This window comes from Schistocerca cancellata, chromosome 1, assembly GCF_023864275.1.
Source record: "Schistocerca cancellata isolate TAMUIC-IGC-003103 chromosome 1, iqSchCanc2.1, whole genome shotgun sequence".
Taxonomy (NCBI): domain Eukaryota; kingdom Metazoa; phylum Arthropoda; class Insecta; order Orthoptera; family Acrididae; genus Schistocerca; species Schistocerca cancellata.
In genome coordinates, this window is record NC_064626.1 from 739,727,314 (window position 1) to 739,871,492 (window position 144,179).

A 144,179-nucleotide genomic window follows, 5' to 3' on the forward strand; every position below is an offset into this window, starting at 1 on the left:
AGGCTTGAATTACAATGATCATATTGGCTACAGCAGTAAAATCATAAATAGATGACACTCTTTGCAGAAAGAGAGAGAGAGAGAGAGAGAGGAAGAAGTGATTATATGAGAGCAAACATTTACATGGCAAGGAGTCTTAAGATAACATGTTGCATATATTAGCTGCCTAAAGGTTGGGGTAATACACTGGTTAATGTTATAAAATATGCAGATAGATATACATTTGTGCCAGTAGTTGATGTACCTACAGTTTTAAGCTGACAAGGGGTACAAGCTGTTGGTGTGATGAATTATCTGTGAATGAGGTCAATCTCTTGTACTCTTGGCGGCTGTCAAAGAGTACAAGAGATTGACCTCATTCACGGATAATTTATGTACCACCTGAAGTACACACACATATATTCGACACCTCAAAACAAACACCCCCAAATGGTTTAAACGATTATTCTGTAATAATGTTGTTACGATCTATATTCTTTGCACTTTGCAATTATGTCTTCTCTTCTGCACCCAGCTGATTCCAGACGCCATATTTGTTTACAAATGTGGCAGTATACATGTGAAGTGTTACGACAGAAAAAGGAACCTATCACCACTGGAGGTAATCTAGTTTACTTATTAAAGTTTACCATTAGATATCAGTTTATTTTTTGTCAAAAGTTATCTAAAACCATATTCTGAAATAGTGTCTTGTTTCCCCACTAGGCAGTGCCACAAGTTCCACCAAAATCGTAACACAACATACACACATATGTAATACTAACTAATGTAAATCCACCCAATGATGGAGGTTTAAACCTTCGAAACGCGTCGTGGAAAAAATAAAATAAAACGGTGACTGGTAACAGTAAACTTGTTGTTTCATTTAATGTCAGTAACAGTCACGGTAAAGCCTAACCTAAAAATGTTTGCATTTAAAGTTAATCTGCCCAGTCAGGCAATCAAGGCTATTTTCGAGTACAAGAACAGGTCGCAATGACGACACAACACATACACTTCAATAGGAATTGTCTCAAGAATAACGTCATCTCAAATTATGTCAAGATTGACATCAAAACAAACACAACAACTGCGAAGAAAACACTGGAGATCGCACGAAAACTCTGGGTGAAAAATGAACTGAAAGAACTTTATATTAAGAAACAAAAGTTCAACATACAGCTTTATAATGCAGAATTACAATTGGGAAAGTTGCTTCATAGATTAGAGTATGATTCCATAAACAAAAAAAGTCAAAGAGTACACCGAGTTCACCATACAGAAAACGAAAGCTACACAGAAGAAAAAACTGGCCAATCTTATAAAGCAACAATTACCTCCCAAACCGAACCAAAACAGCCAAAAGAAGCACACATTCTACACACCTTTCCTCAACAACACGAACCTAATATTCACTGCAGAAGAAGAGGCACTACTCTGCAAAGGCTTAAAACACAATGTTCAAACTCCGCTGGACCAAAGAACCAAGAGAAGCTCATCGCTTGTGTCACACAGATCTCGACCATCGCCTTTAAGAAGCAAACCAACAGAATATCAGCGTGCCACAAAATTAACGAAATCATTGAAAAGGAAATTGCAAAACCGTTACCAGCATACAAGAAAAGAGAAGAAGCCCTTACATGTACCATTAAGTCTAAATTAAACATGAATAATGCAATAATTGTGAAAGCTGACAAGGGCAACACAACTGTTGTAATGGACAGAACAACATACATAGAAAAAACTTTAGACTTCTTCCAAACCAGCAACATAACTGAAATACATAAAGATCCAACAGCCAGAATACAAAAGGAGATTAAACACATTTCAAACAACATTAACTTTCTACTCACCATCCAAGAAGCAAGAAACATTGTAACAATGAGCCCACAAGCACCTTGCCTTAGGTCACAACCTAAGATACACAAAAATGGGACCCCCATCAGGCCCATAGTGAACTGTAGGAACAGCCCAACATTCAAGCTCAATAAAATACTCTTCAGAATTCTCAAACAAGCATACATATTCAATAATGAGAGAACACTTAAAAACACAACAGAATTCACACAATATGTCAAAAACATTCAAGTACCTGATGGAGCCACACTTGCCTCATTCGACATACAAAACCTTTATTCATCTGTGCCAATAGATCCCACACTACAAATAATCAATGCCAACCTACATAAACACAAAAAAATCCCTTCAACTCACATTAAAGAACTAATGGACCTGCTTGAATTCACACTTTCACACAACTATTTTAAATTTAACAATAAAATCTACAAACAAACAGATGGTCTGGCAATGGGCTCAAATCTTTCCGGATTGTTAGCAGAAATATTTATAAGTAACCTAGAAGACAAAATCTTGAATTCCAATCACGACCTCCTCAAAAATATCATCTACTACTACAGATATGTAGATGATATCATAATTTTAATCAAAGGCACTAAAGACGACATCAGTGAGTTGAATCAGTTTTTCAACAACTCCCAACAATCCACAACTCCTCTTGCCACCCCGCAGCACACAAAATGGCAGCATACCGGTACATGATTAATAGAGCTATCCAACTACCACTTTCAGAAGATAAATGTGATAAAGAAATTGAAATAATAAAACAAACAGCTATTGAAAATGGCTATAACAGCTCCATAATAGACACTCTAAAACACTCAATAATGGCAAAGCAATCACTACACAAAAAACAAAAAGAAAATAACATCTTCCATACAATCCCCTTTCTGAGTAACATTTCATACCAGATTGCCAATGTCTTCAAACGGAAAGGCATAAGCATATCCTTTACAGCAGACAACAAGATTGGACAGAAGTTACCCCACAACATCGGCACACGAGACCCACTCCATCACACAGGTGTGTACAAAATTGAATGTCTGGACTGTGACTGCTTCTACATTGGCCAGACAGGCAGATCATTTGAGATTAGGTTCAAGGAACACATGGCAGCACTAAAAATCAAAAAATACCACACATCAGCAATAGCTACCCACCTACATGAAACAAAACACCACGTTAAAAACACAAGTATTAGCATCCTACACATCCAACCAAAAGGCAGAAAACTAGACATCCTTGAAACACTCCAAATATACAAACACCAAATGAAACAACCAGAATCCATCTTAAATGACAAAAATGACAATATTTACAATAGTATCATCTCTGTTTTCAGCAACTGCCTACACACTTAAAAATACACACACACACACACACACACACACATACACACACACACACACACACACACACACACACACACACACATGTGCACACATGCTAATATTTACCATGAATATTGACAGCCGCCAAGAGTACAAGAGATTGACCTCATTCACAGATAATTCATCACACCAACAGCTTGTACCCCTTGTCAGCTTAAAACTGTAGGTACATCAACTACTGGCACAAATGTATATCTATCTGCATATTTTATAACATTAACCAGTGTATTACCCCAACCTTTAGGCAGCTAATATATGCAACATGTTATCTTAAGACTCCTTGCCATGTAAATGTTTGCTCTCATATAATCACTTCTTCCTCTCTCTCTCTCTCTCTCTCTTTCTGCAAAGAGTGTCATCTATTTATGATTTTACTGCTGTAGCCAATATGATCATTGTAATTCAAGCCTGTAACATTTCACCTAATTGTTATTAGCAAGTATGAAGTTTAAGTCATTTTAACATTTCACCTGATTGCATAAACGAGTACGAATGTTTAGCTGTTTTAACCTTACAAAATTGGATTTATATACCACCTGAAGTACACACACATATATTTGACACCTCAAAACAAACACCCCCAAATGGTTTAAACGATTATTCTGTAATAATGTTGTTACGATCTATATTCTTTGCACTTTGCGATTATGTTTTCTCTTCTGCATCCAGCTGTTTCCAGACGCCATATTTGTTTACAAATGTGGCAGTATACATGTGAAGTGTTACGACAGAAAAACGAACCCGTGACCACTGGAGGTAATCTAGTTTACTTATTAAAGTTTAGATATCAGTTTATTTTTTTGTCAAAAGTTATCCAAAACCATATTCTGAAATAGTGTCTTGTTTCCCCACTAGGCAGTGCCACAAGTTCCTCCAAAATCGTAACACAACATACACACATATGTAATACTAACTAATGTAAATCCACCCGATGATGGAGGTTTAAATCTTCGAAACGCGTCGTGGAAAAAATAAAATAAAATGGTGACTGGTAACAGGAAACTTGTTGTTTCATTTCATGTCAGTAACAGTCACGGTAAAGCCTAACCTAAAAATGTTTGCATTTAAAAATCTCATGTACTTGTGTCAACGATTGCAACTTCCAGTTTATTTAAAAACAAAGAAATCTAATATAGTTGTTGTTTATAACTAAGTCCTGTAAAACATTGTCTATCTATACCAATGATTGGAATTTTCATTTAAAAACTCGAAAATTGCGGTACATTTCAACCATAAAAGTTTTCATTTTTAAAAAAACTCAATTTTTACAGCATAAATAAAAACACAACAAAAAGTGAACCAAAGCTGAGCTATTTCAAAACTTAGGAAACTGCTGTAAAGAAATTAATGTATTGAGTTATATAGATTTAGAAAATTATTGTAAATTAAATGGTCATTCAAATGTAACTAGACAAGATCTTTTGGAATTTACTTATTATTTTAATATGAAAGAGATGAAGAAGAGATAACTAAGACATAAAAATAAAAAAGAACATCCATCAATTTGTAAAACATAAGATTTAATGAATAATTTCAAATATTATGATGAGAAATTAATCAATTCGTTATCCTGGTGGCAGTATTAAAAATAATGATAAGGAGGAGAATAAAAAATATTTGTAAGAACTTTGTCAAACCTGTAAAACGAGAAAATTAAAAATAGCTCTAAATTTAATAACGAAAAATTAATCCATCTTACTTTTTAAAATTATTCTAAACTTAATAAGCAAAAAGTAATAGATCTCATCAGTAGATATGAGGGTAATATTAATAATATCTATAATATTAAATATTTTCAAAAGCTTCTAGTAGATAAAGAACTTAGATAAAAAATTTTGAAAAATTTACCAGGCTACAATTTTCTAGATGAAGACGATTCTTTTTATATCAGCTAAAGGAATCAATGGAAAACTTCTGCTTTTAAATCGAGAATAACAACTTATGAAATTATTAATAACAATAACATTATTTAACTACAAGAATTTTTTGATCAAATGGAAGAAGAAGTAATAACTCGGTTTAAGAATATTTTAATACAAAGAAGAGTGTTCAACTCTAACATGAAATTTGATTGCAATTTTAAAAGATAAGACAAAATACAATAATTTAATTTTAAAACAAGTAATCAACTTTTATGAAGAACAAACAATGTAGAAGCTTATTACCAAACATCACCACATAAACTATTAAGTGAAATAGAAAGAAAATAATCTGATTAATCTTCAGTTCAAACAAACAGTTTATAATTAAGAGTTAATAGACACATTCCTATTTCTGGTTCTTCTTACAATTATTTACCAAGAAAATTAAACACAAAAAGCTGTAATTAATGTGAAACACAGATCAAAAATATTTTCTCTATTCAATAAACCAACTTCATACCCAGCAAATGATCATGTAGAAAGCATTAGTTATTATAAAAATATTGGATTAGCATTATATGAAATTTTTGAAGTAAGTAAACTAATCTACCTGTTCAGTTAACAGATATTCCTAAATTTGATGAAATCAAATACTTCAATTTATGTTAATTCTTATATGTAAAAAATTTTCCTCTTTACCACACAGAAAATAAACGAGAAAAACATGTTCATCTTCTTTTAATTCGAGAAGAAAAACTTCTCATTATAAATAGATAAAAAGTCTGTCTAGATTAATTAGTTCACAAACAACTAAAAATAGATATTAAATTTATTCTTATGATAGATGTTTGGGTTATCTTTATTCTCTAGAAAAATTAGACAATTATGAAAACGATTGTAAAGAACATAAGGAAGTACAAGTACATATGCCTAGAACAGACGAAAAAATTATACTTGAAAATTATAATAAATGAGCACCTATTGTAATTTATGCAGATTTCGAATGTCTTTTAAAAGATGTTGACAGTTGTGATGTGGAAAATTGTGGAAAAATACATAAAATACCTGATCAATGTAGTTATATTTTAGAAGTCAGTTTAGAATTCACAAATACACATGGATCGGCATCAGAAGGACGTAATAAATTACTAACATCATTACATAAAAAAGAAAAATATGTTTTCCACTACAGAAATATTTAACAATGTTTAAATCCTGGTTTAAAATAAACTAAAATTCATAGAACCTTATTATTTGAACAATTAGATTGGTTGAAAAATGCATTGGTTTTTATAAAGAAATAACAAATAATCCAGCAAACGAAAAATAAAGAGATTCCTGTAAGTTAATAAACCTTTTCAGTGTTTGGAAAAAAGACAGAAAATATTAGAAATGGACCAAATATTAAAATTATTACAGAACCAGAAAAATATATGAAATATGTTTAAAATTTTTCAGAAACTCGAGCAGGAGTTCATACAAAAAAGTTTAAACTATTGATTTAAGATTCTTTTATTTGTGATATAAGGACTGAACATTTTTTTAAAGACATGCAATCGATGATAAACGAGATGACACAAGTGATCCTTCAAAAGATAATATTTATGATATAGCACAAGTAAAAACCAATGTAGTAGGAAAAATGAAAGATGAATGTAATTGAAAAATAATGGAAGACTTCTGTTGGTTAAAATCAAAAATGTATGCCTGTTAAGTAAGAGATAAAAAAGTGAAATATCTAAAATGTTAGAAATCTGTTGTTAAATTGAAATTACATTTGGTGATTATAAAAAATGTTTAGAAGGAAAAATAACAACACAGAAAAATTAATGAATTTAATCACTTAAACATGAATTATATGCAGTTGAATATAATGAAACTGTTTTAAGGACTGATAATGATAAATGTATTATATTGCAAGGTATAATTAACACATTGCTATATTGTCATTGTAAATTAAACCCAAATGAAATGATAGTTTATATCAATGATTTCTTATGTGAATTATACAGTTCCATAGAAGAATAATTAAAAACATATAATAAAATACAAAATTCATCAGTTTTTCATTAATTTTTATGTTTATATTTTACAAAACAATTTCCCACATAAACATTTAACATGTTGATAATACCTTTATTCATGTTTTTGATAATCGTAACATTTTCTCTTTTTTTGATTGCTTATAGTACCGGCTGTGAATAATTTAGAAGAATTTTTAATTTCAATTTTTAGAGTTTACACATGTAAATGTTTTTTAATCCAGTTATTATTAAGTGCATTTGTATGTTCATATTTATTTTCCCTATTTCTTTTGATTCTTCTCTATCCACTCAATGTGACCCTTATTTGAAGGAATATCAGTTATTAATAAGTGCATTTACATGTTCATATTTAGTTTCCCTATATCCTTTTTGATTCTTTTTTGTTGTTTCCACAATGGATGAATCATTTTAATTTCGCTTTCCATTTATAAAGAAAATAATGAGAAATAACGAACTTGTATATAACAATAAAAAAGTGTTAAAGGTAACTGGTGACAATAGTAATCAATGGTTTATTGCCAAAGATGTTGCTGAAATTTTAGAAACCTGGACACAAAGCAAGCTATTAGGAAAAATATTGACAATGATCATTTATGATACTAGATTATGTTAAAGGTGTCTTAGAGAAGCCCTTAAAGAGAAATGAGTAATTAACAAAATTTATTAACGAATTTGTAATATATTAAAAAAACGAAAAAGAACAAGGAATACAGTTTAAAAATGGGTTACTCATCATGTTTCACTTAAAGAAGAAATACAGAGAATAAGTGAAACATCTCTATGAAGGCAAATAAATAATTTAAATAATCTAAAAAAATTAAGAGTAATTAAATCTGATGAAATATATGATAGAACTATAGTTATGAGTGACATAAATTAAAAATAGTTAAATAACAAATGTTAATTCTGAACAACTGACAAAAATAAAAGACAATCTTTTTTATTCATATCTTATTAGGTTATAATTACAACATTATTAGAACACTATTTAGAAATAATAAAAAAAATAAATGTTATTACAAACAGACATACAAATTGGGAATAACTATCAAGAATTAGTTATATACTGTATGCAGTAAATTTATATCTATAAATGAAAGAAACCTTTGAATTATTTCTTGCCAATATTATTTCAATGCTTTGTACAATTATTCAAGAGAACAATTATATGATAATATAACTTATCTAACAAACGTTTCTTAGAATGCAAAACTAAATTCTGATGTATTTTTTTATAATTAAATTTTAAATAACATTGATGACCATCTTTATATCTACCTTATAAACAAAATTCATAAAAACCAGTTGATTCCATGACTTAAAATTTAAGATTTTCAAATAATTCCGCCAAAAAGTAATTTTCGTTAACATTTACTTTATATCAAAGTGTACTCTACCTTCTTTAATAAAACAATAAGCATAATGTATATTATATTAAATACCAAACATGCTAAAATTTTCAAGAACTACTCCTTTATATAAGAAATGTTTTATTAACGTTTTAAAAAATTACATTAATTTTATGTACCCAACTATTGTATGAATTATCAAAACTTAACCATTTAACATATGCTTTATTACTTTTCTTATTTGAATCTTTTACAATAAGATAAACATCTGGAAACGTTCAGTAGTTCTTGTTCATAAAAAATTTCTTTTATATCTTAACTATTTGAATATTTCAATTTAGATATGGTTGGTTTTCAATGAATAACATTTTCAGTTTTAAAAATGTCTGTTTACCATTTCCTGTGTATCCTTTTTTGAAAATTTCTTTTCATATAATCAATAATTTTATGTTTTACATATGTGTTACATAAATAGTTTTCAATAAAAAATTTCATTTTCTCTTTATACATCATTTAATTTCATTTTTATTTTTGGATGTTTAGGTTGTTATATTAATGACCAATCTTTTAATCCAAATCATCCTATTTATAAATTTTCACCACATTTTTGCTTTAAAGTTTTATTAAATTTTTCAACAATAGATCCTTTTAATTCACTAAAAGTTGAATAATGATTAAAAAACTATTTGTTAATTCTTTGAAATTATTAATTACAAAATTCTTTACCATGACCTGTTTGTAAATAGTTTGGTTTTCTCAATTATATTCAACCTGTTTTATCTTTCAGTAGAATATCCCCAGGATACTTTTGTAACACATCAATAACATTTAATGAATATTTACACCCTATTTACATTTTTGAAATTCCTTTCCGTTTTCAAGAATCTATTTTGACTAAATCAGCTTGCCTTGCATTATCTACTCCAAAAGAAATTATCTTCCCACTTTTAAAATTTTTCTCACTTGTTTACATATCTAATTATTAATTTATTCACAAGTGGGTAATCCATTACCTACGATTTTATGAATTGAAAAAGTTACCTCAATTCTCTGTTTTCCATTTTTAGCTGTTACCCTATGAGGATTATGCATTTCAGGTAACTTTTTACACTTCAAACAGTAGATATGTTTATAATTCTCCATTTATATACAATAAAAAATAATTTATTTATTTCAGCAAATATAATTAACTTTGCATCAAATGGAACAGTCTTAAAGAGAATCTTTCAAACATACTGTCAGAAAATTTGGTTTGTGGACTATATTTATTGATTGGAGACAATCCGTTATTTAGTAAAGATTGTCACAGATTGAAATAATTAATTTTTAAATCATTCTTAATTGTTAATTTTTAACAAAAACAAAAATTTTTTCAAGAATACCATCAAATTCATTGAAATTCTATAATTTTTGTTCGCCTCCCATTACTAAAGTAAATTCACTTGTTAGTTTATCACATACTGTATCTTTAAGATTACTAAAATATAGAGTTAAATCTCTTTTTGAGAAATAATCTAAAAACGATTTTCCTATTCCCTCTTTTATAAAGTAATTAGATGAGTTTCATTGAGTTCATTAAAATCCATTTTACCGACATAATTATTCTACTGCATTTCTATATTCAGGTTTTGTAACATACCAGTATCCTTTTTCTAAGTATTGTTTAGTAACTGCATCATAACCATTTGCTGCATATCTACTATTCATCAAACTTTAAAATTAATATATGCTTTAGCAGCTATAAAAATGTTATGTAATTCTTTATGAATTGTTTAATTATATTTATTTTCAATTAAAACTTTTGTTTACTTTCGATATTATAGTACAAATCAATTTTAATAAATAATCAACATTTTGGGATATTTCCTCCAAGTGAATCACTGCCAAATTTCTTTTGTTCTTATAATAACAAATCCAATCAGTACCAACATGATAAGGTGTATCTATATTTATTTGTCCAAATTCTAAATTTTTTTGGTTTACCAGGTAATTCATCAATCATATAAATGTCATGAAAATATTTAATATGTAATTGTTTCACTATTGCTTCTATGTCAAAATCAGATAGAGGATTTTTAAATGTTTTAAGACTTCTTTAATTTTTTTTCAAAACTTTTTCCTTTATTTTCGATTGGTAGATTATGTCTTTCTTGTTCTTGTAATTCAATATAAGCTTTATCCTTTTTTATAACTGCATCTGCTGTCACTGCAGATCCATCACTGAGTGAACCAATAGTTGCTAGATATGGTAATGCAGCTGATAATAATGGTAAAGGTCCACCTTCGTGTTTTCTTTCATTTTTGTTCTTTAAGTACTCAGTAATTTTTTCACAACAGGAATAGCAAAAGTAATAAGCTAATTACTGTCAGTTTTTTATCTGGCTTCTTTTTGTGCTTTGGTTAAAAATATATGAAATCTATTTAATTGTTAATTATTTAATTTACCTTTAACTGGTTCAGGTTTTATTTCACCATTTGTAAGTTAAGTGTAATGAATACTAAACGCATTCATTTATTAGATTAAAAATGAATAAAGATTTTTTTATAAATTCCATTCATTATCATCAACATTTAATCCAAAACTTAACTTTCTTTTTTCATACACTATTGCTCTAACTGCAGTTGCAACTAATTTTTCACCAATTGAAGCATCTGAAGCATACATTCTTTCATTTGCAGCTAATCGAATTCTATTAGCAGTTTCATGTTCTTTTTTCCATTTCGTTATTATCTCTATAAAAAGTAACATGTTTTTTACATGCTTGAGTTAGTGATTTTATTCCTTTATCTCCATATGCTATTCTTTCATTTATTTTAGTCCCAGTGCTACACCAATTATAACCAAGTAAATACACTTCAAAAAGGTAAATTATTAATAGCATTATTAACTGAGCTTTTTGATATCCACTTCCCCAAAATGAAAGTGGTAAATTACTCAAATTTATAATAAAATATGGATTTCCTTTGGATTGTTAATTATAAAATCATTAAATTTATTAGAAAACATTTTTGTTATTCTGACTTTTCCTTCATAATAATTTGATTTCCAGCTAATTCTTCACCAAGGATAGCTGTTAATCTATCAATTAATTGATGAACATCATTCATCAAAATGTTTGACTGATTTTACTGAACTTTTTTTTACTGAACCTAATGAACTTTTTCAAATGAATCATTAAGATTTGTTTCTGAAGCCTAGGAATATATTCTTAACAATTTTTTATCGATTTATTATATTCATTTCCTTTACCTGATTTTATTTTATATGAATTATAATCAGAGTATACAGCATTTGAGATGAATAAAATTCTAGCATAATTTTATAAATAAAGAGAGCCAAATTCGTTACCTAAATCATCTATAGTAATTTGTTGTTTAGTTAAAAAATTCATAAATCAATCTGTAGATTCATATTCTTTATTACCAACATTTTACTGGTTAGTTACAAATATATTTGAGTTGAACAACTGGTATTAATCCAAAAACCTTATATTCACTATTAATAACATACTGTGACATCCTTCCACACATATTTATTTTCTTACCATTTGATGATTCTTCTTCATTTCTTACTTTCTTTCTTTTTCATAATTGTCTAACAAATTATTTAGTTCTGATTCACTTAACATCTAATCTCTTTTATCGCTATCTTATTGCTTAATTGTTAGAATATTAAATTCTCCTAAATAATTTTGGTTATAAGGAACCATTTACTTTTCAACTCCTCTATTTTCTTCAATCTTTCAAAACATTGTCATCTAAACATTTGCTTCCTTGTTTAACTGAACAATTGCTTCAATAATTGATTGATCTTCTGCTTTAAATTTTTCATACTCTGTTCTGGGTTGTCTTTCCATTTTTTAAACTCTTGTTTTATCATTTCTTTTATCTTTCTATTTCATTTAGCCTTTTAACAACTTTTAGGCCATATTTGGAAAACATTTTTATTTTATTTTCGACTTTTACGGTCATTGTATATGTTTATCACTTTATATTTTAAATTTATGTTCAACATTTCTATGTGTAACATTTATGTTTAAAAATTCTTAATCCATTTGCTGTATTTAGCCTGATTAGTTTTTCATGTCATATCAGTTGTAATAGGACCAAATTCATCTTTATTCCATTTATTTCTGATTTCTTTAAGATCCTTAAATTTTAAATCACCACCAACAAATTCATGATAAATATGATTTAAATTTGGTTCATCTTGTCTGAAGATATTTAAAAATTTAGATTATCTCTAACTAAATGTTTTGGTATTTTTGAATGAGTTTGAGGTAAATAAGAATAATCTTTTCCTTTATGTATACCACTAGTAAAATATTCTCTACTTATATCTTGACTCTCAAGAATGAAATCATCAAAAACTACAGCTGAATTATTGTCACATTAATGTAATAGAATAATTTCATCATTATTTTCAACAAATGTAGTAATTTTTTCATTAATTGGATCTTCAATTTTTCTATGTCGTTTTATAAATTCTTAGTTTGGTTGTTCTAAACTTTTAGAATAAATGTAAAAATGATTGTTTTCAATTGAACCATCCTGTAGCTAGAATATAATTATCAGTCAATAATGTTGTTTTCCCATACCCACTTGGTCCTATTACTGAACATCGAATAGAACTTGGTAAAAGTTTACCATATTTATTTTCTTATTTTTTTAGCTGTTCTTGTTTTTGGTTACCAATCTGTCCTTTATATAATAATTTATATTAATATAAATCATTAGATTATTTCAGTTCATCTACTCTTAAAGAAAGATAAACTGTTCCAATGAAAGAAACCAAAATGTGTTTCACTAGTTGTTATTCAACTTTTTAACTACAAATACTAGACAGAAATAATACATTATATACATATGAAGAAACAATAGATATTTCTGTCAGTCAAGATAATTTGAAAAATTTAGAAAAGGTTATTCGATGGAACAAAACCTTAATTTATGAACCAAATTGTATAAGTATTCAAATTTTGATACTATTCAAAATTTAATAATTACGGTCACTGATGAAAATGATAATTTGAGTGACTTCAGTGGTGCTTGTGTAAAAGTAATTTTAAAAATCATTTAATAATTTTTTCTTAATAAATCATGCACAAAATTGAGATTTATCAGTTTTACTCATTTCCTGTTAAAGATAAAACAAAAATAATTTCAATCTTCCTTAAAAATAAACAGAAATTAACATTAATTATGGCAGTGGATGGATTGATCTTAATTGTGCAAAACTTTATATGATGTCTGATGTTATTCACATGTATGGAACCAATTTTTCAGCACATGAAGGTAGATCGACTATTAAACTAATTGGAAATTATGTTTTAAAATTGTTTGACATTACCATAATTAAAGAGGAAGCTCTTTTATCTAGAATGGAACATCCATTTCTTTCTTCATCAAATCTTATTCCATTAACTTCATCTCTATCAAATTAATTAACTATAGAAGGACATATTCTTAACAATAATAAAATCAAAAACAAACAAAATAAACAACTTTATGCATTAGAATTATTTGGTAGATTTTTAAGGATTTTAAAGAAATAATTTGAAAAGGAGATTTAACAGTAATTTTCTCTTAGAGTTCAAGAAAAGATCAAGAACATTCTATCTTCGATAAACTACTGAAAATGATAATAGTACACTTTCAAAAGAACATAGAATTGTTGTAAAAGTATGGATTTTCAAATTCCTGTCATTAAATATGAAGCAAAATATTCACTTGAACTAGAACAAAAAAGTCTAAAAAATCCGACAATTCCAATTTCTTTCTTGAACTACAAATAACTGAATTTGCTATATTAAATGGAAAAAGAGGTTTTGAACTAGATATTATTCATGGTTTAATTCTATTGGATTTGATATGTCTTATGTTATTTCCATTGTTTTCCAAAGTAATCGAAAAAATGAGTTAAATGATTCGTCTTTATTTGATCATATTAAATTACAAAACATCTGTGTAAAAACAGAAGAAATTAAGTTTTTCCTCAAGAATTATGGAATCTTGATCCCCCAATCACTTTTTAAAAGCTAACAATACTTTTAGAGATTTTAAAAGAATAACACAATTACATAACAATGTAAGTATAAATCCATTAACTTTTATTCAGATTATCTTGTCTTTGTAATAAATATGAGAATGAATGTTTTGACTACTCAAAAAAACAACTATGAAATTATGTGCATTTTTTAAAGAAAATATACCATATGATACAGTTTCATATACAACTATGTGTGGAAAAGACACTTTAATTTATGATTCAGAGCATAGAGTTTTAACTGAAAATTTTTAATTATTAAAAGAATAAAAAATTTAAAAAGTTATAAAAGTGTTATTTTCATTCTTACATTTTCTGTTGAAACATTTTCAAATAGATAGAGAAGATAAAAACTGAAAAAAATCTACTTTCAAAAATTTAAATATTTTACAAACATTTTAATGTTTTTAATTTCTAACTTTTAAAATTTTCCATTACAAAACATTTGAAAGTATAAATTTTTTATATAAATAAAATCAAAACAAAGGAACATGAATGACTTCATTAAAAACCTAATAAGTGAACTTAATAGTTATAGTTATAGTATTCACTATCAGAATTGAAAAATAATAGTTCTTACAATGGTTCAAAAGCTGCAATTTCAATAACTAAATAAGGGTAAAAAGTTTTTATTTACTTTTAGATGATAAACATAAAATTACACTTCCAGATCATGATACTAAAATCTTTTCAGAAGATGATAAATTAGAGAAAATTGTTGGATTAAATTTTACTTATTGAGGTAAAAAGGAAATAAAGATCGTTTGGTTCATGTTATTAAATATGTTTGGATTTTAGAATCTTTGTATTTTTAATACTACATTTTAATTGAATCAAATTACTTCTTTAATTAAATGAAAATTGGTTCACAGATACAGAGAAATTTTTAAATGAGGCAAATGAAAACCAAAAAACTTGGGTTCATATACAGGGATTTTCAAAAAATGTTCTCTTTGGTCCTGGCTCTGCATATAACAACTACTGCCGTCCTCCCTCCTCATTATTCGCAAGATGAGGCCCCGTGCTTCGAACCTGTAATTATTCTTTTTTTTACCAACTCGGCATTTAACTCGAGACTTGGCTTTCTGCTTTCCTTCCTCACGACGTTGAGTCTCAGCGGAAGACGCCGTGCGGCTGCCGTTAGAACGCCAGTACGCTCGTGTGGCCGAGTACAGAAATGTTAATTGGCACGCAGTGTGTTGGAATGGTTTGTACGCGTAATGGCCAGTGCCAGCTAAAGAACACAGCTTCGGTCTAGTCGAGTGTCACTCAGTTGCACGTCATGTGGCATGGGCGTGCACAGGCATTGGTAACCCGTGCGGAGTGAAGAGCACCTGCAGTAGGTGCCAGGCTGCGACACACAGGAGCCGCGGAAGCCAGCGCCTCGGGCACGTGGCAGCCGGCACGTGGAGCGCGCATAAAGCCGCTGCTGCCGAGTCGTAAAGCCCGTCACGCCGGGCTGGCGCAACGCTGCCGGTGCTGCCCGTGTGCGCTCTTCGCTCCTCCGGGAACTCCCGTATATCTTTCAGCGTATTACCTACCCGACAGTTCCGCCTCTGTGCTGCGAGGCAGCTCCTCACACTGCCACAAAACTAGTAACACGTGCATACCATTACATAATCGGCCTGTGTGACATTCGCGAATCTTTCCTTCTACGTCTGTATTAAGACATATACTTCGCAAGCCACTGTGAAGTTCTTTGTCGTATTTCATTCGCGTGTTGGTCCAGGGGAGAATAGCAGTCTCATATCTCTACATACGCCCTAATCTCTCTTATCGTATTCTCGTCACTTCTATGCAAGGTAATGGCAGCAGAACAGTCGCACAGTCTTCGACAAATATGGTTTCTCTAGACCTGCTCAACAGGCTTTAGCGAGAATTATGTCCCGTTACTTCCTAAGTTGAACATTTAAGTTCCTCGAGCATCACTTACATTATGGCCTGTACTGGCCTGTTACGACGCCAGCATCGTGTCTCTCAGTTTGTTCGATACCTGTCTATTACGTCGCTGTGATTTTTACTTGATGTCCAGTTTTATAAATGCATACCGATTAGGTTCCTTTCAGATTACGCTGATACAATAGCTCCCTACTTAGCAATCATATACAACCACTCGCTCACCGATAGATCTGTACCTACATATTGGAAAATAGTGCAGGTCGCACCAGTGTTTAAGAAGGGTAGTAGGAGTAATACATCGAACTACAGACCTATATCATTGACGTCGGTTTGCAGTAGGGTTTTGGAGCATATACTGTATTCAAACATCATGAATCACCTGGAAGGGAACGATCTATTGATACGTAATCAGCATGGCTTCAGAAAACATCGTTCTTGCGCAACGCAGCTAGCTCTTTATTCGCACGAAGTAATGGCCGCTACCGACAGGGGATCTCAAGCTGATTCCGTATTTCTGGATTTCCGGAAAGCTTTTGACACCGTTCCTCACAAGCGACTTCTAATCAAGCTGCGGGCCTATGGGGTATCGTCTCAGTTGTGCGACTGGATTCGTGATTTCCTGTCAGGAACGTCGCAGTTCGTAGTAATAGACGGCAAATCATCGAGTAAAACTGAAGTGATATCAGGTGTTCCCTAGGGAAGCGTCCTGGGACCTCTCCTGTTCCTGATCTATATAAATGACCTGGGTGACAATCTGAGCAGTTCTCTTAGGTTGTTCGCAGATTATGCTGTAATTTACCGCCTAGTAAAGTCATCCGAAGACCAGTATCAGTTGCATAGCGATTTAGAAAAGATTGCTGTATGGTGTGGCAGGTGGCAGTTGACGCTAAATAACGAAAAGTGTGAGGTGATCCACGTGAGTTCCAAAAGAAATCCGTTGGAATTCGATTACTTACAATTCTCAAGGCTGTCTATTCAACTAAGTACCTGGGTGTAAAAATTACGAACAACTTCAGTTGGAAAGACCACATAGATAACATTGTGGGGAAGGCGAGCCAAAGGTTGCGTTTCATTGGCAGGACACTTAGAAGATGCAACAAGTCCACTAAAGAGACAGCTTACACCACACTCGTTCGTCCTCTGTTAGAATATTGCTGCGCGGTGTGGGATCCTTACCAGGTGGGATTGACGGAGGACATCGAAAGGGTGCAAAAAAGGGCAGCTTGTTTTGTATTATCACGTAATATGGGAGAGAGTGTGGCAGATATGATACGCGAGTTGGGATGGAACTCATTAAAGCAAAGACGTTTTCCGTCGCGGCGAGGTCTATTTACGAAATTTCAGTCCCCAACTTTCTCTCCCGAATGCGAAAATATTTTGTTGAGCCCAACCTACACAGGTAGGAACAACCATCAAAATTAAATAAGAGAAATCAGAGCTCGAACAAGAAGGTTTAGGTGTTCGTTTTTCCCGCGCGCTGTTCGGGTGTGGAATGGTAGAGAGATAGTATGATTGTGGTTCGATGAACCCTCTGCCAAGCACTTAAATGTGAATTGCAGAGTAATTATGTAGATGTAGATGTAGATGCATTATAGATTTCACACTCTACTGCTGTTTCTACAGGGTGTCTCAAACCTTTTGAGTCAAACTGAGACATGTGACAGTGGGTCCACATCCGAACCAAGGTCGGAAATGCTTATTTATTGTGTTATGGGCTTAGGTAGCGTACACCGTATGACAATAGGACATCGTTTGCTGCCTCTCTCCATTTGACTGGTCGACGTTAATTGGTGTTCTGCCACAGTTCTCGGAGACTGTACCCGTTGTCGTCTGCGAAAGGATGTGGTTTCAACACGACGGTGCACCAACCCACCTCGATTATGTTAATGTTCCCCAGTACCTGAACAACACGTACCCGCATCGTTGGATTGTAAGGGGTGGAGGGTTCCTGTCCTATGGCCAACGTGATCGCCGCATCTCACAGCTCTGGACTTTTTCCTCTGGGGTTACGTCAAGACATAGGTGAATGAATCCCCTGTAGAAACGGATGAAGACTTTTTTGTTAGGATCCAAGCTGCCTGTCCCCTGGTACAAAAGACGCAATGGGTCTTTGGGAGAGTGCGGCAGAACTACATGCGCCGTTGCCGTGCATGCACTGAAACCGGCTGTCGTCACTTTGAACAATAACTATGACCTACGTTGTTGTTATGCGATGTACGCTGTGTATGTCTGTAACACAATAAAAATGCATTTCCGACCATTGGTTCCCTATCTCAGTATAATGCGTTGTATACCCACTATCACCTATTTCAATTTGACGCAAAAGGTTTGAGACACCCTGTACATATACAGGGTGAGTCACCTAACGTTACCGCTGGATATATTTCGTAAACCACATCAAATTCTGACGAACCGATTCCACATACCGAACGTGAGGAGAGGGGCTAGTGTAATTATTTAATACCAACCATACAAAAATGCACGGAAGTATGTTTTTTTAACACAAACCTACGATTTTTAAAATGGAACCACGTTAGTTTTGTTAGCACATCTGAACATATAAACAAATACGTAATCAGTGTCGTATGTTGCATTGTAAAATATTAATTACATCCGGAGATATTGGAACCTAAAGTTGACGCTTGAAACATTGTCCTCACCTCATTGCAGGGGCCCAAACAGCTGCAACATACATCGCGTTTCCACCGAATGATCTGCCAACGTTGCTCGAAAATGTCCCACTGGAAACGCGTCGACGTATGTGGTATCAGCATGAAGATGCACCTGCACATTCCGCAATTAACACTAGGATGACCCTTGACAGGATGTTCGACGGGCGTTTCATAGGACGTAGAGGACGCATAAATTGGCCAGCCCGTTCTCCTGATCTTACACCTCCGCACTTCTTTCTGTGGGTTACGTTAAAGGAGAATGTGTACCGTGATGTGCCTACAACCCCGGAGGATATGAAACAACGTATTGTGGCAGCCAGCGGCGACATTACACCTGATGTACTGCGGCGTGTACGACACTCATTACGCCAGAGATTGCAATTGTGTGCAGCAAATGATGGCCACCACATTGAACAACTATTGGCCTGACATGTCGGGACACACTCTATTCCACTCCGTAATTGAAAACGGAAACCACGTGTGTACGTGTACCTCACCCCTCATGGTAATGTACATGTGCGTCAGTGAAAAAGACCAATAAAAAGGTGTTAGCATGTGGACGTTATATGCTATTCCAGTCTCTTCTGTACGTAAGGTCCATCACCGTTCCCTTTGGATCCCTACGTAATTCGCTGCTCTCCGATACACACGATCGAACAGCGGAGGAGTGGTACTCAAGCGTCAACCATAGGTTACAATATCTCCGGATGTAATTAACATTTTACAATGCAACAAACGGCACTGATTACGTATTTGTTTATATTTTCAGATGTGCTAACAAAACTAACGGGGTTCCATTTAAAAAAACGTAGGTTTGTGTTAAAAAACATACTTCCGTGCATTTTTTTATGGTTTGTAGTAACCAGTTACACTAGCCCCTCTCCTCACGTTCGGTCTGTGGAATCGAATCATCAGTATTTGATGTGGTTTACGAAATATATCCAGTGGTAATGTTAGGTGACTCACCCTGTATACTCCACAAGCCACACAACGTTTCTCTCCCTCGTGATGACTGGGTGTTGTGTGATGTCCTTAGGTTAGTTAGGTTTAAATAGTTCTAAGTTCTAGGGGACAGATGTCCATATATGTTAAGTCCCATAGTGCTCAGAGCCATTTTTGAACCACACAACGGAGGATACTTCTGGTACTGACGTCAGATCCCCCTTCCCTGTTCCATTCACTAATGGTGCATGCAACAAATAACTGTCTGTAGTCATCGGAATTAGCTCTAATTTCACGAAATTTCTCGTTGTAGTCATTTCTGGAGACGTTTGTGGCAGAAAGTAACAAGTTGTCGACTCTTCCCGGATCATACTCTCTCGGAATTTCAATAGCTAACCTCTCTGTGATATATAACGCCTCTCTTGCAGCATCTGCCACCAGAGTTTGCACCGAGTAAACCACTCCGCGACGAAACGCGCCGCTCGTCGCAGAATCTTGTCTCTATCTCTCTCCCACCAGTCCTACCTAGTTGGGTCCTAGATTGATGAGCAATACTCAAGAAACGGTCGAACAAGTGTTTTGTAAGCCACATCTTCCGTGAAGAATACATTTCCTTAATATTCTTCCTGTGAATACGTCTGGCATCTGCTGTTCTTACTATTTGTGTTACGTAAGGTGGCACCGGATGGTTACTCCCGGGATATTTTAAGGTAATTACTGTTTACAGCAATTCGTTACCTAAGGTATAATTATAGAACGGTGAATTTCTTTTGCTATATATGCTTGGTCAACTGACAGTCCCTGTACGATTCATCCATCAATCCTCCACCAGTCTTCGTGCCGCTCCTGACATTGCTGTCTTATTATAGAAAACCGAGTCATTTGCTAACAGCCCCATGGAGCTTCCGATGTTATTCACAAACTCTTTTATGTACAGAGAGAACCATAATTTCACCGACAAACTTATGTCGTTGTATGGACCACAAGAAGAAAGAAATGACGGCTACACATGCGGTCTGAAGTGCACACCATAAGAGCTGCAAACAGTTGTTCTCTTCGCTCCTGTGGAACTTCTACTGAACAAGTTCTCATATCTCTTAAGATATTCATTTTAGAGACCATATCTGTGGACTTTTTTCTTGGTTTAGTCCATATTATTACCTCCCAATATTTTTAAAGAGCTTGCAGTAGAAGAGATGCCACTGACGGAAAAAAATCGCAACACCAAAACATCGTTGACGTAGAGTAAGCAAATTTCAGGAATACATTTGTCTAGGTAATATATTTAAGTGATTGATAATGCAAGATAACAGATTAATGTAAGCGCTAAATAAACGACCTTAAAGATGAAAAACTGGTGCATTAATAGCCGGTGTAACCGTCAAAACGGTCACTGCAAGCATTCAAATGTGCATACATTGAGTTGTACAGGTGCTGGACGTCAGTTTGTGGGATGGACTCCAGTGCCTGTTGCACTTGGTCGGTCAATATAGGAACGGTTAATGCTGTTTGTGGATGACGCTGGAGTTGTCGTCTCATCGTGTCCCGTATGTGCTCGACTGGAGACAGATCTGGTGATCGAATAGACCAAGGCAACATGCTGACAATGTGTAGAGCTTGTTGGGCGAGCGTTATTCTGTTGAAAAACAACCCCTCTAGTGATGTTCATGAATGGCAGCACTACAGGTCGGATCACCAGACTGACGTACAGTTTTGCAGTCAGGGTGTGTGGGATAACCACGAGAGTGCTCTTGCTGTCGCACAACATAGCACCCCAGACCGTAACTCCAAGTGCAGGTCCAGCGAGTCTGGATTGCAGACAGGTTGGCTGCAGGTCCTCAACTGGCCTCCTTCTAATGAACACACGGCCATCATTGGCACTGAGACAGAACCAGCTTCCATCAGAAAACGCAACATGCCACCACCCTGCCTTCCAATAAGCTCTCACTTGAAAGCACTGAACTCACAAATGATGGTTATGTGGCGTCAGTGGAATGCATGCTACAAGGCGCCTGTCTCGGAACTGTCATTGAAGTAACCGATCTGTGTCACTGAGGAACCAACTATTACTCAAATTGCTGCTGCAGATGCAGTACGGAGCCTTACGCCCAACACGATGGTTTTTCCTCCCGGCAGTGCCACTTGTATGTCAGGATGCCGATTTCTTGCAACTGTACATTCTCCTGACCACCGCTGCCAGCAATCATGTACCGTTGACTGGCTACACTCAAACCAAGCCTTTCTGCAATATCGCGGAAGGAAGATCCAGTTTCTCTTAGCCGTATTACACAATATCGTTCAAAGTCAAAGGCATTCTTGACTAACATCAGCTCGCCAAGTCCTATTTCAAATGCAACTAACGCTCACGACCGTTACAACGTGTATTTAAAGCAAACCCGATTTACATCCTCAAAGTGGCGCTACTAGCGATTGGATGGAAATTTGGATAGACATCATATTTCAGATGTAGAAACACGCCTACCAACCTCCTAGTGAACGAGAGAACGAAGACAAACCTTTAAATGTGGATAGTAACATGTTTCAAAGGTAGTTCAAATATCTTGGGGCAGTACTCAGTGAAAGGAATGAGATGGGCGACGAAATAATTTCAAGAATTTAAGCTGGAAACAGGCAAAGGTTTGCACTCGGAAAGCTTATAGTTCGAGGTCCATAAAGACTACGATGTACAGGACAGTAACAGAAGATTCGTGTTTGTATATTCATCTTCTATGGGAAACTGCAAGACGGCTGTTCAGTATGAGAGGTTTCATGGTACCGTACTCAGCTGTATGTTTTTAATTTCTTTGTTTAGTGCAACCAGTTTCGGTCCAGCGATCTTTGGACCAGTGAGGAACAGAAAAGACTGGAGAAAAAGGAAAAACCTCGAACTAAAGGTGTTGTAAAAATCGCTGGACATTGTGACGGTGATTGAAGAGAGGAGACTGAAGTGGTGTAGGCACATAATGACTCAAAGACTGGTCACCAAGCATGGAGAAAGACATCAGAGGTAACAGATCAACGCGAAGAGCACGTCTGAGATGGACTGACGGCATCAGAGAAGATCTGGATCGAAAAAGATGGAGGAGGGCGAAGACTGAGTGTGGTTTGTGTGGCCAGCCTAGTAAGTAAGTCTGTATTCCGTACTGTCGAAACATATATCCGTTAGAAAATATTCGTTACTCGTTACTTTCATTACAGGCATTAAACATAAATAGTTTTTTGCTAACCTATCAAAGTTGTGGACAACGCCGTACTAGTGAATGCACCATTTGTGTGGATTCTCTTTCCTGAACAGATTTCTCGCCCCTGCTTGCTGATGAACAGTCATCATAGCCTTACTGGAATTAATGGTAAAAGCAGAAGTTACAAGATTTAAGCTCATCAAATGGTTCAAATGGCTCTGAGCACTATGGGACTTAACGTCTATGGTCATCAGTCCCCTAGAACTTAGAACTACTTAAACCTAACTAACCTAAGGACATCACACAACACCCAGTCATCACGAGGCAGAGAAAATCCCTGACACCGCCGGGAATCGAACCCGGGAACCCGGGCGTGGAAAGCGAGAACGCTACTGCACGACCACGAGCTGCGGACTTTTAAGCTCATCAAAATAATTCCAAGTTAAATCGCCAAGTTACTGCAACACGTAATCCACTACTGCAAACACGGCAATTCTATCGTAATGGCGTGTGTCCACTAGCAAGTAAACTTCCGCAAGTCGGTTGTAGAAATTACTTCTGCACGTTCTTTGACGTGACAACACTCTCAGCAAGTCGACTTCAGCAAGTTTCGTCAACTTGCAGAAGTAACTTCCGCAAGTCAGTGGAAGCAATTTCTTGCATCTTGCTGTAAGTACTTACCGAAATTGACAGTTCCTGCAAGTTTTTCTCAAACTTGCAGAAGTTTGTGTGTTCGATGTCGGTACGACAACATCAGAATCAAAAGGAGAATAGCACAAAGACAGATGGACAGAAGCAAATGTACCATTGGAACCCCTAAGCGTAAATAATTGGCCACCGTCAGCCAAGAAAGTGCGAAATGAATTGCTGATTAATTTCATCCACCAGAAGTGGAAGCAGAATGACAGTAGACATATCTTAAAATTTTTGAGTAAACATAAACGTCTTATGAAAAGTACTATTTGCAAAAATCGAATAGTAATTAAAAGGCGATCTCTTGGTGATAAAGCTCGTAGCTTTTTTCTGTTCTGTTTTCGAATGCGTTACATTTGTGATAAATGTAATAAATAGTGTTTCCAAAATTAAGCATTAATGAAAAGGCCATCCCGTGGTAATATGCGCAGCTTGCAATATTTTTGTGTCTTGTTTTTGAATGCGTTAGGCTGAGCGGTTCTAGGCGCTTCAGTCCGGAACTGCGCTGCTGCTACAGTTGCAGGTTCAAATCCTGCCTCCGGCATGGATGTGTGTGATGTCCTTAGGTTCGTTAGGTATAAGTAGTTCGAAGTCTAGGGGACTGATGACCTCAGATGTTAAGTCCCATAGTGATTAGAGCCATTTGAATGAGTTAATTTGTAACAAAAGTAATAAAAAGTAATAAAATCGAAGAGTAATTAAAAGGTGATAACTCGGTTACACAGCTTGCAGCATTAGTGTGTCCTATTTTCGAATATTTTATTGTACGACAGACATGAAATTTTCGAAACTTGCATACGAAATTCTCAGTTAGTTTTTAATCTGATTGAAGTTCTCTTATTTTGGTATATTCAGTAGTGTTTCTTCACAACTTAAATATGTACCCTTCTGTATCCATTTTCTCAGATATACTTTTTTCTTTTCTTAGTTTTTGTTTTAATGGAGATTCTACTTCGGTAATAATAATGCAACAACACTGGCGGCTGCTCTGGTTTTTAGCCATTACAGTGTAAACTTCCACTTGCTTATCTAACGACGAAACTCTAGCGGAAAAACACTTCTGCAAGTGAAACTTCCTGGCAGATTAAAACTGCGTGCACGGACCGAGACTCGAACTCGGGACCTTTGCCTTTCGCGGGCAAGTGCTCTACCATCTGAGCAACCCAAGTACGACTAACAACCTCCTCTTCTACTTTCCAAACTTCAGAGAAGCTCTTCCGCGAACCTTGGTGAACTATCACTCCTGGAAGAAAGGATATTGCGGAGACATGGCTTAGCCACAGCCTGGGGGATGTTTCCAGAATGAGATTTTCACTCTGCAGCGGGGTGTGCGCTGATATTAAACTTCCTAGCAGATTAAAAGTGTGTACCAGGAAGTTTAATATCAGCGCACACTCCGCTGCAGAGTGAAAATCTCATTCTGGAAACATCCCCCAGGCTGTGGCTAAGCCATGTCTCCGCAATATCCTTTCTTCCAGGAGTGCTAGTTCAGCAAGGTTCGCAGAAGAGCTTCTGTGAAGTTTGAAAAGTTGGAGACGAGATACTGGCATTATTGAAGCTGTGAGGAGGGATCGTGAGTTGTGCCTGGGTTGCTGAGATGGTAGAGCACTTGCCCGAGAATGACAAGGTCCCGAGTTCGAGTCTCGGTCCGCTACACAGTTTTAATCTGCCCAGAAGTTCAGTATCAATGCAGACTCCGCTGCAGTACTTGCTGCGAGATCTTCAAATTGACTTGCAGAAGCAAACCTACGCACGTTTTTGTTGTAATGTAAACATCTCAGCAAGTGCTTGCAGAAGTTACTTACGCAAGTTATTTGTTAGTGGCCACGTGCCTTAAGGCACCGACTTCTGCACTTGCCGTGAACTGTACGGTCGCGGGACGGCAGTATCCGCGATCCTAGCACTAGCCGTAACCTTGTTTAAACCCCGTTTAACGCTGTAGGCTATCCGAAGCTCCGGTAAGATTGCGTTCGGCGGAAAATGTAGCATATGAAACGAACTGGGTGTCGGGCACGAATTGCATGAGGGAAACAACACATGCCGAGTGACAAACTGTAATCAGTACTCCGTGTCACTAATGACTTGCCACGTTGCGAATAAGAAACTGGAAAAATATGAAAACCACCGAGTCGACACGAACGTTTCCTTTACTCAGAGTACGATGACGGTGACGAATTTGCGCAGCACGAAAACTATCGATTCGGGCCGAGGTGGGTACGAATTACGTGCTCAGAAGAAATCATGCGAGTGCCCAAACGTTGCAAGCAGTAACGATATTGCAGTTTCGTGAAATATTCGTCACTCAGTAATGCATACATGGAAGTGACGAAAGTCATGGGACAGTGACATGCACGTGTATATATTGCGATAGTATCGCGTACAAAAGGAGTAAAAGTGTAGTGCATTGGCGGAGCTCTCATTTGGACTCAGGTGATTCATGTTAAAGGGTTTCTGACGTGATTTTGGCCGCACGACAGGAATTAACAGACCTTGAAGCCGAATGGTACTTGGAGCTAGACGCAGGGGACATTCCATTTCGGAAATCGCTAGGGAAGTCAATATCCCGAGATCCACAGTGTCAAGAGTGTGCCGAGAACACTGAAAGAAAGGATACTGCGGAGACATGGCTCAGCCACAACCTGGGGGATGTTTCCAGAATGAGAGTTTCACTCTGCAGCGTGCGCTGAGGAGTGCTTGTTTTGCAAGGTTCGCAGGAGAGTTTCTGTAAAGTTTGGAAGGTAGGAGACGAGGTACTGGCAGAAGTAAAGCTGTGAGGACGGGGCGTGAGTCGTGCTTGGGTAGCTCCGATGGTAGAGCACTAGCCCGCGAAAGGCAAAGGTCCCGAGTTAGAGTCTCGGTCAGGCACACAGTTTTAATCGGCCAGGAAGTTTCATATCAGCGCACACTCCGCTGCATAGTGAAAATCTCATTATGGTTCGCGGTTGGTTTGAAAAAGATTCTGGACAATTCGAGAGAATGATTTGACCACCCAGATCGCCCGACATGAATCCCATCGAACACGTTTGGGACATACTCGAGAAGTCAGTTCCTACATAAAATCCTGCATCTCCAGCCCTTTAGCAGCTATTGCCCATAGAGGCAGCATGGTTCAGTATTTTTGCAGGGGTCTTCCAACGACTTGTTGAGCCTATGCCACGTCGAGTTGCTGCACTACGCTGGGCAAAAGGAGATCCTATGGTTTTTGTCACCTCAGAGTAGGGGTACATGAGAGAAGCCTCCACGAAGGGTGTGTCCAGACAACTAAGCCTTACACATCCGGGCGTCCCCTGGGCGTCTAGGTATACCTAGACGGCTGATTCTCTCACACCAGAAGCAAACAAACATGAAAGTAAATAAACGGTCCTTATCAGAGCCAACTTTAACTATCATATCTATAAATATTGAAGGCATATCATCAGCCAAAGAACATCTGTTATCCAACCTATGCCGTTACAAAAAATGCGACGTCCTATGTATACAAGAGACGCATAGAGATGAGCGACAGAGACGACCAAAAATACCGGGCATGAAACTAGCTGCAGAAACACCGCACTCTCAGTGTGGAAGTGCTATATTTGTAAGACCAGGGCTTCAGATAATCAGTGCTCACTGCACCGTAGAAAATAACATCGAAGTCATCTCAGTGGAGCTGAGTAACTGCGTGGTTACCTCTGTGTATAAGCCCCCTTCGGCTGCTTTTTCCTTCACACCACCCAGGAACTTCCATAACAGCAAGACGTCTGTAGTAATCGGTGACTTTAACAGCCATAGTCATTTGTGGGGATACTCTGAAGATGACGAAAATGGGGAGGCAGTCCTCTCCTGGGCTGAATCCCGCCAGTTGTCTCTTACACATGACAGCAAGCTACCCCCTTCCTTCAACAGTGGCAGGTGGCAACGTGGATTTAACCCTGACCTCCTCTTTGTGAGTGAAGACATCACACAGCTTTGCTCCAAATCAGTGTGCTCGCTCATACCAAAGACGCAACACAGGCCACTACTGTGTCAAGTTCTTCCAGCAATAAGGCCACAGGAGGGTAATTTCAAACGGAGATACAATTTCAATTAAGCTGATTGGAAAAAATTTGCTAAGATGCTGGACAAGGAGATTAAGTCTGTGCGACCTATTCCTGAAGAGTATGATAGCTTTGTTTAAACTGTCAAACATTGCTCCCGGGCATCAATTCCAAGAGGGTGTAGGACAATGTATCTGCAGGGTGTGACACCTGAAACAGCTGCTCTGCTGGACGGATACTATCGACTATATGAAGAAAACCCTTATAGCGAGGAAACTTATCTGGCTGCGCAAAATACTCTCTCTTCAATCTCTGAGGCGAAGAGAGAACAGTGGATTAAACTGATGCAGAACGTAGGATGAGTAGAAGTAGTCAAAAGGCCTGGAGATTGTTACGACACCTTAACAATGATCCCTCCCAACCCAATACGCATACAAATGTGAAGGCAGACCAGATCGCACACCAGCTTTTGAAAAGTGGTAAACCTGACCATACCAGTAAAATCGGGAGACGAACCCTGGAAAGGGAGCCCGAACAAGAGGGAAACATTCTGTCTCGACCATTCAGTTTGAATGAGCTCGACTCAGCTCTAACTAAGTGCAAAGTCGGAAAAGCAGCAGGGGTAGATGACATAAGAAGTGAACAGATCAAGAACTTTGGTCCAGGCGCAAAGTGCTGGCTACTCGAGCTAATGAATAATTGTGTCAAGAGCGGCAAGATACCAAAATGTTGGCGGAAAGCAAAAACTATAGCTATACATAAACCAGGGAAAGACCGGGATGACCCCAAAAGCTATAGGCCAATCTCCCTCCTATGCCACCTGTATAAGGTATTGGAAAGGTTGAACCTCCAAAGAATTACAGATATGATAGAACCATTACTGATCCCTCAACAGGCAGGATTCAGACAAGGGAAGAGCTGCACAGCATAGGTGTTGAATTTGACACAGCATATAGAGGACGGCTTCCAAAGGCGGCAGATAACAGGAGCGGTGTTTATAGATCTTTCAGCCGCCTACGACACTGTCAACCACAGACTCTTGTTGCTGAAGCTATACAACCTCACCAAGGACTACAAACATGTAAGTAGGCTGTTTAGGTTTTTATATTGGTAACGCCTCGTAGCGCTCTGTATGAAAATCACTGGCTGTGCTGTGTGCAGTCTGTGGTTGGTTTGCATTGTTGACTGCCGTTGTAGTGTTGGGCAGCTTGATGTGAGTAGCGCATAGTGTTGCGCAGTTGGAGGTGAGCTGCCAGCAGTGGTGGATGTGGGGAGAGAAACGGCGGAGTTTTGAAATTTGTAAGACTGGATGTCATGAACTGCTATATATATTATGACTTTTGATGACAATTAAGGTAAATGCATTGTTTGTTCTCTATTAAAATCTTACATTTGCTAGCTGGCCGCGGAGGTCTAGTGGTTCTAGGCGCGCAGTCCGGAACCGCGGGACTGCTACGGTCGCAGGTTCGAATCCTGCCTCGGGCATGGATGTGTGTGATGTCTTTAGGTTAGTTAGGTTTAAGTAGTTCTAAGTTCTAGGGGACTGATGACCACAGAAGTTAAGTCCCATAGTGCTCCGAGCCATTTGAACCATTTTTACATTTGCTAACTATGCCTATCAGTAGTTAGTGCCTTCCCTAGTTTGAATCTTTTATTTAGCTGGCAGTAGTGGTGCTCGCTGTATTGCAGTAGCTTGAGTAACGAAGATTTTTGTGAGGTAAGTGATTTGTGAAAGGTATAGGTTAATGTTAGTCAGGGCCATTCTTTTGTAGGGATTTTTGAAAGTCAGATTGCGTTGCGCTTAAAATATTGTGTGTCAGTTTAAGCACAGCCATGTACAATTTTTCTAAGGGGACGTTTCATATGGCGACCCTGCCAGGATACCTCACTGGAATCTTCTGGTTTTGTTCTTGTAGTTTGTGTACTTAGTGTAGCTATTGTTTATTGCTAGCACGTAATCATAGAGAGAACTACCTTTGTAGTTGTAGTTTTCATTCTTGTACAGTAAAACAGTTGTGGCATGCATGTAGATTTGCACCAAGTATTTAGCAGCTGCGCTTGCAATTAACGAGATATTATTTTCAATGCTATGTTAATGTGTTTTCTTATTTTGCTCTTCAAATTGTGCTTTTCTGTGTTGTCGTGCGAAATATTGTGACAATAATGGCGTGTGAAAAACGTAATACTAGGCTCCAAAGTAAACTGAGAAATGACAGTGAAGACGAAAGCAGTGTGTTAGCGCCACCGTGTAATGAATTAACTAATGTTCAAAGTAGTAATTTGGTAATTGTACATAGGGAAATGGAGCGGGCTGCAAATAATGGTGTAGGCAGTGAAGCAATTAGTGAACAGGGAAGCATTATCGATCAATCGGTTGGAAACAGCTTGCCTCAGGAATCCGAAATGACAGGACACAATCTTGCAAATACTGTACATTCAGGTTTTGCGTCCTCGCCATTTTCTCAACTAAGTCAAGACACATTTTCTGCTTTTCAAAATGCGAATATTGGAGGTTCAAATGCATTGCCGAATAGCACTGAGGAACATGTTTCAGACACCAGTGCATTGTTATTACAATTAACGCAACAAATGGGACAAAAGCTTCAAAAGTTAGACACAATGGAACAAAATCTTCAAAAGTTAGACACAATGGAACAAAATCTTCAAAAGTTAGACACAATGGAACAACACCAGAGACAAACACAGCAACAGTTAGACACAATGAAACAAAATCTTCGGAAGTTAGACACCATGCTTGAACAAACACGTGGAGATTTAACTACTGAGATACATAACATTGAATCGAAATGTCAAAAAGTCTATAATGACGTAAAAACACAAATTTGTGAGCATTTTCAACCTATTTTTTCGCGGCATGAAAATGCATTACAGAATCACGAAGCAGCCATAAAAGAACTGCAAACCATTGTTCATGAAAATCATGAGACCTTATGGGCTAAAATTGATTCAGTTGCATCTACCGATTCGGTTATGCTACTTGCAAAAACTCAGGAAAACTTAAAGAACACAGTAGATACGATTTCAGCACAAATGGACACTCTGAAACTGGGTTCAGAAAAACACACAGAGGAAATAAGTACACTATCGGAGAAAGTAGCCGAACTTTCGGATCAGTTCACTAACTTATCTGCAAAGGTAGATGATGATCTGAATGACACAAGACCTGTAGCCATCACTGACACAGAAGAGTATGAGCAAATTAAGAAATTCAAACAAAATCAGAATCAAATTAATACGCAAAACAAAAGAGAAATCCGGGAAGTACAAGACCAGTTGGCACAAGTAATACAAGAATTACATATTTCAGAGGACACTCGCGCTCCAGCACGGGAAGAGGGACATAGAAATACGGAACAACCACAAAATAATGACACAGGACACTTCGGAAATTATGAAAGAAATTGGCAAGGTGCACCGAATTTTGAGATGGAACCGCCGAAACGACGTAACAATGACCAATATGCGACTCACCGACATGATGATTTTGACAATAAGCTGTTCATTACTACACGTAAATTTAAAACATTTAAGAATTCTGGCAACGACATTCATCCACAAGCGTGGCTCCATCAATTCTCTCATTGTTTTCCTCCCAACTGGTCATTAGAGCGCAGATTAGAATTTATGTGTGGCTATTTAGAGAATGAACCAGCTGTAAGAATGCGATCGGTCATTCACGATTGTCACAGTGAAGGAGAATTTTACCATGCCTTTCTCTCAGCATATTGGTCTCAAGCTACACAAGACCGAGTAAAACATAGCATCATAATAATGAAACATTTCGAACAATCTGAATTTTCCAGTCTTGTGAAATATTTTGAAGACATGTTGCACAAGAATCAGTACCTGTCAAACCCATACAGCCCCTCAGAACTCACCCGCATTTGCTTAATCAAACTACCTGAACATTTACGACATATTATTTTGGCAGGACGTTGCAAAGACGACATTGAAGCTTTTCAGGGACTGTTACAAGATTTGGAAATTGACACTGACAATCGCGGAATGCGGAAACAGGAACACAACAATTACAGGTCACATCCGTCACAATTCCACGTTGAAAGAAATAATAACTGGACACGACAAGGCTATTCTCACAACACAAATCGTGACCAAAACAGACACCACCCGTATGACAACCGTTGGCACAGTAGTAAGAGTTACAGAGGAAAATCGCATTTTCGTAGTAAGGAATATAACAGAGACAAACATAGAAACAGACAATATGGCAACCAGAACTATTATTCTCACGGGAGACAGAATAACTTCAGACGCAACGGTCCACCGTGCAGTGATAATCCAGGGAGAAATTCTCCACCACTTAATCGACAAGAAAGAAACTACAGGAACTACCGACATGACGACAGACGATATAATCGTAACGACAGACTTGAATTGCATCAGAACTGATGAGATTCAAACAGAGCAGGGCACTCTCGACAAGGCGAATTTGTAGAAGTTAGGTCTCCTAATCTCAATAACGATGCGCGCCAACAAAGAGACAGACAATAACTCGCACCGCAAGCAGCCACGTGCGCCGGCTGGCTCAGAGAAAAATAACATAGACGCTAACCTTGAGAAAAATTTCAGCATTCCTCACCAACGTATACCATGTGATAATTGCGTTGAAGTTGAAACTCTGCATACTAGGAAGAGTAAAGGTTTACACCACATTTCACATGTAAAACCGTTTATTGAAAGATAATCTGCTTTTTAACTTTGTCTTTGCCATAAAACTTTTCACTTCTCATTTCTAGTATGCATTGTCAGACTTAGAAACTGTTACCAGGCAACAATGTTTGAAGTTAAATATCCAATCAAGAACCAAGAGAACTTATTTAAACAGAAATTACGAATGCATTGTTATAGTGAACAGATGTCACAGTGTTACTGTGTGTGTACATTCTTGCTTGTTAGTTGCACGATTACATAACGACTATAAGGCTTACATACTTAGAACATATACTGGTACTGCTAATGAGATTTTAATGCAACATTTTGGTTTACTTGAAAATACATTCTGGATTTAAAGTACTTTTTGTGAGATACCAGATGACACAGTGGTTAGTCTATGTGACAGCTACACGATTTTATCATGACGCTACTAATGAGTGACAATTTACAATGTTGCTTTTGCAGTGTTTCTGTTTTATATCTGCACAGTTTTTCTGAATTATTCTGGAAAGTAAAACATGTTTTAGTAGTAACTTTTGTGGTATAGCTACAATGAGACAGCCTTTTCCGTAGCACAACAATACGTTACAGCACAGTACTTTCTTCATCACAGCAATAAGCGTAACTAAGATATCAATACGCAAAGCATTTCACTTTTGTTTATCATGAGGTAAGTACATTGGCTTCTGCAGAACTTAGCTTTCAGAGGACGATAACTACGACACTTCCACAGAGATTATCTTACAACAAGACGCACAGTTTAGCGCTACAGTACACGTATTTGAGTGATTAATTTTGTACTTAAAACATTTATTTTTAAAGATTTTTGAATTACAATGATACAAAGGTTTTCCCTGATACATTTCATTCCATTGCTGTAATCTGTAACACCTGAGGGTATAAGTACATTAATCCTCAGGGGGGTACACACCTACTTTGTGTGCCATGTGTCTGGCAAGCACAAGGAGCCCTAGCTAATATGGTATTTGCTTATACAACTTTACACATCGGTACCATATTCCTCTGACACAGAATTACACAGCTATCTGATTATTTAACAGAGAAACAAACATTTTTTTTACTATGTCAGTGACAGATGTTTACGCAATTACACAGTTGGATAACTTCACATTTATGAAATTGTATTTCATCTGTACTTTGTGAACTGTTCATATTTTTCGGAACCATTGTGATACTATGAGAGCTCTGAATGATGTATTTGGTATGGGATCATGATTTTAAAGTACGTTTGAGGTAGATGACTTTATTGAAATGAGCAGAGAATTTTTTTTAGGTTTTGAAATTATTGGAGGAAGCTACGAAGATTTTGAGAATTGACTGAGATGTTATCATATTATTATGACGATGATATGTATTATGCTGTTGAGGTATGCTTATGATCAATAAGCTGATGTTATAAGAGGAATTTGATTATGCTACATATTTATTATGATGAAATATTGAAGAAGTGTCGACGAATACGTACATGAATAATGAGTAGTGGTTAGGGACTCTGATTTTTGGAAAACGATGTTGGAAACCAAGAATCGTACTTTAAGAGTTATGAAATGTGTGTAAATGCGCGAATGTATCACAATGCCGATGAAAACTTTTCGAACACTGTTATATTCACAAGATTTTGTTTCTACACATTTGCAATGCAAATTCTCGACCTGTGAAATTTTTTATATGAGACTGTCAGTGTAATGCAAACTGGTGTCTAAATATTTCAGTAAGAAAGTATAGTCACCACCTTCACATAATGCGTCGTGGGCACCCAGCTGCGCGACAGTCGTCTGGAAAAAAGTCATTAGTGTGTGCCTTTCACAGGCACAGGTGGAGTAAAAAAAAAAAGGAGGCCATTATCCTCGCTATCGACATTCCTTTGTAGAAAGCATCGCAAATACGACACGCTCAAACTTGAAAACATATGATAACACTGTGAAGCTCTTAATTTATATTTACTGAAATGCCTAACGAAATGACGAGAAATATTTTTATGTCTATACACCTGATTATGACTACTGTCTTTCTAGTTGAGAGATTTTTTTTACTACCTTATGAAATGCCATATGGCTAATGAATGATGTTTCATGCCTTCCTTTGTACATATTTGCTCATTTTCTTTAATATCTAGTTTCTAGCTGCACTGCAGCATTGGTTATTATAAAATTTAATAGATGTACTAATATCACTATTTTCTGTCTACAGACCCAGTAAAGAATACGTTTATGATATACTTTCTTAGAAAAGAGAGCAGAAATAGACATTTCCCTTCACAGGAATTGCATAAATAATTTTTTTAATGACTTGGTAACTTTCTTACAGAGTAAGTTTTTGTGATGCATCACTCTAGTGTTAAGATGTGATATAGGTATTAAAAATGGCCATTTTTACTGTAATATTCTTTCTGCTTGAGCTTTGTCATGTTTAGATATAAGTTATTTCATTTGCTGCTGCCGTTTGCCAGGCATAGTGCTACTAAATGTCACTTTGTGTTACTCTGTTAAGCCAGTTTTACTACTGATTTATTTTTCTTGTTGCTGCACATTGGCTCATATTAGTTGTAATGTTGCATTTGCTTGGTAATTTAGATTTACTGTAGCTTGTTTTGACAATTTCCATTTTTTTTCATTGCTGTTTGTGTTAATTGTTTTGTGCTGCTGCATTGCCTCGTCCCTTAGTTTAGCATCTGAGCTCAGTAGATTTAAGTTAGCTTAAGATGGGATAGGCTATGTAAGAGAACGAGTTGTGATGAATTGGAAGAAATGCATTGAGAAGCTATAATAAAATGGTTTGGCCAAAAAAGTATTTTGAAAGAGGATATGAACAAAAAAGTAGGGTTTAGTGACAACAGGTTTAGGTAGGATTTTCTTGGAAATAAATAATGAGGTAAGATAATGGAAAATAAATAATGAGGTAAGAAATATGTGAACATATAAATACAGAAAGCATGCTTGGATAGCATTTTTTTTGTTGGAAACAAATGTTGAAATAAGACGAAAGATCTATGGAAAGTTTTGGGTTGGACTGCAGTATGAAATTTTACACTGAAAACAAACCCTGTCCTTTCCTCCTGTGTTATTCTGCTATGTGTTTGTGTACTCTTGTGTATTTGTGTTTTTCTTGTCTTTATGTGTTTAGCTAATATGATTTATGTTGTAGAATTTTTCTGGTACTAAGCTACATTCACTATGACGAGGAATACTGTTATCCTCAAATATAATTTGCATTTATAATATGTCATTTTCTTTGTAAAGATGTTTACACATTATTAATTCTGTTCTGTTTCAATTCTCATGTGTGAAATTAATGTTTCGACAACTATTCTCATTATTTTATTTATTTACTTATGTCATAATTCTTCTAACACTGATGTATATGTTAATTTCTATTCTTTTGTAAAGTCTGTGTTACTACAAATGTTATCTGTACTGTTATGTTTTTAATGATGTATTTTGTACCATTATTATTGTATTCTTATGTTATAAAATTGTAATTGACACCAGTTCATCAAATTAAGTAACTTGTAAGTTACATTTCACTGCACATGTTTCTGTTGGTCATAGTATATGGACAATATGTGAGAACTAAGGACTGATAGTGTTTGCACGTGTGTTAATAATTCAGCAAGGGACTGGTTAACAGCATTGCTGGTTCTAAGGACAATTACAAAAAAAAAACTTTGTGAGTGCACACGTGGTGGTTCATGGACTTGCTATATTGTCCGCAAGACTCTTCGATGGTGATTGTGCACCTGCACAGTCGCAACAGATGGCTGCTGGCCGTCTCTACAAGGACTACAGTGGGTCTACACCTTTGATGACTCACCAATACCATTATTTCTACAAGGACTGCAGTGGGTCTGCATCTCTGGTGGCCCACCAATACCGTAATCTCTACCAGGACTACAGTGGGTCTACTCTGTGATGACCTACCTACCAATATTCTTCAAAACTTCGAATGACTCTGCTGTGGGTTTGCTCTGTTGTGGCCCATTACCTGTCTGCAAGTCGAGAGTCAGCACTGTCTTTCCGTTGGAAGGACAACACTACTTCTTCAAGACTGCATGGAAATCCACTACTTCCATGTGCATTTTCTTTTACTGCTCAGACTTTGAAAAAAACACTGCAATTTTACTGTGATGAATGATCAGGACTGTCTTTATGGACTCATTCATTATTGGCCACTGCCCAAAAAATTTGTAAATTTTTTTGTGGGAAGCATAGGGGCTATGTAAGTAGGCTGTTTAGGTTTTTTATATTGGTAACGCCTCGTAGCGCTCTGTATGAAAATCACTGGCTGTGCTGTGTGCAGTCTGTGGTTGGTTTGCATTGTTGTCTGCCGTTGTAGTGTTGGGCAGCTTGATGTTAACAGCGCGTAGCGTTGCGCAGTTGGAGGTGAGCTGCCAGCAGTAGTGGATGTGGGAGGAGAAATGGCGGAGTTTTGAAATTTGTAAGACTGGATGTCATGAACTGCTATATATATTATGAATTTTGATGACTATTAAGGTAAATACATTGTTTGTTCTCTATTAAAATCTTTCATTTGCTAACTATGCCTATCAGTAGTTAGTGCCTTCCGTAGTTTGAATCTTTTATTCAGCTGGCAGTAGTGGTGCTCGCTGTATTGCAGTAGCTTGAGTAACGAAGATTTTTGTAAGTGATTTGTGAAACGTATAGGTTAATGTTAGTCAGAGCCATTCTTTTGTAGGGATTTTTGAAAGTCAGATTGCGTCACGCTAAAAATATTGTGTGTCAGTTTAAGCACAATTTTTCCAAGGGGACGTTTCATAAACTAACCTGTCTAATTAGAAATCTTCTGCAGAACCAAAGATATTTTGTGGAATATCAAGGACAAAGAAGCAGATGGAGGCAGCAGAAAAATGGATTGCCACAGGGCAGTGTACTGGCACCCACCCTCTTCAATATATACACTAACGACCAGCCGTTACCAGAAGGAACACAAAGCTTCATATATGCAGATGACCAAGCAATCACAGCACAAGATCACAGCTTTGAGAGGGTGGAGCGGAAGCTAACTGATGCTCTGAAAGAATTAACTGCGTATTACAGGGACAATCAATTGAAACTAAATCCTTCTAAGACCCAGACCTGTGCTTCCCACCTCCGAAACAGACAGGCTAGTAGAACCTTGCAGATAGATTGGGAAGGAACCTCTTTAGAACAATGCAAGACTCCAAAATACCTCGGAGTCACTCTGGACCGTGCTCTTACGTATAAGGAACACTGGTTAAAAACAAAGCAAAAAGTGGCTGCCAGGAACAATGGGGTTAAGAAGCTGACTGGAACAACATGGGGAGCACAGCCAGACACAGTGCGCACATCCGCATTAGCCCTCTGCTACTCTGCAGCTGAGTACGCTTGCCCAGTATGGTGCAGATCTACACAAACAAAGAAAGTTGATGTTGCTCTGAATGAGACATGTCGTATCACTACGGGTTGTCTAAGAGCCACACCTGTGGAAAAACTGTACTGCTTATCCAGCATAGCCCCCCCGGACATCCGAAAAGATACAGCAGCACAGAGTGAAATGAAGAAGGCATTAACGTCGGAAGCCCACCCACTACATGGCCACCAACCGGCACAGCAAAGACTTGTGTCTAGAAAGAGCTTCCTTCACAGTACAGAACCACTCGCTGACACTCCACATCAACACCGGGAGAAGAGATGGCAGATCAGATGCCAGCATCTGGAGGAGTGGCTGATCCCGCAAGAAGTTCTTCAGTTCTTCCCCCAGGCCACACAGAGAAATGGTCCACATGGAAATCACTCAAACGCCTGCGTTCTTCTGTCACAAGACCCAAGAGTAATCTGGAGAGGTGGGGCTTCCAGGTGGACTTTCTCCAATGTGACTGCGGAGCTGCCGTGCAGACATCATCACATCTACTACAATGCACATTACCTCCAACTGTGTGCACCATGGAGGACCTCGTAAACGCTTCACAAAGTGCACTGGACTTTGCAAACTTTTGGGCATCCACTGTATAGATTAAAATCACCTTAGGTTTGACAACACAATCTGTGTCTAATTATTTATTTCATTCTTGACTAGTTTAATTTATAAACCATAATGTATGTAGTTATGTATCTAATATTGTTTTTTTTAGTTTGCTTCTGACACGATAAATAAATAACCTCAGAGTACATAGCAGAGCTGTAGATACCAGCTATTTTATTGTGGCCTTCTACAGTGACTACAGACAACTGGATTTTATCCGATATACTTTGTCTAGGGGCCTGATGATGATTTAAAGTAATATCGAAACCGGTAGCTTAATAATGAGTTCAAAATTTTCTCCATGAAGGTGTGCTTCAAATTGACCAGTCGATGCCCTGACAATCATGTTCTGCAAAGCGGACATAGAAAGATTATTCCGCAAAAATTCGTTCGTATTTATAGGAGAAAACAAAAAAAATACGATGATAGGCAATTGATAAGGAACAGTCTTATATGCTACTGGCCATTACAACCGTCCTCTCGGGCGTCAGTCGCGTGGGACCGTGAATATCCTGCGTGGCGATGAGTATAGCCCTCCTGAACCCATCGATTCTACATTCACGTGACAGTCGTGAGTTCCCGACCAATATGAGCAGTAGGAAGACACCTGTAGCCTCACTAAGATCATGACCCTGCCTCTGTTGATTCCGATATTTTCTGGTAGTCATTTATCCTTATCGGAGGCGTAACACGATCTCACAGACAAACTCATTCAAATGTCACTCTTTGAATGGGAAATCTACTGCGTAATTTATCCTTGTGTACAAACTATAGACGGCGTCACTCCTATCTAGGCCAAAGGCCTTGCAGCAGAGCTAACGCCGCTTCCCCTAGATTACCGAAGTTAGAGCTTTCGGGCTTGGTTAGCATCTGGGTGGGTGACCATTCTCGTCTGCCGAGCGCTGTTTGGAAGCAGGGTGTACTCGTCCCTTGTGAGGCTAAATACGAGGCAATTGGATCGAAATGTAGCGGCTTCGGTCACGAAAGCTGGCAAGAACCGGGAGAACCGTGTGCTGACCACATGTCCCTCTGTATCCGAATCCAGTGACGTCTATGAACTGATGATGACACGGCGGTCGGTTGGTACCATTGGGCCTTACGATGCTTATTCGGACAGAGTTTGCTCCTGTCTGCTTCGTGCAGCTGCATTGAAATGCTTATCATTCCCATATCCAAGCACGTAGCGCAGTTCATTCCAGTTTGACATTTTTTGCATTCCACCTTCATGGTGTTGCAATTTTAATAGGCAGCAGTGTATTACGGATTATACTGGGATGACAGAAAATAGCAATGACCATGGAAGAACTTACTTTCTTTAAAATATGATCGTTTTCAAGTACGGTTTTCATTCAGTATGGTTGCACCCAGCGACTGCTGCTTACTTTAGTTCAGTATGCTTCGGAGTAATCTAATACTATGAAAGGTTAAGGAGTTACATCGTAACATAAATGAGTTTGGCCATATTATGAACATATATAAAGAACTAAATTAGAACTTACCACGTAAAGTACGATTTCTGGGAGGCGGCTTCAACTGTCGATAAGAATGACACTACCCCCTATGCATTCTCCAGTGATGTAGAGTTTCGCAGTGGCGCTTGTTACACATCTGAATACATTACATCTCATTCCATAGCTTGGTTCTCTCTCTTTTCATATTTGTTTCATTTGTTTATTATCAAATTCAAAATTATATAGTTACAAATAGTTGCTTACTTATTGGAAGTGCGTTCAAAAGAAGGTTCAAAATGGTTCAATTGGCTCTGAGCACTATGGGACTTAACTGCTGCGGTCATCAGTCCCCTAGAACTTAGAACTACTTAAACCTAACTAACCTAAGGACATCACACACATCCATGCCCGAGGCAGGATTCGAACCTGCGACCGTAGCGGTCGCGCGATTCCAGACTGAAGCGCCTAGAACCGCTCGGCCACAGCTGTTTCAGCAGCTGTCAACCCCATTCTACACAGTTTTTGCAACTACCTGGTACAAGAACAAATACAAAAAAGAAATGTTGTTTCAGTTGTTCTGACCTTCTGCAACGGAAACATGTAGATGTGGTGGCAAAGCCAGAAGTGCTCTGATATACAAATGATTCTATAATGATGGTCCAAAGTATCATCACCAGTGCCCACAGTGAGAATGAATGCCACCTGGTGGCGTCAGAGGCACAACACACAGTAAGCAAAGACTGGATTTAAATACGCCAGGGATTTCAGAAGACGACAGCGCGAAAACTGCAAGACTTGTAGAAAACTGACACATATCAACAGAGAGAGAGGTGCTCTAAGTTTTTAACTCACATTACAGGTGCTCAATATGGACACAGTTGGTGACGCGGCGAAGATCAGTACGTGTGTGATACGTATGGGCGTGTGGAACGTCAGCAGCGCGCCTTGGAAATCTGTTGATTGGGTTGTCTATCTACAGGCGGCAATACAGAGCGGCTGATTTGTCTGTATATTCTGACACGTCTGTCGCCAATGTGATGCGCTCTGCAACTACGTCACAGTCAGTATATCGAATCGAAACTTGGAAACATATTTCACCTATTGATATGTGTCATTGTCCTGTATATTTTATAGTTTTCAAGCAGTCGCATTCTGAAACTCCAGAGGTACTGCGAATAGCTGTGTACATAATCGGAACAGAGAGGAATAGGGAATCATTCCAGTGACGATACAGGTCCCAAATGGGGAAATCTACTGACATAAGCCATTTTGGAAAAGGGCAGAGTATTATGGCTTGACTCAACATCATTGCCAATTCAGACTGCAGCAGGCGTCATCGCGGCGTATTGCGGATCAGTGGAGACGTGTCGCCCATCGGATGAATCACGTTTTTTGTTATTTTACAAATCTGAAGTCGTGTCTGGGTACACCGTCATCCAAACAAACGACTCCTCGAAACATGCAAAACGCCATGGACGTAGGCTCGTGTAGGCAGTATTTTGTTATGGGATACATTCACCTGGCCGTCTATGGGACTTAAGTTAGTAACCGAAGCAGTGAGCTACTGTGAACATTATTCTGGGCCATCTGCATCCTTTGATGCGTCTTTCTGGACAGCAATATCATCTTTCAAAAGCATATTTGTCTGTGTCACAAGTCCAGATACAGATGTTTGAGGAGCAAGAAAATAAATCCACATTGATGTTTTGGCCACCAAATTCGTCTGATCTGAACCAGGTGGAACACATCTGCGACGCAATCGGACTCCAGCTCCGCAGCCACGCCCCACCGGTCAGTAATTTACGGAACTGCGTAAGCTATGCGCAGATTTCTAGTGGAACATCCCTCTGGAAACCTGTCAACGACTTTTCCAATCCAGATCCGATTGAATAACTAACGAAAAGGTAACGTTCTACGAGACGAGTCGTGGAATGTCAGAACATGATAGGGAAGGTAGAAAATCTGCAAATGGAAATGCAAAATCTCACTAGAGACAGTGGGGGTCAGTGAAGTGAAACGGAAAGAAGATAAGGATTTCTGGCTAGATGAGTATAGAGTAATATCAACAACACTAGAAAATTATGTAACGGGAATAGGATTCTTGTGAATTGGAAGGCACGGCAGAGAGTGTATTAGTGTAAACAGTTCAGTGACAGGGTTGTTCTTGTCAGAATCGACAGCAAACCAAAACCGACAACGATAGTTCGAGTATACATACCAAGTCGCAAGCTCAAGAGATAAGGAATGAGTAATTCAGTACGTAAAGAAAGATGAAAATCTAATACTCATGGCGGACTTGAATGCGGTTGCAGGGGAAGGAGTAGAAGAAAAGGTTACGGGAGAGTGCGAGTTTGGTATTAAGAATAAGAGAAGAAAACGACTAATTGAGTACCGCAGTAAATTTTAGCTAGTAATAGCGTATACTCTGTTCAATAATCTCAAGATATCGACGCATACTTGGAAAAGGCCGGGAGATAATGCAAGAGTTCAGTTAGATGACATCATAGTCAGGTAGAGACTCTGAAGCCATATACAGGATAGTAAGGCGTGCCCAGGAGCAGATATAGATTCAGATCACAATGTAGTAGTGATGAAGAGTAGGATGAAGTTTAAGAGACTAGTCATAAAGAAGTGGGATACGGAAGTACTAAAGAATGAAGAGATACGCTTGCAGTGCTCTACTGCTATACAAACTATGATAAGGAATATCTCAGTAGGCCGTTCAATTGAAGAGGAATAGACATCTCAAAAATGGGCAATCGCAAAATTTGTCAAGAGAAACAAAGGTACAAATAAGGTGACTGCGAAGAAACCATGGGTAACAGAAGAAATACTTCAGTTGATTGGTGAAAGAAGAAAGTACAAAAATGTTTAAGGGAATGAAATTTTCATTCTACAGCGGAGTATGCGCTGAAATGAAACTTCCTGACAGATTAAAACTGTGTGCCGGACCGAGACTCGAACTCGGGACCTTTGCCTTTCTCGGGCAAGTGCTCTACTAACTGAGCTACCCAAGCACGACTCACGCACCGTCCTCACAGCTTTAATTCCGCCAGTACCTCGTCTCCTACCTTTCAAACTTCACAGAAGCTATACTTTCTTTCAGGAGTACCACTTCTGCAAGGTTCGCAGGAGAGCTTCTGTGAAGTTTGGAAGGTAGGAGACGAGGTACTGGCGGAATTAAAGCTGTAAGGACGGGGCGTGAGTCGTGCTTGGGTAGCTCAGTTGGTAGAGCACTTGCCCGCGAAAGGAAAGGTCCCGAGTTCGAGTCTCGGTCCGGCACACAGTTTTAATCTGCCAGGAAGTTTCATGTTTAAGGGAGTTCAGGAATACAGAAATACAAATTAATTAGGAATAAAATAAAGAGGAAGTGCGGGGAAGCTAATGCCAAATGGCTGCATGAAAAATGTGAAGAAATCGAAAGAGAAAAAACTGTGGAAGGATTGACACAGTTTATAGAAAACTAAAAACAATGTTCGATGAAATTAAAAGCAATGGTGGTAACATTAAGAGTTCAGTGGGAATTCCACTGTTACATGCAGAGGAGAGAGCAGATACTTGGAAAGAGTACATGGAGGTCTCTATGTGGGGGAGGCTTGTCTGATGTGATAGAAGCAGAAATAGGAGTCGATGTAGAAGAGACAGGGAATCCAGTATTAGAATCAGAATTTAAAAGACCTTTGAAAGACTTATGATCAAATAAGGCAGAAGGGAAAGATAACATTCCATCAGAATTTCTACAATCATCGGAGGAAGTGGCAACAAAACGACTGTTCAAGTAGGTGTCTAGAATGTGTGAGTCTGACGATAAATCATCTGGCTTTCGGAAGAATATCACACACAGTTCCGAAGACTTCACGAGCTGACAGGTGCGAGAATTATCGCACAATCAGCTTAATAGCTCGCCAACCAAGTAGATGACAAGAATAATATAAAGAAGAATGTAAAAGAAAATTGAGGATGTGTTAGATGACGATCAGGCACCAGTGAGGCAGTTGTGACATTGCGGTTAATAATGGAAAGAAAAGAAAAATCAAGACACGTTCATAGTGATTGCCGACTTGAAGAAAGCGTTCAAAAATGGAAAGTGGAGCAAAATGTTCGAAATTCCGATTAAAATAGGCATAGACCATAGGGAAAGACGGGTAATATACAGCATGTACAAGGACCAAGAGGGAACAATAAAAGTGGAAGACCAAGAACGAACTGCACAGATTATAACGGGTGTAAGAGAGGAATGTTGTCTTTCGCCCGTGGTGTTCAGTCTACACATCAAATCAGCAATGACGAAAAAAAAGAATCGTTCAAGAGTGGAATTAAATTTCAAGATGAAAGGATATCAGTGCTAAGATTCGTTGATGACATTGCTATCTTCAGTGAAGGTGAAGAAGAATTACAGGATGTGTTGAATGGAATGAACAGTTTGACGTGTATAGAATATGGACTGAGCGTAAATCGAATAAAGAAGAAAGTAATGAGAAGCAGAAAAAACATTAGGACCGATGGTCACGAAGTGAATGATCTAAAGGAATTAGACTACCTAGGAATCAAAATAGCCCTAGACGGGCGGGGCAACAAGGACATAAAAAACAAACTAGCACTGAAAAAAGGGACATTACTGATCAAGAGTAGTCTACAAGTATCAAACATAGACCTTAATTTAGGGAATAAATTTCTGAGAATGTACATTTGGAACACAGCAGTCCTCTGTTACCTAAAGTTTAGTCCAGCTTGAAGTATCAGATGGGTCCCTAGTTGCCCAGGCAAAGTACTACGGATACTCTTGATCTTTGAGCGTCAAATCACTATTTATTTTTCTTCGTCAATCATTCCAATGTACAGGTTTTGTCACAGTATTTATGCTTATGTGCAATTTTTCGTTGCATATACACTATCTGATCAGAAGTATCCGGACACTCATATGTAATGCAGAATCGACCGCTAGAGGTCACGAGAGGCGGACCCGACTTTATAAAAGGAAATGAGGGAGTGTTGTGTTGTCAGTACAGGAACAGTACCAACAGACTGGGTCTGTCAGCAGAGTTCAATAACTTCGGTCATGTACTGGTCATTGGATGTCACCTGAATAACAGATCCACCAGGAACATTTCAACCCTTCTAAAGCTGCCCAGATAGGCTGTTGGTGATAAGACTGAAGCGGAAACGCGAATGAACAACCACAGCCAGACCAAGAGCAGATAGACGTCATGTACTGACGGACAAGTTCTGTCCATCATTGACGAGGGTTGTTGTAAAACGTCGCTTGACACAAGTGGAACGAATTACTCGTGAATTCCGAAGCTCAATATGCCAGCTGGTACAATAACTTGGGTATGGGGCTAAAAAGATGGGCTACAATGGTGGAACAGCTCCTCGTAATGCACACAGTTCTGTAATCAGTGCTAAGTGACCCTTCAGGTGGTGTAAAGAGTGACGCCAGTGGACAGTGGATGACTGGAAACGAGTGGCTTGAAGTCATGAATCACGCTGTACCCTGTGGCAGTCCGACGGAATGGTTTGGATTTACCGAATGCCTGGAGAAGTTACCTGCCATTATGTGTAGTGCCAACAGTGAAGTACAAACAAGGTGACGGTATGGTATGGGGTAATTTTTTGTTGTTAGGTTGTGGCCTCCTTATTGCAGTTACGAAAATGCTAAGTGCAAACTAAACACAGAAGGATATGAACACATCATATGCTGTATAGGAACAATTCGGAGACGATTATTGTATAAGCAGTAATGGACAGGCCTGCCCAGAGTCCCAACCTGAACCTAATGCAACATCTTTGTGATGAATTAGAATGTCAAATTCGCTTCAGACCCCAGCGTCCAGCTCTACTACCACCTCTAATTTCGGCTCTTGTGGAAGAATGGGCGTTCAGCGTGCATTTAGCATTTTCGTTGTAAGATGGCAAGAACTATGCCCCTTACATGAAGTCATTAAAGATCACCTAACTCACGTTGATCGAACAGTAGGGCTGAATAAAAATGACTGACAAGCACAATGCTTCTTGTAGAGGGTATAGTATGGACGTATTGGAATAATTAATGTCGGGTGGTGGTTTTAAAGTAATTCACACGACATGAAAACTTTGTGGAAACGCTAGTTTATCCCAGGGGAGTGTTCAAGAGTTGACCGAGGCCAGGGGAGCGGCGAAGCGAAGCGACAATAGGCAGCTTAGGGCGGCTCAAACTCTTGAGAGCCGGCCGCGATGGTCTAGCGGTTCTGGCGCTGCAGTCCAGAACCGCGAGACTGCTACGGTCGCAGGTTCGAATCCTGCCTCGGGCATGGGTGTGTGTGATGTCCTTAGGTTAGTTAGGTTTAAGTAGTTCTAAGTTCTAGGGGACTTATGACCTAAGATGTTGAGCCCATAGTGCTCAGAGCCATTTGAACCATTTTTGAAACTCTTGAGAAAGCGGTAACGGGGCGCGGCCTCCAGCTGCCTTAAGATGAGTGACAGTGAGGGGGGTGGTTGACCCCCATGCTGGTGTACCGGGAAGCAGACGGAGAACTTGTACGCCTGTTGATAAATGTCCGTTGTCCCGTTTTCAGTGAAACATGCGAGAAAACCGCACAAAGCTACGGTGGAGCAGTCAACAGACACCAAAATATGCGTGTTCGTGACTATAGCAGCTTCACGCTGAATTCACGGTCAGCAGAGTCTGAAGTAAATCAGGTGAAGAGCGACAGAATGAAATGCGCCGGCGTCCCATGAGAACATAAGACCAAGGAATCTGCTCTCCTGGGAGTCAGAATTTCCGAAAAATTGGTGTTTTGTGCAGACGCTAACCTTGATCGATGGCCTGGGAGGAGCTAATTAACTCAAGTTGAGAGGAAGGGAAATTTTTTGGGAATTTGTTCACTTCCCAGAGCAGGCATTGGTCGGCGCTGGGAAGCGACGCATAATTAACATGACGTGCGCTGCAATTGGCGTAAGTGATTTTGCTGGAGGGGAAACCGAGGCGAAGAGCGGACTGTGAGAAGTCTCCGTAGTGGTCTTCCGTTCCCAGCTTGCCTAGAGTGCGGACGTGGCGTTCTTTACTCAGCTTGCCAGAGAGAGAGTGAGCATCTCTGCAGTTTAGGACTTAGCAAATGGAACGATTGAGCTTGGAGATAGAAAGTTTTGGTTCAGCTATGTACTGAACACGATAGCTAGGAGTGAATAGACGAGCGCAGCCTTGCAGCACCATGAGGTCGGCCGACGTCCTCACAATGAAGACGCCCCGCCACGCTGAATTCGGTGATATTGCACCCACTCCGGCTTGAATTAGGCCACATTAATTTGTTGGATCACGTCGGCAAAGTTTCCACGAGGATTTCATGGGCCGTGTATTGTGGAATTCTTCTCGCACTTCGCATTACGCCTGGGTCAGTCGATAGGAATTAATTTTGATTTATCGCGCTTTAATCCACGTAAACGGAATTTATTACCACTGCCTGATAAGAGAGTCTTGTAATGTGATGATTGAAGGTCGGGAGTTAAAATAAATTTGTGCTAATCGACTGCATCTGTTTTCAATCAAGTAGTTGAAATCCCAAGTCATTTTCTGAATTAATTTTATGTTCAGCATTTGCATCTGGTGTTCAATAGCTGAATATAACATCAATGTGCACCCCTTTTTAATTAAAAGTTATCAATTCTAAATCAATTAATGTCAACACCGCCACCGCAGTTCAATCAGGAGTCACAGGCCATATTACTTTCTTTGCGTTATCCGATATTGCGGCAGTTTTGCACTCTCTGTTGATCTGTTAGTCAATTAGCTAGGGTGAACACACGCCAAAACCAGATAAGTGACGAGTGGGGTGCTACATCGTAACTGCAATAAGGAGGGCACACTCTAATCACAAAAAATTACCCCACACCATGCCGTCACCTTGTTCGTACTTCACTGTTGGCACTACCATAATGGCAGGTAACTTCTCCAGGCATTCGGTAAATCCAAACCACTCCGTCGGACTGCCACAGGGTACAGCGTGATTCATGACTCCAAGCCACTCGTTTCCAGTCATCCACTGTCCAGTGACGTCGCTGAAGGGTAGCTTAGCATTGGTCTCTGAACTGTGTGCATTACCCTCAGAGATACAGACACCGCATTGAAAATGCACTAGCGGATATGTGCAGGTACGTTTTATCATATAGCGTACTTATCGACGTTGACGCAAATGTTCTGTACCACATTCCTATCATATCTCTTTCAGTATGTGGCATGTTTTAATACAGGATTGTTGTGAGACCGTCTACCTCAACGAATCAACTGAACTTTTTAATCACAAACTAACCACATAGAAATTAATTATTCTAAAAATCAAAAGTCTTATTGCGCATCTTACTACATCAGAATTGCAGATATTTCATGTTGGCGGCCAAAGTGCCGAGACATTACGATGTGCATGATAAAATTATTAATACACTGCATTCTAGAGACACGGTTCTGGGATCTAATCTCGCAGCAGCGCACAATCGTAGCTCGTCATACATGTCCACTGCGGTATGTACCATTATAAGTAGTTTTAATTTCTTCAAAATTCTATGAAGGTAAACAAATTTTCGTGAAACCTATAACCAAACATTAGGCCTAAACATCACGTTCCAGAGAATCTATTCCTTGCTTCTAATTTCCTGTACGCTCCTCTCTTTCCTCTGCTACCATAACACTTCTAACTGTTAAGTCACAATAATTCTCTTTGTTTTCGATAGGTCATCGAGTCGTCCAATCGGTGAGACAGTCTTGTTCTGAGGCTTATTTGACATACCTTTCTCCCAGTGCTGCCTCTGTGGTGCACGAGCCGGCCGCTGTGGCCGAGCGGTTCTAGGCTCTTCAGTCCGTAACCGCGTGGCTGCTACTGTCGCAGGTTCCAATCCTGCCTCGGGCATGGATGTGTGTGATGTCCTTAGGTCGGTTAGGTTTAAATAGTTCTAAGTTCTAGGGGACTGATGACCTCAGATGTTAAGTCCCATAGTGCTCAGAGCCATTTGTGGTGCTCGTCACCGCAAGAACCCGCACATAAACTGGCAGGTGCGAGTGCTGTGGTCTCCTCACGCTCCGAACGATTGGGTACCCGTTCAATAGAAGAGATAAAGCGGAAATCCTGCCAAACTGCCCAGATAACGGCTGGACGCCGCCATAAACGTGCACACATGTTGGCGGCAGCACGCAGCAGATATACTCTGCAACGCAATGACAAGAGCACACGAGCTGTCTGCCAGACAACGGGTGGAACTCTTGTTATCAACCACATGGAAAGTTTCTGCCATAGAAATATTGCTCAAAGTAATTCTATGTTTCTTATATGACTAGATCAAGACACACTGAAATCAAGCTTTATTGTTACTTATATTCCGTTTGTAGGCAGGATATCGTACATATACGGGCTTCATAGGATGCTATAATCTCCACATTGCACGGCAGTCGAAAAGACCTACATAAATGAAAATTACAGAATGAATGTTTCAATAAAACTGCTTGAACTATTGCTTGAAAATAAGAAAGAGCCTACTCCAGTTGCGTTTTTGTGCAAAGCAAGAAATTTTTGACAAATTTATTTCTGTCCTCAAGTATTCTGTGACCACCAGAAAAATGCTCCTACCGAAGCACAAAAAATGCGAATATGCTCTGTTTAAAAGCCTCTGATTTAAAAGTGGGATACCAGTTGCCTCATTCCAGCTTCCTCAAGACCTTTATAATTTTTCTCAAAAATTTTGGCATACGAATATATTCGCGCTATTTTTAACATGCAGCTCACCTCTAACTCCCACAACTTCCTGTAACTGCAACATGTTCAGACCCATTGGTCCATCACCGTTATGTCACTCATACCCATCCAGTTCCACTTGCCCATTCTCACTCACACATTCAGCCCAACTCATTGTCATTATCACTGTGTGTCTAACTGTCACTATCTCCTGTCTCACAGACATAGCTTCCTTCGTCCAGTCCTACTACTGCTGTCTCTTCTTGATTCCTTCCCACTGCTGCTGTCTGTTCTCACTATCACTATCTCTCTCTTCCTCGTTGTCATTGTCATAGACTCTGTCTCTCATTATCACTGGCTCTCACCCACTATCACTTTCGCATTCTCTTTGTTCCTCTCCCACTGACACTGTCTCCTTCACTCTTTTCCTTGCACTGTCTTGTCACTGTTTACTATGTTCTACTGCCTATCTTTCTCTCATACTGCCATTGTGTCCTTCGCTCTTTCTACACCCCAATCACCGTCTACTATCTTCCCATTTATTACTTTTCCGTCTCTTTCACACTCCACTATCTCACTCTCTCTCAGCATAAAAAAGAGCGAATATGTTGCAATGCCAAAATTATTGTGAAATTTTTTTATAGGTGCTTTGGAAGGTAGAATGTGGCAGTGGGTACCCAGTTTTCAGTCAGAGTCTTTTAATGTGCTCCAATAGAAGCTTTTTTAAAATGTTTATTCGACAGTACAATAGTGAAGCAATAGTCACAGTACATGACTATATACAGGGTGTTACAAAAAGGTACGGCCAAACTTTCAGAAAACATTCCTCACACACAAAGAAAAAAAATATGTTATGTGGACATGTGTCCGGAAACGCTTACTTTCCATGTTAGAGCCCATTTTATTACTTCTCTTCAAATCACATTAATCATGGAATGGAAACACACAGCAACAGAACGTACCAGCGTGACTTCAAACACTTTGTTACAGGAAATGTTCAAAATGTCCTCCGTTAGTGAGGATACATGCATCCACCCTCCGTCGCGTGGAATCCTTGATGCGCTGATGCAGCCCTGGAGAAAGGCGTATTGTATCACAGCCGTCCACAATACGAGCACGAAGAGTCTCTACATTTGGTACCGGGGTTGCGTAGACAAGAGCTTTCAAATGCCCCCATAAATGAAAGTCAAGAGGGTTGAGGTCAGGAGAGCGTGGAGGCCATGGAATTGGTCCGCCTCTACCAATCCATCGGTCACCGAATTTGTTGTTGAGAAGCGTACGAACACTTCGACTGAAATGTGCTGGAGCTCCATCGTACATGAACCACATGTTGTGTCGTACTTGTAAAGGCACATGTGCTAGCAGCACAGGTAGAGTATCCCGTATGAAATCATGATAACGTGCTCCATTGAGCGTAGGTGGAAGAACATGGGGCCCAATCAAGACATCACCAACAATGCCTGCCCGAACGTTCACAGAACATGTCAACACAAGCACCGAAGTCAACATTACCTTCCATCAATTGGGCCAACTGGCGGTGAATCGAGGAAGTACAGTACATACTGACGAAACTAAAATGAGCTCTAACATGGAAATTAAGCGCTTCCGGACACATGTTCACATAACATCTTTTCTTTATTTGTGTGTGAGGAATGTGTCCTGAAATTTTAGCCGTACCTTTTTGTAACACCTTGTATATTATTATTATATTATAGTCACACTCCTAGGTGACAACTGACCCACCAGGTTAGCCAAGAGTGTTAATGGGCTGCTTCCTGGACTGGGGTAGGCGCGCCGACCCCTTGATCGAATCCGCCCGGTGTGCTGGTCAGCCTGGATGTGGTTTTTAGGTGGTTTTCCACATCCCACTAGGTGAATACCGGGCTGGTCCCCACGCCCCGCCTTAGTTTCGTGCCTCGCAGACAGTTGAAACACGTTCGCACTATTCCATGGTTTACAATAGACGCAGATAGTTGGGGTACACTGATTCCGTCCTGGGGGGTATTGTATGTCGGCAGGAAGGACACCCGGCCACCCCTTAACATTAACCATGCCAAATCCCATTTAAATGTGCCCACCCTTCGCAAAGATGTGTGACAAAGGCGCTAGTGAAAGAAAGAACGACTCCTATACGACAATTATATCAGAGTATAAAAGCTTTTTTGCGCTGGTTCCCTCCTCTTTCAGGGCGAATCACTTGCATCAAAAGAACTTTGTAGGCCTGTAAAATTTTGATAGTTTACTTATGAGAAATTGAAATAGTGCAACTAATTTTACACAGGCTGGATTTTACACGGGCAAACATTTTGCATGTGCTTAATTTCTAGAACACGACGTTCCAAGAACGCTTCTGTTGATAATGGAGCCTCTGTACAGCATATTTCTCAGTGCCTCCTCACTTTCTAAATTATCTTTTCCATCACACCAGATTTTAGGTGCATGTTTTAAGTATACAAGTAGGGTAACTTTAAACCTCTGTATCTCGTAAACGGATAAAAATGTCTAGAAAATTTTCAGTTTTGTTCGAGATCGAGATCACAGGAATAAATCGTAAAAATTACACCCATCTTCTGTGCATAGCAATCTTACAAAATGTGTTTTGGTTTTTGTACTAAAGAACCATGTTTTTGGGGTGTTTCTCAATAAGAGATAAAGATTTTTGAAAATGGGAAGATGGCACTTCTAGAGAATATAACCTTAAAATCTGAGCAGTTTGCTTCTTTATTTGTTAGTTAAATTTCGCCTCGCATCGTATTTGACGTACGTACTGGATGTGTACATGCAAGGTAAATTGAACTTCTGTACTTCGGAAACGGATACAGATATCAAGAAAAATTTTGAGGTTGTTCGAGATTTGGATCTTAGAAATATATCGTAAAAAATTTAGCTATTTGTGCCTAGCAGCATTGGAATCCACGGCTCGATTTTCGTGCGAAAAATAGTAAATAGGAAACCCACTTTTAGGAATTTTCGAAGAAAACTCCCATGAAGTAATGGTGCCTCCAGAAGCCCCCTAGGGCTCACCGTAGATAGCATCAAACGTAAAAAGAGTCAAACGATTTGCTCCATTTACTTAAGCAGGAGGAAGTTATAATATTCATACTTTGACACTGTACTGTAGGACAGTGACGCTGCGCTGATACTTCTGTTCAGTACAAAGATGGCCCCTAACCCAAGGCCTATCGAAAACACTTGACCCCACCTTTATATCGCCAGTAGAACTCGAGGTATGAACCTAGGAAGAATCCCATTTTTATGCGCACAGGTTTGGAACATATTACGTAGCGCATGCTGTCACATGCGTATCGGTTTGCAGTTGTAGGAATATGATGTCTGTGCGGGCATTTCTACATCTACATCTGCATCCATACTCCGCAAGCCACCTGACGGTGTGTGGCGGAGGTTACCTTGAGTACCTCTATCGGTTCTCCTTTCTACTCCAGTCTCGTATTGTTCGTGCCTCTGTGTGGGCTCTAATATCTCTGATTTTATCCTCATGGTCTCTTCGCGAGATATACGTAGGAGGGAGCAATATACTACTTGACTCCTCGGTGAAGGTATGCTATGGAAACTTCAACAAAAGCCCGTACCGAGCTACTGAGCGTCTCTCCTGCAGAGTCTTCCACTGGAGTTTATCTATCATCTCCGTAACGCTTTCGCCATTACTAGATGATCCTGTAACGAAGCGCGCTGCTCTCCGTTGGATCTTCTCTATCTCTTCTATCAACCCTATCTGGTACGGATCCCACACTGCTGAGCAGTATTCAAGCAGTGGGCGAACAAGCATACTATAACCTACTTCCTTTGTTTTCGGATTGGATTTCCTTAGGATTCTTCCAATGAATCTCAGTCTGGTATTTGCTTTACCGACGATCAACTTTATATGATCATTCCATTTTAAATCACTCCTAATGCGTACTCCCAGATAATTTATGGAATTAACTGCTTCTAGTTGCTGACCTGCTATATTGTAGCTAAATGATAAGGGGTCTTTCTTTCTATGTATTCGCAGAACATTACACTTGTCTACATTGAGATTCAATTGCCATTACCTGCACTATGCGTCAATTCGCTGCAGATCCTCCTGCATTTCAGTATAATTTTCCATTGTTACAACCTCTCGATATACCACAGCATCATCCGCAAAAAGCCTCAGTGAACTTCCGATGTCATCCACAAGGTCATTTATGTATATTGTGAACTACGACACTCCCCTGCGGCACACCTGAAATCACTCTTACTTCGGAAGACTTCTCTTCATTGAGAGTGGCATGCTGCGTTCTGTTATCTAGGAACTCTTCAATCCAACCACACAACTGGTCTGATAGTCCGCATACTCTTACTTTGTTCATTAAACGACTGTAGGGAACTGTATCGAACGCCTTGCGGAAGTCAAGAAACACGGCATCTACCTGGGAACCCGTGTCTATGGCCCTCTGAGTCTCGTGGACGAATAGCGCGTGCTGGGTTTCACACGATCGTCTTTTTCGAAACCCATGCTGATTCCTTCAGAGTAGATTTCTGCTTCCCAGAAAAGTCATTATACTCGAACATAATACGCGTTCCAAAATTCTACAACTGATCGACGTTAGAGATGTAGGTCTATAGTTCTGCACATCTGTTCGACGTCCTTTCTTGAAAACGGGGATGACCTGAGTCCTTTTCCAATCTTTTGGAACGCTACGCTCTTCTAGAGACCTACGGTACACCGCTGCAAGAAGGGGGGCAAGTTCCTTCGCGTACTCTGTGTAAAATCGAACTGGTAACCCATCAGGTCCAGCGGCCTTTCCTCTTTTGAGCGATTTTAATTGTTTCTCTATCCCTCTGTCGTCTATTTCGATATCTACCATTTTTTCATCTGTGCGACAACCTAGAGAAGGAACTACAGTGCAGTCTTCCTCTGTGAAACAGCTTTGGAAAAAGACATTTGGTATTTCGGCCTTTAGTTTTTCATCCTCTGTTTCAGTACCATTTTGGTCACAGAGTGTCTGGACATTTTGTTTTGATCCACCTACCGCTTTGACATAAGACCAAAATTTCTTAGGATTTTCTGCCAAGTCAGTACATAGAACTTTACTTTCGAATTCATTGAACGCCTCTCGCATAGCCCTCCTCACACTACGTTTCGCTTCGCGTAATTCTTGTCTGCAAGGCTTTGGCTATGTTTATGTTTGCTGTGAAGTTTCCTTTGCTTCCGCAGCAGTTTTCTAACTCGGTTGTTGTACCATGGTGGCTCTTTTCATTTCACGCATTTTCGTTCGCTGTCTCTTCTTATCTACAGTTTATATTCCAAAAGGTGTCACACTCAAGGCTTTTCATTTCTGAATGAAAATGTAAAAATAAACAGTTTTTGATGCAAGACTGTCTGATTACGTATGATATATGATTCTGCGCAACAATTACATGTATTTATCTACTTTACAGTACCCACGCAAAGCATTGCAGAAAACGAAAACAACATCGCAGCCAGTCTTTTCATGAAAGATTTTATCTCCTCACTTTCTGTTGGGGCCATACATATTCAGGCGTTCAGTACTACCTAAATTCTTCTCTATGTTGATCAGTGGATTTTGACTTCTCATCCGATTCCCTCAGAGCAGTTGGTGCAAAGTAAGAAGCTCTTTATTGCCTGCTTAATTGCAGACCACAAGGTCCCGGCAGATTCTATTTCGGGGATTGTAGAAGCCAAAAAAGACGTATCATCCTCGTGCCCAGTGAACCGGCCGCGCGGGGTAGCCGCGCGGTCTCGGGCGTCTTGCACGGTTCGTGCGGCTGCTCCCGTCGGAGGTTCGAGTCCTCCCTCGGGCATGGGTACGTGTGTTGTCCTTAGTGTAAGTTAGTTTAAGTTAGATTAAGTAGTGTGTAAGCTTAAGGACCGATGACCCCTGCAGTTTGGTCCCATCAGATCTTACCACAAATTTCCAAATTTTTTCCATAGTGAACCGATGTCTGAGTGCAGGCGTTATCATGTTGAGCGACACAGTCATCTGCAGAGTATAATCCGCGTGCTATTAAATAGCTATCTGAAACGGTTTAATACATCTTACAACAGTGCATAGGACTCATGAAAAAACTGCAGAGGGAAGCCCTAAGTACGGTATTACAAGAACACCAAGTTTCTTGGTTGCAAGAACACATGCTGGATTTAAGCTTCTTCTCGTGTTACTAGCTGCCACGTTGTTTTGATTAAATGTGCCTTGAGAGGGGAACGTAAATGCACGATCGACTTCATCTGAATTGATTTTGGTCCATCAATTGTAATCTAGAGACCGATCGAGCACCGCTGCAAGAAGTTCCACTTTAAACAAAAATTGCAACATAATGAGTCTTTTTGGAGACATGTTAACTCCATTGTAACTAAAGAAATGTAGCTGGATTTGATTACTTCATATGAGCTAAACGACGCAAGGAATATCTTTGAAATTCAATATTTTTTTCACTAAAATATGAAGCCTGTGGACAAAAATATTAAAACACCACGTACAAAACACGTTATCATGCCTAATACGGTCTAAGAGAACTGTTGGGGTTCAAAACAGCTTCCAGTTGTGTCAGAATGGATAAATACAGGTCCAGTATGATTTTCAAGGGAATCTCTTACCGTTCTTCTTGCAAAATGGCGGCAAGTTCAGGTGACAGTGATCAAGGCGGACTTCTTTGCAAAGTAGACCACAAAGGCTCGATAAATCTGAGATATGATGACTGTGGCGGCTAGGACAGATGCGACAATTCATCCTCGTGCTCACAAAACCAGTCCTGGACAATTCGACCTGTGTGGACAGGGAGACTGTCATCTTGGAACACAGCATCACCATTGGACAATAAACATTGTACAACGGAATGGACCTGATCAGCCGAACTGGTCGCGGAATCCTTGGCAGTAATGCGGCCTTGCAAAGTAACCATGGGCCCATGGAATACCACGATATGGCTGGCCAAGTCATCACCGAATTCTCGCCATGTTTCACATTTGGGAAGTAAACTAAACCTGACGTTGGAAAAAGTATAAAACAAGACTCATACGACGGAATCACTTTCTTCCATTGCTCCACAGTCCAGGATTTATGACTTCGGCATCACATTTTCCTGTTAGGGGTACTTGTGTCACTGGTGTGTGGTATTGTATTTTCAGCTCGCCCTACAGTTCCCACGTTATGAAGCTCCCTTCTTGTTGTTTTGGTGCTGACGGGTTTCGCTAGTGAGTCATTCATTTCTGCAGTGATTTTCGCAGATGTTGTCCTCTTACGTTTCGTCACAATCCTCTTCAATGGCCGTCTGTCACGATCACTCAACACATGTTTTCGTTACCGTTGTGACTAAGCGGACAATTTCTTTTTTTTCGTCTTCAATGTATGTGGTCTAAATCTTAGATATGGTGCCTCTTGAAACACCAAACACTTCGGCTACCTCGGTTGAGAAAGTACCCGCCGTACTAACTCCAAAATTTTGCCCACGCTGAAATTCACTTGTTTCCGACACAATGCGCTCGAAGTACATAGAACACTGTGCTGACCACGACTGATACTTGCCACTCGTTGAGGACATTCGACGTGTGCCATTTGTCGCCAAATACAACAGCGCAACCTGCAGTTCCGGCTAGCATTTGCACTTATGTCCAAGCATGCATTTCTCACCGTTTTTCCATGTTTTTGTCCAACCCCTATAGCTCTGTTGCAGGGGAACTAGTCATCTCAACAAATCTAGCAGGCAGCCAGATTCAGAAAAATTAGACTCAAAAGTGTCCCTCGAATTTTATGAATAATTGCCGCGCGGTGTGGCTGCGCGGTTTGAGGCGTCATGTCACAGGTTGCGCGGCCCCTCCCGCCGGAGTCCTCCCTCGGGCATCGAGGTGTGTGTCGTCCTTAGCGTATGTCAGTTTAATTTAGATTAAGTAGTGTGTAAGTCTAGGGACCAATGGCCTCAGCAGTTTGGTCCCTTAGGAATTTACACACATTTGAGCATTATGAATAATTGATCAAACTGTTAATCCTACACTATGCATCAATATAGTTACCTATAGAAACGTTAAAGTTCCTTTACGGTCACACTCGCGGAAAAATACTCTCACGATGTGAATGGACTTGCGAAATAATCTTGATGTCCAGAAACCAAATCTCACAAACTTGCATCCTGGAGAGAGACCTCGTCAGCCTTTCGAGTCTGAAAATAAAACACGCTATCTTCCAGTCTCGACACCACAGACCTGCTTAGCGCCAACTATGCCTTGCACCGACTACTTCTTGTAGCTTGTTTGCTATTGGCTGCCGTTGTCGTCTCTTCCTACCATGCCACCCCGTTTCTACACTCAAACATTGTCTCAAAATATGGTAGAAAATCCAAACAGATTCTGGTCGTATGTAAAGTACATCAGTGGCAAAAAAACAGTCAATACCGTCACTGCGCGATAGCGATGGAAATGTTACCGATGATGATAGCACAGAAGATGAGTTACTAAATACAATTTTCTGTAAATCCTTCACGAAAGGAGACGAAGTATATATTCCAGCATTCGAAACCAGAACAGCTGTTAGTATGAGTGAGATAAAAGTAGATATCTTAGATGTTGCGAAACAACTCAAAACACTTAAGAAAGGCAAGTCTTCCGCTCCAGATGGTATACCAATAAGGTTCCTTTCAGTGTATGCATACACAATAGCGCCTTCTTAGCAATCATATTCAACCACTCACTTGACGAAAGGTCTGTTCCTAAGGACTGGAAAGTAGCACAGGTGACTCTAATATTCAAGAATGGAAATATGAGTAACCCACTGAATTGTAGACCCATATCACTGACCTTAATTTGCAGTAGGATTTTGTAGCATATACTGTTCTCGAACATTATGAATCACCTTGAAGAAAATGGCTTATTGATGCATAACCAACATGGATTCAGAAAATATCGTTCTTGTGCAACGCAGCTAGCTCTTTATTTCCATGAAGTAATGAGTGCTGTCGACAAGGGATCTCAGATCGATTCCATATTCCTAGTTTTCCAGAAGGCTTTTGATACCGTTCCTCATAAACGACTACTAAGCAAATTGCGTGATTATGGGGTATCGTCTGAATTGTCTGACTGAATTCGTGATTTCCTCTCAGAGAGGTCACAGTTCGTAGTGATAGACGATAAATCATCGAGTAGAACAGAAGCGATATCTGGCGTTCCGCAAGGTAGTCATAGGCCCTCTGCTGTTCCTGATTTGCGTAAATGATCTAGGTGATAACCTGAGCACGCCTCTTAGATTGTTTGCAGATGACGCTGTAATTTACCATCTAGTAAACTCATCAGACGATCAATTCCAATTACAAAATGATCTAGAGAGAATTTCTGTATGGTGCTAAAAGTGGCAACTGGCACTAAACAAAGAAAAGTGCGAGGTCATGCACATGAGTACTAAAAGAAATCCGATACATTTTGGGTATACGAAAAATCGCACAAATCTACGGGCTGTCAATTCGACTAAATACCTAGGAATTACAACTACGAGCATCTTAAATTGGGAAGACCATATAGATAATACTGTGGGGAAGGCGAAACAAAGACTGCACTTTGTAGGCAGAACGCTTAGAAGATGCGACAAACCCACTAAAGAGACGGCCTACATTACACTTGTCCGTCCTCTGCTGGAATATTGCTGCGCGATGTGGGATCCTTACCAGGTAGGATTGACGGAGGACATCGAAAAAGTGCAAAGAAGGGCAGCTCGTTACGTGTTATCGCGCAATAGGGGTGAGAATGTCACTGATATGATACGCGAGTTGGGGTGGCAGTCACTGAAACAAAGGCGACTTTCTTTGCGGCGAGATCTATTTACGAAATTTCAATCACCAACTTTCTCTTCCGAATGCGAAAATATTTTGTTTACACCCACCTACGTAGGGAGAAATGATCATCATAATAAAATAAGAGAAATCAGAGCTCGAACGGAAAGATTTAGGTGTTCCTTTTTCCCACGCGCAATTCTAGAGTGGAGTGGCTGAGAAGTAGTATGAAAATGGTTCGACGAACACTCTGCCAGGTGTGAATTGCAGAGTAACCATGTAGATGTAGATGTAGATGTCATAATTACCTGTATTACATTAAAATTTACATTGTGGTTAAAAAAAGGTCATTGTATAGCGATATGCACATATACAGATGGCGGTAGTATCGTTACACAAGGTATGAAAGGGCAGTGCATTGGAGGAGCTGTCGTTTGTATTCAGCTGATTCATGTGAAAAGGTTTACGATGTGATTATGGCCGCACAACGGGAATTAACAGACTCTGTTCGCTAAATGGTAGTTGGAGCTAGACGTGTTGGACAATCCATTTCAGAAATCATTAGGGAGTTCAGTATTCCGAGATCCACAGTGTGCCGAGAAGACTACATTTCAGGCATTTACTCTCACCACGGACAACGCAGTAGCCGTTTGCATTCACTTAACGACCTAGAGCAGCGGCGTTCTCTTAGAGGTGTCAGTGATGACAGACAAGCAACAACGCGTGAAATATCCGTAGAAATCAATGTGCGACGTATGACGAACGTATCCATCAGGACACTGCGGCGAAATTTGACGTTTATGGGCTATGGCAGCAGACGACCGACGCGAGTGCCTTTGATAACAGCATGACATCGCCTGCAGCGCGTCTTCTGGGCTGGTGACCATATAGGGCGGACTCCAGACGATTGGAAAACCGTGGGCTGGTCAAATGAGTCCCGATTTCAGTTGCTATGATTGGTGGGACGGTTCGGATGTGGCGCATACTCCACGAAGCCATAGAGCTATGTTGTCAACAAGACACTGTGCAATCTGGTGGTGACTCGATAATGCTGTGGACTTGTTTGTATGGAATGGACTGAGCCAAGTGAATCAAGCAAAGCGTTTATGTTCGGCTATTTAGTCGCAAACAACGATGTAATTTTTGTGGATGACAATACGCCATGTGGGTCACAACTGTTCACGAATGGTTTGAAGAACGTTCTGGACACTTCGAGCAAATGATTTGGCCACTCCGATCTCCCGACATGAATCCCATCCAGCATTTATGGGACATATTCGAAGATCAGTTCGTGCACAACATCCGGCACTGGGAATGCCTTCGCAGTTATGGACGGCTACAGAGGCAGCGTGGCTGAATATTTCTGCAGGGGACTTCCAACGACTTGCTGAGTCCACGCCAAGTCGAGTTGGTGAACTACGCCGGGAAAAAGGAGATGCGACACGATATTAGGATGTATCCCATGCCTTTTGTCACGTCAGTGTAGTACAATTTTTGGGCGAATCAGTCAACATTAACAGAAAGAGTTTTATATTCAATCGCGCTCAAATGGGCCTTCAAATAATATCAGTCACTCTATTTTTAAAATTAATAGTTTATCATGAAATATTACGTGAATATTCTGCTGCTATCTTAAGACATAAACTGTACATCTTTAACACTGAGTAAGGATGTGGAAGTTCACAAATAAAGTGATGTAGTTTTGTATTAAATGTACGTATAACGTGGTAGATTTTCCGCCCCAGTCGCTCGTGGCAAGAGTCCCCTCTGTACATCAGGAAGATTGGTGCCTGCGGGTTTAAGCGCCATGGGGCAGACCAGTTTAGCTGCTTGTGTAGCTGTTTCAGCTGTTAAGCATCTTGGTCACTCTAAACAGTATACCGGAGCTCGTTCGGCACTATAGCACCCCTTTCACCTTTCTGAACTGGAAATACCTTGGTGCCATGAACACGCGGCAATACTTCTGTTTGTCGATGCTGTCTATGACTGACTGCGAGCTCATGGCTTAACATTCGTTCTAAATACTTTATATTTGACTGTCCTCGCCGGAATTCTCTAACACAGTGAAATGCACTTTAAGGAGTTCCCTGACGACAGTTTGCGTGGCCGGCCGGTGTGGCCCAGAGGTTCTAGGCGCTTCAGCCTGGAACCGCGAGGCCGCTACGGTCGCAGGTTCGAAACCTGCCTCTGGCATGGATGTGTGTGATGTCCTTAGGTTAGTTAGGTTTAAGTAGTTCTAAGTTCTAGGGGACTGATGACCACAGATGTTAAGTCCCATAGTGCTCAGAGCCATTTGGACCATTTGAACTATTTTGTAGTGTTTTAATTTGTCGGCTATACCTACAAACAAGAGCTAGCAAACGAGTCCATTGTGTCAACCCAGATACGTCACAAGGAGGAACTACAGGCTGTTTCACAATGTTTTACCGGCTCTTCTGCAGCGCATTCTAAACCAGTGCCGAAGCAGTGCTCGGACACTTATTTTTGACTAAACGCATTAATACACTACGCAGTACTGAAAATAGTAACTAATTACCACACATGCGCACGCGAACACAATATGAGTAAACCACCACACGCTGCAACAACCCTACTGGTCAGAAAATTGGTTCTGGGTCGCCCTGTATAGGCCGTATAGGCCACATTCCCACTCCGAGTACTGCTCGCTCGTCAGTTTACAGACTACACAGAGATATCTTTTTTGTTTGTTTTTGGTGATACATTTTGCTTTTATCATTTTGTTTATTCTGTTAATCTACCAGGGTTTTTCGTTGAAATTTCTCCGACTTATTGATATTTTTCTACGATTTTGAAATGTTGTTCTCCTATTGCCTTTTTGTTTCTGAGTGGTGCTACAGTTAAATAATAATTTCTGCATAGTTAAATTTAAAAAAAATCTTACGGTAAAATCTTCTACAACACTTAGAGTCCACTCGAAGCGGCTCATTCTCATTTATTATGGTTCAACCGGTTTCGCGATAATGAATCACATCTTCAGTTTAATGTACAACAATATAAATCCGAATTAGGCCATTAAGTTCAAAAATTGATAATGCCTACTATGGAGCAGATAGAAGAGTCTTCACTTAGATGGATTACATTAGGCCATTAAACCAAAACCATCTCCCAACATTCTAAAAGGCAAATATTCCGGCATCATCAAATGTAATGGAAAATGAAAGACCCCTCAGTAATATGAGATAATCACAGATTACCGTTGAGGGATTCACTAGTTTGGACCTGAAAAGTTGGGCAGATAAGCAGAAGTACACGAAACTGTGATATCACGTAGCTTTACTATACATTGTTGTGCAGCGTGATTCTCTTGTAAATTTTAGCTATTTTCCTCATTAACCGTGCAATCGTTAGCCTTAACCTAATTTAAATTAGCTGTTCCTGATACCGAAAAGTAAATTTTAATTAATCGTATTTAAATCACCTTTAACTTGTAATTACTGACATTCGTACAAAAGCTAAAAAACTAAGCACACTACCCAGACTTTTCCTGTGTGCTAAGCGTATTAGTAATGTTCCCAACGACAAGCAACACCCTTTGTTGCTGTATAATTTATCATCATTTGTCAAATTCACTTGTAAACCTTTGCAAAATAAGGTATCACGGTCTTATACAATTCTTATGCCCTCTACCGGCGCCTTCTAGCACTCGCGCGGCAGGTACGATCCATGGTCCACGTCACTTTCCGCTGTGAGTTACCAGCGGTTGCATCTATGCACGATGTCATCATTTCCTCGTCGCTGCTGTTTTTCTAAGTATTATCAGAAAGCCAGCCCTGGTAAATTGCTACCGTATCATATTTACCGATTCTGGTACCAAAGTTTCGTGTTCTTCCCCTTACCCGCTCCATTTTTCAGGTCCAAGTTAGTGATAACTCTTAATTATCTAAATTATTGATGGATCTTTCTGCAACGATTGCATTTGACAATGACAGGATATGTGCCTTATAGAACGTTGGGAGATCGTATTGGTTTAATGCCTTATGTAATCCAGCCAAGTGAGTACTGTTCTATCTCGTTCATAGTAGGCACTATTAATTTTTGAACTTATCGGCTTAAATAGGGTGTATATTGTTATCCATTAACCTGAATATGTGATGCGGTTGCTCACACAGAAAACTCATAGACTGACGGAAAAAATGCAACACCAATAAGGAACTGTGCGACACAGAGGAATGTTGGTAGGTGTGTTTCCGCAGCTGAAAGATGTCTATTCAAATTTCGTGCCAGTCGGATAAAAGTGGCCCAAGTAGCGCCACTATGAGGACGCAAATCAGGTTTGCTTCAAATACACGCTGTAACGGTGGTGAGCATTCGTTACCTCTGAGATTGGACTTGGTGAGATGATGTTAGTCCAGAATGCGACTAACAAAGGCGTCAAAGATACCATCATCAGCATCTGATGTAAAAGGGCTGCGAGAAGTTGGATGTTCCTTCTGTGATATTACAGGGAGACTTGGCAGGAATATAGCCACTGTACGTGACTTCAGCAGTGGTCACTAGAATGTACGGTTGCAAGAAGACCGGGCTCCGGACGGCCACGTGGCACTGCAGAGAGAGAAGATCATCGTGATCGGGGTATAGCACTGGCACATCGTACTGCATCTGCACCAGCGATGTCAACAGCAGTTGGCACCATAGTGGCACAACGTCCTTTAAAAATCGGTTACTTCAAGGACAGCTCCGAGGCAGACGATCTGTAGAGTGCAGCCGGTCGCGGTGGTCTAGCGGTTCTAGGCGCTCAGTCCGGAACCGCGCGACTGCTACGGTCGCAGGTTCGAATCCTGCCTCGGGCATGGATGTATGTGATGTCCTTAGGTTAGTTAGGTTTAAGTAGTTCTAAGTTCTAGGGGACTGATGACCACAGATGTTAAGTCCCATAGTGCTCAGAGCCATTTGAATCATTTTATTTTTATTTTTTATTTTTTTTATCTGTAGAGTGCATTCCAGTGACCCCAAACCACCGCCGTATGAGAACATCCAGCGAGAGCTAACTGGAGGGCAGGGTAGAGGACTGTTGTGTTTTCTGATGAAAGCTGGCTCTACCTCGGTGTCGGTGATGGCCGTGTGTTGGTTAAAAAGAGGCCAGTTGCGGGTCTGCAACCAACCTGTATGCGCGCTACGCACACTGAACCTACACACGTAGTTATAGTCCGGGATACGACTTCGTATGACAGCTGGAGCACTCTCGTGGCTATGCCAGGCACCCTGACTTCAAAGTTGTACTCCAAAGCCGCGCGGTTTGCGCGGCTCCTCCCATTGGAGGTTCGAGTCCTCCCTCGGGCATGGGTGTGTGTGTTGTCCTTAGCTTAAGTTAGTTTAAGTAGTGTGTAAGTCTAAGGACCGATGACCTCAGCAGTTTGGTCCAATACAAGCTTACCAAAAATTTACAAAAAAATTTGTACATAGACCTAGTGATTCGACTCTTCTGCTACCATTCATGAACATCAATGCAGGGAGGCTTTCAACAGGATAACGCTCGCCCACATACCGCTGTTGTAGCCCAAAATGCTCTAGAGGGTATCGACATATTGCTTGAACGGGTCGATCACCAGATGTATCTCGAAGCGAGCACATACGGGACATGATCGGACGACAACTCCGGCGTCATCCACAAACAGCATTAATCGTCGCTTTATTGATCGACCAAGTGCAACAGGCAAGGAAATCCATCCTACAGACTGATATCCGGCATCTCTACAACACAATGCATGCACATTTGCATGCTTGCATTCTACATTCAGACGGTTATACATGTTATTAATGTACCAGCATTTCACATTTACAATTCGCTTATCTTGAGGTTACATTAACCTGCGATCTTGTGTCGTTCACCACTTGAATATGTTACCTAGATAAATTTATTCCCTAAATTTCGATACTATGCATTAATTACACTACTGGCATTAAAACAGCTACACCAAGAAGAAACGCAGATGATAAACGGGTATTCATTGGACAAATATATTATACTAGAACTGACATGTGATTATATTTTCACGCAATTTGGGTGCATAGATCCTGAGAAATCAGTATCCAGAACAACCACCTCTGGCCGTAATAACGACCTTGATACGCCTGGGCATTGAGTCAAACAGAGCTTGGATGGCGTGTACAGGTACAGCTGCCCATACAGCTTCAACACGATACCACAGTTCATCAAGGGTAGTGACTGGCGTATTGGACGAGCCAGTTGCTCGGCCACCATTGACCAGACGTTTTCAAATGGTGAGAGATCTGGAGAATGTGCTGGGCAGGGCATCAATCGAACATTTTCTGTATCCAGCAAGGCCCGTACAGGACCTGCAACATGCGGTCGTCCATTATCCTGCTGAAATGTAGGGTTTCGCAGGGACCGAATGGAGGGTAGAGTCACGGGTCGTAACACATCTGAAACGTAACGTCCACTGATCAACGTGCCGTCAATGCGAACAAGTCGTGACCGAGACGTGAAACCAATGGCACCCCATACCATCACGCCGGCTGATACGCTAGTATGGCGATGACGAATACAAGCTTCCAATGTGCGTTCAGCGCGATGTCGCCAAACACGGATGCGACCATCATGACGCTGTAAACAGAACCTGAATTCATTCGAAAAAATGACGTTTTGCCGTTCGTGCAGCCAGGTTCGTCGTTGAGTACACCATCGCAGGCGCTCCTGTCTGTGATGCAGCGTCAAGGGTAACCGCAGCCACGGTCTCCGAGCTGATAGTCCATGCTGCTCCAAACGTCGTCGAACTGTTCGTGCAGATGGTTGTTGTCTTGCAAACGTCCCTATCTGTTGACTCAGGATCGAGACGTGGCTGCACGATCCGTTACAACCATGCGGATAAGATGCCTGTCATCTCGACTGCTAGTGATACGAGGCTGTTGGGATCCAGCACGGCGATCCGTATTACCCTCCTGAACCAACAGATTCCACGTTCTGTTAACAGTCAATGGATCTTGACCAACGCGAGCATCAATGTCACGATACGATAAACCGCAATCGCGATAAGCTACAATCCGACCTTTATAAAAGTCGGAAACGCGATGGTACGCATTTCTCCTCCTTACACGAGGCATCACAACAACGTTTCACCAGGCAACGCCGATCAACTGCTGTTTGTGTATGAGAAATCGGTTGGAAATTTTCCTCATGTCAGGACGTTGTAGGTGTCGCCAGCGGCGCCAAGCTTGTGTGAATGCTCTGAAAAGCTAATCATTTGCATATCACAGCATCTTCTTCCTGTCGGTTAAATTTCGCGTCTGTAGCACGTCATCTTCGTGGTGTAGCAATTTTAATGGCCAGTAGTGTACTTTTTGGCGGTGAAATCTTTTTCCGTCAGTGTACATCCAATAACTTCTGTCTTTATATTTAAGAGCGAAACATTTTAAACAATAGCAGTTTTCGTCAGAGTAATCTTATTGCATTTTAATTTGTTTTATGCTAATTCTGAATACTGGGGCAGAGTGGGTGAACGCCGCGGAGTAACTGAGGAGGAACAAACGTCAAAATGGCAGCCCGCGCCGCCTCGGTATTGCATTCCTGGGGGCGGCTTGGCGCGCACCGGCACGTGGCGGGCAGCGGTGTCCCAGTGACCCGGCGCTATTGACTCAGCAGGGCGGCGGCGGGCCGTGGTGCAGATCCCGCGGCCGCTCACACCACGCACCTGCTGCCGGTGCACGTGGCGGCGGCACGTGGCCCGACCCACTGACCCACATAGCGCGCTAGCACGCTGCTCGCCGCACACACCCCCGGCAATCCCCCGGGCACTGCCGTTTGTCACTAAACGGAGCTCCTCTCGTACCCAGCCACCGTGAGCTATTACGGTCTCCCTGTACCTCTGTCGCTGGATCCCAAAGGACATTCCTAGCCTTGCTGTGCTCGATGAAGTCAGCTATCAGGCTGTGGCCTCCCTCGAACCGGTGACCCCGGTGGAATGAAACGATCCCCACCCGCCTCCGAATATGGCTGTGTCCACTGACCCATGACTTCGTCCTCCGTCGAGAGGACTTCCCCCTCACAACTGTGACGCCAGTGGGGTGCAAGTGATAATACGACACACTTTAGCAGAGTGCACTTTGTTGTGTTGGCAGAAGAGCCAACACCGTGGTACTAGAGGAGACCGAAATGCACGCGTTTTATCTCACGCAGGCTGGCGTGAGGAGGAAAGGGCTATACTGACGTGAGGTCTTGAACATGACAAGGAATTAGAATTCAGAAAGCGGACGTAATTAGTTTGATACTTAACTTTAATACATTAATGATGAACGTCGCTCTTGACGGTACATGATTCACAATCTTATCTGTTCAGAATACATTCCTGAAGTAACTGAATATGGCGCCTTGCTAGGTCGTAGCAAATGACGTAGCTGAAGGCTATGCTGAACTGTCGTCTCGGCAAATGAGAGCTATGTAGACAGTGAACCACCGCTAGCAAAGTCGGCTGTACAACTGGGGCGAGTGCTAGGGAGTCTCTCTAGACTAGACCTGCCGTGTGGCGGCGCTCGGTCTGCAATCACTGATAGTGGCGACACGCGGGTCCGACGTATACTAACGGACCGCGGCCGATTTAAAGGTTACCACCTAGCAAGTGTGGTGTCTGGCGGTGACACCACACACTTTGTACTCCGACGAGAGGTAGAAGCAAATTTAGGTGGGGAATATAGACACTATAGATGAAGATGAGATGGGAGTTACGATACTGCGTGAAGAATTTGACGGAGCACTGGAAGACCTAAGTCGAAACAACGCCCCAGGAATAGAACTACTGATAGCCTTGGGAGAGCCAGCCATGACAAAAGAGCAAGATATATGAGACAGGCGAAATACCCACAGACTTCAAGAAGATTATAATAATCCCAGTTCCAAAGAGAGCAGGTGCTGAAAGGTGTGAAAATGACCGAACTATCAGTTTAATAAGTCACGGTTTCAAAATAGTACCATCAATTCTTTGCGGAAGAATGGAAAAAACTGGTACAAGCCGACCTCGTGGAAGATCAGTTTGGTTTCCGGAGAAATGCGGCAAGGAACACGTGAGGCAATACTGACCCTATGACTTATCATATAAGATAGGTTAAGGAAAGGGCGACCTATGTGTATAGCATTTGTAGACTTAGAAAATGCTTTTGACAATGTTGACTGGAATATTCTCTTTCAAATTCTAGAGGTGGCAGGGGTAAAATACAGGGACCGAAAGGCTATTTACAATTTGTACAGAAACCAGATGGCAGTTATAAGAGTCGAGGGACATGATAGGGAAGCAGTGGTTGAGAAGGGAGTGAGACGCGGTTGTAACCTACCCCCGATGTTATTCAATCTGTATATTGAGGAAGCAGTAAAGGAAACAAAAGAAAAATGTGGAGTAGGAATTAAGGTGCAAGAAAAAGAAATAAAAACTTTGTGATTTGCCGATGACATTGTCATTCTGTCAGAGACAGCAAAGGACTTGTAAGAGCAGATGAACAGAATGGACAGTGTCTTGAACGGAGGATGTAAGATGAATATCAACAAAAGCAAAACGAGGATAATGGAATTAAATAAGGTGATGCTGAGGGAATTAGATTAGGAAATGAGACAGTTAAAGTAGTAGATGAGTTTTGCTATCTGGAAAGCAAAATAACTGATGATGGTCGAAGTAGAGAGGATATAAAATGGCAAGGAAAGCGTTTCTGAAGAAGAGAAATTTGTTAACATGCAATATAGATCTAAGTGTCAGAAAGATCTTTCTGAAAAAAATTGTATGGAGTGTAGCTTTGTATGGAAGTGAAACATGGACGACAATCAGTTTACACAAGAAGAGAATAGAAGGTTTTGAAATGCCGTGCTACAAAAGAATGCTGAAGATTAGATTGATAAATCATGTAGCTAATGAGGCGTTACTGAACTGAATTGAAGAGAAATGTGTGGCACAGCGTGACTAGAAGAAGGGATCGGTTGATAGCACACATTCTGAGGCATCAAGGGATCACCAATTTAGTCCTGGAGAGAAGGGTGGAGGGCAAAAATCTCAGAGGCAGACAAAGAGATGAATACAGTGAGCAGATTCACAACGATGTAGGTTGCAATAGTTAAATGGACATGAAGGGGCTAGCACAGGATAGAGTAACGTGAAGAGCTGCATCAAACCAGTATTTGAACTGAAACAACAACAACATAGACCTCCGCAAGGGGCAGCCTCCTGGAATCTGGAGTACAGAATTTGTATTATCATAACGAGCGGATAATCATCAATTCTCCGGGATATAATAAGTTTTTGCGTCACTTATAAAATTTAGATGTTACGGCATGACATGTCTCGAAACTGACCAACTCATTTATATAAGGGCTGATCAACAAAAATTGAGACTGGTTCTTTTTTCACAGTGTTTACTACTCCATTTCAAGGTTTACATGATCTTTTTCAAAATACTCCCCTAATACTTGAATGCACTCGTTGTAGAGTCTCTGCCAGTCCTCGAACTCATGGTGCAGGTCGTTCTTTGTCGGGTCCTTGAGAATCACCTCACTATTCTTCAGCACTGCCTTGGAGTTCTCAAATCGAATGCCCCTACGCTTTGCCTTTAATGATGGATATAAAGAAATCGTAGGGTGCAAGATTGTGGCTATAAGGCGGATGCGATTTGCGACGTGAGGTTGCGCATTGACATGATGAAGTCGTCACACAGTCCGAGAAAGTTCTCGTTGTTTCCCTGCAACGTGCTTCCTCAGTTTAGCCAATATGACATGCAATATGTCGCTGTATCAGTAGTGTGACGGGGAACTCCATACCGGAAAATCATTCCCTTGACAGTCACTTTCCCAGCAGATGGAAGAGCTTTCATCTCTTTTGGTGTTTGAGAACCTAGCGATTTCCACACTGTGCTGGCTCGTCTTCCTTCAGGATCGTAATCTATTCAAGGAGCGCATCTCCTCCGCCGGCAAGGAGACTCAGTATCTCACGGCTTGTCTCGCGGACAATCGCAGCAAAAGCCGAAACATCAGGTCCACCTTGCTTAACACAGACAAAACGGCCTTCTTTCAAGTCCTTGAACCACCTAAACACTGATGCACGTGGTAGTGCATATTCACCGTACGGTTGCTGCAGCTTTTCATAAGTGTCAGTGGCTGTATGGCTTAAACGTACACAGAATTTTATTGTGCCATACTGCACCTCTCACGTCGCCTCCACTGGTTGGTATGCGTAATGCGAAGAGTGTCTACAAAATAGGGAATTACAACCAACCTACCGATAAGAGAGTGCTGTCCCCTACGGACATCGTACGATAAAAACCCTCTCTTTTCAAATATTAATGGTATATATAGGATGCTACAGGAAAAAATCAGTCTCTATCTTTATTGATCAGCCCTCGTATCATAAATGGCAAATTTTAGCACCTTGCCCCTCCCAGGGAAAAATTTTGCTTAATGCAACGACAGATGGCAAGGGTGATGACTGATGGCGAAAGCGATGACGAATGCATCAGCTTTGAATCACAAATACCCATGAGAATTTACGGCTATTCGTCATAAAATACTCAGTAACCCTGACAGTGGCCTAGGCATATTGTTCGGTGTTTTGATGAGAACATTCAACCCTTACATGACTAATTCATGTAAACGAGAACATTCCTAAGTGTGGTGCGCGTACTGTAAGACCTTCCGTACACACACCATCAGATTATTTGATTTGTCGCTCTAATGAAGTTGTAACGCCGGAAATGCATATCCTCCTATTTCCATCTATTGTGCTATTATTTTCTTTCCTTGCTTTGTTACCTCAAGATATGACATTTCTGTCTCTTTGTATATTGTAATTGTTTTACTGTTTGTATATATAAATATTTATACATTTATGTCGATGTATAATTGGTTTGTTTCGTAAATATTATTTGTATTTTTACGCTGGGTCTTGCCTAGGGAAGACTGCTATCGAACGATTACGTCGATAGGTCGTGTGAAGAATCAAAGTGTGTAGGATCTTTGGTAGTGTTAACTCTGCCGCGTGGAGCGCGGGCTGAGCAGAAGGAGTGTGGCGGGAGTAGCGAGTGGAGCAGGTGTGTTGTGTGACGCTCCCGCGAGTTGCCGCGCTTTCGGGGTTTGGCAGCATGTAATTGCGCTCGACTTGCGATGATAGTTTCTGACATGGTGTCGCGGACGCGAAACATTAACTAGCGCACATCAAGAGCCCGTTTCGTCTGGTGACCGTGTCGAGAAGAAGGCGCGCCAACATCCAGCTTCTGCAACAGGGACGGCCGACAATGAGTGACTGTCGCCACCTCCTCGGCCGACGGCTTCAAACCTTCAATCAACCGACAAGGAAGACTGGACGCACGTAAAGTTTTAGAACTGTATGGCAGACCTCAGCTTTTCAAACTGTTCCATTTTCGTCACTATAATTACAGCAACTTAGCATGAACGTTTGTTGCTCATTGTCCCAATTGCATTACCAAGCAGAGTCCCTTCCTTTTCCGAAATGAACCCGAGTGTCGTTGAAATTCAAACGCCAGCATTAAAGTAATACAGCTAACTCGTTTTCACTGCTTTAATTTCAAAGTTCAATTATGGCATTAATAGCTGGCTACAATATTTAGATTACACAAGCACAAATTAAGAGTGCGAGTTTTGTTACCATATTTTAGCTTACCTGTGACTGCAGCTCAGCTTGGTACGTACTAAATTTTACTATTGTTAATTGTTCAGAATCATTTAATTCAAGTTCAAAGTTAAATCTCTTCTTTCTAAATTGCGTAGATTCAAGTAGCTTTTGAAATGATTGTTGAGGTAGTCCAAGACTAACCGTATTTTACTGAATTTCGATGTGCTTCAGAAAGAAAGCTCACTATTAACTTCAGTCACTAAATTAACTTTCGATTTTCCGGTTTTATTAATTCTTTTGCTAAATTAAGTCAGGGTGTAGCGAAATTTATTACTTCTGACAAACTTTCAGTTTTCACACTACGCGTGTCAATCTTCAGTTGCCACGCTTCTAGTGCTAATTATATGTGTAATAACCTTTCTTTTTCAGTTACTATAGTAATTGTCCTTAGGACTGGCGACCGTGATTTCCCCCAAATCTCAAATACCTAATTACCGCTAGTTAATTGTTAACGTAACGGCTGCACATTTACTTTCTTTATTAACTTTACCCCTTTTCAAAATTAATTTCCACCAGTTTCATTAGCACATTTCCTTTCATTTAGATGTAACCCTTTCCTCCCTCTTTACCGACAGGCTAACTTCGGTGACGATTGCTTTTCCAAAACTCCCATTAGGTACACGCGGTTTCATTTTTTACGGTCATTAAGGTCGGTAAGTGAGGGGGAGGTTACACGTGGCGACCTGGTGACAGGACAATCTTCAGATTTGAGGTTGTTCTGGACACGAATTTTGCATTGTGCAAATCTCGTAACAAAGTATTGGTTACGTACAGGCCGTTACGTCAGCGAGAATAAGTAGTGGGAGTAATCCTAATTATATTTGAGATTTGGCATTTATATTGAAAATTATTAAAATGAGTGAAGGCAACAATTGCCACAATTTGGTAGACTTGGATACGGAACAATCGGTCGAACAGTGGGAAACGCGCACCGCGGAACCCATTGTTCAGGGGCAGGCGGCTAGCATGAAAGACGCGACCGCCGAAACGCAACAAAGAGCAGAAATGGAATTCCAAACTTTAGAAAATGTTTCGGAATCGGAAGTGAAAATCAAATCTGAATTCCTTGATGACGAATACGGGGGGACAATTAAAGAGGAAGCCGCTACGGAAGTAAAACCGTTAGTTTCCGGGAATTTAACTGATTTATTGAATGTTTTGATTAACGAAATCAAGAGTCAATCGGCCAAGCTAGAAGATCAGGCTGCCAAGCAAGAAGCTCAGGCTGCCAAGCAAGAAGCTCAGTTTGAAAAAATTGAACGGATGCTAGACAATCAGAACAAAGCTATTAACGTTGTTAACAACAATGTTGGAGTTGTTAACACAAAAGTTGACAAAATCAAAGAAGATATTGTTGTAATTAATACCGAAATCGGTAATCTTAAACAGGAAATGATAGGCGTTCAGGCGGAAATTGCGAGCATAAATACTCGTTTTTATTCCGAAATTAGCAGAATCGAGAAAAGTGTAGGAGAGTCAGTTGCTCCGATCATCGAGAATAAAGTGACGGAACAAATTCAATTAGTGAAAAAAGAGGATCAAAAGAAAGTGGAAACTTTAAAGGCTTTAGTGTCCGAAGTAGATACTAAAGTGAGGGAGCAGGCTAATACCTGCGAAGAGAAAAGGAGGGAAGTGGAAACGCTTGCGACAACCACTTTCCAAGTAATTACGAGAGTGTCGGAATTAGAAAAGAAACTTGACGAAAAACAGAGCTATGTATCAATCTATGCACATAGTTCGGAATTGTTGACGAAAGAGGAGCGGTTCGACCCCTTGAAAAAAGGCGGTATACACGCGACGGATTTCATTAAGAATTGTGAAAGAGTTTTACCCAGATCGTGGACTAATGAGAGAAAAATTAATGCGGTTATTGATGTGCTGGCTGGTGATGCCAAGCGTTGGGGCTTAAACCTCAACATTACGAACCTGACTTTTGACGAGTTTAAAAATTTGTTTCTGGCTGAATACTGGTCAGGGCAAAAACAGCAAAGTGTCTGGCGCGAATTTGTCGTATCGAGGCCTTTCGATGCGAATTCGCGCTGCTCGATGAAAGAGTTTTGTGAGGGCTGGATCCGCAAGTTGGAATATTTGCGTGATCGCCGCACGGAATCCGAAATAGTCTGGGAACTATACAAAAAGCTTCCAGATGATACAAAACGCTACGTAGGAAGCAATTACAGGACAATCAATGATTTCCTGGAAAGAGTTGAGGACGAGAACAATTGGCGCAATAATCGCGACAGTGGTAGAGGCCGTGGTAACAACGGGTACCACCCCAACCATAACAACGATAACCATGGGAATAATGCATACCGCAGCAATAACAATAATGGTTCGGACCGTAATAACAATCGGTACAATGCAAATAATAACAGGAATGGCAGAAACCAGTATCATACTAACGTGATACGGGCTTCACAGAATAGTAATAACGCCAGAGGGTGTGATCAGCCGCCTCAGCAGCATCCGGGGAGCGTATCTGCTGGGACGAGACAGGGAAACCATTAGCCGCGCCGGTGAGGGGCCGAGCGGGCGTGGAGAAATTTTGGCGGCCCAATAACAGGAGAAAACCCAGGTATCGTCATTATGAAAATTCCGTGTGGAATAATCAACGGCGGGAGAGTGTGCCAGTGTTAAGGGAAAGGAGTGCGCCCACAAGTAGTAGATCAGCTGTATACACGGCAGTAGAAAATACATTCACTGTCAGTGAGAACAATTTAAGTAGTGTTCCGGAAATCGATCATAAAGTGGCAGCTGTAATACCCACAGCGGAACTGGAGATTGAGTTTAAGAATGATTCACAAGTGTTGAGAGAAGATCAGATGTCGGATAAAACGTCCGTCATCGAGCGAGGGGATGCAGAGAGGGATGAGGTCTGGTTAAGGCAGTTCGGTCGCTTATACGACGAACTAAGAGATTATAATGGTCTGTATGGGAGAAGTGTTTATGGGAAGCGCGTGCAGGATATTCCGCGTCTCGTCCCGCAGGAAGATAGTGTTTGTGAAGTGATAGAAAGTTCTGGCCCTAACCGGCAGACTTTACCAGAAATAGTTGATGTTAATGGGGAGCACGAGCAAGATTCCTCGTGTTTCGTTCCGCAAGAGTTGGGTGTTGAAGTAGTAACGGAAAGTTCTGGCCCTAACCGGCAGGCTTTACCGAAAGTTATAGTGGTAGATGTAGCCGACCCATCCGACGCAAACCTCCAGTTTAAACATTGCGAGAGTATTAAGGAGAAAGATTGCGAGAATTTTAGTGATAGCCGGACACGATTGGTAGAAAAGCACGCAGATTACAGCGTGTATGAGGTTAGAACTGACGTTATACGGTCAGACGGTAGCAGTGTGGGTTGCGCAGACCTAGAGGAAGTAATTGCAGATACTACTGGGCACATTCCTCCAGGTAGATTGGCAGATGAGATCAATCTGACCAAAGTGGAATCAACGAAGGTGACAATTAGTGAATTGATAGCAAAGCAACACTCACTAGTTGACGAGTTAGAGGAAAAGGTTTCGGTGTTGGAGGCGAAGCTACAGACTAAGCCTCAGGACAAACGTGTTGAAATTAAAACTGTATGTGAACAGAGGCTGAAAAAGCCGCCAGATAAGCAGGATTTAGGATCAAAGCCGGATGGTTTTTTCTGGAATGACCTGGATATAGACGAGGATTTACTGTGGGAAAATAAAGAAACAGTCGATGACAAGTGTAGACAGATAGTAGTGTCTGTTAATATGCACGACCTACAACTAAACGTGTTGATTGACACCGGTGCAGAATTGAGTGCTGTATCTGGGAAAATATTCCAGTTACTGAAAGACAGACCCGGCATCGTAGTTATGCCAGTAACAGGAGTGAAAATTATCGGTGCTACTGGGAAGGCCAGTAAACCGGTCACAAAACAGATTTTTGTCCACTTCGAGATATGTGGGGCACGATTTGAACAAGAGTTTGTCGTCGTGCCAGACTTGACTACAGAAGTAATTATCGGGTTAGATTGGCTATTAAAGTACCGTGCAGTGATTAACTGCGAAAGCAAAACTTTGACATGTACGTCACAAGACAAAACAATAGTAGTTAGTTTTGACGAGGCAGGAGACGGTCTGCATAGGCAATACCAGCCTATACACATTGTTATCTGGCCGGATGCTATTGACGTAGGTATGAATTTGAACTGCCGTAACGTGAGGAATCTCGCCATTGACAAAAGTGTAGAAAATGAATTGGAAGAGATAATCAAATTCCCTCCACGGATTGACATTAGTATTGGTGTGAAAAAAGATCGTTTGCGAGAAGTAATGAAGCTAAAAGCCGATGCTCGCATACGTCGTCATGACGCTAAAGCGTGTTTTGCTAAGTTTGCAATCGGAGACTTAGTACTTGTAAAAGCTCATGAGAAATCGAGCGAGATAGACAATGAAATCTCTAAATTTAAGTTTGTTTATAATGGACCATATAAAGTCATTGGTATACCTCACACAAATGCTTATTGCTTAGAGTATCCAAGCTCTGGAAAACGATTAGGTATACGGAATATTGTAGACTTGAAATTGTACCAACCTAGGATCGATTAATACCACACAATGGGTAATTTGTACAGTATGTAAATATAGAGTATAAGATTTAAGGATGTGCCATGTTACGATGCTTTTGCCTGACCTAGAGGTCATTAAAGAAGTTGTAATTAATAAGTAATTAATTTTGACTAAATGATTTAAGAGTAACTGATTAGTAATCATCTGAAAAATCCAAGCTGCTAGTTTAAGTTTTCAGCTGAGTCACAGTAGATTAAGGAATGTAAATATGATTTTGCAACTTTCTGTAATATTTCATGAATGTGTGCTTTTATTAGTCATTGCCGATGTACTTAGATGCTGTTTTAAGTTTCAGGCTAGTACATGTGTGTGATGATGGACAGTGTTGAGTTATCCACTGTGATAGTGTTTATGGACTCCTTGAGATTACTCGGGAGTGAGTTTTTCCGAAAGAATTCAGTGAAACGGACGTTCTGCAAATGCCGTTACACAGGCGAGTGAGACCAAGCGTGCCGCACAGGCGGGCGCAACAATATTGGCGAGGCGGAGCAGCTGTGGGCTCTTGTGTCGCTGTCGGCTTTTGTGCCGCTGTCGGCATTCTTTGTACTCGCGAGTACGGAATGTGGAGTTGCTTTTCTTCCCGGACAGCTGATGTGAAAGAATTCTGCTGTCAATATTTATGTTTTTTTCGATCTGCTGTATATTATTTTCTTGTTTAGCGTTAATTGGACATGACGAGAAAATTAATTATGAAAAGGTTACATAAAAATGTGTATTCTATGTAATTAATCTTTAGTTTGCGTATTTTGATATACCTGTTTTTTATGACCATGTACTCTGATTAATTTTGCAAATAGTAATCCATTTCTTATAGTGTTACGAATTTTAATGATTTTGGAATAGCTAAACCATTTTTATGTTTTTTATGAATTTTGATATGTTGTCAACCTGTTTTACTTTGTGCAAGATGACAGAGTGGAATAAGATTAGGAGTGTCTCCACTCAATTATTATTGTCTAAAAATTGGTTTATGGTTAATTAGACGAATGCTAAATTTTTTTGATGTTTTGAGCATATGCATTTCCGCTGTTTCTTTTTTGGGACATTTTCTGAGTCTGTTTACGTTACACGAACATCCTCAGACAATGTGGGGCACGTGTAACGCCGGAAATGCATATCCTCCTATTTCCATCTATTGTGCTATTATTTTCTTTCCTTGCTTTGTTACCTCAAGATATGACATTTCTGGCTCTTTGTATATTGTAATTGTTTTACTGTTTGTATATATAAATATTTATACATTTATGTCGATGTATAATTGGTTTGTTTCGTAAATATTATTTGTATTTTTACGCTGGGTCTTGCCTAGGGAAGACTGCTATTGAACGATTACGTCGATAGGTCGTGTGAAGAATCAAAGTGTGTAGGATCTTTGGTAGTGTTAACTCTGCCGCGTGGAGCGCGGGCTGAGCAGAAGGAGTGTGGCGGGAGTAGCGAGTGGAGCAGGTGTGTTGTGTGACGCTCCCGCGAGTTGCCGCGCTTTCGGGGTTTGGCAGCATGTAATTGCGCTCGACTTGCGATGATAGTTTCTGACATGGTGTCGCGGACGCGAAACATTAACTAGCGCACATCAAGAGCCCGTTTCGTCTGGTGACCGTGTCGAGAAGAAGGCGCGCCAACATCCAGCTTCTGCAACAGCGACGGCCGACAATGAGTGACTGTCGCCACCTCCTCAGCTGACAGCTTCAAACCTTCAATCAACCGACAAGGAAGACTGGACGCACGTAAAGTTTTAGAACTGTATGGCAGACCTCAGCTTTTCAAACTGTTCCATTTTCGTCACTATAATTACAGCAACTTAGGATGAACGTTTGTTGCTCATTGTCCCAATTGCATTACCAAGCGGAGTCCCTTCCTTTTCCGAAATGAACCCGAGTGTCGTTGAAATTCAAACGACAGCATTAAAGTAATATAGCTAACTCGTTTTCACTGCTTTAATTTCAAAGTTCAATTATGGCATTAATAGCTGGCTACAATATTTAGATTACACAAGCACAAATTAAGAGTGCGAGTTTTGTTACCATATTTTAGCTTACCTGTGACTGCAGCTCAGCTTGGTACGTACTAAATTTTACTATTGTTAATTGTTCAGAATCATTTAATTCAAGTTCAAAGTTAAATCTCTTCTTTCTAAATTGCGTAGATTCAAGTAGCTTTTGAAATGATTGTTGAGGTAGTCCAAGACTAACCGTATTTTACTGAATTTCGATGTGCTTCAGAAAGAAAGCTCACTATTAACTTCAGTCACTAAATTAACTTTCGATTTTCCGGTTTTATTAATTCTTTTGCTAAATTAAGTCAGGGTGTAGCGAAATTTATTACTTCTGACAAACTTTCAGTTTTCACACTACGCGTGTCAACCTTCAGTTGCCACGCTTCTAGTGCTAATTATATGTGTAATAACCTTTCTTTTTCAGTTACTATAGTAATTGTCCTTAGGACTGGCGACCGTGATTTCCCCCAAATCTCAAATACCTAATTACCGCTAGTTAATTGTTAACGTAATGGCTGCACATTTACTTTCTTTACCCCTTTTCAAAATTAATTTCCACCAGTTTCATTAGCACATTTCCTTTCATTTAGATGTAACCCTTTCCTCCCTCTTTACCGACAGGTTAACTTCGGTGACGATTGCTTTTCCAAAACTCCTATTAGGTACACGCGGTTTCATTTTTCACTGTCATTAAGGTCGGTAAGTGAGGGGGAGGTTACAAAGTAGGCGAGTGTCTGCAATATGTCTCGTGGTCTTATTGTGGCGTGTTAATCTTCTGCCGTTAGGTCAGACGATAGAAATGCCACTTGCACGCTTACAGTAGCAGATTGATGATGACCAACTTTAAACAGAACTTGATTAATTTTAACACACATTTATTAAAATGATAAGAAGCATAAAATTACTTAACTTGGTTCTGGATGCTATTTACAATTGACAATCTGAAGTTCCCTTGGTCTTGGTACGTTAATCTTATTCTCACATATCTCTGATACATGACAAATTGTCTACATTTATCTTCATGGCTACCTACAGGAATATGGTAATCTTATTAGGTGCAGATGAAACTTGACTATAGACTGGTGCAGACAAATGCAGACTCGTACAGACTGGACACACTAATGCAGACTGACTAATCAGAGGTCTGTATTCTTGTCGTAATACCTCGCTCGTTCAGGTATCACTGCACGAGTGTGATCCGCGAGGAGAAAAGGTTCTGCGTTAGCAGCAATCTCATTGGCTGCGTGACATATTAATACGCGGATCGGCGGAAGCAGAATTTGGTCCGTCTCTAAGGCAGCACCATCTTGTAGTGCGGAGACGGACGAGCGCAGCGCCAGCGCTGTTGTGCTTAAGGCCTGGCCAGACAGAATCCGGCCTGTCGTTGCGATGGACGGCGCAGCGGTGGGCCGGACCCGTCAGCGGCCAGGGACGCCACACAGGCAAAGGCCGGCCGGCCGGCCGCAGCGACTCTTGATGCGTCAGCTGTGATACACTGTGGAAGGGGCCGAACCCCATTATTAAGCTTGCATACTAAATGCTATTTCAATATTTGATGTATAATGTATAGCTAAAAATAGTCCAGTTACGATTTGAAATACCAAGCATAACCGCGTAGCGCGATTGTCTTGGCGTTAGACGATTTGGAATCCTCACACGGGACACGTTATCTTTGTGCGAGTTTATTATTATTATTTTTTTTATTGCAGAAATGAGTAGCTCGCACTAGCGATACGAAATGGCACTAAGAAGAGGAGATGTTGGGTGCACGATATTAATAGCAAGAGAGAAAGCTTAGGAGTATACCATCGTCTGTGTATTGATCTAAGAGTCTGACGAAGATAGGTTCTTCAAATATTTTCGTATGTCGCGAGAATGTTTCGAGGAAATGCATCGCCTGACAAAAAGGTAGCACAGAGAAGTGCACAACGAACTGGAGAAAGCCAAATGATACAAGGCACAGGCTAACCATTTGTCTGCGGTAAGTTTTACCGTTTGTGGCCTCTTTGTGCTTCAAACAGAAGTCATATAAATTATTCCATTTCAGTTATGCTATATCATATGAAAGGTTCGGCGGAAGAAAGTGCTATCCCACAACGTAGTTACGAGTGGAGTGATAAATCTATTTGCAGTCTTTACGAATACAGCAAACGATAGTAACGTCTAGTTCCGTATGTCCCGCTAGAGAGAACTTTCTACTTAATAGATTGTTTTCTTTCATTGTATTCATACCACTGTCATTGAATTTAAACATATCTTGGTCGTTAACTTATCCATTCGTTCTATCGGCATAACAGATTTTAATCTTTTCCAGATACTTGACTACAGGCGACAGTCACCAGACCATAGCTTTTTTTTCGGTTAGGACGTTCAACAGTCTCCGATATTCTGAAATAAGTGTGCCAGGCAATATGGACTGTTCTACAGCCCAAGTATTTACATACTCCTACAGCAGAGATGTGGAAGATATCTGAAGAAGGATTTCTAGAACTTTGGGGGTTTCCGAACTGCCTTGGAAGCATAGACGGAAAGCCTATCAGGTTAAAATGCCCGAAGGATAGTGGATCCCAGTTCTTCTGTTACGAACAGTTCTTTTAGCTAGTTCTCCTGGCGATCGTTGATCCATGCTACGGAGTTTACAGTAGTTGATATTGGAAGTTATGGACGTCACAGTGACAATTCTGAGAATTCAGCTTTCTATCAAGCGTATATGGAGGGCAAAAGTATTCTACCTCCAAATCGCGTGTATCAGACAAAACGTTGTATTCTCTCACCTCCTCTGTAAGTCTTTCTGTGTCCATGATGCGTGCACTACGAGCTGCAAGACAAAAACCGCCTCACGCCGCTGCTTCCAGTGTGACAGCAGAGCAGATGAGTGCGCCAACAGAGGCAAGCAGCCGCTCCGGCTTGCGGCGAATCTGTAATCTGTGACAACCCGGCGGCGGCCGGTGCGGCAGGCCGCATGCCGGTGCGTCAAAGCCGCACTCAGTGTGACCGCCGACATACAGTAACGAGCGATTCAACAGTGCGGCTCAAGGCCACAGGCCGGACGGCCAGGCCGCATTCTGTCTGGCCAGGCCTTACAGCGGGGCGCGCTCTGGTGGGAAAGTTGTGTGCGCGCTGACTACGCGGAACTATGTACACAACACTAAGTAAAAGATCAGTACCAGAACATCCATAAGAAAACAGTGTGAGCGCTCTATACATAACAGTACAAAGAGAAAACGCAGAGTACAAGACATAACAACACCAAACACTGTGTTCGTGTCTCGCGAAGCTCACGCTGGGGTGGCATTTTACAGTTTCTCCGTTGGTGCTGGAATTACCTAACAACAAATGAGGGATAAAGTAAATCAAAGAGGTGACTATACAATGAAAAAACACTAAAGAACTTGAAGCAAGTGAAACGTGGCGCTACCATATAATTTTACAAATTAAGTGGGCAGATAAGGTACGGAAGACCTTTAGCAGTAGGAACAGGTTTTCAGAATGAACATTTCACTCCTCGGCGGAGTGTGTTCCGTTTCAAAACTTCCTGGCGGAATAAAACTAAGTGCTGGACCGTGACTCAAACCTGGAACATTGTCGGAAAGGGACAAGTTAGTGAGAAATCAGCTAGCATCCAGGGATAGTTAACTCGGCTATGGAAAGAGCGTTAGAAGAAGAATACTATAAAACGCAGAACAGCTTATAAAGGATCTTGGATATAACAGTTACGAAGAACATTAAGGCATTAATACAAGCTAGGAAAAGATAAGCAACGCCATCAATTCAGTCGAAGACTTGGGAAGAATAAAAACGTATAGATGTGACGGTTTACATGTTTTGCTTCCTACGTGGTTGGTTCACGTCACTCTTCCCCATACTTTACATCCTACGCCCTTTTCATAATATTCTCCCGCCAAAATCCTGAGCAACCGTTGCTCATTTCATTCTCAAAATCAATAAACTCTATTTCTCCTGTACCTGCAGTCCTTGACAATTAGTGAGTCTGCCCTGTACGGAAATACAAATAATGAATGTACGAGTGCAGGTTGTAGACGCATGGTTGACGACATATTGAAGTTTTGGGTCTGACTGTGAGTCGTGCGCGGATAGCCAAACGATAAGGCGTCCGTTATCGACGGCTTCGAGTCCTGGTCCGGCATAAACTTTCGTGGTCGTCATTCCATTACACAGCTGACGCTTTTCCATATTCGCGACTGCGAACATTTCAAGTACCTCGTTTTCATTTCAAATTTCTCTGATTTTCTTTTTGTGGTCACTTATCGAGACATTTATAGAGGAAGCAATATATTGCCAGACTCTTCATGGAAAATGCACTAACTTGTATGCAAAGTCACGTTGCTGTTTCAGAAACAGTTTTTTAAATCGCGCACCGAGCACGCTGCCAGTCTAATTCCTCTGCTGGATTACATTTCCTTATCGTCTCTGTGCTACATCTTGTTTCCTTTACTAAATCCAGGATGAGTAAATTTTCTTCCTGCGTGAAACAAGTCTTACAGTTCTTTTGCTGCGACACAGCAGTTTTTGTTTTGGCAGGCTGTTATCATGTTTCTGCTGCCTCGCGTCATTTTTTACCTTTCTTTATACATGCTTAACTCGAAATCGCTGCTAAACAGCTCCCCCTGCATATAACTGCTTGTCTATCATTCGTTAATTTCGTCCAGGAGGCAAATGTCTTTCACCTACTTAATATTTTTACAGTTTACTCTTTCCAGCACAATTCCGCCAAACATTTTTATCACTTCCTTCTTTGCCCCTTTAGCGCCACTAAGTAAAGCGAATATTCCCCATCTCTGACTTATACCCATTTTGATATCTTCCTGTCTTTTCACTGTTGTTGGTCTGGGTTCATTTTGGTACATACTGGAAATTACTTTCATTTTTATACTTATTCCTTCAGAATTTGTAATTCTAAATATCTAGATACAATTGACACTTGGAAAAACTTTCTACTGTTTCATAAATTTCAAGAAAGAATTCCTGACTATCTATAATTCTCTCACTGTTAATAAACGCGAGCTCACAAATGCATCGAGAGCGTTTACTTTCACTGAAACCTCTCTGGCTATCGCTCAGTACCTCTTCGACTTTTTCCGTACTGTCGTATGAAGTTTGTTTGATAACGAGTTTTTTTCCGCCTCTCAGCACGAAGTTCAATTTCTGTTTCCTGAATTTTAGTTCCAATCTCCCCGTTGGCCCTACATACCTCTGAGCAATTTTTAAGTTACTCTGAGTACTCTACTAAGCGCATTTATCCGCACTCTTATTTTAAGAATTACTCTGTTACGCTGCTTGACACAAAAAAAAAGGATAAATCACCCATAAGGGCAGGAGGAAATGAAGTCGAACTCCACGGGTTGAGAAGAAGGAATGAGACGTTATTGCAACCTCGAGTCAAAATTGCAAAGAACTTGGCAGTGTGAGCCCACGTACCAGTCTGACGTTGCACCCTCTTTCGTCTGAATGCAAGCACTGGTTGGGTTCGGAAGGACATCATAAAGTCGTTGTACCCTCTCGTGAGGAAAGCCGCGCCACAGCTGTTCTAACTGGTCGTTGGTACCCTGAATACCAACAATGAAAAGGATTTGACATCTGAGTTGGTCTCAGTCATATTACATAGGGGACTAATTTGGGAACTTCGCTGGCCACAGGGGTACCTCAACAACACGAAGACGGTTTATATACGTGCTGTGTGTGGACGAGCATTGTCGTGTTGAAAAATGGCACCAAAATACTGTCGCATGAGAGGTAACACCTGAGGACATAGTATGTCCATGACGTATCGCTGTGCCGTCAGATGTCCGTCAATCACCACCAGCCCTCACCAGAAGTCATTCCCTGTGGCTCCACATGCAATGACGCCAGAAATAACACGGCTGCGCTTCTAAAAACACTGGAATAATGGGACCTCTGCCGCACTCGCCGACGATGGTCATCCGAGGCAGTGCAGAACCGTGACTCGTCACTGAACACAGTGCGACGCCATTTATTAGCAAAAAAAAAAAATGGCTCTGAGCACTATGGGACTTAACAGCTGTGGTCATCAGTCCCCTAGAACTTAGAACTACTTAAACCTAACTAACCTAAGGACATCACACACATCCATGCCCGAGGCAGGATTCGAACCTGCGACCGTAGCAGTCGCGCGGTTCCGGACTGCGCGCCTAGAACCGCGAGACCACCGCGGCCGGCATTAGCAGTTCATGCTTTCCAGCAGCAGGATTCACTCGTGAATTCCAAGGTGCTACCAGCTGTGCAGATAGCAAAATGACTGTTCGCAGGGAGTTTAAAAGAATGAGAGATAGAGGCCAAGCAGTTCTTCAGAAGCCACATATTTCTGTAGTCAGTGCTGAATGCAACATGAAGTGGTCTAAAGAGCGATGCTACTAGAAAGTGGATGACTGGAAAAGAATTATCTGGAGTGATAAACCACGCTACAGTTTGTGGCAATCCATGGAAGGAACTGAGTTTGGTGAATGCCTTCGAAAAAGTTACCTCCCATCATGTGTAATGCCAACAGTGGAAATACCGAGGAGGTGGCATTACGCTATGGGGGCGTTATCCGTGGTTAGAATGTGATCTCCTTATTGTGCTTAGGAAACCGCTGTATATGTAAGCGTACGGACATATTTTATGGCAATGATTTGTGGACAGTCACATTCCTGAAATAAACACGCCTGCCCAGAGACCCGACCTGAACACAATAGACCACCTTTGGGACGAGTAAGAACGTCGGTTTTCACTCCAGGTCTCAGTGCCCAGCATCACTAATTTCACGACTTCGGGTTTGACGCGTTCCTAGACAACGTGTAGCCCCAACAGTGGACGTGTAGAAAAGGTGGTATTATACAGTAGTTTGGGGACGTTTCGGCTCTTGAGGAGACATTCAGAAACATCACTGAAAGCGTCCTTAGGAGAGCTGAAGCCGTCGCAGAGACGAAGGGTGGACACACATCCCGTATTAATGTCCACTAAGAGGTGTCGTTATCAGGAGTAAGAAAACTGGCATTCTACGGATCGGAGCGTGGACTGTCAGATAATCGAGCAGGTAGGTTAGAAAATTTAAAAAGGGAAATGGATAGGTTAAAGTTAGATATAGTGGGAATTAGTGAAGTTCGGTGGCAGGAGGAACAAGACTTTTGGTCAGGTGAATACAGGGTTATAAATACAAAATCAAATAGGGGTAATGCAGGAGTAGGTTTAATAATGAATAAAAAAAATAGGAGTGCGGGTAAGCTACTACAAACAGCATAGAGAACGTATTATTGTGGCCAAGATAGACACAAAGCCCACGCCTACTACAGTAGTACAAGTTTATACGCCAACTAGCTCTGCAGATGGTGAAGAAATTGATGAAATGTATGATGAGATATATGAAATTATTCAGGTAGTGAAGGGAGACGAAAATTTAATAGTCATGGGTGACTGGAATTCGACAGTAGGAAAAGGAAGAGAAGGAAACGTAGTAGGTGAATGTGGATTGGGGCTAAGAAATGAAAGAGGAAGCCGCCTGGTAGAATTTTGCACAGAGCATAACTTAATCATAGTTAACAGTTGGTTCAAGAATCGAGAAAGAAGGTTTTATACATGGAAGAACCCTGGAGATACTAGAAGGTTTCAGATAGATTATATAATGGTAAGACAGAGATTTAGGAACCAGGTTTTAAATTGCAAGACATTTCCAGGGGCAGATGTGGACTCTGACCGCAATCTATTGGTTATGAACTGTAGATTAAAACTGAAGAAACTGCAAAAAGGTGGGAATTTAAGGAGATGGGAACTGGATAAACTGAAAGAACCAGAGATTGTACAGAGTTTCAGGGAAAGCATAAGGGAACAATTGAGAGGAATGGGGGAAAGAAATACAGTAGAAGAAGAATGGGTAGCTTTGAGGAATGAAATAGTGAAGGCAGCAGAGGATCACGTAGGTAATAAGACGAGGACTAGCAGAAATCCTTGGGTAACAGAAGAAATACTGAATTTAATTGATGAAAAGAGAAAATACAAAAATGCAGTAAGTGAAGCAGGCAAAAATGAATACAAACGTCTCAAAAATGAGATCGACAGGAAGTGCAAAATGGCTAAGCAGGGATGGCTAGAGGACAAATGTAAGGATGTAGAGGCTTATCTCACGAGGGGTAAGATAGATACTGCCTACAGGAAAATCAAAGAGACCTTTGGAGAAAAGAGAACCACTTGTATGAATATCAAAAGCTCAGATGGAAACCCACTTCTAAGCAAAGAAGGGAAAGCAGAAAGGTGGAAGGAGTATATAGAGGGTCTATACAGGGGCGATGTTCTTGAGGACAATATTATGGAAATGGAAGAGGATGTAGATGAAGATGAAATGGGAGATATGCTACTGCGTGAAGAGTTTGACAGAGCACTGAAAGACCTAAGTCGAAACAAGGCCCCGGGAGTAGACAACATTCCATTAGAACTACTGACAGCCTTGGGAGAGCGAGTCCAGACAAAGCTCTGTCATCTGGTGAGCAAGATGTATGAGACAGACGAAATTCCCTCAGACTTCAAGAAGAATATAATAATTCCAATCCCAAAGAAAGCAGGTGTTGACAGATGTGAAAATTACCAACTATCAGTTTAATAAGCCACAGCTGCAAAATACTAACACGAATTCTTTACAGACGAATGGAAAAACTGGTAGAAGCCGACCTCGGGGAAGATCAATTTGGATTCCGTAGAAATGTTGGAACACGTGAGGCAATACTGACCTTACGACTTATCTTAGAAGAAAGATTAAGGAAAGGCAAACCTACGTTTCTAGCATTTGTAGACTTGGAGAAAGCTTTTGACAATGTTGACTGGAATACTATCTTTCAAATTCTGAAGGTGGCAGGGGTAAAATACAGGGAGCGAAAGGCTATTTACAATTTGTACAGAAAGCAGATGGCAGTTATAAGAATCGAGTGGCATGAAAGGGAAGCAGTGGTTGGGAAGGGAGTAAGACAGGGTTGTAGCCTTTCCCCGATGCTATTCAATCTGTATATTGAGCAAGCAGTAAAGGAAACAAAAGAAAAGTTCGGAGTAGGTATTAAAATCCATGGAGAAGAACTAAAAACTTTGAGGTTCGCCGATGACATTGTAATTCTGTCAGAGACAGCAAAGGACTTGGAAGAGCATTTGAACGGAATGGACAGTGTCTTGAAAGGAGGGTATAAGATGCAGATCTACAAAAGCAAAACGAGGATAATGGAATGTAGTCGAATTAAGTCGGGTGATGTTGAGGGTATTACATTAGGAAATGAGACACTTAAAGTAGTAAAGGAGTTTTGCTATTTGGGGAGCAAAATAACTGATGATGGTCGAAGTAGAGAGGATATAAAATGTAGACTGGCAATGGCAAGGAAAGTGTTTCTGAAAAAGAGAAATTTGTTAACATCGAGTACAGACTTAAGCGTCAGGAAGTCTTTTCTGAAAGTATTTGTATGGAGTGTAGCCATGTATGGAAGTGAAACATGGACGATAAATAGTTTAGACAAGAAGAGAATAGAAGCTTTCGAAATGTGGTGCTACAGAAGAATGCTGAATATTAGATGGGTAGATCACATAACTAATGAGGAGGTATTGAATAGAATTGGGGAGAAGAGGAGTTTGTTATACAACTTGTCTAGAAGAAAGGATCGGTTGGTAGGACATGTTCTTAGGCATCAAGGGATCACCAATCTAGTATTGGAGGGCAGCGTGGAGTGTAAAAATCGTAGAGGGAGACCAAGAGATGAATACACAGATTCAGAAGGATGTAGGCTGCAGTAGGTACTGGGAGATGAAGAAGCTTGCATAGGATAGAGTAGCACGGGGAGCTGCATCAAACCAGTCTCAGGACTGAAGACCACTACAACAACAAGAGGTGTCCGGATACTTTTGATAACATAGTATAACTACGAAAAGAGACTATTCGTCATTTAGCGAGAGTTGTTTCCCGATTCATCTGGGTGAAAACAGCATTACGATATCTCTAACTGCTACAAGTCATATCTGATGTGAATAGCTTAGCTGAATCACCCAGCATAGGGATGCTTAGATGCAGCTGCCTCTAGCACGTGCCAGGGTGCGGTAACCGTATCGGCTACTGCGCCAGTTCGTGCTGGCTTATAGGGGGACATAAAACCGAACGGCTCCCCGCGTTATTGCTGCAAACAAAAGACTCCTCAGCAATAGCTTCAGTCGTCTAGCAAGCTTTGTTTTCACATGCGAGTTCATAAGCCGTTACTCAAGCATTTTATTTAGAATCCGGGTAACGTGACACATTAGTGAGAGAAATATATGGCGTAGGCACCTTGTTTTCCGTCGTTACTCGCGTTTCCACAATCTGCATTAACAGATCTTCGAATGACACTGTTGTTAAACTTACGTCGCCCGGTGAATTTGCTGTCGTTTTAACTCTCAAGTCGGGAGCCAGCTTCGAGTAATTGTCTGTCTGGGAATCGAGTAAGTTTTACTCTGCGTTCTTTTAGCTGTTTGTGAGTAGTGTTTTATAAGACAGAGATGGAAAACGATTCCTGAAGTTGCAGTTAGAAGCCTCGTTTCATTGTATTTCTCACGCCATTTTCAGGAATACCATTTTCCTCTGTAAGTGGGAAGTCTTAGAGATACGAGTTTTCGTCTGTGTAGGCCTATACACATATATTATACATGAGTTTCAGTTAATAGTTACAGAGTGAGTGCACCGATGCATGATACTACCATGGCTTAAGAGTGAAAGTCAAAACTAAAATATTACGGACCGTTACATCTGTGTTTTTCATGTAACTGTAATGAAAAACAGATAAAACTGATTTAGACTACAAGTAAGAAGGTAGAAAAACCATTTTATTCCTAAGACAGTATAGTATTTCATTCAGAAGATTCCGCTCCATCCTCAGATGTAGGAATTTTCCGAAAGTTCTAGTGTCAAAGTGGGAATCTTTATCAAAGCGCACTCCTCTCATCAGGATACCATGCGCCGTCACCTACGGAGGGCTTCTGAATTTCTGTGTTAATATTTTCCATTAGACTAGATATGAGCAAAAATCACCCACTTCTTCACCAATCATACACAGACACGTTTTGTTACTTGCTAAATAGGTTTCATTAGAAAGTTCATGTTTGATATTTTGCAAAGTGCGATTAGTTTCAACAGACGGTGTCCACTGTTGAAGTTAATCACGTCTCCCTGACAAGTTGTTGCAGTTCAAATCCACGCAAATATCCATTCAAACGACGCCAAATAAAAATGTGCAAATGCAGTCCAGAATGAATTTTCCACTCTACAGCGGAGTGTACGCTAATTTTAAACTTGCTACCAGATTAAGGCTGTTTGCCAGACTGGGACGCGAACTTACGGCATTTGCCTTTGGCGGGCAAGAGCTCTGTCGACTGACCTACCCAAGCACGACGCATCCTTACAGCTTTACTTCCTCCAGTAATGAGATGTATTGTGTATTGCATTGTGTATTTAAACCGGGGACCTAGAAACGACGGAGAGGCTTCGTCCCGCCGTAGCCCTCGGTGGTTCACAACCCCACAGCAATCCACCCGCCCCACCGCCGCCCCACACCAAACCCAGAGTTATTGTACGATCGGCCCCCAGTGGACCCCCGGGAACGTCTCGTACCAGACGAGTGTCCATACTGTTGCACATGCTGCAATAAGCAGAGATTTTAAACCCTTCTGGGTTGTCAGAACTTCTGCATAGACTTCATCTTTGAGTTTACTCCAGACAAAAACATCCAATGATATCAAATCAGGCCAAAATGCAGGCCAACTGACAACTTCTTCACATCCTACCCAGAGTCCAGGAAAGAGCTGGTTGAGCACTTTCCTAGTCCTTTCCTAGCCACGAGCGACTAATCAGTCAGGCATCCACTGTTTTACATATTTCGAATGCTACTTCGTCTAGGAGAGCTGGGAACACTTCGAAAAGAAATTGTGCTTATCTTGTAACACTTAATATTTCTTCATTGAAGTAAGGACCAATCACAAAGTCTCCAATAATCCCGCACCAAACTTTCACATTCTACTGCCTCTGCTTTTCGGGTTGCCTCAGGCAGTACGGATTCTCAGCAACCCGATAGTACACATTCCTTGCATTCAGCTTTCCATGGTGTGTAAAGGTAGCTTCAAAGGAATAAACAATCCTTTAGAGAAAGAACCAGTTTTCCTAATATGGAATCAGAACGGAGCGCCACATTCAATGCATCTTCCGCAATCCAGCTGGTTGCTCTGCCAGCGAAGTGACGCGCGGTACGGGCGGAAGCTGTTTGCATGCAAAATGCAAACAACAGTGGACTGACTTCTTACAGGGCAATGACATTTTCTCTGGGACTAACGTGTGGATTAAGAGCAACAGATGCCACAAGATGGATTTTCTTCGCTACGCTCGTTGCAGGCTTGCCCCTTACCCTCTGGGTGATGTTCTAGAGCCCTTCCAGTAACAATTGTTTTTTCATATTCACTGAATTTTCTCTCCTGTTGTACACTGTTTGATGGTATACTTTTATGCGTACAACTGATTTGCGCTCTTCGCGTTCTTTCTGCATTATACATAAGGATGTAGCATATCCTTGGTTTGTGAAGAGCATTAATTTTTTAAAACCAACAAGTATACGACTCGCGTGAACAACACGACACAACGAAAGCTACATTTCCCCTGTACTCCTTTTATACAGGCATCGCGGCGGTGTAACACTTCCTTCTTCTTATCTGACATGACGTATTTGCTTATTTGGGAATGAAATCGGGAACTTCCACATAAGTCAGTTATCGGTTTCATGTTCAAAACAGATAAATCCTAATTTTTAAATAATCTAATTACTCCGAAACTAGTATTCGGATTTTAAAGAGCGAAACAGCCTTGACTTCGTTTCTTTTAAACTGCGACGCTGGCAACAGAAGATACGGTAGTTATATTTGAAAAAGCGGAGTTGATATCGATATTTTTGTTACTAATAAAGCTAAGGAAAGAGCCTATACATCTTTAATAAAGATTTCCTCGCAATGCTACTGGGTGAGAACGGAATTACGAAATATTATCTCGCGTTTTACTCCGACGTCACCAAAGACGCTGAAAGACATAATTTCTCTCTAATTTTGACTGGTGGAGGGGGGGGGGGATGAGAGGGAGTGGGGACTCCTAACGGTATGTCACAGTGGAGGCATCCTGAGGAAAGGCTGCTTGTTAGGACAGCCTTTCCTTGAAGAAATACAGCGTCCAGCTACTTTTGATATACAGTCATTTCCACAAGAAAGTGTACACCATAATTTTCAATGTAACGTCCGCAGCAACATCTCTAGTAGTGGTCTGGAGTCTGTATTCAATGCGCTTTTGCACAACGTATACATAGACAATGTGAGAATTGAATGTTTTGTTTTGACGGTTGCAGTTTAAAATGAGTGCAAAATATCTGAAGCGTCACGGGGCAGCATTCCTTGTAAATCATCCTAAGGGACAAAAACTTTCATATGGGGCTGCTGCCAAAATTCTTAGAAAGTCAAAGACACTTATTTTGAAGTGGGTAAAACTATATTTAGAGGTTGGAAACGTGGATGATTTACGGAGAGAGGGCTAAGGTGCCAAGCTGTAATCCATATTTCATCGACTGGATTAATTATAAGGTAATTGTGAAATTAGTAATAACATACATTTTCATGCGAACGTATATTTATAATAGTATCTATTTGGAAAAAAAACGAAGAATGAAAATATCTATGCAGGGTGATTTTGCTAAAGTGGGACAAACTGCAGAAATCGACGTCTGAGAGGACAAGGAGCGAAAAAGGTCAAATGGACTAATGACCAGAAAAGTGTTCCAAGGGAGGTACACCCATATCAAGACGTACATAAGAGGTCTTTGACAGTGACTCAAGTATCAGAACCAGGCAAGTGTTCGGCCAGTGTTCGGTAAGCTAGACGACTATGTGAAATACTGTCCACGACAATTTCCAGTTATCCGTATCGCTTACACCTGCAGGCCTTATTGCTTACGGACCTGGCCCTGTGACGACGATTTCGCAGCTGGTCCGTCACGCTGGCCACCAGGTGCTGGGATTTCTGACATCCGTCGTACTCACAGATGAGGCACCCTTTACGAGGGGCTGTAAAGTCAGCCTTCACAGTATCCACCTGTGGAATACGGGAATCACCATGGAATGGTGGCACTGAACGAACAGTACCGGTTCACCCACAATATGTGGGAGTGGGGTAGTGTCGCGGCCTCGTGAGTCTCCTGCAACGCCTCATGGGCAGGCATAGCTGCACGTTCTGTGCATGGTCCTGCCTACTCTGCTGGGAGATGTACTTCTGGTGGAACGCAGAGTAGTGTGCCTGTACATGGTGGTGCTGCAGCCCACTGCGCCCTTGCTTGTAGAGTTAAAACTTTGGCACAGAGAGGACATTCCCACTTTCCTGGTGTGTTCTCAGGAGTGCTTTCATTCATTCAAATTTACACTGTCAAAGATCTTTCCCTCTGCCTTCAAGTTGTTCCGCCTCCAGTGGAACACATTTCCGGTCATATGTCTGCATGACCTCTTTTGCTCATCATGTCACGAATCATTTTCTGCAGTTTTCCTCCATTTGACAAAATCACCTTGTATAAATATAGCTGTCTAAGCAAGAGAAGTATGCAAAGTAATAACGTGACTAATAAAGGAAAGGCAGGCCTCTGTGGCTGAGCGGTACTAGGCGCTTCAGTCCGGAACCACGCTGTTGCTACGGTCGCAGGTTCGAATCCTGCCTCGTGCATGGAAATGTGTGATGTTCTTAGGTTAGTCAGGTTTAAGTAGTTCTAAATCTAGGGGACTGATGACTTCAGATGATACGTCCCATAGTGCTTAAAGCCATTTTTTGAACCAATAAAGGAAAGGTATTCATTTGTAAATTTCAACTCTACTGCATCCCTTTATGTCGCTGACTTTGAGAGCTTTGCGAAATATGAAAAACAATTCACTATTCAACTGATGACGTACTCAATAGAAGCATATCTAAACACAGAGAAAGAACGTCTAAAAACTGAAGTGGGTGTTGCCTGCAGGCGGCAAGACTTGTGAACCAAGAATAGAGCTTCTTAACTGAAAATGACGTAGAAACGGTGTTTTGAGAAACATGCAAATTTTTGTCAGTTATCTCCAAGATACCTCTCAATATCGTTCAGATTGAGAGATATTTCTCAACGGTTATGAGGTGTAAGATATTTTTAAGAAGCACAGTGATCGATGTTAACAACGCTCTCCATACAGTCGGACATTATTCAAAGTATACCTAATTCAATGAAAAAGTTATCGATATGTTTTCTCCAAAGAAAGACAGAATAACGATCATTATGCATACGCGTTACACATAGGTATGCTTCTCAGCCACGTACTTATGATACTGATGTTATTTAGGCGAATTTTTTTAACTTGTAGTTATGTCTTTTAGTACAATTGTATGTGTTTCAAAATGAACTTCATAACAACGAACGTAACCCCTCAGCTGTATTAGTCTGCTGCCACTGACAGCTCTCTGCGGGCGCTGGACGAACAACTACTGCGGAGGTGGATACATTGGGCACCAAAGTATCCTATACACAGAAACTTGTAAAGGCCGTTCAACTGTTGTCAAGGATCGACGACGTGTTACTTTCTGTTAGGTCTTTTTATCCACAGAGCTTGGGATCCCGATTTTATTTGGAGTGACGTATTTGTTATTAATGATCATTAAGAGAGATTATCAGAATACAACATACTCCTCTCGCAAACTGGTAACGTGGCAGTTTGCTGAATGTTCCATTTGACGGATGTGTCCCTATCGTTGTCACATAAGGAGCAAAAAAAGGTCATATGGACTAACGGCCAGAAAAGCATAGATGAAGTTGCTGTTGAGAAACTTGAAGTATATCCTGGAATGACGGGAAATGTACGTCATCACGCCCAAATACAAATTTATGGCAACACCTTGAAGCGAAACATGCGCTGTGTCGTTTGTGAGACACAGAGGCGAGCGAGTGTGCCGGGACTTACCCCAGTTCACTGCTAGTAGCGTCCGCCCCTGGTAGCTGAGTGCTCAGCGCGACGGAATGTCAAGACTTGCACCGGGCGAACGGTCTACCCGACGGGAGGCCCTAGCCACACGGCATTTCCACTGCTAGTAGCACCACGTCACCTTAAAACGTCTGTGCGTAGCGCACAGGTAGCGCACCATAATTAAATATAAAATTAGAAGTCAAAATTTCTTATTCAAACTTTGTCAACATATACTTTAATGTAATAACTAACGTTTTAAATGTCAAGCCTTAAAGTAATTAAATCAATAGGTTTCATAAAAATACACTTCTAAGAAAAAAATAAGTGGGGCTAAATAACAAAGATAGAAAGTCAGAATTTGGTCATATTTTGCCAATGCATGTCAAAAATAGAATAAAAATTATAGTCAGAATCCACGTTTTAAGAAAAATTGAAGGAGCTAAATATTGGACTTAGAAATGTATAAATTTGTATGATACTTCAGTTCAACCGAAAAATAATAACCAAGAGACCACGTCAAGCTACCTCTATTAGTTTTTGAGTAATTTAATGAAAACCAAATTTGTAACTAAAATACCCATTTGTAATAAATTAAGTACCTGTAATTTTAATGCTCCCCCCCATGAACCATGGACCTTGCCGCTGGTGGGGAGGCTTGCGTGCCTCAGCGATACAGATGGCCGTACCGTAGGTGCAACCACAACGGAGGGGTATCTGTTGAGAGGCCAGACAAACATGTGGTTCCTGAAGAGGGGCAGCAGCCTTTTCAGTAGTTGCAGGGGCAACAGTCTGGATGATTGACTGATCTGGCCTTGTAACATTAACCAAAACGGCCTTGCTGTGCTGGTACTGCGAACGGCTGAAAGCAAGGGGAAACTACAGCCGTAATTTTTCCCGAGGACATGCAGCTCTACTGTATGATTAAATGATGATGGTGCCCGCATCTCGTGGTCGTGCGGTAGCGTTCTCGCTTCCCACGCCCGGGTTCCCGGGTTCGATTCCCGGCGGGGTCAGGGATTTTCTCTGCCTCGTGATGGCTGGATGTTGTGTGCTGTCCTTAGGTTAGTTAGGTTTAAGTAGTTCTAAGTTCTAGGGGACTGATGACCATAGATGTTAAGTCCCATAGTGCTCAGAGCCATTTGAACCAGCCATTTGATAATGGCGTCCTCTTGGGTAAAATATTCCGGACGTAACATAGTCCCCCGTTCGGATCTCCGGGCGGGGACTAATCAGGAGGACGTCGTTATCAGGAGAAAGAAAACTGGCGTCCTACGGATCGGAGCGTGGAATGTCAGATCCCTTAATCGGGCAGGTAGGTTAGAAAATTTAAAAAGGGAAATGGATAGGTTAAAGTTAGATATAGTGGGAATTAGTGAAGTTCGGTGGCAGGAGGAACAAGACTTTTTGTCAGGTGATTACAGGGTTATAAATACAAAATCAAATAGGGGTAATGCAGGAGTAGGTTTAATAATGAATAAAAAAATAGGAGTGCGGGTTAGCTACTACAAACAGCATAGAGAACGCATTATTGTGGCCAAGATAGACACAAAGCCCATGCCTACTACAGTAGTACAAGTTTATATGCCAACTACCTCTGCACATGATGAAGAAATAGATGAAATGTATGACGAGATAAAAGAAATTATTCAGGTAGTGAAAGGAGACGAAAATTTAATAGCCATGGGTGACTGGAATTCGTCAGTAGGAAAAGGGAGAGAAGGATACATAGTAGGTGAATATGGATTGGGGGGAAGGAATGAAAGAGGAAGCCGCCTTGTAGAATTTTGCACAGAGCATAACTTAATCATAGCCAACACTTGGTTCAAGAATCATAAAAGAAGGTTGTATACCTGGAAGAATCCTGGAGATACTAGTAGGTAGCAGATAGATTATATAATGGTAAGACAGAGATTTAGGAACCAGGTTTTAAATTGTAAGACATTTCCTGGGGGCAGATGTGGATTCTGACCACAATCTATTGGTTATGAACTGCAGATTGAAACTGAAGAAACTGCAAAAAGGTGGGAATTTAAGGAGATGGGACCTGGATAAACTGAAAGAACCAGAGGTTGTACAGAGTTTCAGGGAGAGCATAAGGGAACAATTGAGAGGAATGGGGGAAAGAAATACAGTAGAAGAAGAATGGGTAGCTTTGAGGGATGAAGTAGTGAAGGCAGCAGAGGATCAAGTAGGTAAAAGACGAGGGCTAATAGAAATCCTTGGGTAACAGAAGAAATATTGAATTTAATTGATGAAAGGAGAAAATACAAAAATGCAGTAAATGAAGCAGGTAAAAAGGAATACAGACGTCTCAAAAATGATATCGACAGGAAGTGCAAAATCGCTAAGCAGGGATGGCTAGAGGACAAATGTAAGGATGTAGAGGCTTGTCTCACTAGGGGTAGGATAGATACTGCCTACAGGAAAATTAAAGAGACCTTTGGAGAGAAGAGAACCACTTGTATGAATATCAAGAGCTCAGATGGCAACCCAGTTCTAAGCAAAGAAGGGAAGGCAGAAAGGTGGAAGGAGTATATAGAGGGTTTATACAAGGGCGATGTACTTGAGGACAATATTATGGAAATGGAAGAGGATGTAGATGAAGACGAAATGGGAGATAAGATACTGCGTGAAGAGTTTGACAGAGCACTGAAAGACCTGAGTCGAAACAAGGCCCCGGGAGTAGACAACATTCCATTTGAACTACTGATGGCCTCGGGAGAGCCAGTCCTGACAAAACTCTACCATCTGGTGAGCATGATGTATGAGACAGGCGAAATACCCTCAGACTTCAAGAAGAATATAATAATTCCAATCCCAAAGAAAGCAGGTGTTGACAGATGTGAAAATTACCGAACTATCAGTTTAATAAGTCACAGCTGCAAAATACTAACGCGAATTCTTTACAGACGAATGGAAAAACTGGTAGAAGCCAACCTCGGGGAAGATCAGTTTGGATTCCGTAGATATGTTGGAACACGTGAGGCAATACTGACCTTACGACTTATCTTAGAAGAAAGATTAAGGAAAGGCAAACCTACGTTTCTAGCATTTGTAGACTTAGAGAAAGCTTTTGACAATGTTAACTGGAATACTCTCTTTCAAATTCTGAAGGTGGCAGGGGTAAAATACAGGGAGCGAAAGGCTATTTACAGTTTGTACAGAAACCAGATGGCAGTTATAAGAGTCGAGGGGCATGAAAGGGAAGCAGTGGTTGGGAAACGAGTAAGACAGGGTTGTAGCCTCTCCCCGATGTTATTCAATCTGTATATTGAGCAAGCAGTAAAGGAAACAAAAGAAAAATTCGGAGTAGGTATTAAAATTCATGGAGAAGAAGTAAAAACTTTGAGGTTCGCCGATGACATTGTAATTCTGTCAGAGACAGCAAAGGACTTGGAAGAGCAGTTGAACGGAATGGACAGTGTCTTGAAAGGAGGATATAAGATGAACATCAACAAAAGCAAAACGAGGATAATGGAATGTAGTCAAATTAAGTCGGGTGATGCTGAGGGAATTAGATTAGGAAATGAGACACTTAAAGTAGTAAAGGAGTTTTGCTATTTAGGGAGTAAAATAACCGATGATGGTCGAAGTAGAGAGGATATAAAATGTAGACTGGCAATGGAAAGGAAAGCGTTTCTCAAGAAGAGGAATTTGTTAACATCGAGTATAGATTTAAGTGTCAGGAAGTCGTTTCTGAAAGTATTTGTATGGAGTGTAGCCATGTATGGAAGTGAAACATGGACGATAACTAGTTTGGACAAGAAGAGAATAGAAGCTTTCGAAATGTGGTGCTACAGAAGAATGCTGAAGATAAGGTGGGTAGATCACGTAACTAATGAGGAGGTATTGAATAGGATTGGGGAGAAGAGAAGTTTGTGGCACAACTTGACTAGAAGAAGGGATCGGTTGGTAGGACATGTTTTGATTCATCAAGGGATCACAAATTTAGCATTGGAGGGCAGTGTGGAGGGTAAAAATCGTAGAGGGAGACCAAGAGATGAATACACTAAGCAGATTCAGAAGGATGTAGGTTGCAGTAGATGCTGGGAGATGAAGAAGCTTGCACAGGATAGAGTAGCATGGAGAGCTGCATCAAACCAGTCTCAGGACTGAAGACCACAACAACAACAATTTTAATGCTAGAAAATTTTGGTTACAACTCATCAGAAAACTTATTAAATAATAGAACTACAACAAATTTTGGGATCGAAATATTAACAACAACCAATACAAGGTTCAAATGGCTCTGAGCACTATGCGACTTAACTTCTGAGGTCATCAGTCGCCTAGAACTTAGGACTAATTAAACCTAACTAACCTAAGGACATCACACACATCCATGCCCGAGGCAGGATTCGAACCTGCGACCGTAGCGGTCTCCCGGCTCTAGACTGCAGCGCCTAGAACCGCACGGCCACTCCGGCCGGCCCAATACAAGGTCTTTTAAAGTTCCAATCTACAAATTCTAGAAGGCAAAGTTTTTATTCAAGCGAACTGAAACTTTTTCTGTAATTTCAACCTACTTACCTGAATGCAGGAAAAAATTAAGGAGATTCTAAATTAATTCATAACGTTGTTATTAAAGATTATGTGTCCGAGAAAGCGGTCGTTCAGGGACTGCTGCCTTGTGCATAAGGCAGATGACAGCTGGTGTTCCCTTGGCCGTCTGCTGCTGCATATACACAAATACAGCCCGAGAAGCAGGAGTAAGGGAGACATTAAACTTATCCTCCGGTCCAAACGCAACACGGTCCCTGGTCAAAGACTGTGTCATCTACCGCCACCTTAGAGAAAGCCCATATTCCTTCCTGACTGTCCTCGCCCATCTCTATAACGTCATCCTCTCAACCGGCTTCTACCCTGACCTGTGGAAGACTTCCCGCGTCCTCTTATTTCTCAAACTCAACAAACTCCCTTCTGCCACCTCTTTCTATCGTCCCATCTGCCTCACCTCCGTCTTCAGTAAGGTCTTCAAATGCATCCTCTCCTGCCGTATCCATCAGCACCTTAATCAACACCACCTCCTCCCCCTTACCCAGTGTGGCTTTCGACCCTCCTTCTCCGCTGAAGACCAACTCCTTAACCTCGTTGACCTTCTCTCCCTCCAGCTCAACTCCCGTCGCTCCGCTGTTTTTGTTTCCCTCGAGCTCCAAAATGCCTATGACCGTGTATGGCATCCCGGTCTCCTCTTTAAACTCCAAACCTATGCCCTGCCTATCAATTTTGGCCGTCAGGTCGCTTCCTTCCTCTCGCGCTGTCCTTCCTATGTCACCCTCCACAAAACCAACTCCTGTATCTTTTATCCCACTGCTGGTGTCCCCCAGGGCTCTGTCCTCTCCCATCTCCTTTATCTCTTGTATACAGCTGATATACCCAAGCCACCCCCACCTGTCCACCTTCTCCAGTATGCTTTTGACACTGCCTTCATGGCTCTCTATCCTACCCTTCAATGGCCCCAACGCACCCTCCAAACCCACCTTAACCAGTTCACCACTTGGTGTAACCAGTGGTTCCTCCATCTCAACCCCTCCAAAACCCAGGCAATCATCATAGGCTGCACCACCTGCTCCTTCCGTCTCCATGATTTCTACCTCACCCTTTATGGTCATTCCATCCAGGTCACCCCCACCCTGAGTTACCTTGACCTCAGCCTCGACCGTCACCTCACCTGTACCCCTCACCTCCAGACCATCCAACAGAAAGCCCATTCCCGCCTCTGCCTCCTGAAACTCCTGTCTGGCCAAACAAGGGGATTGCATCCTTCCACCATCCTCTACACCTACAAATCCCTCATCCATCCTATCCTGTGTTACGCCAGCGTTGCCTGGATCTCCGCACAAACCCACTTTTACAAGGCCCTCCAAATCCTCAAATGCCATGCGCTTTGCCTTGCCTTCCATTTCCGCCTTCCTTCCCCCACATGGCTCCTGTATGAACTCATCCCCTTCCCCCACCTCCGCACACCACCTTCCCATATCTCCGCATCCTTTACATTGTCTGCAGGCTTTATCCCCCCACCCCCTGGTCTCCTCCTTCCTCTCCACCCCCCGCCCATTGCCGCACCTCTATCGCTGTAGCCCTCCCTCTCTCCACCTCCACACCCTCAATCTCCTTCATCAGGGCAATTTCCAGCGCCTCCCCCCTCCCGGATGATTAACTTCGCTGTGACATATACCCTTCCTTCCAACTATAACCTGGCCTTGTGCCCCCCCCTCCCCAGGGCCCCCTTTTTCCTCTCCCCTCCTTCTCCCAGAACGGATTTTCCTCCTCCCCCTCCCCCTGAGACCCTGCACCCCATACTTGCCTCTTTCCCTCCTAAATCCCTCCCTACCTGGCCCTCTTCAGCGCGCCCCCCGCCCATCTCCCCCCTCTCTTCCCCTCCCTCCCTTCATCCCTTCTCCCTCATCTCATTGCACCTGGTAGATCCTCCGTTTTGATCATCGTCAGTGGGCCATGTCAGTGTTGTGTTTAATGCTGTTTCTCCTGTGTGTCGAGAGGTGTGATTTTAATTGTGTGCTGGCCTTGCACTTAGTGAGTGCTATGCCATCTGGTGGGACTGTTATGCACTGGTCATACTGCACCTTGTGTTCTTTTAATTGTCCCAGTGTGTGGTTTTTCGTGTGCGCTACTTTTTTATGGTTTTTAACTCCATTTCACAGTCGCCACTTTTTTTGTCTATTGTCTTCCATGATGTTCCCCCTTTGTTATAACTATGTACACCATGTTTTCTCCTTTGTATTTTTAAATGTATTCTATTGTTTGTTCTATGTCTTTCGGCTGAAGAGCAGCGCATATGCTGCTGCCAGCCAGCCCCGATAGGGGAATTGAAATACAATAAAGGAAAAAAAAAACAGTAGTAAGGTTCACTTCGCACTCAGCCACGGTAACATCCGTAACATCCGCGTCTGTCAAACGCCGGATTGCGCTCTGCCTCGGATGACGTCAGAGACGGACTGCGACAAAACGCGTATTTTCTGTAATAACTGAATGTCAACTCGCGATTTCAACCAACTTACCTGAATGCAGGTCATGGATCGCTTAGATTTGTGCTAAAGTTTCTGTTAGTGTGCTGTCCGTGAATTACAAATCCGCGTGGCAAGTGGTGACTATTATTTCCACTTTTGTAGCGAGTATTTATTTCGAACATTTATTTGAGTATTAGTAGTCAGGGTGAAAGACAATTTGGTAGGAACGTACCGTAGAGGTCGCCTCTGAACTGATAATAGTGCTGTTTAGGATAGAAAGATTTACTGTCAATTGAACATAGTGACTTTCAAATTATTGTACGTTCTTTTAATAATACAGATGTGATTCGTATTAACATGAAGATGACTTTTTTAACAGTGCCATTCGCCATAAAAATTATCCCACACGAATAATATTTAAATTGCGTAAAATTCACTCATTGCTTTTCTAGTGAAATACTTTTAACTGAAGGTGGTGTGCAAAGAATAATAATTAAGATTCCTAACAACTGAACAATAATTCGCCCTGAATATTAAAACGTAGATATTGTTAAACACACTGTAGTATTTCCTCTACAGTAATTACTCGGCTAGCGCGTGCATCAAATAAAAACTGAATGCATGTCTCAAAAGTGTCGTCTCTTTATAAAATCATCTCAGAAATCAATGCTCTACATTCAGTCACACCAGATAGCATCTCACATAAAATTCTTTGCTTGTATGGCACGTCCGTCATCAAAATCCTCGCTAAGCAGCAACTCAACTCTCTCTCTCTCTCTCTCTCTCTCTCTCTCTCTCACGCACACACACACTATCTCTCTGCAGCCGACCCACTCACTCCCTTGTGCTCTTCTAATAATACAATTTCTGATAGGCAAAAAATACATGTCAGTTACGGGCTCAAGCATAGAAAGACGCATACACTGGCAAACATTTCGAACAAACTGCCATTAATTTTCATGTCTAGTGTTCAGTGGTGAGGCTATGTTCCATTTAAGAAGAGAACTGAACACCGGCAAAGTAAGAATATGGGGCACACAGCAGTCACATAATATATTGGAAAACGAGAGAGACTCTACACATCTTGACGTGCTCAGTGCTATTTCCCAAGAGAAACTTTGTGCCCTCTTCTTTCTAGAGGAAAAATCAGTTACAAGTTTCTCCTTTATGGCTGCCTCTTCGATGCATCGGCTGTAAGGTGCATACGGATGTCACACTCCACCAGGGGCGGCTGATCTCCTGGCCTGTGACTTTTTTTTTGTGAGGGTGTTCGAACGATTTCATGTGCATGCCGCCTCTTCCAACAAATCTGGGTGACGGCAGTGGCAACTCCAGACATGCTCATAAAAGTATGGGGCGAGTTTGTCATCTGGATGTTTGTCGTGTGTCTGGTGAAGGGCAGACTGAACGTCTGTGAAAGGTAAATGAAAAGTTTGAATCTAAACGTAATTCTAACAACTACTCTAAGATTGGATGTGCACACATGTAGACAGTTATAAAGTTTTAAATCTCACGGGATTGATAATTTCTTTATTTACAGGTTCAGGTCCGCAGTCTTGGTACACGCTACGATCCCCACGTGAGTACCGTAGCACGCCGCTGGAGGAGCTACACTGTCCAGTGATTAACACGACGACCTGTCAAAAGCGTGAATAACCACCAGCAGCAATTTCAGGGAACGCCAAATTCATATTCTCTAAGAAAAAAACATTGTTTCACAAGTGCCTAGCATTCAGCGCATGTTCTTCTATCGATTGTGCATACGATTTTGAAACGCATCCCTGTTGGTTTTTGAACATTTTAGAACACATTCTAGCCGCCCGGTGTGGCCGTGCGGTTCTAGGCGCTTCAGTCTGGAACCGCGTGACCGCTACGGTCGCAGGTTCGAATCCTGCCTCGGGCATGGATGTGTGTGACGTCCTTAGGTTAGTTAGGTTTAATTAGTTCTAAGTTCTAGGCGACTGATGACCTCAGAAGTTAAGTCGCATAGTGCTCAGGGCCATTTGAACCATTTGAGCCAGAACACATTCTAAGTTGGTATTTTTACGAATGATAAGTTGATTTTTGAATGTGCATAGTGTACGTGATGTCTCCGTCAAAGGAATGCCCGATGCATTTAGGAATAAAAAACTTTGCCGAAGACAAAAGGGGCCGGGGTTATACGAGCTAAGCCAGATAAACACGAACGGTGTAGTGTAACGACGTATAGGTTTTGTTTAAGAATGACTTTCGTTTATCATATGACCATGTGCAGACTTCGTCACCTACGTCAGTTACAACCAACTTCAAAATGATTTATATTCTTTTTAAATTGTCACAGAATGGTTCTTGAACGAAACTATAAAACATCAGTCGAGTCGTATGCAAAGAATTAAATCACTCGGGCCAATTGGTTTGCGTAAACTTTTTCAATTTAAATTTCGTTTGTTTCTCCTCAGAACTTATATTGACACACTTTATCTTGACTTAATCGATATCAGAATCACCCATTGACTAAACCTTTTAGATTCAAAGTTGCGATGACCACTGTCAAAATTCAATAATCTTGTCAAATATACTATTCATCAGTTCACATAATTCTCCATAAATAAATCCTCAGAACACGTGTTTCAACTTTAGTAGTATCCACTATTTTATTAACTTCCTACATACAGACGTTCTGAACCTGAGGCTTAACAGAATAGGACTGACTTTTCAACAAGATTAAGCTCTATATGACGTCATTGTTGTACAAAAAGAGTATACAAATTCATTTTTAATTTTTAGAAGCACGACGCAACAACTCGGTTCCAGGATCTTCTGTTGTTCCTCGGCTGTCGACCCGCGACGTATAGCGGCCAGCAATTTCTTCTCTGGTCGCGGCAACGAAGATGCTGTCTCCGTTCGTTGCGCCGCCTTCTCCGTACATGAAACACATAAAAAATACAAAACTTTTAGATAATTCACATCTATTACCAATAATAAGAAAAATATATAAACAAACTAAATTAAACTTATAGTCACCTGCAAACTGGGCTGACACTGGTGGATGGGTGACGCTTCAATTTCGCGTCCCACTACAACGGGTGGATGCCAATCGCTGTTTGTTTATGTGGTTGGTTGGGTGTGCAAATGATAAGCGTTGTTATAATTATTATCGAAATCCATAGTTTCTGACTACCATAATGGAAGTAAACAACTAACAGGAGTAACAGGTACGAAGGATTACATATTATCTTCTCGGTGCATACAAGAAAATGAAATTTAGACAGAAAATTTTTGCCAGATCTCTACAGTACTAAGGGTCAGTTGTACAACCCCGGTTAGCAGCCGCTTAATTCTGTTCCCGGAATAGCGCGGAAAACGCGTTGTACGAACACGTAGTAACGCCTCACAGAAGAATAAACGCGGGATAACTGAACCGGTGGTTCTGGCAGGGTTAGTGAAGTTAACTGGAGAATAAGTTTTGACAGTGGAGGAATAGTTACAGACTTAGTGATGACAAGATTGTGAGAACGAGGAAGGAGAAGAAACGGGGACATCACACAAATTGTATGAAAGAATATGACGCTTCCAAATATGTATAAAAATTTGGTACTACTACTACTTTTCGATTTCATGCTTGAGAAATTGCAGCATATGAATGAAATGTGAAGCTTTTTCCTAAACTTTTTTCTTGATGTAGGCCTAATAGGCGTTTGAACTATATTCTGTCGTGTTATTTATGTAAATGAGGTAGATAAAAATCATCATTTGTGCCAAAAGAGTCTGGCTTATTTGGCGTGTTCCAGACAGTGACAAAAGAGACGTATTAAAATCGAGAAACCAGTCTTGGGTATTATTCGTAATAACAGCTTTTTCAGTATCAGACAGCGAAATTTTGATTTTTCATGTAGCAAAACGTTTGACCAACTTTGACGAAGTAATAGATTCTTTCGCAGAAAGGAAAGCGCGCCGTGTAAAGCTGTAGTAGCATTAGAGAGACAGAAATCCTGGGACCTAAGGATTGAAGAAATGTGTACTGTCGTGCTTGTGTCTTGTCTTTACTGCTTTCATGTTTCCTATGTTTGATTTTAGGTGACACAAAAGAGAAAGTTATTAGCTAAAAGGCAGTAAACGGCGCAAATTTTATGAGTTTTTATTCTCTCGGTCACAAACAATCCCACCCAGTATTAATTGTGAGTATTTCAAGGGGGTAGGATGTCAAACCGGCCGACTGGGAGCACGAAAGGCACCACAGGACATTTCAATTTCCACTTTCCCGAATACAGGTTTGATGGCTTCCATTACAAAATATGCACGTTTGAATTCTACAGAGCGAAATACAATGACGAGCGACAGAAGAATGCTGTGTGAAGAGGTGTGGCACTGCACTTTGGCACTCTTAAGACCAAATTACACGTCGTACTTTTCCCGAACATATATGTTTTGTACATCAAATTCCTCAGAAAAATGCAGGCTACAAAACGAACATATTTTTGAAAAATCGTTTTTTTTACAAATTTTTGACGTTCTATCTCAAACGCTCGAGGGCGAGGGGGGGGGGGGACACCACTATCAAACTTTGGCACAGTTCGGAAATACTGTAGATGGAATGTACCGAAAGGGATACGAAGCCATGCTGACTCCAGTGTCCTAGCGAGTTGCACTAGGGTTCTAGGTTGAGCATCCATGGTGCGACGATTGGGTTTAAGCCCGAGGAGGTTGGAGGCAAGGAGAGTACGGTAAACTCATTCTGCATCTCTTTGAACCACGGAAGTGCACTGCGATCTGTGTGACACGTTGCATTGCGCTGCTGATAGACGCCATTGCGTCGAGGAAAAACGAACTGCATTTAAGGGCAGACATGGTCCCAAAGCGTAGATGCGTACTTGTGTTGATCCACGGTGCCCTCCAAAATGACGATATCGTCCGGGGAATGCCACGAAAACATTCCCCAGACTATGACGCTCCCTTCTACTGCCTGGACCCTTCTGACGATATTTGCAGGGTATTTGCTTTTCAGACATTTCACGGCGTACACGCTAACGGCCTTCTCTCCAACTGAGCATAAATCGTGATTCATCTGAAAAGGAACGTCTCGCCACACAATGGATGTCCAGTTTCGATGTTGGCGTACAGATTCCAGCCTTCGTCGCCGGTGAAAAGCACTCAGCATGGGTGCATGAAGCAGAAGCCTGCAGCAGGCGCCCATTCGCTGAACGGTCGTTGAGAACACCCTGCTGGTAGCCCCCTGGGTTAATCTGGGTGGTCGGTTGGTCAACAGCTACACGTCTATTAGCAGCCATCATTCACTCCTGTCATCTATGACCTGTGGTGCATCGCAGTTGCCTGTTTGGATAGCGCCATTTTTCCACGTACTGTATTCTTTAGTCACGGCGGCACGCGAATAGTTTACAAACTTGTTCGTAAATGTTTCGTAAATGCTTCCACCTTTGGCCCCGAAAGCCGATGATTATGCACCTTTGGACGTCAGACTAATCGCCCCCTTTCCTAGGACAACAAGTGCACTGCTTTCCACGTCTGTCCGTCATGCTTTATGCATCTTCCACTGCTAGTGCTGCCACCTGTCGTCTGTGAGTGGTTATTGCACGTTGACGTCGAGCATATGCGGTGGTCACATTACTGTGTAAAACAAAGCGGCGCAGCCCACTTATGAAACGCAGTATCGTGCGGTAAATCGTTTTGTGCAGTAGCAAAAATGTCACGACTGTTATCCGCCAATTCAGACTGCTAGAGGAGTTATCTGAATTTGCCTGACGCAGCTGCGACATACCCGCTGCAGCCGGAAAGCAACTACCGCACGATACTGCACTTTTATCAGTGTTTTGCGCCGCTTTGTTTTGGCTGCTGTACCGGCGCGCTACGTTTCTGTGGTGTGGAGATAACAGCATGTACCAGTAGCAGTAGCATTTGCAGAAAAAAATTAAATTAAATAAAAAAATCTCCGTGGTGATGGTGGTATTAGCATTAGTGCCTTTTTTTATCCTTCGTCTGATTGTAGTAATTATATTAGTTATTATTGTAGTAATAGTATAGGGTGTTATAAGAGTAGTAATAGCAGTAGGTACAATGAAAATGATAAAGTAATCAAGATAATTTGAAATAACTAAAACCTATCACTCTTTCAGTCACGATAGAGGAAGCCTCGACTGACGTTGCATAATGCCATAGGAAAACAATAGTTAGCTTTCTGAAAGTTAGTGATCGTAATATAAAAAAATAAAGAAAGAAAAAATAGTATTATATGTCGTGATGTATACTGTAAATGTTGGTAAGGCATGCAACAAGAAACTTATCGAAACTTCCTGGCAGATTAAAACTGTGTGCCGGACCGAGACTCGAACTCGGGACCTTTGCCTTTCGCGGGCAAGTGCTGTGCCAACTTTTCTTTTTTTTGTGTGTGTTTGGTCGTTGCGGACGTCACCTGACATCCGTTCAAGTGTTTGTTTGTTGATCCTTCCACTCAGTTTTTTTATTACAGAGGCCAACCAGCTCTCTCACCGAACACGCTAAGCTATCGTGCCGGCACCAACTGAGCTACCCAAGCACGACTCACGCCCCGTCCTCACAACTATACTTCTGCCAGTACCTCGTCTCCTACAAGAAACTTATCAGTTGTATGCATATATGTTGTCACCTGAAGATGGCCTGAGAAGCCGAAAGCCGGTTCGTGACCAAACGAACATAGTTTTTCAGAACATTAGGAAGTGTCTTCGTTTTTAATATTAACAATATATGACAATGATCAGTCACCATGGTTTTATCTGTAGTTTTTGCAGAACTCTTCAGTCACGTCGTCGAAAAATTAGTTTCTAATTTTCATCTGTACCAACAGATTTGTTTCTATGGACATAATGGAGATTGCGGACAGATGACTTTGTCCTTGCGCATTCCTAATTAAGGTCTTCATTCATTTCAATGTGGAAACCAATCGTTCTGCTGATGGCGATGTAGGCATTATGGTTGAAATCAGTTCGCAGAGTTTATAGAGCTTTCGAAGTCCAGTATGAAGTTCACTTTGAACAGGAAACTTTGTATTCCCTTTCCCCGTGTCCACGAAATCATAATTCTTATTTTCCTAAAAAATCAGATGCCTGTTGTCAAGTATTTCCCGATTCTGTTTCATCGCTTCATTGTGCTTCAGAGTGCTTGCACGTTTCTGTTAATCTAATTGCAAATCAGTCCTACTTTTACCAAATGTGCCCAGGACTACACATGCATGGACATGAGATTCTGATTGTTCATGCGTTGAAATCGCAGCTTGCAGATTATTGAAGTCCGAATAAACATGATTTTTACTGTTCCAGAGTGATTTATCCTTTCCGAGCAACAAACATGACCAATCGAGCGGTTTATACGTTGCACTGCCGCATACCCACATTTTTTGTTGTAAATATGGGGATTAAATGTTTGTACGAAATTTCTGGATCGGTTCTCTGTCTTTAAATTACTTAGGCCGGGATAGGTCGACCATTTGTAACAAGTTCTAACTTTTCACTGAATGGCTGTGAGTGGAAAGATTTATTAAAAATACTTATTGTAACACCGCTATTATAAGCACCCCTTTTACGAAACCACTGGCTAAAATGTTATTCAGAAAAATCAAACACGATGCATTCGTTCGTCACTAAACTTACTAATGCACGTTGAATGCACTACAGCTAAAGGGTAAACGCGCTGAATGCAATCTTCCTGCTGCACGTGTCTATCCACGTTTTACGCGAGCTTGGTATGACGTCATTTACGGTCTACCATACCGCCTTGCTTGTACGTTTCAAGAACTATTACAAGGAAGCACTTACGCAGGCGCACCATTTGTGCAACACGGAACCCAGCTGTCGGTTCAAAGAAAAGAAAATACGGACTGTGAAATAGGTATTATATTATGATTTAACTATTACAATGGACTTACAACGAATATTTGAGACTTAATGACTTATATATGTCATAGAGCATGCAATTCATGCATTGCATTCATGGATAGGGTTGCCCTATCTAGCTGGGACCTCGTCGATACACACTGAGATGTGGATGTAAAATGAAGTAAACAATTTATTTAATATAGTTATACTTTTTATTCAGAACATAGTTACATGGAACTTGTTGAGGCAGAAGTAGTTGATAACCATATTTTTCAGAAGGTTTCACCTTTTTCAGCAAGTCTTTTTTCCCTTTTACGTGTTTATAAAATTCCATGCAAGTCAGCCTGTTGTTAAACTGGCACTGTAAGATTGATTCCACAGTACCTGGCATTCTTTCATCAGTCCACTGGGCCGACATCAGCGAAAATACTCTTTCCACAGTGGTGTTGTGTGTGGAAATAGAAAACAAATACTTGTATAATTTTAGCAGCTGCCATTTGCGTTCAGGATTTTCGGTTTCCTTAAGAAAGTAAATCCTCCTTTCTTCTGCGGAGTGTTTAGACTTCCATTCTTCCGAATCACGCTTAGTTTCTACAAAGCTCACACATATGTTCCCGATAATATCTGTCGCTTGAAACCTTCACACCATGTTAGGTCAGGTGTACAATAATATTTTCAATCGTCACCCAATCTGTGGTTTCCGATAGCGTATCAAATACTTGACATTTATTAAAAGAAATAGCCCCTTTCTCTAAGTAATCAAATGCTATGGTATAGAAAGTCTTCGTGTCTTCCTCAAATTACGAAATACAATTAATTATTTCTTGGTTAGGGTTCTCGTTCTTTAATTTGTTCAGATTCATCTTGGTTTGCAAGCCAATAAAATTGGCAGTGTCGAATAATATATGCCGGCCGGAGTGGCCGAGCGGTTCTAGGCGCTACAGTCCGGAGCCGTGCGACTGCTACGGTCGCAGGTTCGAATCCTGCCTCGGGCATGGATGTGTGTGATGTCCTTAGGTTAGTTTGGTTTAAGTAGTTCTAAGTTCTAGGGGACTGATGACCTCAGCTGTTAAGTCCCATAGTGCTCAGAGCCATTTGAAACATTTGATTAATATATTTCTTATTTCAATTATCTAGATTTTATTCTTCTCCACACTTTTTATAGTCGGCAGTAATTTGCGAAATCGGGACAAAATTGGGTATTGTCCGGATATCGGGAAAAGAAGGTCCATAACGATGACGGCCTCAACATATCGGGACGGGTGGCAACCTTGTTCACGAAGAATTGGCCCCTGATTACGTTTAAAAATTAATTGATGTCCAAAACAGAAGAAAGAGACAGGAAAACAAGTAGATTATCACGAAAATTGACGCTCACGTACTTCTGTATGAACTATCACAAATAAATAAATAAAATGTGTACTAAGACTGCAGACGTGTACCTCCAGAGAAACACATCATCAATTACGCAACTTTAGTTTCCGAGGTGTTAATTAAAACCTTAAGACTACCCCTCAAGAAAGATATATCTTTGTGAAGCTACATGGCTATTCGGAATATAAAAACAAAACGTCGTAGCCCTGCAGGTTTAGTTAAAGCTTACCCCAAGTCTTTATATGTATAAAATGTAGTCTTGTGAAACCGGATAATCTTTTGGAGACGTCGTGTATTACTTGAGCGACTATCCTGATGTCGACAGAGAAATAAGCAGACGTCCAGAAGGGTGTACCAGTATTTTTTTCCGTTCGCTATTCGGGGATGAGATACGAAGTAGGCTAATGTAACTGATACTCATTTCCACCGGCAGTACACGTCAGGAAGGCTTTCCAATTGAGAAGTTAGTGTGTGCGGATTCGGACGGCCACCCCTCGGCTCAGTTCCGCGCCACGTGTCTGCACGGGCCACGTGTGGGCGCCACTGCCCCACTGACCCAGACTGCGGCCGCGGTCGATGGCGCAGTCCCGGCAGTGACGTCACTGTCGGCACAGGTGGCGCCAGGCGCCGCGGCCTCTGCACGTGCGACTGCCGGGGTGTAGCCGGCACTCACTCTGCTGTTACTGCCGCCCGCCACCGTAGTCGTCCGGCTTTATTACTGCTGTTTAACGAGTCCGTAAGCTTTAAGTAGTTCCAGCAAGTGATAAATGCGGCCGAGGTGACGCTGTTTACAGCTGCTGACTGCAGAATTGTTATTGGACATTAAGCTTGCAGTTTTCTTTTTCTTCGTGGTTATTTCATCCCATACGTCTCCTATTGGCTGGGGCAGGGCTGCCAGCGCTAAAGATACGCCGCTCTTCAGCCAAACGGTTTGAAATATGCATAAATGCGAAAACAGTACACTGAAAAGATGGAATTTTCGCGTATGTTTTTAAAATTTATAAAAAGACGAATATGTGGGGGGGGGGGGGGGGGGGGCGTGAAAGTTAAATAAAATTAAACAGATGTTTTTCTTCGTATTCAATTAGAAACAAAAAGATAAAATACAAATAAGAAAAATATATTTATAAGACGCAGGCAGTTGACGATCATAGAAAGAAACTGTATTTTCACTAAAAACTGAAGGACGTACACTGGAGAGAAAATACGGTTATTTAAGAGAGGGAAGTATTAGGTACTAGTTGACAAACCCGACAATGTATCGGGTGATTAAAAAGTCAGTATAAAATTGAAAACTGAATAAATCACGGAATAATGTAGATAGAGAGGTACAATTGACAAACATGCTTGGAATGACATGGGGTTTTATTAGGACCAAAAAAATACAAAAGTTCAAAAAATGTCCAACATATGGCGCTTCATCTGATCAGAATAGCAATAATTAGCATAAAAAATTAAGACAAAGCAAAGATGATGTTCTTTACAGGAAATGCTCAGTATGTCCACCATCATTCCTTAACAATAGCTGTAGTCGAGGAATAATGTTGTGAACAACACTGTAAAGCATGTCCGGATTTATGGTGAGGCATTGGCGTCGGATGTTGTCTTTCAGCATCCCTAGAGATGTCGGTCGATCACGATACACTTCCGACTTCAGGTAACCCCGAACCTGGGAGGCCAAGCATGACGAAAGTGGCGGCTGAGTACACGATCATCACCAAACGACTCGCGCAAGAGATCTTTCACGCGTCTAGCTATATGGGGTGGAGCGCCATCCTGCATAAACATCGTACGTTCCAGCAGATGTTTATCAGCCAGGTTGGGGATGATGCGATTCTCTAACATATCGGCGTACCTCTCACCCGTCACGGTAGCAGTTACAAAACCAGAATCACGCATTTCCTCGAAGAAAAAAGGCCCCATAACGGTAGATGTGGTAAATCCAACCCATACCGTGACTTTCTCGTCGTGCAATGGAGTTCCCACGACAGTTCTGGGATTTTCAGTAGCCCAAATTCTGCAGTTGTGGGCGTTGACAGACCCTTGGAACGTGAAATGGGCTTCGTCGGTCCACAACACGTTACTCAACCAATCGTCATCTTCCGCCATCTTTTGAAACGCCCACACCGCAATTGCCCTCCGCTTCACTAAATCACCAGGTAACAGTTAATGATGCCGATGGATTTTGTAGGGATAGCATCGGAGGGTACGCCTAAGTGCCAACCAAACACAAGTGTATGGAATGCCGATGCGACGTGCGACTGCACGAGCGCTGACTTCCCTGTGCATAGACGAATCCCCTACAGTCTCCATTTCTTCCTGAACTGTCTCAGCAGCATTACGCCTTGTGCTCGGTCGGCCACTATGGGGTCTATCGTCTAAACAACCCGTGGCTTCGAACTTCGAAATCATTCTCGCCACAGCTGCATTTGTCAACGGACCTTTACCCGTTCGAATCCCCTTCCTATGGCGATAGAATCGTAACGCTGAACTAGCACATTCCCAATTCTGATAATACAGCTTCACTAAAAGCGCCTTTTCAGGTAACGTCAACATGCGGCGACTGCTGGCGCATCTGATTCTCTCTCTCATTACAGCTCCTTTCATACACGATTGTCATGCGCAGTCATTGACGTTCTGCTGTCCAGCGCCATCTGTCAGACATTTTGTGAACTTTGTTTTTTTTTGTTCTAATAAAACCCCATGTCATTCCAAGCATGTGTGTCAATTTTTACCTCTCTATCTACATTATTCCGTGGTTTATTAAGTTTTCAAATTTATACTGACCTTTTGATCACCCGGTATTTGCCAATTTTCTATTAGAAGCGAAAACAAAAAATGAACTGCGCTGGTAGTAAAACATCGAAAAAAATTCGTTTCCATGTATTTGTGAAAACACCTTTGAAATTATGAAAATGTCGTGCAAAGAAATATTCATAATGAACAAATTTATAAGTACAGTACCCAAATTAAGAAACGTAGTATGCGAAATACAAAACCTCTGTAATGTTTATTTAACTTAGAACTTAATTATACACAATATTTCTAGTTTCGTGTCTACGAGCTACAACGCGATTTTGTAAACGTCCCTATGGAAACGCCTCTTCCTAGCTCTATAGACGGCTATTGTTTACGCCTACAGCCGTTAGCTCTTGAAAGCTGTCTCAACCGCTGTCAGGTGTCAGGGATTTCCTTAAGCTGTCTCGACTGTAGGAGTGCCTTAATAGTAAAGAATAAATGTATTAAAACTTCATGTACTATGCGGAATTTTTTCACGTATCTTATTGCTTATGATTTCATATCTCTTGCCCTATGATATGTAGGCCCCACAGAAATTGTTTTCTGACACTACCAGTAAGTAATATGTGTACCAAGTTTGACTGAAATAATTCCAGTGATCTAGAAGGAGATGTGGAACAAACATACTCACATGCACACATACATACATGTTGTTGTTGTTGTTGTGGTCTTCAGTCCTGAGACTGGTTTGATGCAGCTCTCCATGCTGCTCTATCCTGTGCAAGCCTCTTCATCTCCCAGTACCTACTGCAGCCTACATCCTTCTGAATCTGCTTACTGTATTCATCTCTTGGTCTCCCTCTACAATTTTTACCCTCCACGCTGCCCTCCAGTACTAAATTGGTGATCCCTTGATGCCTCAGAACATGTCCTAACAACCGATCCCTTCTTCTAGTCAAGTTGCGCCACAACCTCCTCTTCTCCCCAATTCTGTTCAGTACCTCCTCATTAGTTATGTGATCTACCCATCTAATCTTCAGCATTCTTCTGTAGCACCACATTTTGAAAACTTCTATTTTCTTCTTGTCTAAACTATTTATCGTCCATGTTTCACTTCCATAAATGGCTACACTCCATATAAATACTTTCAGAAACGACTTCCTGACACTTAAATCAATACTGGATTTTAACAAATTTCTCTTCTTCAGAAACGCTTTCCTTGCCATTGCCAGTCTACATTTTATATCCCCTCTACTTCGACCATCATCAGTCGTTTTGCTCCCCAAATAGCAAAACTCCTTTACTACTTTAAGTGTCTCCTTTCCTAATCTAATTCCCGCAGCATCACAAGGCCCCGGGAGTGGACAACATTCCAATAGAACTACTGACAGCCTTGGGAAAGCCAGTCCTGACAAAACATACATACACGCATTTTTGTAATGTGGGAGCACGAGCAGATTCTCCCACTAAGGTGTAATTGTAGAGGTGACAGTAAGTGTTGGCGTGGAACGTGGAAAGACATAAACGGAGCAGGAGACTGGTGTGTATATACGACTGTACTTTGAGGAAGTTAGGGATTTTGACAGATGAAGTGGGAGGAGAGAGCCATAGCGTCGGGTGGGGAAAGGTTGTGTTTGGTAGGATGGGTAATATCAGAGTGGATTTCGCGGCCCCAGGGAGAGAATCGGCAGAAGTTTAGTTGGGAGATGATTTGGAGTGTGAGTGAGTGTAGGGTTGGTGGAATGTGTCGGTAGAGGCGCGACAGCTTAACAGGATTGGAAATTAGGAAGTAAATTATACGATTATTGGTGTTCAGTTTGTGGGCAGTGTAGCGTATTTAGGCTTCAACCAGAGAGTACGCTTAAGGTCACAGTGCGCAGAACCAGAAGAAGGCAACTGGGACGTCCGTCGAAATATTATGCATGAAATGGACGGGCGTACGCCCGAAAGTACACCATTACGTATTTTGTATGCTTGTATGCCATATTTTCTGTGGCGGAGATTGCGTTCCAATCCAGCGATTGCCAAATAAGGAAAATCATGTGGAAGCCACACTCAGGCTAGGTGGCGTTTCCAAAATGACGGTCAGTGCGCTACGCAGATTTAGTTCGGCTTCTTCCTCATTCCCATGTCGCGAAGCTAGCGCGCTGCGCATTGTGCTATACAGGCAGGTCCTATTCTTAAGACTCTCTACATGGACACAATTAACAAAGCAACTGGCAGTCGAGTATGTGAGATGGCGATGCCGGTTTTCGCATTGGCCAACGTGCACGATATGGCTGAAGAATCAGCAGCGTTGCATTTCCGTTCCGGATTCTTCCACGAACTTTCTGTTAACTTGCAGCATTCCTTACCCTTTGTGGAATGGTAAAAGCCTCATATATCACTTAGTTGCGCACGGCCGTGACTATAATGCATACAGCGGAAGAAGATCCGTGACAGCCGACAGCACTGTTCCGAGCTTTCAAAAGTGAAGTGAAAAAAAGCTACCGTTTATACCGCTTGAAAGCCACAGTCGCCTAGCACGGCAATCGTCTGGCATTGCCAAGGCGACGTAAAAAGTATCTCGGTACACGGCTGATCCCGGTAGGCGCGTGAATCACCCGCGCAGTGTCCACTTTGGGCCGGTAACGTAATGGGACGAAACTGCTACAGATGTGCAGCGCAAGAAAAACTACGCTCTAAGACATGAGCGTGTCTTGGCACGTAACACAGCTAACAGAACCTGAAGATAATGGTTGAATCTGACGTTTAAATATCGTTCATATAAGTGAAACAATAGCTTGGCTAAATACTACACTCCTGGAAATGGAAAAAAGAACACATTGACACCAGTGTATCAGACCCACCATACTTGCTCCGGACACTGCGAGAGGGCTGTACAAGCAATGATCACACGCACGGCACAGCGGACACACCAGGAACCGCGGTGTTGGCCGTCGAATGGCGCTAGCTGCGCAGCATTTGTGCACCGCCGCCGTCAGTGTCAGCCAGTTTGCCGTGGCATACGGAGCTCCATCGCAGTCTTTAACACTGGTAGCATGCCGCGACAGCGTGGACGTGAACCGTATGTGCAGTTGACGGACTTTGAGCGAGGGCGTATAGTGGGCTTGCGGGAGGCCGGGTGGACGTACCGCCGAATTGCTCAACACGTGGGGCGTGAGGTCTCCACAGTACATCGATATTGTCGCCAGTGGTCGGCGGAAGGTGCACGTGCCCGTCGACCTGGGACCGGACCGCAGCGACGCACGGATGCACGCCAAGACCGTAGGATCCTACGCAGTGCCGTAGGGGACCGCACCGCCACTTCCCAGCAAATTAGGGACACTGTTGCTCCTGGGGTATCGGCGAGGACCATTCACAACCGTCTCCATGAAGCTGGGCTACGGTCCCGCACACCGTTAGGCCGTCTTCCGCTCACGCCCCAACATCGTGCAGCCCGCCTCCAGTGGTGTCGCGACAGGCGTGAATGGAGGGACGAATGGAGACGTGTCGTCTTCAGCGATGAGAGTCGCTTCTGCCTTGGTGCCAATGATGGTCGTATGCGTGTTTGGCGCCGTGCAGGTGAGCGCCACAATCAGGACTGCATACGACCGAGGCACACAGGGCCAACACCCGGCATCATGGTGTGGGGAGCGATCTCCTACACTGGCCGTACACCACTGGTGATCGTCGAGGGGACACTGAATAGTGCACGGTACATCCAAACCGTCATCGAACCCATCGTTCTACCATTCCTAGACCGTCAAGGGAACTTGCTGTTCCAACAGGACAATGCACGTCCGCATGTATCCCGTGCCACCCAACGTGCTCTAGAAGGTGTAAGTCAATTACCCTGGCCAGCAAGATCTCCGGATCTGTCCCCCATTGAGCATGTTTGGGACTGGATGAAGCATCGTCTCACGCGGTCTGCACGTCCAGCACGAACGCTGGTCCAACTGAGGCGCCAGGTGGAAATGGCATGGCAAGCCGTTCCACAGGACTACATCCAGCATCTCTACGATCGTCTCCATGGGAGAATAGCAGCCTGCATTGCTGCGAAAGGTGGATATACACTGTACTAGTGCCGACATTGTGCATGCTCTGTTGCCTGTGTCTACGTGCCTGTCGTTCTGTCAGTGTGATCATGTGATGTATCTAACCCCAGGAATGTGTCAATAAAGTTTCCCCTTCCTGGGACAATGAATTCACGGTGTTCTTATTTCAATTTCCAGGAGTGTATATTGGACATCATTAAAAACCACGCCAAGAAAACCTGAGGGATCACATGTAGCTCGCTGTTTTTGACTAAAGAGATCTCAAATTGCTTCTAAACAGTGGCAACTTCCTGTGAGTTTGCTGTGTAGTATGTGTTCTATACATAATAGCTTATCTATCAACTTTCTATTGCAGCCTCTGTTGTTGCAGTGGCAAAGTGTGCGTCCTATTAAAAAGGATCTGCCGGCCGTTGTGGCCGAGCGGTTCTAGGCGCTTCAGACCGGAACCGCGCTACTGCAACAGTCGCAGGTTCGAATCCTGCCTCGGGCATGGATGTGTGTGATGTCCTTAAGTTAGGTTTAAGTAGTTCTAATTCTAGGGGGCTGATGACCTCAGATGTTAAGTCCTATAGTGCTTAGAGGCGTTTTGAAAAAGTATCTGAACGTTGTCTGTTTGGTTGTTGTGATGTTAAAATATTGCGATGTCTGTAATATCACTTTAGGGTGGAAATATTAGTTAAATTTTCAATTTCATTGCAAGAATTTAAATTTATTAATAATAATTACTATTAAAAACAGTCTTGATCACGATTTATTTAACAAGGTGACCGGTTTCGACCACTACTGTGGTCATCTTCAGACCATTGAGTAGGAACCCCTTTCTGTTGGAGAATCACAACTGAGTTGTGATTCTCGAACAGAAAGGGGTTCCTACTCAATGGTCTGAAGATGACCACAGTAGTGGTCGAAACCGGTCACCTTGTTAAATAAATCGTGATCAAGACTGTTTTTAACAGTAATTATTTACAAGACATTGATCACTGCTGTTCCCGTAATGCATTCAAAAGTAATTATTAATAATAGTCACAAAATTTTAATGTAAGATTATACAAAAAGCAAAAACGATATGACGTCACCATTGACAGAAGTTTAAAACAAACTCTTCAGGTCCGGATTAGTCCGGATTTGTATGTGTGTGTGTGTGTGTGTGTGTGTGTGTGTGTGTGTGTGTGTGTGTGTGTGCGTGAAGGCTACAAAAATAATTTTTGGCTTTTTACCATTCTCATCAAATAATTCTCTCATTGTGAAAAAAATTAGTTCGTTAAATATTTTTTCAGGATTTAGCTGAAATACGACTCTGTTAACTTAAAATCACTCTGCAAAAGAAAGAAAGCTTTTGTAGCCATACAGACGTTGTAAGAAATAAAGAAACAAATAACGAAGAATCACTATTCAACTACTTACCTGAAAAATTATTTTGCATAACAGAATAAGTAAAATAGAGGAAGATCTGCTGGGAGTATGAAGGGAGAATAACAACAATAACCTGAAATAATCATTCCTAAGGAACAAAGAGAAAAGCAGATGAAAGACACAAGCGTAGCTACGAAGGGAAGACCTTAAATGTTTGCAAATCGTATCTTGTTTGGCGCTTCTCTCATTATACTAATGAGTCGCACATGGTGCAGTTTCTGAATTCCATGAAAATCAATTTTTGCTTAAACACTCGTGTACTCCTGAATGACGAAACCTTAAAAAAAATCCATAGGCTGTTCGATGCTGTTATGCAAGATGAGCTATTATAAATGTATAACATTGCCAATATGAGCACTGAGAGCAATAAGTTGGATGCGTGACTTTAAAACTGCGTACTCGGCTGCGGAAGAGAGCGAATTAGCTTCGCATCTGAGCGGTATCTACCCGTGCGATGATGTCGCATCTTACAAACACGAAAAGCGTGAATAATGCAGCCGGTGGCTGCAGTGACTGGGGAATATGATTTCAGCCCTCTCTTTACAGTTAGTGCTCAAATACATACATCCTTCCAATGGCAGCAAGACTTGTCTCGTCAGTCGCATCTTAAGAGGTCTCCGTCCTGTCCTAATTCCCTAAATTGTGAAAAAACCTGAGTCTTCGCTCTGCTGAAGTCTTAAGTGAAGTGCAGTCTTCAAAAGTTTAACAAGAATCGAATCTAACATCGATGGGTATCCATGTGAACGCTCTGTAGCTTGTACCTTCGTGGTCTTTCCTCCAGAGCGGGAACTCGCCGACCAATGAGCGCAGCAGATAGCAATCTCCTACTCTTTTCTCTCTCACTATTCTTAAGACAATCGACCAGAAGCGGGCTACCGGAGCAGGGAGACTTTTCCCACTCGATGATACGTTTCTGAAACAGACGAATAGCAAACTCGGCAACTATGCCCCAAGTCAGAAGTCCAGCAAATCTTGAGGAAGGGAGGGTAATCCAAGCAGCTCAACTGCTGTGGTCATAAGTCCCCTAGAACTTAGAACTACTTAAACCTAACTAACCTAAGGACATCACGCACATCCATGCCCGAGGCAGGATTCGAACCTGCGACCGTTGCGGTCGTGCGGTTCCAGACTGTAGCGCCTTTAACCGCTCGGCCACTTTGCGCGGGGGTTGGAGGTGCCCAAGGAATGGCCGCCTCCTGAAACTCACTTTAGACCTGAGCAAGTTTACAACCGTGGAGTGTTCTCTTAAAAAAGGCCTTGCTTTTCACTATCCAGCTTCACTCTCAACTTCTGGAAGCCTGGACAGTGCCACAGAGAGAAGAGGAGAAAAATAGTGAAACGAAAACAGCCATGGCGATGCTGATCGATATCTGCATTTACGGAGCAGTGTAACTGAGAGAATATTTGACCAAGGGAATTTGCATAGCACCCTCTGAAATACTCATATGCTAGTGCAAAGTTTTAGAGAAAAGTAATAACGGGCAAGAAAGGGTGTTACGACCTTCCTATGATATGACCGTCCGCGGTGGTACTGGGCGAAATTTGGTGCCAATGTGAAATCACTAACCCACCTGAAGTTCAGAGTTCTGGCCTTTTTTTCATTTGTGGACGCCTTGCTGTTTGAAGAGTCACCGAGCCCGAGGGTGGCGTCACAGGACGTCACATTTTTACACCATTGCAGAGAAAGGTCGAAGGCGACTTTGAGTCAAATTTCAAGTTTCTGTGTCAGAATGGGAGACAACAACGCGGTTGCGGGCGTTAAGCCAGTCTACAAATACAGCACTGTAGTTAGGCCGGCCGAATTGGCCGAGCGGTTGTAGGCGCCGCAGTCTGGAACCGCGCGACAGCTACGGTCGCAGGTTCGAATCCTGCCTCGGGCATGGATGTGTTTGATGTCCTTAGGTTAGTTAGGTTTAAGCAGTTCTAGTTCTAGGGGACTGATGACCTCAGCAGTTAAATCCCATAGTGCTCAGAGCCATTTTAACTATTTTTGAAGCGCTGTAGTTACGACACCGCGTGACGTGTCAATGGATCTCGGCGTGGAGTGGAGTGACATTTGTATGGGGTCTAGTGTAGGTAGTCGGCCGCGGTGAACGCGCTCAGCAAAGTGGTCGCGCAGTGTGGTGGCGTCAGCTTCCCTGGACAGAGAAGGCACCACTGCTCAGTCCGTAGGCTCTGGCAACGCTGGCGAGCGTTGTTCGCCAGTTCGCGATAGTTTAAACAAATCAAAGGTCTACCCGACTGTTTTAACATCGCTATCCTATGGGGCACACTATAACTGTTCGACATACAAGTGGGATGCCCAGCATCTTATAGTTAGACCCTTTGGATTCTGAACTTCAATCATGGTGGCTGCTGCGATACCCAGAGAGGTCGCATGAGCCCCCTCTCATATTTCTATCTTACGATTTTCCTCTCTAATTGCACGCAGTGAAAAGTCGCTATTCCTTCACAAGCGGACTTCCCACGCAGCGTCTCTCGTCACCCGGGTGGTCCGGTGACAGGCGGGCTCTGCTGATATGGGAAGGGTTAAGCCGACGGGTGTGAGGAAGTCGAGTGAATGCTTTGCAGACGCCGACATTGTCAAAAGACACGCCCGGAGGGGTCTCAAGTAGCGGCTGGGCTAGAGGTTCCGTTACTTCGCAGAAACTTAGAGAAAACACTTTCTGGCGGGCTACCAGCGAGGCGTGGGAATGACTTGTGTACCCAGGCAGTTGTGGCGGGAAAATTCCCGCGCTTTCTGCAAAATAGTAACTGTGATTGGCTTGCTCAGGGCATAGCTCCGTGACGTAGCAAAATCAGCGCAGAAATTGGCGCCAAGAATCTCCATTGGTGGAATGGTAGTGCTCCGGCAATAGAGTGGAATTTTCCGCCGGTTTTCGAGTTGCTGATTGGAACGTTTAACCACGGCCACTGTCGTGGGGGCGGGAATATTGTGTGTTCGGCCTGTACGGGTGCTCTAGGTAGTCGGCTCTCGCCTTTCGGTCGAGGACGTCGAAGCAACCAGCCATCGCCTCCGGTACGCCAAATCGTGTTCTTGCAGTTAAGAAGACAGATTGGTAAGGTATGTCCGCAGCACCGGCAGACAGGGATTTTCCTAGGTGATAATCAGAGCTCAGCAGAGCGCGCCTGTTCGTCTTTTTCTAACTTTGTTCTGTCTTGGGTAGCAGCAATTAATGTTGGGTTGGCTATGTGTTTTCTCTTAAGATTTGAGTTGCAAGGAATTGGCTCCACATACCACTTCGTCATAATCCTCACAATCTAGTTTAGGGGCAACTTCACATTCACAGCGTTTGTTTGAGTATCCAATTTCAGCCAATTTGATGTATTGTAGATGATTCACGTGTTTTTGTTTATTATTTTGTGTTTAGTCTTAATAAATCATATTGTTATTTTGGACAGAACTTTCATTCTGTTAATCGGTAGAGCAACCCTATCATTCCTCACTATGTTAATGAAACCTTCGTGTATTTAACTTATTTACCAAATTAAATTATTGCAGGTACCAAACTCTCTTCTACTCCACTGGCAGGGTTGATTAGAGTCAGTTCACGTATTTTTTTTTATCCTTGTGCAACAGCAAAAGTCGGAGTTAGAATAGGGGGCCTTAGAGCATCATTTACATATGTAGATTCTAGAAGAATTTAGTGTTAAATACACTGCTTGCCCCGGCACCTTGCAACCTCTGAGGGCTGGAGGGGGGGGTACCTAGAATATGACTGCGAGTCAGGCAACTGTGACATCGGGGGAACACTGTGATAGCCTATGAATGTGCCACAGGTTTAGGGTAGGGTGTCCATTCGTCCCGTTTTTCCCGGGACAGTCCCGTTTTTTACCAAAATGTCCCGCTGTCTCGAAAGTTTTTTTGGGGACGCTCAAATGTCCCGTTTTTTCATGATTCCGCTTGGCTAGAGTATTTTATGCTACTGGTTGTTTGACTTGCTATTAACTGCGCAATTAGTTACGCTAGGAAGCGTGTGATGACTTTCAGCATACCCCAAACATGTACCGAACTGTCAAAAATCGCAAGTAATTTTAAACGCACTATACGTTACGAATAACAACGAAGATTCTTCTCTTCTAAATTGATCCACTGAATCCAGAGATACTTCGGTCCAGAGATACTCTACACCACTGATACTTGCTCTCTGGCTTTCGTCACCACATTGTTAATGTTTTGCACTGTGCAATCACTGTTTCATTATACCAAAACGAAAGTGTAATTTTAACAGCAATATAAAGAGCGAATTTCCTTTGAAACTGTAGAATGTACGTTGTGCAGATCAAAATTTGCTATTGGTCATGGTTGAAGGTCTGACATTGTGAATCACATTAAGACGCATGAGTGATTAAACGAAAAAAGCAAATGAATGCGTGAGTGACTATTATGTAAACTTAAAATTAGTAACAGAAATTGATAGGCAGTTGGCAGCACAAGAAGCTACGTTTGCATACGACAGTGTAATGCATAACCATGGCTTTAAGTCAATGGACTGTATTACAGCAGTTGTTAAAAAACTTTTCAATCCTAAATTCACATGTAGACACACAAAATGTAATGCAATCATTTCAAATGTTATTACACCGTATGCAGCTCAGCAGGTTTTTAATGAAATGAAAAGTGCTCTGTTCATTTCTGTAATGATTGATACATCGAATCATCTGGATTTTAAGTTGGTTCCTCTCCTTATCAGTTATATTCACCTGTAAATGGCATCACGGTAAAAGTGCTCGAATTGGTTAATTTATCTGGAGAACAGATTTACTTCAGAATAATGTGCTGGAGGTCTTAAAGAAATTTGTTCTTGAGGGAAAGGTGACTGCAGTTTCTGCAGACAATACTAACATCAATTTTGGTGGTAAGCAGAGGAAAGGAAAAAACAATTTTGTTCTATAAACTGCAACAGAACACAGTGAGTAATATAGTAGGTGTTGGCTGCCCAGCACATGTGGAGCACAATTCCTTACAAACAGGCTCAGATTGCCTACCCAACGACTGCCAATTAATTGTAAGCAAAATCTACCAGCATTTCCACATATATACAGTAAGGGTTGAATCTCTTAAGTTATTCTGTAAGTTTACTGAAACTGAATACAAAACAGTACTTGGGCACAGCAAGACAAGGCTATCTTTGCTACCAGCATTGGAAAGAACTGTAGAGATATTTCCTGCTTTGATCGTATTTCATTTCCCTTTCTACACAACAATTAAATCTATTAAGAAACAAGAAGTCACAATAGTGGAAGTTTATCGAGAAATGGCAGATTACAATGCAGAAAATCTGAAATATTTCTCACATCCTTTGTACATGAGACTCTAAGAAATGTGGAAGAAGAGGCTGAAATTACTGTAGAACAATTTCATATTTATGCTGACATCTTTTATGACTCTTGCATTGAATATATTAAAGAATGGCGTTTACCATTTCTCACACCTTTTATAGCATCTAACTGGGTTAATACTGAAAAGTAGCAGCTACAGTGGAAGGATATTCAGGACTATTGTGTTTTTGTTAAAAGTATTGTACCAAATTTTCCTGTTGATGAAGACGAACAGTTCGATGAATTTTCATGTGCACAGAACTTCATAAGAAGTGAAGGAGTCAAAGAAAGTATTAGTGCAACGTGGTGTAAAATATTTGCTTATTTCAAAAGTAAAAACATTAACATGAAAAACATGATTCATTTGGTGGAGTTTTGTCTGGCAGTTCCGGGGTCAAATGCTGTTGTGGAACGTGTGTTTTTGTTAGTGAACTCTTTGTGATCAGATGAAAAAAAAACAGAATGAAAGTCGAAACAGTGAGGGCCTTGCTCATTGCCAAAACACATTTTAGTGGTGTATCGTGTACTGACTTTTATGATACAATTTCAAACGAAAATGCACTTCTTGACAAAGTACATAAAAGTGAAAAGTACGGTGATAGTGTGGCAGAATAATTGTAAAAAGTGATTTGGGATCATCTCAGTGCACGTTGTAAAGGTAAACTTGTATGTGTATTAAATTTAGTCAATACAATATTTATGTCCCGTTTTTTTTTCTTGATTGTCCCAGGTTTTTCTCTAATTTATTTTAAATGTCCCCTTTTTCAATGAAAATGAAATGGACACCCTAGTTTAGGGGCACATCTGCGTGGGATTCGGGCTGCACGGTAATGACATAGGGGAAAGCAGACCGGAAAAACGTGTTTGATCACATAGGGAAATCCCTAGCATCACAAATATCTTGCAATCACAGAGGACTACGACTGGAATCTCGCAGTATGCACCGCTCAGACAGTGGCAGGTGACCGGCACCAGCTAACTCATGAATTTGGGTGTCATGCTGCACTCGGTCAGGGCTATGAAGCCGACGCTGACATGGGACAACTGATATCACGCAGCCTGGTCTTCTCGGAGGGGGAAGCTACTGGTGCACTGTGACCTCAGTGGTAAATGTGGGAGCAGTAGCTGTAGGATATAAGGGGGGTGCACGATCATCTGCCTGAGGCTGGCAGCAGGAGCCAGCTGCGAGGTCCTGTGTGGGACGCAGCACCTGCCACACGAACGGGGTCCTGCGGCGACTGCTTCCTTTGCTTTCTAACACAGTCCGAGTGGTATGCAGACCCATGTGGGGGCGTAGAGGAGCAGCTGTGATTGTGTTGGTGGAGAGGACCACCATGGTCCCTTCCTCCCATTTTTGTTTAAATAAAGACATAAATTATTCCTGTCGTACTTCATACACAATGTGACTGTTTAACATGAGATCATTTTAACTTAGGGCAACTGGGATTGATTGAATGCCAATTTTGCGCACTGGATTGGGAGAAGAGGTCATCTGGAGTGGTTCTCTCGTCAGCCAGACCTTTCTCCCCTTGATTTCATTTTCTGGGGTATGCTGAAAGAAGTTTACTCATAAAGATTACAAATTTAAACCATCTGACAGAACAAGTTAGCCCGCCGCGGTGGCCGTGCGGTTCTAGGCGCTGCAGTCCGGAACCGCGGGACTGATACGGTCGCAGGTTCGAATCCTGCCTCGGGCATGGATGTGTGTGATGTCCTTAGGTTAGTTAGGCTTAAGTAGTTCTAAGTTCTAAGGGACTGATGACCTAAGATGTTAAGTCTCATAGTGCTCATAGCCATTTGAACCATTTTGAACAGAACACGTTACCAGTGAGTGAGCTAAAATCGAGGGCTGCTCAAACCTATTCCATCGAGTTCACCTCACTCCTGCAAAGCGCATCAAATTATACATTGAAAAGCACGAAGATCATATTCAAAATATTATTTATTAAAATTAAAGTGACTTAAATGTGCTTTATTATTATTTATTAGAATTCCCTATGTAGCCAGACTTTATGGACACCCTGTATATACTCCTCCTTAGGCAGTCTTTGTCAATCTGTTGAATCATCCTAAAGGCGGATAGGCATGCCGTTGGCAATGTCCATTGTCATTGTCTCAGATGCAATTATTTGAGTTTTTTCAGATAACGCTTCTGGCGCCTTGCTTTGGAACTCCAAAAGCTGTTTAGCGAGGACATCTGTGTCTTTAAAACAATTACTGTTCACATTACTCTTTGTTTTCGGGTAGTACAGTTTATAATTTCAGTTTTTTTCTTCTTCTTTCGCTTCTCAGAGGTGAGGGTTTGCTGGCAGCTGTGCAGCATTCCTCTTTTCAGACGGAAGCACTTATATTAATACAAATCATTTTAAATTATTAAAAAAGATAAAGTTTTACATGCTCTTTAAAAATTATTACTTAATAAAGATGCTTCTTTAAAATACTAATAAGTGCTAAACAATGACAGGGAGGGACAGGGGAAATTGGGAAGGGAGAATCTAATTTGAGAGAGTAGAGGTTGAGTAGTTCTGCCTGTGTAAAGTGTGAGATATCAGGATTGACCTTTGCGGATGAGTGTGATATGGGAAGGTGGGTGAGGTAGGTAACACGGACTTCCAGAGAGGTGTAACCAGGATGAAGGCCAGGCCATGATCATGACGAGGAAAGAGCGGAAGAGGATTCGGAAAGGGATGCAGGACGGTGGGAAGTGGACTGCGTCTGGTAAAACAGAATACGTCAGGATGGGAGAGGGAGTGTGTTAACACAGGGCAGGGAGGGGATTTGGAGAGATGTAGATAAAGCGTGGCAGGATGTGTTGGCGAACGCACAAGGGCATTCCAGGATTGAAAAGTAGTAGTTAAACCATGAGGTTGTTGGTGGTGAGCTTAGGGAATGTACAGGATTTGCAGAAGAGTTCAGTGTCTATGAGAAAGGAGGCGAAATTGAAAAGCTATTAAAGGATCTGTGTATGAAGGGTAATTGAATACGGAAAGCAAAGTGGATTTTGTGATATTCAAATATTTCGAGAGAGTGCTAGAACTTTAGTGGACCGCATTCCCAGACTACATTTGCATAGTAGAGGGGTAGTAAACATTTGTAAAAATGTTTTATAAAAATATGACGTTCACAGTCCTTCAAGGCCCATCCACGTATGGTGTCACGCCAAGCTAATATTAACTCAATCCATTTCGGTAGACGTTGAGCCTTCATTATTTTTTGCTGCTCTTTCTTCTCGTTACTGATATGTCTCCTTAAAGAGGTAATGTATGTTCTCTGAATGTTTGTCCGTGATATCAGTATTTTGTGGTAAGTTCCAATGGGACCAAACCGCTGAGGTCATCGGTCTCCAGGCTTCCACACTACTTAATCCAACTTAAATTAACACGCTAAGAGCAACACACACACCCACGTCCGAGGGAGGAGTCAAAACTCAGCCAGGGGGAGCAGCGTGAACCGTGGCAAGGCGCCCTAGGCCGCACAGCTATCACACGCGGTTAGTGAGGTGTGTCATAGCATCAGGAAAGTAATATCATATAGAGGATATTATCAGATTTTTCAATACATGGGAAATGGAAGAGCCTGTCTTTAAAAAGGAATTAAATGGCGTCAACAATGAAACCGTTAAAGACGCCGAAAAAAATTGAAATATCTCATTTTTGAGTTTTTTTCGAAATTAGAAAAAAAAGCATGTAGCCAAGGAGAAGGGAAGCTGCGTAACGAACCATCTACATTTTATATTTATCTCTACAAATTCAAATATCTTCAGCACCAAACGAAAAGCTAATGCTTTGCCCTGTTTAATCTCTGCGAAATCAACCATAGCATCAAAAATAATAATAATAATAAGTGAGCCGTCGAGGTGGCCGAGCGGTTTTAGGCGTTACAGTCTGGAAACGCGCGACCCCTACGGTCGCAGGTTCGAATCCTGCCTCGGGCATGGATGTGTGTGATGTCCTTAGATTAGTTAGGTTTAAGTAGTTCTAAGTTCAAGGGGACTGATGACCTCAGAAGTTAAGTCCCATAGTGCTCAGAGCCATTTGAACCATCTATATATTCAAAGAACTTCTTCTTCATACAACAAGCTGATGTTTTGTCCTATTCCAGTTCGCCACTGCCTTTGGAAATACTAATGCGAACTCTGCCTATTATGAATGTTGTTTTTTCCCCTTCATTTAATGACCGTTTGTCATGAGTCGTTTCTTAATCCTGCGAGTATTTCCTAGGTCATTGTAAGGCGAGAAGTCCATTACATACGTATACTAATAGTGATGCAATACCTTGTATGAATCAGATACCATTTGGTAGAACGTTGCAGTTCCACGACGTGAAGTCTAGTATGAATCGAAATTCAGTTATTTACAAAATCGCTTGTCCAATTTAGTGTTACTGGTATAAACCACTTCAGTAATGCCAGCCACCTGCAGTAGCCTGACGAAGAATTTTTGTTTGGGACTCTTTGCCTCGCACCGAACGAAGCTTTTTTAAGTCGCAAGTAGTAAATACAGGCTAGCATGCATCGCTGATTAAGCACGATAGTTTAGTGAAATGGAATATGTAACTGCCAACGGAGCAACAGTTTTTGAGCGGCCCCGTTTCTTCATCACGGTGACACGTAAACATTGCGCCACTCGTACAGTGACAACGCCACCAAACAGCAGAGTGGCACGGCGCAGGGAAGAGAGAGGGGAGGGCCAATCGGCTAAGTGGGTCAGTGGAGCCGCCATTCACGCATGTCAAGGCCGCGCAGCGCGCGCTACCGGTGCCGGCTGCGCAAGTTGGCATGCCTGCACGTGGCACACAACGCTACTTCCGGTACCGCTCCAGCTTGCGTTCCGGCCTTTCCTCATCTTGTTTTCTGCGAATCAAACCGCAGGTTCTGTGCACCCGCGAGCAGTCGGCCATGTACCGCATCAATGCATGCTCTTACAAATTTTGTTTAAACTTAATTTCTTTAATCCTATGCAGTCCATTGTTGTCGTTGATGTTGTCTTCAGTCCAGAGACTGGTTTGATGCACTTCTCCATGCTACTCTATCCTGAGCAAGCTTCTTTATCTCCCAATACCTACTGCAACCGACATCCTTCTGAATCTGTTTAGTGTATTCATCTCTTGGTCTCCCTCTACGATTTTTACCCTCCGATCTGCCCTCCAATACTAAATTGGTGATCCCTTGATGCCTCAGAATATGTCCTACCAACCGATCCCTTCTTCTAGTCAAGTTGTGCCACAGATTTCTCTTCTTCCCAATTCTATTCAATACCTCCTCATTAGTTGTGTGATCTACCTATCTAATCTTCAGCATCCTTCTGTAGCACCACATTTCGAAAGCTTCTTTTCTCTTTTTGTCTAAACTATTTATCGTCCACGTTTCACTTCCATACATGGCTACACTCCAAACAAATACTTTCAGAAACGACTTCCTGACACTTAAATCTATACTCGATGTTAACAAATTTCTCTTCTTGAGAAACGCTTTCCTTGCCATTCCCAGTCTACATTTTACATCCATGCAGTCCATATCACTCCAGATACATGATAATGATACAGAAATATGTATGAACCACAATATTCAGAAACCTCATATGACGTCCGTCATCAGTATCCAGTTCCTTTTTTTTCTGTATCGCATCTGGGATTTTATCACAGCTAAGTCTTCCCATACATGAAATGTATTAGCAGTTGCGAATATGAACAACCATCAACGATATAATGGAATGATAACAATGAAAATTTGTATCGGACCTGGACGCGAACCCGGATTTCCCACTTACCGCAAGCAGACACCTTACCATTTAGCTATCCAAGCGCGACTCATGGCCAAACCCAAACTTCCACTCGGTCAGCCGTGAGTCTACAACCCATACTAGTACAACCATTATGTATATTTCTGTACAGGGGAGACATTTTACTTGAAAGTGCTTGCCCGGTGTCGGCTGATAAATATGATACTGCAATGCCTGTGTTATTCTGAATTCCAATACAGAGTTCCTAGTTTTCCAATATCATAATAAAACTGCTATGTATGGTAGAGAATGGCGCATGCTATGCTGCATCCGTGCAGCAGGAAGGTTAAAAGTGTATATATTATTATATAAATTATTTCTGAAGTCAACATCCCTTTTCCTCAACAGGCCGGCCGGTGTGGCCGAGCGGTTCTAGGCGCTTCAGTCTGGAACCGCGCAACCGCTACGGTCGCAGGTTCGAATCCTGCCTCGGGCATGGATGTGTGTGATGTCCTTAGGTTAGTTAGGTTTAAGTAGTTCTAAGTTCTAGGGGACTGATGACCTCAGATGTTAAGTCCCATAGTGCTCAGAGCCATTTGAACCATTTTTCTTTCCTCAACAAATATTAATCGTATTGGGATGAATAAGGTTTCGCCACAAAGGTTTTTTAACCAAACTCTCATGTTGCATACAGATTTTGCGCTAAAACTTACTATTTGTGGATAATTTTAACATAAAAAAGATTTTTACTACCATATGCAAAAGGGCACCAGCTTCATACCTATATTTTACAACGTGTGTGATGAGGTGCTATACTCCGAGCAGCGTAGGGGACGATGCAGGAAACCCAGACCGCCGTACTAGGCAAGGTCCTAGCGGAGGTGGTCTGCCATTGCCTTCCTCCGAGCATAATGGAAATGAATGATGATGATGAAGACGACATAACAACATCCAGTCATCTCGAGACAGGGAAAATCCCTGACCCCAACGGGAATCGAACCCCGGACCCCACGCGCAAGTAGCGTGAACGCTAACGCGAGACTACGAGCTTCGGACTATGTTTTGCAAAGCTACTTATTAATCACTAATAAGAGACTCCCTTTTCATATTATCTTATTACAAACACCATTTTATTTGTTTTAAAGTATCTATTACCTATAAGTTGTATACAGCATTGTCATAGATAACAACCGTGACACTGCGTTAGTCCATAATCTCTGCCTGTCGTACAAGCTGACTTTTCTAAACGAATGTACTTTCCGAAACGACAAATATATTTGTCATTATCGTCTTGAATTGTGATTTACCGATGCTATCACGGCCTAACGCACTAACTGTAAGTGAAAATGTTTGTCGAGTTAAAGTTATGGGTCATATGGCCCTACTGCCAGTTCCTGATCTCTGCCTGTTATACAAGCTGGGACAAACATTCCGACTGCAAAACACATTTTTGGACACATGGAAATGTATATACAAGAATGTACAATAAATTCGTGATTGATATTTCACGTCGATCTGTTCATTTTTAAAAACATTTTCCTTCATGCCCTCAACGACCACACTTATTCCAAATACTGTCGTTATTTAAAATTGTAAAAGTGCGAAAGTTTCCTGCTGTTCCCCTGGTAATATAAATGCAATACAAGGCGCGTTGTCGCTTAGGTCAGTTTCGTAGGCCAGCGTTCAAAATACAGTCGAGAAAAACGTAGAATTGATGAAGACATAACTGTATTACGCCAATTGAGGACGAATGGAAACCCAAAACTCGTCTAAACATAAAGTTATTTATAACGTATTGTTGCGGTATCTTCGAGTAATGTGTAATATTTTCGCCTTTACAAGAGCGGCACAGTTAAAAAAAAAAAAGAAGAAGAAGTGGCGCCGATAAGTAACACTAAAAGATGTATCAAATACTGGTGCTTGAGTAAGCATAAATTTAAACAAAATCATCGATGCGTAAGGTTTTGCAATTGATAGCATTGTATACTAAAGAATCTTATCGAACTAAATAAAGAATTGGAATTATTATTCCGTATGAAATATTGTATTCATGTTTTGTGTGTGAATATTAACAAAACATTTTAAAAAACTATTTCTCGTCTCCAAGAATGCTATAATCGATTTTAATATTGTGTATTGATGAGGAAGCTAAAGTTTTTTTTAGCGTAGTTTCCTATAACTATAGTATAGTGGTTCATACATATTTCTGTATCATTATCATGTATCTGGAGTGATATGGACTGCATGGATGTAAAATGTAGACTGGGAATGGCAAGGAAAGCGTTTCTCAAGAAGAGAAATTTGTTAACATCGAGTATAGATTTAAGTGTCAGGAAGTCGTTTCTGAAAGTATTTGTTTGGAGTGTAGCCATGTATGGAAGTGAAACGTGGACGATAAATAGTTTAGACAAAAAGAGAAAAGAAGCTTTCGAAATGTGGTGCTACAGAAGGATGCTGAAGATTAGATGCTATATTCAGAAACCTCATATGACGTCCGTCTTCAGTATCCAGTTCCTTTTTTTTCTGTATCGCATCTGGGATTTTATCACAGCTAAGTCTTCCCATACATGAAATGTATTAGCAGTTGCGAATATGAACAACCATCAACGATATAATGGAATGATAACAATGAAAATTTGTATCGGACCTGGACTACAAATCAATGAGCCACGATTGGAATCGGTCTATTCATACAAATACCTGGATGCAACGATCTGTAGTAATGTGAATTGAAAGGTAACATAGTGTCAGTTGCAGGTAAAGCAGGTGGCAGACTGCAGTTCATTCAAAATTTAGACATTATTTACGAAACTGGGTGAACATACTATTTATTTCTCACTCTTAACAGTTTCACAATACACAAATTTAACCAAAACCATTGATATAATTTACGTAATCTTTATAATAATCAAAACAAGAAGCCTGCCTTCGCAAGACACTCATAATGTCTGTACTCTCGTTCCCTTTCTCTGTTTTCGTCAACAACACTAGTCATGACATGTCCCAGTTTTCATTTCTCTTCCCCGTTTCCTACTGTTAGTTGTATTGCATTCCATAGCCACAGATATTTACTACTCTCTTCTCACATACCTGTGTTCAACACGAGCGAAAGTATTCCGTCTGCAGCCGGCCGGAGTGGCCGTGCGGTTCTGGGCGCTACAGTCTGGAGCCGAGCGACCGCTATGGTTGCAGGTTCGAATCCTGCCTCGGGCATGGATGTGTGTGATGTCCTTAAGTTAGTTAGGTTTAATTAGTTCTAAGTTCTAGGCGACTAATGACCTCAGAAGTTGAGTCGCATAGTGCTCAGAGCCATTTGAACCATTTATTCCGTCTGCTTTTGGGCCGCTCTCAACATGCCCCACCTTTGGAGCAAAACCTGCGTGTACTGCGCCACGATTGCTCCAGGCGTTTCCTGCTTTCTCGTTCTGTGGATACGCATGTTTTTCAGTTGCATTACATTTCCGTATTCTTATCCGCGGCTGCGGCCTTCCATCTTTACATTAGCAGTATGTGTGTCCCTCTGCTTATTTTTGCTGACGTCATACTTTACAGACTCCAGCTTAGATGACACCCAAATATAGCTGCCTTCTATTACTTTTCTCTCCATCGTGACTATTTCTTCTGGCCAATTCGTTATTTTTACTGCCATTGCTTAGGCTGAAGGCATGTTCACCTATTTATTCTCTTGATTTAAATCGTGCCATCGTCTCTAAACAATTGCATATCTCCTCCGTTATTGCATATCCTGTTTCATTTCTATTTGCATGCCCGTTGTTGCCTTTTTACGCTATTGTCTACCCCCATCTTTTAATATGATTGTCTATCCTATCCTGTACTATTGTCTACGCCCATCTACTCTCTGTCACACACAGTATTACATTAAAAGTAAGGTCCCCATTATTTTAACTTTTCTCTTGCGTAGAAACATTTTTAAACGTTTTCTGTGGTATCAGTTATGAATTCTTTCTTCATATTCATGACTTGTGATTTTCAAGTCAGTGTTCTGCTTAGCTTCTCAACTCTTCAACCGCTTGTGGTGCACTGACCTTATATTCCTTAATGTATTCGATGCAGCTCTTTACATATTGTGAGTTTGGCGTCATAATTTAAGTTATCGTTAATTCTCTTATTACTTCGAAACCTCTTTATTCCCTCTGATGTTTCCAGAACATGACTGATACTTAATATATATCCACTAAAATACTGATGTATTATCAATTTATTTCGTTCTGCTGTGCCTCTGGATTTCTTTACTGTAACTAAAAATTATTCCATTTTTTTACACCTTCTCGTCTTTGACGTCATCTCCGTTATTCTTCATTCTTCCCTTGATTTCACAGCCACCTAACTCTTATCTACGTCGTCTACAGCATTATCTTACATCTTATCGGCTCCAACATTTCTGTCCTTCTATATAGGGTTCCACGGGAGGAATGGCCAGTATTCAGGGGTATGACAGGAACGGCCATTCGAAGCAAAAAAGTCTATTAAACATAAATGCCTTGTCAGCTACGACCACTTCATCTTCGACACTGTGAGACAAACTCTTCTACTGCAAGCATTTTGCTTTCCATAGTTTTGGGAGGAGACAGTATGGACCAAAACAAACAAAAATTGTCTGGTAAACTTTAGCTCTAAAATGCATATCTTAAGAGTTATGAACATCAGTAGGAGACATGCATTTCACAGTCACGAAGATAAAGAAGTGCTAACAGCTCCTAAAGTATGCACTTTCGAGCCCACGTTACTATACCTTTTTTTTCTTGTTTTGTTCCATACTAGCACCTCTCAAAATACGGAAGGCAAAATGCTTGCAGAAGAAGAAATTTGTTTCACAGTATGGGAGTTGAGTAAGTGCTCATAACTCTTAAGATATGCATTTTAGAGCCCACGTTTAATAGACTTTTTTGCTTCGAATTGCCCTTCCTGTCATACCCCTGGATAGCCACCATTGCATCTGAGACGCCCTGCTTAATTTGTACTACTTTCGTATCGCCTTTTCTGGCCACAAAGAAGTCCTGTTTTCGGGAGTAGAAATGGTAATAGAAGTGTAGATTTCATTTTGCAAGAGTTTCACATTGCTTTTGCCTGTTATCGCAGCTGGTCAAAGCACACGAACTGGACGAGATGCAAATCCATCTCCTCCCACAACCATGAAAGTTGACTTTTTGGAATGTGCATTGAGTAACACTTGAACCGAATATGCAGTGTGCTGCTAAGAGAGCACATCTCTCTGCTGTTGGACTGAATACTTTTCTGGATCTATCGTCAACTGTTCAAAAATCCCTTCGCAAACACCAGAGGCCTACAATCTTTGTAGGACTTCGCTCCAAGGGCGTACTTAACGAGGGGCAAGGATCGGCTTTTGAACCCCCTCTTCCACCTCTCCCCTCCCTCCCCCTACACAGCCTAGAAAAAAATCTCAAATCTAACACGTGTTCACGTCAAACATACAGACGTAGAAAATTAGTATCAGTTTTAAGAAAAGCAGAACATGGATTTTGACTAGCAGCGAGTTTTCCCAGAGACTAGCACAGCTGCTCACCAGATCCCGGGTACTTCCTACCCCACACGGTGATGCCCGAAATTTGCCCTGGGTGTGAGATAAATTTTCTTCAGGCACGCTTCTGGATCTCGTACTCTCGATTTAATGTTTTTACTTGAATCTTAGGTTGTTGACAGGTCAATGGAGATCGTTGTGTTGTTGTGGTCTTCAGTCCAGAGACTGGTTTGATGCAGCTCTCCATGCTACTCTATCCTGTGCAAGCTTCTTCATCTCCCAGAACCTACTGTAACGCCGGAAATGCATATCCTCCTATTTCCATCTATTGCACAGCAAATTTTTTTCCTTATTTTGTTACCTGAAGATATAACATTTCTGTGTCTTTGTATATTGTAATTGTTTTACTATTTGTATACATATGCATTTATGTCGATGTATAATTGGTTTGTTTTGTAAATATTATTTGTATTTTTACGCTGGGTCTTGCCTAGGGAAAACTATCGAACGAATACGTCGATACGTCGTGTGGAGAACCAGAGTGTTTAGAATCTTTGGTAGTGTTAACTCTGTCGCGTGGAGCGCGGGCAGGGGAGTTTGGCTTGGGTGGTGCAGTGGAGCAGGTGTGTTGTGTGACGCTCCCGCGAGTTGCCGCGCTTTCGGGGTTGGGCAGCACGTAATTGCGCTCGATTTGCTATGATAGTTTCTGACACGGTGTCGCGGACGGGAAGCATTAGCTGGCGCACATCAAGAACCCGTTTCGCCTGGTGACCGTGTCGAGAAGAAGGCGCGCCAACATCCAGCTTCTGCAACAGCGACGGCCGACAATGAGTGACTGTCGCCACCTCCTCGATCGACGGCTTCAAACCTTCAATCAACCAACAAGGAAGACTGGAAGCACGTAAAGTTTTAGAACTGTATGGCAGACCTCAGCTTTTCAAACTGATCCATTTTCATAACTAAATGACAGCAACGTAGCATGAACCTTTGTTGCTCATTGTCCCAATTGCATTACCAAGCAGGGTCCCTTCCTTTTCCGGAATGAACCCGAGTGTCGTTGAAATTCTGACGCCTGCATCATTCGATTTCACTGCTTTAATTTCAAAGTTCAGTTAAGGTATTCATAGCTGGCTACAATATTTAGATAACACAGTCACAAATTAAGAGTGCGAGTTTTGTTACCGTATTTTAGCTTACCTGTGACTGCAGCTCAGCTTGGTACGTACTAAATTTTACTATTGTTAATTGTTCAAAATCATTTAATTCAAGATCAAAGTTAAATCTCTTATTTCTAAATTGCTTAGGTTCAAGTAGCTTTTGAAATAATTGTTGAGGTAGTCCAAGACTAACCGTGTTTTACTGAATTTCGATGTGCTTCAGAAAGAAAGCTCACTATTAACTTCAGTCACTAAATTAACTTTCGATTTTCCGGTTTTATTAATTCTTTTGCTAAATTAAGTCAGAGTGTAGCGAAATTTATTACTTCTGACAAACTTTCAGTTTTCACACTACACGTGTCAACCTTTAGTTGCCACGCTTCTAGTGCTAATTATATGTGTAATAACCTTTCTTTTTGAGTTACTATAGTAATTGTCCTTAGGACTGGCGACCGTAATTTCCCCCAAATCTCAAATATCTAATTACCGCTAGTTAATTGTTAACGTAACGGCCGCACATTTACTTTCTTTATTAACTTTACCCCTTTTCAAAATTAATTTCCACCAGTTTCATTTGCATTTTTCCTCCCATTAGGTACATGCGGTTTAATTTTTCACTGTCATTAAGGTCGATAAGTGAGGGGGAGGTTACACTACTACAACCTACATCCTTCTGAATCTGCTTAGTGTATTCATCTCTGTCTCCCTCTACGATTTTTACCCTCCACGCTGCCCTCCAATACTAAACTGGTGATCCCTTGATGCCTCAGAACATGACCTTCCAACCGATCCCTTCTTCTAGTCCAGTTGTGCCACAAACTTCTCTTCTCCCCAATTCTATTCAATACCTCCTCATTAGTTATGTGATCTACCCATCTAATCTTCAGCATTCTTCTGTAGCACCACACTTCAAAAGCTTCTATTCTCTTCTTGTCCAAACTATTTATCGTCCATGTTTCACTTCCATACATGGCTACACTCCATACAAATACTTTCAGAAATGACTTCCTGAGACTTAAATCTATACTCGATGTTAACAAATTTCTCTTCTTCAGAAACGCTTTCCTTGCCATTGCGAGTCTACATTTTATATCCTCTCTGCTTCGACCATCATCAGTTATTTTGCTCCCCAAATAGCAAAAGTTCTTTACTACTATAAGTGTCTCATTTCCTAATCTAATTCTCTCAGCATCATGGAGATCGTAGGTGCTTGCAATACCACGCCAAAGCCGCAACAAGGATGGCTGATTTACCAAGGTAATGACCGCTAACCTATTTGTTCGTACTACACTTCCTTGTTCTGGAGGCTATTGAACTAATGGCTGCACCGTGTGAGTGGATCGACATTCTGCTGTTGGGCCACATTCTGTACGCTCTGGCGACACGCACGCACGGTCGCTGCTCCTTATTTGGGTCAGCGATTGCGTCGGGCAGATAATGAAGGCAGCAGGGAAAGTTCGTCCGTGGCCGACTTCCGCAAGCCAGCGCTCCGTTCGCTGCGCAGCGGCCGCCGCGGTGGCAGGAAGTGTGTGTGGGGCCAGCGCAGCTCAGGCTGCAGCAGGCGCGCGCGCCGCGCCGCGCGGCGGAGTCCTTGCGAAACGCGTCCGGCGACCGCGCCCCTGTCCACGTGTCGGCCCCACATCCAGGTCAGGGCCCGGGCCGCCTCCCCCCAACCCCTCCCCTGCTCCTCCCACTACTCCCACGCCTTCCCGACAAATTGCCTCTCCGCACGAACACTCCATTATTCACTTCCTGGTGCGCGGGTCCCCACTCCCGTCAAACTCGCGGTTGGGGCTGATCACCAGCGAGGCCCGCATCGGCTGAGGGTCAATGCGACAGGTAATGGCAATCCAAATTGTCACAGTCAACAGCATTTATGCGAGGGTCGGTCAGAAAGTAGTGCTTACTATGATTCATGAGGAAAGGAAGCGAATTTACGTAGTGTGCAGTGACGATCTTCTTAAGTAGTTGTTTGGGTTTCAATATATCACCTACCGTTCGAGCAGTTTTTATCCAGTGGCTCCATGTACGCTCGCGGAGTAAAAATCACTGGCATTGTTCATCACATTTCTTCCTTGATTGTTGTCTCGCTCAGAAGGGCGAGGCTGGGCTAGCAGCAGAAAAAAAAAAAAATGGTTCAAATGGCTCTGAGCACTATGGGACTTAACTTCTGAGGTCATCAGTCCTCTAGAACTTAGAACTAATGAAACCTAACTAACCTAAGGACAGCACACACATCCATGCCCGAGGCAGGATTCGAACCTGCGACCGCAGCGGACGCTCGGTTCCAGACTGTAGCGCCTAGAGCCGATCGGCCACCTCGGCCGGCTAACAGCAGAACAGTATTCGCTCTTCAGATAAAAGTTTACACAGTGCGTCCCAGTTCCGTTAGGACTGTGGCTATGAAAAATTAAATTCACGGATTATGTTCACAAAATCACTATGTTTATTCAAAACAGTTTCCCTCTGAATCAAACAGCAGCTGAAATCGTTTTAAAAGTTTTGAAACAGACACTGCAGTCCTTTTTTTTTGGGGGGGGGGGGGGGTTGCATTTAGCACAGCAGTACAATTTTGCTGGACGTTCTTAACTGAGACATAACGGTGTCCTTTCATTGCCAACTTCAATAGTTGGGTTAGCACACTGGACTTGCGTCCGTCCATCCTGGTTTACATTTTCCGTGATTTCCCTACATCGCTTCAGGCAAATGCCAGGATGGTTCCTTTCAAAGGGCACGGCCGACTTCCATCCCCATCCTTCCCCAATCCGATGCAACCAATGACCTCGCTGTTTGCTCCCCCCCTCCCCCCCCCTCCAAAACAACCAACCAACTAACTTCAATTTGGGGAACAACCAGAAGTCAGCTGCGGCCAGATCCGGGAATACGATGGGTGAACCAGGATTGTGATCCATTTGCTGGCTAAAAAGTCGTGCACAGTCTTCGCTTTGGGCCTGGTGTGTCGTCATGGAAGAGCAACCAGAAACCTACCTCTCCCTGTGGCCGAGCGGTTCTAGGAGCTTCAGTCCGGAACCGCGCGACCGCTGCGGTCGCAGGTTCGAATCCTGCCTCGGGCATGTATGTGTGTGTTGTCCTTAGGTTAGTTAGGTTTAAGTAGTTCTAAGTTCTAGGGGACTGATGACCTCAGCTGCTAAGTCCCATAGTGCTCAGAGCCATTTGAACCATTTTTTCTAGAGGACTGATGACCTCAGTGCCATTTGAAACCTACCTCTCGCTATTCGGGTCGAATTCGACTAATTCTGACCCACAAACGCTGGAGGACCCAAAAAGCTTGAAGTTGCCTCACAGGTTCACTGTCATTTTCTGACGTGTGTCAGACGCGCACTGTTACCTACTCGGTCAGGATGCCTGCTGCAGCAATGGTTCCTTTGACTCTCTACACGGCGAAGTCCTTTTGAAACTTGAAGTTGTTGAAACATCAAGGATCGTAACAATGCAGCTCGCAACGAGATAGCCTTGCTGTTTGGAATATCACATAAGTATTCCTAAAGGAACTGCGCAGAATACATAATGGACAATCAAATGAAAATGAGAAAGCTGGAAGAAAAGTAAGTAAGCTGTTTATTTTTTCAAAAGTAATCGCCGTAACTGTTGATACTTGTATCCCACTTTGAGACAAGAGGGCCAACGCTCTCACGGAAAAAATTTGCGGTTGCCTACAGGGCCATGTTTGTGCCCAGACCTGCACCTCTTCGTTGGAAGCAAATCGACGGCCACGAATAGACCTTACGGGGCGCCAAAAATATGGAAATCGCAACGGGAGAGATTCGGACTGTATGAAGGATGTATAAGGGCTTCCCAGCGAAATTTCTGCCGCGTACTCGAAACAATCTTGGCAACGCGTAGGCGGGTGTTAACCCGAAAACAGAATGTTGGTGTCCGTTAAATTTCCTGGGCGTTTCGACATGATGGCACGCTTTAGTTCTTGCAAGATGTCCACGTAGCGCTGTGCATTAATTGTGACGCCCTGTTCCAGAAAATCAGTGAGCAGTGGGCCCTCTCAGTCAAAGGAAAAGGTGATCATGAATTTCCCGGCTTTGGTATTTTTTTCGGTGGGGTGAAACCATGTCCTTCCGTTGTTGGCTCTGAGGCTTGCTCTCCGGCTCAAAATGCTGACACCATTTTTCACCTCCCGCGACAATAAAGAACAGGAAACTGATGTGTTGGCAGAAGAGCCAACATCGTGTATCTAGAGGAGGCCGAAATGCACGCGTTTAAGCTCACGCAGACTGCCGTGAGGTCTGGAACAATTAAAGGAGTTGAGTCTAATAAAAAAAATGGTTCAAATGGCTCTGAGCACTATGGGACTCAACTTCTTAGGTCATAAGTCCCCTAGAACTTAGAACTACTTAAACCTAACTAACCTAAGGACATCACACACACCCATGCCCGAGGCAGGATTTGAACCTGTGACCGTAGCAGTGCCGCGGTTCCGGACTGCAGCGCCAGAACCAGAAATAAAGTACGAAGTTGATGTAATACTTAACTTTAATCCATAATTGGTGTACATCGCTCTTGACGGTACATTAATAACAATCTCAATATAAACTGGTAATGGCGCCTTGCTAGGTCGTAGCAAATGACGTAGCTGACGGCTATGCTAACTATCGTCTCGGCAAATGAGAGCGTATTTGTCAGTGTAGCATCGCTAGCAAAGTCGGCTATACAACTGGGGCGAGTGCTAGGACGTCTCTAGACCTGCCGTGTGGCGGCGCTCGGTCTGCAATCACTGACAGTGGCGACACGCGGGTCTGACGTATACTAGCGGACCGCGGCCGATTTAAAGGCTACCACCTAGCAAGTGTGGTGTCTGGCGGTGACACCACAGAAACGATATTCGTCATCGTTACACTGTTGCAGGTGCTGCAGTGACGTCGACATTGTTCAGCTTTGCTTTTCCTTCAGGCTGCGGGGAACCCACTGCGTAAAGGTTTTCCGGAACGTCAGATGCTCTGTCATGATAGCGTCCATGGAACAGTGGCAGATACTCAACACGAGCCGAACGTCTTCCACCGTCCACCGTCGGTCGTTTCTGATGGCAGCTTCCCCCGCAGCAGTGGGGAAGGGTAACAATACAACGGGCCTACCCTCGCCGAGTTCAGTCCTTTGGTGACATCCGACTTTCTCGTAACCGCTAATTCCAAGCATACACACGGACACTTGAGATACTGTATTCGTCATTCACAGCTGACATTCAGGCACGAATTCCACTTCCTGATACTTTCTCAGTAAAAAACCGCTTTACACTTCGATGTTCATCTTTCCCGACAACCATAGTGAAGTCGGACGCACAAACGATTCGATGACTTCACGGGTCGAGCACGTGTAACAGACATAAGGCTTAGCGGTTAACTTTCACGCTGTTCCTTCGTAATTCGCTGTAGGAGGCACTTCTATAAACACACCTACCTGTGTTAGCAACGCCCGCCCCATCCTTGTCACATCTGACGTTTTCATTTGGCAGCCCCTTGTACAATGGTGGAATAAAAATTTTAACAGTATGAACTGTACAGGATGTGTCACTGTTATAGGCACAAACAAAAGAAGAATGTATAGGATAACGAAACAAGCAAATAATTCTCAGAAACATATGCGACGCATTATGACTGAGTACATGAACACTTTATGACAGAGTCCCAGAGCATCCAAACTGTAGACAGGAATTGAGGACAAACACATTACATCGAGTGTTCTATATTACTACCGTTCACGTGAAGGCAGGCTGCAGCAGGTCTGCTAATTAATGCCCATACACGTTCAAAAATCTCAGGCACGTTCTGAGTGCATTGATTTCCCGGAGTTCACATACACTATCAACAGGGTGAAATTCACCCAAGCTTTTAAATATCCCCACGTAAAGAAGTCAAACGGGTTCAAATTGAGGGCCCGGGAGTTGATGGCATTTGCAAACCACGTTAGAAACACTACGTATACCCAAACAGACACTTGAAAAAAACTTGGGGTTCCATAGTGTGTGTACCACATACACATCCTTTTAACATAAGGAACATCATCGAAATGTCCGATTAGCTTGTGCTGCAGGAAATGAAGGTACAGGTAGGCCAGGTACGAAATGTGGCTGTATCGTATAACCATTGGTTTCCGGAGCTATGTGTGTTAAGAATGAAGATGGCATCTGTTCTTTTGGACATGTCCGAAAGAACAGAGGCCATTGGTGACCGTGCAGCTCTCTAGAATGAAATTACAATTAAATCAATACCATTAGCTGCTGACGGGCGTTGATATACATCAACGGGGACAGTTGAAAATGTGTGCCCCGACCGGGACTCGAACCCGGAATCTCTTGCTTACATGGCAGACACACTATCCATCTGAGCCACCGAGGGCACAGCAGATACTGCAACTCCACGAACTTATCGCCGACATGCTCCCCGTGAGACCCACATTCTCAGCTTATAGTCCACACACTACATTCGTAGTGCCCCTACCATTATACCCATTACTCGCGATAGACAATCCACCGAGGCCCGTAAGAGTTCAGGCAATTCGTGTGCATTCGCACTGAAGAAGGTCAGCAGACGGTTAGCCTTAACGATATGAAGATGGCATCTGTTCTTCGGTCACACTATCCTCTCTGCCCTCGGTGGCTCGGATGGATAGAGCGTTTGCCATGTAAGCAGGAGATCCCGGGTTCGAGTCCAGGTCGGGGCACACAGTTTCAACTGTTCCCGTTGATGTATATCAACGTCCGTCAGCAGACGATGGCATTGATTCAATTGTAATTTCTATGTGTATCCATATTTTCATTGTTCTCTACTTGCCCGTTTCGTTTGTATTTAAAATATTCACATAACATGTATGCAAATATTTTAAAGAAATTAAAAGACGCTTCTCGTTGTTAGAAATGTGACAAAGAACTTCAGTGATGTTCACTTGGAACCGGGCATATATGTGTAATAAGATGGAACACCTACAGCCGTTCTTTCGATGTCATTTACTTTAAGGTTACCAATCTCGGCGATTCAATACACCATCTTCAGGCCATAACTGACGCTGAGGGAGTTAACTACAGTCGTGTTCGATCCCATCAAAGGCCAACATTTGTGACCTGATTTCCGTAGATTATAACAGTGATGTTGTGTCTCCAGCCATCGGCTACCAACTCGAGTTGGAAGCTGATGGCTGGATAAACAGTTTCATCGTTTCAGCACAGACGCACAAACTAGGTAGCAGTAACGTCATCTGCACGTATAAAAGTATACACAGAGAGTTTCTCTTTCAGAAATCACATTTGAAAGTTGTTTGTGAGATACGTTATGCCGCGAGTGAGAAGGAGAAACGTTT